Source organism: Balaenoptera borealis (assembly GCF_965194805.1).
Source record: "Balaenoptera borealis genome assembly, chromosome: 20".
NCBI classification, from domain to species: Eukaryota; Metazoa; Chordata; class Mammalia; order Artiodactyla; family Balaenopteridae; genus Balaenoptera; species Balaenoptera borealis.
Genome location: NC_138879.1, coordinates 24,760,207 through 24,895,477, shown reverse-complemented (window position 1 = coordinate 24,895,477; position 135,271 = coordinate 24,760,207). Strand labels below are relative to the sequence as shown.

The 135,271-nt window shown below is 43.8% G+C and overlaps 2 protein-coding genes across 7 annotated transcripts; both read right to left on the bottom strand.

Moving 5' to 3' along the window:
• Positions 1-21,975: 21,975 nt before the first annotated feature.
• ZNF652 (zinc finger protein 652) lies at positions 21,976-91,349 on the bottom strand. Of its 4 annotated transcripts, none has more exons than XM_082373161.1 (7): positions 90,984-91,349; positions 54,825-54,921; positions 43,024-44,182; positions 40,263-40,410; positions 39,787-39,902; positions 39,177-39,321; positions 21,976-31,161 (listed from the first exon to the last, which is right to left on the bottom strand). In XM_082373161.1, the coding sequence occupies exons 3-7, from the start codon at positions 43,924-43,926 to the stop codon at positions 30,650-30,652; spliced, it is 1,824 nt and encodes a 607-aa protein (XP_082229287.1). In that variant the 5' UTR covers positions 43,927-44,182; positions 54,825-54,921; positions 90,984-91,349; the 3' UTR covers positions 21,976-30,649. The 4 variants fall into 4 exon arrangements, with proteins under 4 accessions (XP_082229287.1, XP_082229289.1, XP_082229288.1 ...); XM_082373163.1 differs by lacking the exon at positions 90,984-91,349 and adding an exon at positions 81,948-82,054; XM_082373162.1 differs by lacking the exon at positions 90,984-91,349 and adding an exon at positions 57,318-57,342.
• A 28,685-nt stretch (positions 91,350-120,034) lies between these two features.
• On the bottom strand, positions 120,035-131,548 carry PHB1 (prohibitin 1). 3 transcript variants are annotated; one of them, XM_082373220.1, is made up of 8 exons: positions 131,454-131,471; positions 130,664-130,748; positions 130,126-130,240; positions 128,261-128,422; positions 125,388-125,530; positions 125,129-125,245; positions 122,842-122,937; positions 120,035-121,176 (listed from the first exon to the last, which is right to left on the bottom strand). In XM_082373220.1, exons 3-8 carry the CDS (start codon positions 130,211-130,213, stop codon positions 120,964-120,966), a joined length of 819 nt encoding a protein of 272 aa, XP_082229346.1. In that variant the 5' UTR covers positions 130,214-130,240; positions 130,664-130,748; positions 131,454-131,471; the 3' UTR covers positions 120,035-120,963. The 3 variants fall into 3 exon arrangements, with proteins under 3 accessions (XP_082229346.1, XP_082229345.1, XP_082229347.1); XM_082373219.1 differs by lacking the exon at positions 130,664-130,748 and having other exon boundaries at positions 131,454-131,548; XM_082373221.1 differs by lacking the exon at positions 130,664-130,748 and having other exon boundaries at positions 131,377-131,460.
• Between the last annotated feature and the right edge of the window lie 3,723 nt (positions 131,549-135,271).

Sequence of the window (135,271 nt, the reverse complement as noted above, 5' to 3'; positions counted from 1 at the left end):
CCAGGCCCGTCCGGGCTCCAGGCCCTGCTGCGGGCAGAGGCGGGGTGACCACATGCTGGCAGGGGCTGTGGGGATTGCCCTTCATCCTTGGCCAAGGCAACTGTGAGGTGGGGCCAGGGCCGGTGGCAGGGCAGCTCCTGGGGGTTGGGAGAGAAGCAGCCTGGTGTGACCTTCTGGAAGGGGCGAGAGCAGGAAGGGAGTGAAAGCCTGGGATGAGGGAGGGACTGACATCTTGCTCACCCCTGGAGGAGACTCCATAACATGTCTCTGTGGATATTTCACATAACAAGTGTGAGATACTGTAAAAATAACAAGAATGACAGGCATAAAAATAGCAGCTATGTGTCAGTCACTGCTCTAAGCAATAACATACATCAGTTCACCCTCACAGCTTGTGTGACATGGGTATTATTACCCCCATTTTATAGATGAGGAAACCGAGGCCCATAGAGGTCAAATAAGTGCTAAGTAAAGCTAGTGAGTGGTAAACTTTGTCTGACTCCAAAGTCTGGGCTCAGAGTTGAGAATCTGGTTGGAGCCTTTACCCACTGGGTTTCGGTTTTCTCTTCTGTCACATGGGTCATAGTCTCCTGCTCTGTAGAGATGTTGTAGGAATCACATGGGGACAGCATGCTGGGCTGGGAAGATCTTCAAGTCCAAAAACCTGGCTGAACTGTATGACTTACCCACTCTAGGCCTCTGTTTTCTCATCTGTAAAATGGGGATCTCATAGGACCCTCTGACAATCTGATGAGAATATATATGTGGAAAAGTATTTACATCTTTGAAGGTATTTTATAAATCAGAGAGTGCCACATTCCAAATGATTATTATGTGGAAGCGGAATATTCATAAAGGCAACAATTTCCAGTTCACTAGGGGAGCTCACCCATGCCCACTATCCCCAAAGAGAGTCCTTCTTTAAAATATGGACTTGCTCCTTGGTTTATCCTCAGGAGCTATGCAGTTTTCCTGTAAGTGGTGGCTTAAAGCAAGGCACACTCATATTCACTTTCTGTGAGGATGTGCTGCCTCGAAACTGTATTTCTTCAACTACTTGTACCCCAGGTGCTGATTTTCAGCTGAGGCTGGGAACCCCTCCCCACCCCCAAGGTCCCAGCATCAGCTGTTTTTTGGGCTGGGGTCTCTATACAGAGACACAGCCTTGGCCCTGGATGACCCTTGTCCCCAGGCTGCTGCTGGCTTCCTGAGCCTCCTGCCCGCCCAGGTGTATTACTTAATGTCACGCAAGATCCTCCAGTCCGGCCCGGAGGGAAGTGCGGCAACAAACACCAGAGGCTGGAACTTGCTGATTCATCCGGGGAGCCAAGGTCAGGTTAAGGGCACTGAGTCAGGGGATAGGAGGGGACACCTGGCCACAGCCTCAGCCACTCCCATCACACACGATGGGCTCCTCTCTCTCGTCCCTGGCTCAGGCTCTGTGGTGACTGAGCAGTGCAGGGAACAGGGAACCACGCCTTCCACCTGCTCCTCCCAAGCCCTGTGGTGGTCCTTCCCAAGGCCGGGTCTTCCTCCTCCCCCCAGGATCCTCATCATTCACTGTGAGAAGCTGGTTCAACTTGCACCTGCACCTTCTGGTGAGACTTACGACCTGCTCTTATGACTGCTCGCAGTGAAATTGCCCCAGGACGTAGCTGGCTCCTACCGCTGTCCCCAAATCAGAGCTCCTGCCACCATGAGCAGCCCTCTCCACTCTAGGGAGGATTCTACGGAGAATCCTTAAGGGGAAGTCATTCACGCACTCATTCGTTCAACGAATGCTTATTACATACCTACTATGTGTCTGGTGCTATTCCAGGCACCAGGGGCACAGACGTTTTTGCCCTCATGGAGCTCACATCTAATGGGAGAGGCAACCAATAAGTAAATGTTTAGAATGCCGGACAGCTATATGTGCTATGGAGAACATAAGGCAGGGAAGGGTATTGAGAGTGGGGGGAAGGGTGATATTTATTCAAAGACAGCTGGACGAAGCCCAGCTGATAAGGTGTGGGACGCAGTGAGGGATCCAGCTGTGCAGATGTTTGGGGAAGAGGCTTCCGGCAGAGGGAACAAGCAGCAGGAGGCCAGTGCTTGTGAGAGAGTCGAGTGAGCCAGAAGGGGCCACAGGAAGGATAGAGTTGCTATTTATGGAGAAGCAGGTTTGAAGGATGGACGTTTTGGCTGTGAAGATCTAAACCCAAGTCCCTCAAGCCAGTTAGTTTAATTCAGCTGGGGTTAAGGTTTCAGGTCCCGATTTGCTGCTTCTTCGACTCTGACCGTGTCTGGAAGGACAGTGGCCCAGCTTCCCCCCGCAGGAAGGGTGTCCTGCTGTTCCTCCTGCCTTTCCACCCAAGGCCTTCTCCAGCTCCCCCAAATCCAGAGAGAAGATGACTTACCTGCCTGCTTGCCCGCCTTCACCCCTCACCCAGCACACACCTGCCTAATGTCATCACTTCTATTTATGTCTTCTCTCTCCAGGTACATTGAGGGCAATGGGAGGGCAGGGACTAATTTTAAACTGCTTGGAGTTTATTGCACTGGGCACATCGGAGGTCTCCATAAATGTACTTGAATTGATTGGGATGTAGATGCTCAAAGGAGGCCACCTCTCTTCTTGGGACCGTTGGGCTTCGAGCAGCTTTCTCTGTAAACTGCCTTCATGGGCTTGAGGGATTCAAGGAAGGCTGGTGGAGTTTACCAGGCACCGGGGGTATCTAGGATTCTCCCACCTTGGATTGGACCATCTGAATACAAAGTTCCTGTCACCTCGAGGATGTCAGCTGAGACTGTGGTCTTTCAACCCCTGGATTCCAAGCAGGTGCCACAGGGGCTGCCATAAGGCAGAGGAGGCTTGCTGAGTGCCCCCTACCCTGCCCCAACCCACTTCAACAGGAGGAGGAGCTCTGCTTTTATTTTACATGTGTACAGGTACAATTTCCTTTCGTAAAAAAGATTTGCTACTAATCACACACACACAGAGTCTGTAAGACACTGGGGTAGCTGAAAGTGTTGGAAACTCCGGTTCTAGATCTGGCATGAAGCTGACCAGATGTGGCCACAGTCTCCTCATCTAGAAGTAGGAACATATGGAAATATCTTTCCAACCACAGGATGATAAGCTGTCAAATTCTTCAAATCAAGTGTTCTCCAACTCTAATGACTGCAACTCAGGGAGCAGACACTCTGGTGATTCTGACTCAGGTGGTCTATAGAGCATGTCTTGACAGACATGGCTTTAAAAAAATTGCTAAAAGAGAGGGGAGGGATAAATTAGGAGCTTGGGATTAACATATACACACTACTATATATAAAATTATCTAACCAACAAGTACCTACTGTACAGCACAGGGAACTATACTCAATATTTTGTTATTACCTATAAGGGAAAAGAATCTGAAAAAAAATAGATATATATGTATGTATAACTGAATCACTTTGCTGTACACCTGAAACTAACACAACACTGTAAATCAACTACACTTCAATGAAAATAAATAAATAAGTTTAAAAAAAGATCAAGAAAAAGACAAAAAAGATTAAATTCATTTTTCACTTTAAAGTTCCTTTAAATTTCATTTCAAAGTGAATGTTTTCACTTTAACAATTAAAATCATCTATCTAAAATGTACCATAGGACTTCCCTGGGGTCCAGTTAAGACTCCGTGCTTCCACTGCAGGGGGCATGGGTTCGATCCTTGGTTGGGGAAGAACCCACATGCCGTGAGGTGTGGCCAAAAAAAAAAAAAGTACCATAAAATAAAGCAAACAACAATCCTCCTCCCCCCCCCAAAAATTTCCTAAAAGAGAATACTTGATTTCTGGAAGGACATAAAAGAAATTAATAAGAGTGGTTATCTCTGGGGAGGGGAACTCAAGGCTTGAGGGCAGGGGAGTGAGGAAGACTTACATTTTACTATATTCTCTTTTGTACCTTTTGAATTTTTTACCACATGCATGAGTATTTGAACCATATACATGCATGAGTAAATGTAAATTTATCTGAAAAATAAATGTAAAATATTTAGAGCATTGTTCAGGTACAAGGTAAAAAACCAAACATCCCAAATATGACCACCTGCTGTGTTTCCACTGCAGGTTGAAGCTGAACCACAAGGAAAGCCAGCAAACTTGTTCCTGAGGTTTTTGAGAAAAGGTTTTTGGAGACCTCAAGAAAAGGTGACAGGGGAGTCACCCAACTGACCTCTCCCTTAGGTGTGGCACCCAAGCTGGGTGAAGGGTGGCAGGTCCTGAACTGTGCATATTTCCCTTAAGGGAGCTGCTCATGATGGCAGAGATGGTAAAACAAAACAAACAAACAAAACAGAACAAGCCAATCCAATACACTGGGAGGGGAGGTGTTGCTTACATGCCCCGTGTGTACTTCTTGAAAACCACCTTGAGGTGCTGTGCTCGTACTTGGCTGTCTTCTACCTCCAGCTCTTGTCTTGTTCATCCTCTGAGTCCAGTGCCTATGCCCAGCCCTATTTATGGACCAGATGCAAATGTCTAAGGTAAGAAAGCTTCTCATAGCCCCACGCTAGGCCACAGTGTTACTGCTAACACCGCAGCGTCCAACAACTAGCAGTTTATGGCTTATAGACAGGCTTCCCTTCTAGTCCAGCTGAGCTTCCTTCAATCCTGTAAAACAGGAATCATTATTTTCCTCACTGAACAAATGAGGAAATGATCTTGTATCTGCCATCTTGTATTTTGTGGTATGCTCTTGGCCAAGTCACTTCACTTATTTGGTTTTGTCACCTCTAAAATGGGAGCCGTTGTTTCTGATATACTCACAGGCCAGGGAACACCTAAGACTCCAAGGGTTCAGAAAGGCTATGTGCTAGAGGCAGTAAGGGAGGGGCAGAGATCAAATTCAAACCCAGCTTCTGAACTGAAATATTTCTGCTGCCCCACCAGCCTCAGGAGGTGGCTGTCAGCATCTCATCATGCAAGGTGATGCAGAGATATTTGGAAAGAGTTGATAAACTCACTTATTTTTTTCTTTGGTCATCATTAGGAATTTGTTAGGAGAGAGGGGATGGGCAAAGATATACCTTTATACTTACCTAATAGCCTTTTATTGAGGGCTACTATGTGCACAGGTGCTGGGGAGATAAGTATAATTATGATATGGAGAAAAGGAAGAAAAGTTAACTCCTTACAGCAGGCTATTGCCTGCAGAGAAAGTATCTGAATTAGAATCCTGGAATATTAGTGCTGGAAAATTTCTTAGGGGTTAATAGAGTCCTTATATAGATTGGAAAACTGAGGCCCATAATGGGGAAGGAGCTTGCTCAAGTTCCACAAGTTAGAACACTCAAGTGGTCTTTAATCAGATTTATTAATGAGAAAATAGGAGTGGTCCTTAGCCTCCCACCCTGATGAAGTGAAGCCAGGAAAGGTGGAGACGGGAGGGAGAAAGTGGAGCCATCCAGTAAAAGGAAGCCAGGGAGCCCAAAACAGGGTCCAGGACCTAGGTCCTGCCTCCCTTCTGGCTTACATCCTTGAAGCCTGCCATTCCCTCGCCAGGGGATGCAGGCAGAAAAAGAGGGAGATTGGCCTGTCCAATTCTGAGCCCTGCAACGGAGGGTTTTCCAGAACTTCACTGTGGGCGCTGACAATGGAGGAATAGGAATTCTCTCGTTTCCGTTAGTTGTATCTCGCGATGCGCTTTTGGCTACGTGGCTTCGCCCCTCAGTTTTGCCATCTGTAAAAGGGGGTTACTGTCCCCGCCGAGTCGCAGGCCCAGATGGCATGAGGATCAAAAGAGAGGCGAGCAGAGGCAAGATTATTTGTGCTCGGCTTTTCCCGAAAAAAATTCCGCCCCCCCTCCTCCAGGACCTGTCCCAAAGAGGCGTCTGGAAATTCAACAGAGCCAGCCAGTCTGGGAGTTAAACAATCAGCTGCCGACGAGGGGATCCTCGGAGACAGAACAGCTATTCAGACGGCGGGGGCGGTGAGCGGAGGCCGCGCAGCGACACTTGGAGAGAGCAGCTTTGCACACACGTCCCCTCCCGGCCCCCACCCGTTGCCATGGCCGCCCCCTCCTGCTCCCCGCTCCTCCCCCCACCCCGCCCCGCCCCGCGCCTGCCGGGCGTCCCCTGAGCTTCCTGGTTCGCGGTCGCGGGAGTGCGGAGCGTGTCACGTCCAGGAAGGACGACTTGGCCCGCGGCAGGGCCGGCGGCGGGGCCGGCGTCGGGCTCGGGCGGGCAGCGGCCCCCTGGCCCCCGCCACGCCTCCGTTGGCGCCACGTTCCGGGACGGGTGCGGCCGCCGGGAGCGACGCTTCTCGGGCCGGGGAGCCCACGCCCTTCCCGGCCACACGTGGCGCTCCCGGGGCGCGGGGCGGCAGCTCGCGGTTGCAGGGCGCAGGGCCTCTCGCTGGCCCCCTTGGTCACCTCAGGACACTTGCTCAACTTGAGTTGGCAACTTGGGGGCTCAAACAACTTACGCTGGGCCCCCGCCTCCGATGCCCGGAGTCGAGTCCTAAGAGCGCGAGCCGTTCCTCTGCGCTTGGGTAACGTTACCCCTGCTCGAACGAGCCAATCAATCGTAGAACTAACTGTAGGATGGCATCCCGTGGTGGAGCGGGGTGGAGCGAGCCTAAGGTTAACCCTGTGCGTTTTACTGCTGGGGAAACAGAGTCCCAGAGAAGGGGGTTGATTTGTTCAAGGTCAAGGTCCCAAGGTAAGTTACTGCCCAGCCGGGATGGGGGCCTACGTTTTCGTCGCCCAGCCCAGGGCCCTTTCTCCAACACTCTCCTACCTACATTAAATTAAATCAAACCCACCCTGGGGCTAAGGACAGTCAGACTTTTTGCCAGGAGTGGTTTGGCTAAATTAGTGAAATGCCAGAAAATGGAAGGTTTCTAATAAAAGCCTGCCTCCAGGGGCCCAGAGTGTTATAAGGTCTCACCCACTGGCTCCACAAATCACCTGCACAACCTTGCTGGCCGTTTGCAGCCTGGCAGCAGTGAGCCTTCCAACACCCCCAGGCTGCCTCTCCCCCCAGCACACACACACAATGGCATTTTCTTCTCTGGCACCTGGAAGGGGCGGAGATGCCCAGAGACCTGATTTGACCTCTGACTGCCTGTTTTTTCTCTACCTTTAAAAAATGCCCAGAACTGGGAAAGTGGGGATGGGAGGTGGATTTGATTTTTCTACTATCTTGTACCTCTTGATGGGGTTCTTCCATTCTACCCACAGGCGATTCTCAAACTGTGTCCCAGAGTAATATTTAGACATCCCTTCATTCTCAGTCTTTATGGAGGGCTAATTTAGCCATTATCCAAACATACCATGGCAGTGTTTCAAACCACATCAAGGAGGACCCTCGGCATATAAGTCCCACTTCAAAAGTAGCTCTTCCTAGATCCCTGCCCTGCCCTCAAACAGTTCAGAGAGGAAATGGCCAGCTGTGTCTGCTGCGTTGATTGCAAACCTTAGCCTGGTCAAGACTTTCTTTGGTCAGGAAAACCCAGAGGGGAAACTGAGAATGTCAGCGGAGAATCTGGATCACCCCTCAGCATGTGTGTGGTTCAGCAAATCACTCAACCCCTCTAGATATTTCTCTTTCCATCCCCATTCCCTTGGGGAACCACTCCATTTTCTCACCTATTAGAGAAACACCATGTCGTCTCACACTGTGATGACAGACCTCATGCCCACAGATCACTGATCTATGCCCACAGAAATAAGAGAGGCACGTCTAACCTCCAGATCTTTGTCATGCCTGTGTACATGACGTATCCATGTAACTTCTCAGAGACTGACTAGGTTGGAACACTTGGATCGTGCACACTTGGTCTGAGGGTTTAGGACTCCTAGGTCTTTCACCTCTCTGTGCCTCTCAGGCATTAGGGCCCAATCCTGGAAGTCAGATTGGGGTCATCACAGACTCTTAAGTAAGGAACCCATCTTCAAGACCACCCTCTCATTCTGGAGAAATTCCATAATTACTTGTTTGTATATTGAGTATCTTGAAAGATGAGATGATCAAGACAGTTCTCCTCCCTCAGGAGCTCACAGTAGGACCATACACAGAGGAAGTGGTACTTGAGCTGGGTTTTGAAGGGTGAATGGTTGGCCCAGAAAGGTGGGTTGTGATAGAGGCTGGAGCCTCTATCAGGCTGATAGAGCCTGTTTTCTAGGCTGGTGCTCTTTGCATACATGGTCAGTGTTTCTGTCATCTTGAGATGACTTGCTGGGGAAGCTGGAGACCTGAATTCCCAGCTGCCTGAAATGGGGCACCGATGCAGCAGTCTGGAAAAGGCCACTATTATGTTCCGCCTTGACCCAGCATCCATCAGCAAGACCACAGCTGCCTGGGGCATTGGGCGAGGAAACGAGAGACAGCCTCGCAGACAGACAGACCGAGCTGGCAGCAGCAGTGGGGATTTGAACCCTTTAAAATCTTGGCATCGCCTGGACGGAAACCAGGGTCTAGTGTTCCATTTATCCTAGTCCAGGAGAGGAGAGGTAGTTTCCATTTCTCTCTCCACTCGTAGACACCACAAGGATAGCCTGGTGAATCGGAGCATTTGATTCTTGATTATCTGAGTGTGGCTTATCCACTAGTGAAGAAACTATTTCCCAGACTCCGTGGTCCCTGCTATCTGGCATGGGGTGCTCAGAGGATGCAAATGTCTCAGCACAAGACAAAGCCAACTCAGAATGGCAAAGTGCTGCTTTAAACACGCGATTATAGAATGAATATCCAGTAAAAATGAAGCTGGAACCTCCTGCTGTTTTTTGGATTGATCTCTATATTGCTCCCCCTCCTTTAAAATATGAATGAATTAGAATTTTTATATTATTTTGGAAGACTGAAATAAGAGAAATACCAACATGCAAGTGTAAGGATGAGAAAGGAGTGCTACAAGGAGGTCCTGGGACTGACTTTCCGAAGGATGCAGCCTCAGCTCTGCCATGAGCTTGCAGTGTGGCCTTGATTTGTCACTTCTCTCCAGGAGTCAGTTTCCTCACCTGTAAAATGAAGGCTGAGACTCTAAGCACTGTGAAACATGGAGTTTAGACCTAGGGAACTCAGACTCTTGAAACTGAAGCCCACCTGGCTAACTTTATCCCCTGTCACGTGGAAAACAGTGTCTCCTGGTGACTGTCCTGCCCATCAGTCTAGAACACAGGAGTGAAAGTGGAGGAGAAGAGCCTGCGCCTGGGGCCCAGGCCTGCGTGAGCATGTGGAGGGTGAGATCAGGGCCAGGCAGAGGGGCCGTGTGGCGGTGAGAGGGCTGGTCTGGAGGAAGGTGGAAGCGGCACAGGGGCTATAGACAGTTCTGCCATTTGCTGGTCAGGCGGCCTTGATGGATCCTGCTCTCCTGTCAGGCCCACAAGCTGTGAGTCAACTGATGGGGCCGCTCTCTGGATTCACTAGAATGGGTACCCGAGTACAGTGGAGGTTTCAGATGCTCCACCGTCGGTCTCCGGAGCTGAAGTCCCCAGCTCTCTCTTTGACCCTTCCGTACGGTCTGGTAACTTGGATCACAAAGAGGTGGAAAAAACCAAATCCTTTGAAAAGGACCCTGTTCTTTCACTCTAGACAGTGGGTGTGGGTCTTCATGGACCCAACCCAAACATGTCACATCATCCCCCAGTACATCATTCTATTCATTCTCCTTGTGGTGCCGACCCGGGCAGAAAGATGTGGCTCCCTGAGGGTGAGGAAGGTAAATAAAAGAGTCTTAATTTGGTAACTAGCTAATGTTTGAAGTTCTAATTTTATAGGTTTCCAGGGTGAACACTATTTTGTGGTCTGAGATTGTCTGGGATATTATTTGCTAACCGAAGCCACTGTCATTTACCTCGGCCTGCCTGCATTCCTGTTTTTTAAAAGTTCTGTGGCTCCAGGACCGCGTTGGGCTGGCATTTCCCCAATGAGTTCCCTGATTTTAATCCTCCGCTGGGCTGGCCTACGGAAATGAATGTCCTCTCACCCGGGCCCAGCATGAGACGAAGACAAACCCAGCTGTGAAATCAGTGCATCAGTCAAGGCAGCTCAGTGGCTTCCTAAACTGAGTTTTACAAAGTCACAACCAGAAAGCAAGAAAAGTAATTTCCAAACGCTGAATGCTGACTGTTCTCATTTTTCAGTTCAGTATTCCTGACTCCAGCGGAGCACCTCTCGTTACTCTGACTGGTCAACCTCTCATTCCTCTGCTTCTGACCCCTTTCAGGGCTTGATCCGGTCACTTCACATGTGAGGGACTGCAGGGGGCTGTGCTGCATTCATCCTGCAGAGACCCCTGACTTCACCCCAACATCAGCACCTGCCCATTTCTCAAGGGGGAGACTTTTCGATGAAAGTCTTCTTTGGATGAATCTGTGCCCACCCACTCAGGCTGGCCACACTCCCTGGTTACCATTCCTATCATCCATTGACAACATTACAAAATGTGATTTGCCACCATCTATGATTATTAGCCTGGAGAGTTGTGATCCTGAATAGTTTTCTTCCTCCCTGGTCGTGTATTTAACATCAAGTCCACATTAATGGCTACCACACAACAGGTGCTTGGGACAGGTGAGCTGTGGCCTTAAGTTGGGCTCCCTGGAAACTGGTGATTTGGGAGCCGGAGGCTTTCTGTCCACTCCCATGCTTCTGTTTTTCTTTTTTTTTTTTTTTTAATTAATTATTTATTTATTTATTTATGGCTGTGTTGGGTCTTCGTTTCTGTGCAAGGGCTTTCTCTAGTTGCGGCGAGTGGGGGCCACTCTTCATCGCGGTGCACGGGCCTCTCACTATCGCGGCCTCTCTTGTTGCGGAGCACAGGCTCCAGACGCGCAGGCTCAGTAGTTGTGGCTCACGGGTCTAGTTGCTCCGCAGCATGTGGGATCTTCCCAGACCAGGGCTCGAACCCGTGTCCCCTGCATTGGCAGGCATATTCTCAACCACTGCGCCACCAGGGAAGCCCTGTTTTTCTTAAAAGTAAGCCCTCAGATAGTGATGCTGCAACAGGCCCTATATCAGCCAGGTCTCTATCAGAGAGACAGAACCAGTAGGAGATATATCTGTATCTATCTATAGCTATAGAGACTTATTGCAAGGAACTGGCTTATACAATTGAGGGGGGCAGCTAGACATGTCCAAAACTTATTAGGCAGGCCAGCAGGCTGAAACTCTCAGGCAGGGGCTGATACTGCAGTCCACAGTGGAATTTCTTCCTCCTCAGGGAAATCTCACCGTTGAGTTTAAGGCCTTTCAACTGATTAGATGAGGCCCACCCAACTTATCATGGATAATCTCCTTTACTTAAAGTCGACAGACTGTAGATGTTAACTGCCATCACAGCAAAACCTAGATTGAATTGGTGTTTGATTGAATAAGGGTGTTACAGCCTAGTCAAGTTGACACAGAGAACTAACTATCACCGTCCCTGTGGCAGGAAAGGCAAACCCATACCCAGAGTACGTGTTGATTCCAGTCAAGTCTTGCTTCATCCAGAGTGGAAGGGATCCAATGTGGCCAACTTGTTACCAAGTGGCTAGTTGATTTCTTTGAGGAATGGTGGTGCCATATCAGGGCCATGGCATTGGCCTCTTAGTGGCAGGTTGGTTGGCAGTAGCTAGGTGAATCTTGGTGAGTGGGAGTCCGTGCTGGTTGGACCAGTTATAACTTTCATTCCCTGCTCTCATGGATCTCCATTCATGTACCCATTGAGTGAGCGCTGGGTTGACCAATGACGGAGACTGGCTAATGTCAACTGGCCCAGTCATTTGGTCTATTTGGCATGTGTAGTGTAGACATGGTAGATGTCTCAGATGGCCTTTAACGTGTATTGCGAAAATCTTCACACTTCATGCCCATTCCCATAGGTCATTCTGCATATCTCTTTACCATGCTTCCTTGTCCCTGATCTTCCAAACTTTATTTCTCAAGCCCCTGGACAGCTAGTCAGACCATTTGCCCCTGTGCGTGTTTCTGGTATGCTCTTACCTCAGGCTGCTTCTCTTTCCACATGCAGTGGATGTCTGGGTGCGCCGCCGAAGCTCTGCCCGCGGGAGGATCCTCCCTCACTGCTGTTCCTTGCGACGACCCAGAGAGGGTTACAGTGCAGCACGAGTCTGTTCCCAGCGTGCGTCCAGCAAGCCAACCCATCTGTGAACCAAGCTCTCCTTTTTTTCCCCTCTTCCTTCAGATGATCATAAATTGCCCCCCCCCCCACTCCCACGTATCCACCAAACATGGATAACCAGTGGAGAGGTACCTGTGTGGTGGGAGACATGGGGGTCTGGGCCACGTGCTTGTGTAGCTTACTTGTACGTCCTACTTGTGCCCTCTGTCTTTGCTCAAGTTCAGCTGATGAGTCTGACAGAATCGAGCTCATGATAGGAAGTTCTGGCTGCATGAACACTGATGGCCGTGGTCAGGTGTTCTGTTTAATACCAGGGTTCAGTGGCATTCCAGAAGCTGTTCTGCAAAAAGTTTATAATGATCTTATGCAAATAGAATAGACCTGCTCCAGACCCCATGTGTCTACATAATTCTCCTATTTGGGCTTGCTATAAACTCCACATAATTTCCTCACGGATGCCTCTAATGCCACAGTTGTACGGCCCTTATCTGCGAAGTGGTAGGCCGGCTTGCACCATGGCCTGGACCTGCTGAAGAACTCTTTTCAACTCTGGACCCTGCTCAAAGTTGGCATCCCTTTGTGCCATCATTTACATGAGTTGAAGCAGCATTGCCAAGTATGGAAAGATGTCTCCAGAACCCATAGAGGCCCACAAGGCATTGTACTTTTTTCTTTGAGTTGGGAGGTGCAGGATGAAATCATTTGTCCTTTCTTATGGATGCCCTAGATCACTGGACCCCTAAACCTTTCACTGATGTGGCAGGCCCTAGAATCTTCTTAGGGATTATTTTCTACCCTCTAGAGTAAACATGTCTTAGCAAAGCCTCCAAAATACTTGCCACTTCTTGCCCCTCCAGTCTGATTAATATAATGTCATCAGTGTAGTGTATCAATGTGATGCTATTCAGGATGTCAGACAGTCAGGTCTCTTTGGACTATATTATATCAGAGGGCAGGAGAGAGAACACAGGTGGAGGGTAGCGGGAATAAGGCCATAGTATATACTTTTATCCATCTAAAATGAATGTAAATTTTTTCTGCTTCTCCTTGACAGGGATGGAAAAGAAAGTATTCACTAGATCAATGGCTGTAAAACATGTACCTGAGGCTGGGTTAATTACCTTTAGCAAAGATACTACATCTGGCACAGCAGTTTCAATGGGGCTACCATTTGTTGAGTTTGCAGTGGTCCTTTTTTTTTTTTTTCCTTTTCCACTGTGCCACGCGGCATGTGGGATCTGCCCCGACCAGGGATCGAACCGAGCCCCCTGCACTGGGAGCGTGGAGTCTTAACCACTGGACCTCCAGGGAAGTCCCCAGTGGTCCATTTTAATCCCCTAGGCCCTGTCTGTTTTTTGCAAAGGCCAGACTGGTGAATTTAGCAAGGATATAATGGAGACTGTCATTCCTGCCATGTTCTATTAATCACCTCTGTAGCTCTCTGTAGATCAGCTACACCACGCCCCCAAAATCTGACACAGCCACTCATTATACTTGAGTCCACCTTGCCTCTGCTGTTTAAGTGCTACCATCTGCCTCCATTATGTACGGATGCCACCATCCTTATTGCTATTAGGGAGTCTAGCTCTGTACCATCGGCTGTGGTATGCAGAGGACAGACACATGGAGCTTCTCAGTGGTGATGGTGTCCCTTACCAGAGATTTCTAATCCTTTTGGTAAAAGGGGTGTCCTTCAGGCCCTCCTGTGGAATATAGTCAGCTGTTGAATTTTCTAGCTCTTCATAGTGTATCCACTCCAGCACTCTCACTTCTCTGAGCCTTCCATAGCCATTTTAACTTTTCTACTTCTCTTAGTGTAGGCCATTTTTTTTCTCCCAATTTCCAACAGCCATCTTAGCAGTGTATTAGCACCATCTCCTGGGATCTTTGCTAGGGTCCATTATCAGAATGCTCCCATATCAATAAACTGTCACCTATCCAACCTTATACCACCCTATATCCCTTGATCTAGTCCCATAATACTGTCCTGGCTTCTGTTAGTACATGCTGGCTAGGTCCTGCAACTTCAGAACATGGAGGCTGAATCAGTCAGAGTCCAAGGAGGAGACAGAAACCACACTGTAATTTGGACAGGAAAAGTTCAATATGTAGAATAATGAAGTATAATAGGGAATTGGAGTAATAAAGGATTGGCTAGTAAAAAACAAAGAGAACTCAGAAGAGTATAGGAGTAGCAGATCTAAGGAACAGCCACTACCCCTACCTAATGCTGGGATGGAGCACCCGAGGAAGAGGCCATCCATCCCTGGGCTGAGATCCGGATCTTGCTGAGAGGATATGGTCACGGCTCGAAGGACGGCAGAAAAGTCACTGTGGTGATGAGCAGGTGGACTTGCTGCAAGTTTGCCCTGCAAACTCACCAAAATCTGCCTTCCAGGATGCCTGGGGAAGCCATGCATGGGGAGGTGTGTCACTGGAGACAGTCCACTATGAAACTTACTGAGGGGAGCGCTGGGAAATGCTGCTGGCCGCTAGGTGCTGCTGACTGTCATGCACCAGAACTGGACAGTTGGGAAGCTGCCCACGCTGCAGAAGCCAGGAGCTGGAGAAGCTGCAGGAGCCTGCCAGGAGTGACACACTAGAATTAGGAAGGAAAACCCCTTTCTCCTGCAAAGGTCCTCCATGGCCCTCTAGTGATGAAGCTTAGCATTTTGCCAACTGGCAAAGGAGAAATACTTAAAGGGCTCAGAGCCATTCTTACAGATCAGGCAGTGAAGGGTATATTTGGGGCGAAGAGGCAAAAATTGACAACGGCACAGTCCTTTTCTTCCTTTGGCAAGGCCGGCACTTCCCTGGCTAGGTGAAGTTGTGGCTTGGCCCTAGTTATTGGTTTGGTAGCCAGGAGGAGAGATGGAGTAGCCTCAGCAAGGTGTGCAAGGCAGAGGTCTCTGCATCCTCTTTAAGCAAGAGGGGGATATTAGTCTCTTCCAGGAAGGAGTGAACCACTTCTGCAGTACCAGAGGGTTCAGGGAGACCTGGGACTCCTTGGACTCAGATGTCCCCATTACAGATGTCAGGGTTCCACCCCTTCCCAACCAGACCCCTGAACTTGTCATAGGAGACTTGCAGTGGACGAGAATTCAACTTTATCTGGAGCTGTGCTACGCTTATATTTAAGTCCTGGACCTGATCTTCAGCTTTTCTGCTTTCTGACTGCAGGAGATGAGAGTTTCTCCGTATATGCTGCCAAGACAGTTAGTTTTCTATTGCTGCATAACAGGTGACCACAAACAGCTGTTCTAAACAACATCCACTTCGTATCATGCAATTATGCAGGTTAGGAGTCTGGGCAGGCTGGACTGGTTTCTGCTCAGGGTGTCAGGTCCGCTGTGCCATATCATAACATAATCATAGGAGTAGAGTCCCATCGAATTAACAGGTTCCATGGATTAGGGCATAGAATCTTGGAGGGCCATTTTTAGAATCCTGCCTTCTACAGTCTACCCTGTGGCCCTCAAAGATTCGCATCCATCCTAAACGCAAATTACACTCATCCCCTTCCAATGTTCCCAAGGGCCTCATTCTATTATAGCATCAATTCAAAATCCAAAATCTCATCTAAATATCATCAGCTCAAAAGTATAAAGTTTCATCATGTAAATCAGGTGCAGATGAATCTGCTCAGTATCAGCCACTAAGTACAGCGCCTGGGCACAGTTCCTCTCCATCTAGGGACCTGTGAAACTAAAGAAATAAATTAGGGCTTCCCTGGTGGCGCAGTGGTTAAGAATCCGCCTGCCAATGCAGGGGACATGGGTTCTAGCCCTGGTCCGGGAAGATCCCACATGCCGCGGAGCACTTAAGCCCGTGCGCCACAGCTACTGAGCCTGTGCTCTAGAGCCCGCAAGCCACAACTACTGAAGCTCGCGCGCCCAGAGCCCATGCTCCGCAACAAGAGAAGCCACCACAATGAGAAGCCACCGCAATGAGAAGCCCGCTCACTGCAACGAAGAGTAGCTCCCGCTCGCTGCAACTAGAGAAAGCCCACACGCAGCAATGAAGACCCAACACAGCCAAAAATAATAAATAAAATAAATAAATATATTAAAAAAAAAAAAAAAGAAATAAGTTATATGCTCCCAACACACAGTGGTGGGACAGGCTTAGGACAATGGTTGTAGTCTGGTTCAGAAAGCAGGAAATGTCACCAGTCCAAAGCAGCTGTTAAATCTAGTCAAGCAAACTCTATTAGGTTTCAAGGCCTGGGAACAACTCTTCATGGCTCTTGATTCTGCCCTCTGGGCTCTTGGATCCCCCCTCTTCGTTTTTCATGGACGATAGGACATGTTTGTAGCTAAGACCTTTTTTTTTTTTTTAATAAATTTATTTATTTATTTATTTATTTTTGGCTGTGTTGGGTCTTCGTTTCTGTGCGAGGGCTTTCTCTAGTTGTGGCAAGCGGGGGCTACTCTTCATCGCGGTGCGCGGGCCTTTCACTACCGCGGCCTCTCTTGTTGCGGAGCACAGGCTCCAGACGCGCAGGCTCAGTAGTTGTGGCTCACGGGCCTAGTTGCTCCGCAGCATGTGGGATCTTCCCAGACCAGGGCTCGAATACGTGTCCCCTGCATTGGCAGGCAGATTCTCAACCACTGCGCCACCAGGGAAGCCCGCTGAGAACTTTTTATCAAACTGCTTCCTGCCAGTGAAATTTGGGGGACCCAAAAGCCTTCTTTCATCTTCTACTCTGTGTCTTTCTTTTCCTGTGGGTATAAATTTCTCAAGAACCTTGTGGGCTTTGCATTGATGGCACAGGGAATCACTCCATTAGACAAAAGTCTCTCCCACATGTCTTTCTGAAATAATCCCTCTTCCATATTTGGCTTCTGCTGAGAAGGCTAAGGGGCAATAACCCCTAAGCTTCCTAGAGGACCCCTGGTTTGATTGAGATCTATGTCAAATACCTTGATATAGATTGAATCGTGTCCTCTCAAAATTCATACCTTGAAATCCTAACCCCCAGTACCTCAGAATGTGATCTTATTTGGAAATAGGGTTGTTGCAGAGGCAATTAAGATGAAGTCAACCTGGAATAGGGTGGACCCTTAATCCAGTATGACTGGTGTCCTTATAACAAGGGGAAACACACACAAACACACACACACACACATACACACACACACACACACACACACACACACGGAGATGCCATGAGAAGATGGAGGTAGAGATCAGGGTGATGCTTCTACAAGCCACGGAACTCCAGAGATTGCCAGTAACCCTCCAGAAGCTAAGAGAGAGGCATGGAACAGATGATCAGTCTTCAGATGGAACCAGCCCTGTTGACACCTTGATCTTGGTTTTGTAGCCTCGGGAACTGCGAGACAATACATTTTTGTTGTTTAAGCCACCAAGTTTGTGGTACTTCATTGTGGCAGCCCTAGCAAACTAATCTTGATCTCTTGTGACTGGCTTCTGGATCTTTCTGAAGCCTCGGCAAAAGGTTGTATAGCCACATACCAGGGCTTTTCTCTATGCCAGTTTTTGGCAGCCATTTCTGAATTTTAGTATCCTTTGCAATCTGGATAGGCTGAGAATTTCTCAAATCATCAAGTCCCCGTTCCTTTTAACAGTTCTTCCCTTGATTTATTTCTCTCCTCTTGTATTTTACTATCAGCAGCAAAAAGAAACCAGAAAATATAGAAACCAGAAACCTAGAAAATCTCTGCTAAATATCCACATTCCTTGCTTATAAGTTCTGTTTTCCACATAACTGCTAGATACAATTCTGCTAAGCTTTCTGCCACTATGTAACAAGAGTTACCTTCCCTTCAGTTCCAATAAAATATTCTTCACTTCCATCTGAGCCCTTACTGTCAGTGTCTTAAGTTCATCTTTCTATTAACGATCTGTTCATGGAGATTGAGGCTTTCTCTAAGGCAATTTAGGATCTCTAAATTTTCCTCATGTTCTTTTGACTTGCACTGTCTTTAATGTACATATTTCTACTAAAAGTCAGTTCAAGGCAATCTACCTTTTTAGGTATTTGTTATGACATCCTGCTTCCAGGTACCAACAGTGTTTTAGTTTTCTATTGCTACATAACAAATATCACAAATGAGGGGGACTTTCAACAACACAAGGCCCTCCGGCTTTCACACTTGCCTTCAGTTGGTGGTTAAACACCCTTGGCCATTCATTATCTTTCCCTAATGCGTCAATGGTGCTCACCGACAGCCTTCAGATTCCACTGTCTATAGAATTAGTACCTCCCCCGCCTCTCAAAAGCCTGTGATATCGCCGCCCCCCCCACCCCCTGCCACCCCGGAAGTGCATTCCCTTTTACAGGGTCACCACTGATGACGGTCTGAACAGTTGTCCCACCTATCACTAGTGATGGTGTCTCCATCACCAGCTGCCTACCAAGGGTACAAAATCCCGTTTTTGACTCTGCTTCCCCTAGCCAGTCCTGGTACCAACTGTATTAGGTCAGGCTCCCAAGAATGAAAACTTGGAAAGTCTTCAAAGAAGAAGGATTGGACAGAGGTCAAGTTGGGCAGAGTGGAACTGTGATGAATTCACAATAAAGTCCTCGGCTGATCTCACAGGAGCTCAGGAGAGGGCAGCTCTTCAAAATTTCCCCCCTTGAGGCAACAGGTCCGGGTCATGATACCTCTGTGCCAACTAGTCATTGGATGTGGGCTGCCCCTGGGGAGGGGAGGAGGTGTGACTTTGGGGGAGGTGGCTGTCTTCAGCTGAGAGCAATTCCTGGAGACAGACTCCGCTGAGAGCTGTCAGCACAAACGCTCTGGAGAAGCTGGGAGAATGAGTGCCTCGACCCTGAAGAGGGGAGAATCTGGGAAGCACACCACAGGATCCACTGCAATCATTGTTTTCTCTGTCTGCTAATAGATAACACTTGTACTTCGTATTAATTTTCTATTGCTGCACAAATTACCCCCAAACTTAGTAGCTTAAAACAACAAACACGTATTATTCCATAGTTTGTTGGTCATGAATCTGAGCTCAGCTTACACAGGTGTCTCTGGCTCAGGGTCACCAAGCTACTGGCTTGGGCTAAGTCACTTCTAGACTCTACTGTACTGGAGAGCCCACTTCCAAGCTCACTCATGGGGTTGCTGGCAGGCTTCCGTTCCTGCACAAGTCCTCCATAGGCTGCCTTAAGTATTTTCATGACATGGCAGCTGGTGATTGGAGAGGTAGAGACCACGACCAAGAGTCTTTTTGTAACTAATCTTGGAAGTGACACTGCATCACTTCCGTCATATTTCATTCCTGAGAAGCAAGTTGCAAAACCAGCCCAACTAAAGGCGAGAGGATTGCACAGGGTGTGACTACCAGGAGGTGGGGACCACCCTAGAGCTGCCTGTCACAAATACTACCTGGCAAACACCAAGCTGAGCATTTTACCTGCACGGCTTTATTCAATCCTCACAGTGACCTTAAGGGAGTTGCTATTAATATCCTCCCTTGCAGATGTGGAAACAGGCGCAGAGTGGTTAGATAACTTACTCGCAGCCACAGAAGTGACAGTTAGGGGAGAAAAGATCGAGCCCTAGTTTGTCTGTGAACAAGCCTGTGTGTTTCTAACTCTTATACTGTCTCCCCTGATAACATCTTGGGAAGGTCAATGTCGTTGCAAAGATTGAAGCTGAGTAAGGGGCTACCATGCTTTAGGTGCAGGGACTGGGGGTGAGATGTACCAGTCAGACGGCTCTAAACCCAGGCAGTACCTAACCCAGGAAGTTCAGGAATAAGGTTGGGAACACAGAAGAGCAGGCCAGAAGTCTGGGTGGAGGGGAATTCTGAAATGGTGGTGTTCTTGATGAAATCAGCTGTGGACATGAGGAAACCCTCCTTCCTCTCCAAGTTCACAGCTGCTGAATAGGGATTGGAAATAGAAGTAGCAGGGTTACACATGAGCTAAAACTGTTACTTCGTTATGCCCCCACCCCCAAAGTTCTTGCATAATGGACTGTGCAAAGTTATAAGCTCTTAGTAACTGTTAGACCTAAATCTGAGGGCGTTTCCAAGTTATCTTATTGCTGTGTAACAAACCACCCCAAATCTTAGTGGTTTCTAACAAAAGTAATTTATTTCTGGTGATTCTTTGGGTTGGTTGGGCAGTTATTCTGCTGGTATTACCTGGGCTCTTAAGCATGCATTTAGTTGGAGTGTCAGCTGAACTGAAGGGTCTGCGATGGCCCCAACCACGTGCCTGGAACCTTGACAGGGACAGCTGGGACCTCTCTCTCCACGCAGTTTCTCATCAGTCAGTGGTCTCACCTGAGCTTCCTCAGTCATGTTCCAAGAGAATTAAAGGCAGAAGCTGCACAAGGCTCCAGGACTTGCAACATCATTTCCCCACATTCTATTGGTCAAAGAATTCCTAAGACCGGCCCAGATTCAAGGGAGCTGAGAATGGCCACACTTCTTACTGGGAGTTTAATGGAAGGAGGGGCAAGGACAGACTACAAAAGGGTGTGGACACAAGGAGGCGTGACTCATCGAGGATCATTGTACTGGCAGTGGGTTAGAGGCCCCATGAGATAGGACTGACTGCAGTGTGCCCAAGAGTTGACCTGTCTCCACTGCAGGGCACCGGAATGAGAGATGGCTAATCTGTGCGGGAAGCTTCAGAGTTTGGACCCAGTCAGAAATAGAAACACGTAAGACTTAAAATGTTAGAAGATCCAGTTAAAACAACCCGATTCTGTATGAAATTGAATTCAGGCTGCTGCTGGAATAAAATAATACACATATACACTGCTTTAGAAAAAGATTCTTCAAACTGCAGGTAGGGATTAGTGGGTCTTAAAATTAATTTAGTAGTTCACGATCAGCATTTAAAAAATACAATAGAAAATATCAAAGTGCAGCACAAAGATATTTTTCTTGGATTTTTAATTCACTTGTATAAATAAACTCATAGATATGTATATTGGACAGCCAAGTAATGAGAAAATACATTTCTTACTATGGGTCACAGCCAAAGTTTGAAAGCCACTGATTTAGTATACACTGGGGTAGGGGGAATATCTACTTTATATTCATGAAAGAAGTGTGTTAACAACAGCATCTAGTCAGAGTTACAAGACGATAGAGAATAAGAATGGTAATTCTATGATTTGGGCAGTTTTGTTCCGTTCTAAGAGGTTTTAAACAAAAGGAACCTTGAACAAGATTTCCTTTCTATGTGCTTAACTCCCTCACTGGAATCCTTAGACAGAAAGAAACAGGGTGGATCCTGCGCTTGAAAGGCTCGATAGAAAATAGTTGATCCTCCAGTGGCTACAGTAATAGCTCTGAGGGCAAGCCTCACTGTTGGAGAATTATTTACTTGTTTGTTGTCAGGTTTCCTCCACTGGAACACGGGCTCCATGAGAGCAGGGACTGTGTCTTGTTCACGGCTGAACCCCCAGTGGCCAGGTCAGGGCCCAATACATGTTAGGCACTCCATAAACATTTGTGGAGTAAACAAATGAGTGCACGAATTAATGGGCATAGGGGAAGGAAAAGGAGCCTCATCCAAGTACCACATTTTATAATCATTGCTTTGCACTGAGTGTGCTCTGTAAGCGCTTTCCATCTGTCTTCTTTTTCTTCAAACTGATTCAGAACCCAATTGTGATCCTTTTTTTCAAACACTGTTTTCTAGGATATGTTCAGATTATCATTCAGCTAGACAGAGTAGTGTTACTGAAACCAATCAGCACTGAGCCAGGCAGCAGAGAATAAAAGAGAACTAATCACTCTAACTTTGGCCAGCAGCCTTGAAAACATGTTACCCTTCATAAAGAGGTCAGCAGGATTTGTGGGCTGGGCAGCCTATTATGAGGACTGTCACCTGAGGATAAGGAAGAAATGAAGTGAAGAAATACACACAATGGATATGACTACTTTCTTTTTTTTTTTTTTTACTGTGAACATTAGCATTAAGTTGGTTACCGTACACATCCAAAGGCCCAGCATCTCAGAAATATCATGAAGTGGCACACCTTGTACCAGAGTCTCATAAGAATAAAATAAACAATGCTACATCAAGTGGTTAAAAATACACAAAAAAGTAGTTTTAACAGTCTATAAATTTTTTATACTTAAAATCATGATTGAGTTGAAATTAAAAAGTGCATTTCAATTGCTAAAAAAATAATATTGGTATAGTTAACACAAGGGGGAAAAATCAGTACATTGAGGGATCTGACAGGATGCTGGAATACAGAGGACTTAGGGAAGCTGGGCAAGTTTGGAGACTCAGGAGGGAAGCTTGGTTCCCCCTCACTACGGTTCCCTGGGGCCAAGCAGCTCTCCTCTCCCCAGTATCTTTCCCATCTTACGAGATCCTGTCCTATTACCTGTCACCTCCCCAACTGAAAGACTCCTCTAAACTTCTTTGCAGCACGAGAGGTACCTGTCCTGCATGAGTCCAACTTCACCTTCAATTGTGTCCTCACAGAGGTAGGAGAGGGACACTGCCCTCTTCTGGACTTGACACAAGTACCCCAGCTACATGGCCTTAATCCTTATGACCTAGCAGGCAGAACAGGGACCAAGCAGCTTCTGTTTTGTCAAACTCCTTTGGACAAATGTTCAACATTCAACAACAAGCTTTGTAAACCTAACGCTGAACAGTTCCTGGCAAGCAAACTGGATTTTTTCTTTAAGAAATGAGGAAAAGTGCAAGTGATTTCAGTACTGTTGGGGAAAACAAAAATAAAGATAAACAAGTTACACCTGGCCCCCTGTTACCTAAACCAATCACAGCTTCAGTTTTGTTTTTCGCCGAGTGCTGGGGTTACAAGTGGATGCCTCTATCTGTCTGTATCGCTCAGGGTCAGACTTGGCTGGGGAAAAAGGGCCAAGGAGGTATCTGTTCGCAAGGCCATTCCAGGTGCAAATGCCTCCTGGCTCTACGGGCTAAATAGTTTGGGTCTGGTGTTTCCTCTTAGTTGATTACTGACCTGCTTCTTGTGAGGAAGGTGCTGCTATGAGCACAAACAAAACTTGCGGTCAGAGAGCTGGTGAGGGTCAGGAGCCCTAAGACAAGAAACTGACACAGAGGGAACACAAACTGAATTCTAACCGGGAGGAGTGACTGCTGCAGGGGACTCCCCACGGGTCAGGACACAGGGCTGACCCCGCTGACTTGGTCCCTGCTGTAACAGACATCTGCTTGGAGCAGAGAAGGTAAGAAGCACTTCCTCATTCACACTCCAGAGTTACCCCTGCCGCTCTTGTCCTTCTCAGAGATGTAATGGCCCTGCGCTGGTGGTGGGATTTGGGAGAAAAGAAGTAAGGAGGGTGGCCTTCCTGCTCTGCATTTAGCACACAACGGATCCCCCATGGGAAGGTTCTGGCTTTCAATCTCTGGCACCAATATGTAAAAAGGCTAATTCAGATGCCTGACCCACAAGGACCTCTGACCCACATATCAACCTTTGATTCCATCATGAAGGCTGAGCACTTAGTAATAAGGGAAAATGTCTTAAAAACCAAGATCTATAAATAAATATTGAGCCTAGAGAGAATATTCTGTAAGAGACTTAAAAGCGGGATCTTTCTTTAGAAGGTGAGAATAATGAAGCTAAAGTATTTTGTTGCTCCCTTGTGGACAAAGCCAGTACTGCTGGTGGAGCAGAATCACACTGCCCATGTCAAGAGGAAGATGCATATTCAAACTTATGGAAGATTGAGAAGAATTCACCTGATTTTCAGAGGCTGCATATATATGGTTGGGGATACAACTTCAGCAGTAAACACCAAAACTATGTCACACAGTTTTTCTTTTTTACTTTTGGAACAAGTCTAATGAGTTGAATAATGAAGCATAGAAAAGATATTTCTAGGATAGGCTAGAGATTCTAAAAGAACAAAATATTTCCCACCAACTTTTGAATGCAATTAAACGCAGCCTCAAGACCTATGCAGAATGTGAGTTGGTGTCTCCGGCCTTGTGAGCACACGGTCCCTTTTCACCTGTTAAAGGCAGGTAAGAAGGAAGCCGCGTTTGTTCAGAGGAGCTGGATATTTAGAAACAACTTGATTCTTTGGCACATCCGCTATAGAGACAGGCTCTTTGGTTGATCAAAACCAACAACGCAAGTTCCAGATTTCCTTCCAAAGTTAAGCAAAATTCAGCTCCTACCCCTTCTTGCCCCATCCCCAAAATCATTTTCAAGTAATTTGTAACATCCCTGATCTCACCAGGGAAGCTCAAATAGTGTGAAACTAGAAAGTGGAGGAGACACTTCTTAGGGGCAAAGGCCCTTTGATACTTGTGCCAAACGTCTCCTACATACAAAGACATGAAACAAGCCAACAGTCTGTCTCAGGGATGCGGCTCCTCAGGTGTGAGCACCCCCCCCTCCTCCCCCACTCCCCGCACGGCTCCCACTGCTGTACTGCCTGAGATTCCCAGGAGAAAAGCCACAGATTCAAAGTGGTTACTTTAGGTAGCCAGTTACTATCTAAAAGAGGCAAACTTCTAGGTTTGGGGGCTGTCAAGGCATACTAAAGCAAAAAGATTTCAAACAACAAGAAACTCTTGTTACTTATTTCTGTAGAAATCTACTTTTTGCATTTTGTAAACGAGTATTCCCATTCCAAACAGCCAGTGACATCTTCAAATGTCTTGAATTTATTCATTATCAAACATAAGCATTCTCACAATATTACACTGTCCCACCAATAACATACCGTCGCCAGATAAAAGGAACAAGAATTTATTAACAGCTGCCTTCTTAGACTCCCACTTCATGTGGTTGTTAGTTAGCCTTGAAAACCTGAGTATTAGTATTATTAACTTTAAGGAAAGAGGCATGACGTTTTAAGTCAGAAAGGAAAAATTTCGACTAAGGCCAAAGGGCTCAACGCAATAGCTTTCATTCACTTAAAAAAAAAGCAATCTAATTTCCTCATTTTAATGAGTTCTATTTGTTTTCAGTTTTGGAGGAGAACTGAAAGGGAGCAAGAGACCTGTACACAGCACAAGCTGCAGTTCTGACTCTGAAAGATGAGCCAATTGCTACAATGTTTCATCAATAAGGTGCTCATGTCACATGGAGAACACACTGAAACCTCCTTTTTATTACATCCTTCATATACTACGTATCAACAATATTTTAAAGATTAATTAGATGTGAACAAGTAGAAGAGAAAGTAACTGGAAGTTTTTGAGGGACAGAAGGATGAGAGAGGCAGATCAAACATCAGTAAAGGACTTCTGATAAACCCAGAGAGCAATTTTAAATTAATTTGACTAAAATAACATTATGGGTACAACCTGGCACAATGTTTCTGGAAGAGAGAGAGCATATCAGAATAGGGCATAGCAAGAGCAGCATTCAAGATCCCTTAACCAGAAAGGGGAGGCATTCGGGAAGACTAAGGTGAGAAAAAGATGTGCAAAAGAGATACTCAATGACCTTTAATTTGAAAGAAACATCTACTTTCTGGTGAAAGAAAGGAACATGAGGAGTTCAGATAAGGATAAAACCTTTCATCACTAGAGATGTAATACGTGACGAAATAAGATATAAATAAAAGTTTAAAATGTAATCTAAAGGCGACATGGGGGAACAAAACAGAAATACATAAAAAATTCACATCCAAGGTTTTAGAGCTAGTTTGTAGAGACAAATCAATTGGAATAAGAGTGAGTTCCAATACTCATGGAGGATGAATAATCAGAGGTAGGATTTAGATCAGGAAAAGAATGTTCCATGATGCTGGCTTTTTGAAGGCACTCAAGAACAGAGTGAGAGAGACTGAAGCTGCAGTGAGATAATACAGGATTAGTGAGAGCGGTACGCTCACTAATCTGTCATAAGGAAATAAAAACCACTCCAGGAACATTATGACAATACATATATTATCAAGTTATACACAGAGTCTAACAAGGTAGAAATCCACTTTGTAAGTAGTTTCTTACAACAATATAGCTTCTACTTAGGGAATGAGAAAGAGAAGTTTGTTTTCCCGATATGCAATTCTGCAAAATAGTTTAATGAAAAATTTGATAAGTGGTACATTATCTAGTTCTTTCAACAAATTTACTGAGGCTAAAGCTTCAAAGCTGGGACAACCAAGGAGTTTGATTTTCCTTTGAATCTTGCAAAACCTATCCTCTAAGACAAAAAGATCTGATCACAAAGTCTATAAAAAGTCTAGAGAGTATAAAAGTACAGAACTATGAAAGTAGATATATTGATGGCAACTTTTATGGCTTCCATAGAAAGTGTAGAGAGTATCTCTGGTTTGCTTTATCGAGGTAGTGTCCAGGGTTGGAAGGTCATTGTTATTTGTTATAAACACTACAGATGACAAAAGCAGGTTAGCTAGGGTGTTGCTAGTACATAATAATGCCAGTATCTCTAGTGGCTAATGACCTTTCATTCCTGAAAAAAAATGATCTTTTGGGAAATTTCCTATCTTGGTTTAGGCAAAGGAAAATTAAAACCCAATATTTACGTGCTCAATTTTATAGCCTGAAGAATTCCAAGTGAGTTGATTTTTGTAATGGGAGATAGTTGATAAAATTCTTAAATGTAACTTATCCCTTTTCCATCAAATACTTCCCATACAGTCTGGAACAGCATCGAAATGTTCATCATGTGGATCAGCGATGTGATAAAAGTTGTCTCTTCTATGCAGTAGCTCAAACAGATGGGTTTCTCTAACTTTAGTTTTCTTTTCTCTCTCTCTCTTTTTTTTTTAAACATTAAAACCCCACCTACCATTCTGTGTTTCACTAACGGAAATCTTCAAGATGTGGTAAATATATATACACATCTGCAATGGATTTCTATTTCTGCTTGATTTTCTTAAAATTTAAAACTTCCAGTGAAATAAAAATTAAGCTAAACAAGCATATCCATTCAAAAAAACATAAAGAGTGAAAAAAATTTCAAGAAGTAGAAAATTAAAAGTTTACAAGTATCTCTTCAGAGTATTTTGCCACCAGTTAGTATACAAGGGGCAATCAAATCATAGGGAGGGAGCATTCTAACCACAATGAAAAGGTACTTCCAACCAATGTAGTTTTAAAAAAGATGGTACAACTATGGTAATGTCCATGCTCAGTCATTAATTTAGAACAGTTAATGTAAAAATGGTAGACTGTAAAAGTATACGTAACTGATTTGCAAAGGTTACTTTGAACTACTGTAGTAAAGTTTTATGTGGAGACTTCCCTGCTTGCTAAAAATAAGAATCAAATCACAAATATACATGGAAAGGAAGCCACATGCTTTTAAACTGTTCATCTTAGTTTCTTCACTCAAATGTAAAATCTGACTCAGTATGAGCCTGCCCCACTCAATCTGAGAAAGCAACAAGCAGCCTTTCATTAAGGCTAAGGAAGAGTTTATATTTGAATGATAAATCTATGAGAAAAGAATAAAAAAGTGCAAAAAATATTTAAAAAGCAATAGCAACTCAAGCTGGGAATTTTCAAGTAAGTCTTAACTCTAGCAACGATACAAGCCTTTGAAGACAGTAAAATTAAGTCATGAGAAACAGCCTCAATTTGGTATCTATATAATGCTGAAATGTGGCCTTTGTTGTCTTTAAAATTTAAGTACAGATAAGGGCTGAGAACTCAAACTCCTCCATAGTTCTTTTTTTCATAAACAGATAACAAGTAGGTAATAAGTTTTGAAGAAGTCACAGGGTGCTGTACTATAGGTGGGAGGGAACACACCATACAATGCAACTTTTATTTTAGTAGAGGACCCCAATCAAAATTTTAACCCTGAGTTTGAGTCTTAAGCGTGTTAAACCTGATGCGCACATATGTTTAAGGCTTAATTCTGCAGTTCTTCTATTCAGAAGCATTAATGTTATGAATATTCTTAATGCATTTCATTAGGCATATGTAACATGACACTGATGAGGAGTCATTATATTCCGAGCAGTTTTCCCGAAGACCACAAACCCCAAATCAGGGAAGGTATGCTTATCTAGGGAAAAAAAAATTGGAAGTTTCCAGATTGTTCCACAGTACATTTCACTAAGAACTGTATTGTGTGACAATGCTGATATTTTAAAGAGATAATCCTTTCTTTGCTTCTGTTAAGGGTGGTGGTGATTATTTGCTTAATATTGGTTTTCCTATGTAGATATTGTTTTTTCCTATGTAGATATTTTCTTATGGCTATATTCACTTGAATGAAAAATCAAATATGACTACCTGAATTTTCCAGTGTGTAATTATAGTACACCTCATAAAATGGTGGAGTCAATGGTCTCAAGTCTAGAATTCAGAACTGCTGCCCAATATTGTAAATTTATTTAGAACAAAATAAGGTATAACCAATTAACTAAGCTGTAATTTACATCTTAAACATCATTTTAATATTACAAGCTTGGACATGAAATAATGGTATGTCCACACAAAGGTGTATATCCACAACCTTGTCATGGAATGCCAAGGAGACTGTGTAAATAAGGGGAGGCAGCCACTAAAGATATAACAGTCATAAATAAGGAATTAACTTTTCTTATTGGTTTGGGTACTTGAGTGTTCAAAGAATGTACACAAATATTTAAAACCACATTCCTTAGAAGTTAAAACCAAAAACAGGAAAAGTATGTCTTGAGATACTTTTCCGTCTCATTCCCAAATTTTCCTATGCTCATTATAGAAGACAAAGGCAGTAATCAGAAGGAAAAAATCTGGAAATATTAAACCAAAAAGCTAACAGAGAATGCGATATTTTAAAAATAGGGACTTAACCTCAATGGAAAGAGTTCCAGTTTTCCTACCACGGAGCTAATCAGCCAGAAAAGTGCTGTAAGTCTATCTGCACACTTAATATTAAAAATAAAAAATAAATAAAAGTCAGGGTTCTGATTCAGGCAAAGATTTAAAACCTTGAGGAAAGAAAAATGAAGACATTTGAAGATTAAAAAAATGAGAGAGAGAGAGAGAGAAAGAAAGAAAGTAGACCTTGCTTTGAAACTCAGTTCGCTGAGATGAAAAATTACAAAATTTTTAGCTACACTGAGTCCGGATAAATGTGATCAGTTAAATATAACCAATCTGTTAGCCCTTCTGTTCAGCCTTTCTTATAATGAGCTCCTGATTGACCATGCTCTTTAGAAGTTACCCAAACTCTTTCAAACCTGCCCCATTTGCGGCTCTCCTTATCCAAGAAGGCTGCTATCACATCATCGCTTGCAGAGGACAGGGCAGCAAAACGTCGTTTTCTCTCTCTCACCACAATTTAAACTGTGTTAGAATAGCTCGAAGTTGTGACTACATCCATGGATAGAAGAGACATTTTAAAAGTCATAACCAATTTGTGTTCTTATCCAAATTTCTCAGCCACTATCAGCAACATCATGTTTGTGATTTTAGTGTACTATTTTATCTTTTTGTAACAATTCTAGAAAAATAAAGCAACCTTAAAGTGAGCAATGTATTAGGAAACTTCCATTTGTCGTCCCACAGAGGCTGAACCTGAACACGTTTCTGGGGGAAGCGAGACGTGACTGAGAGGAAACAGCCTCCGTCACCTCCTCCTCTTGACGGTGAACAGCTTTACTCAGATTTTCAAAACAGGCCAGCTTCAGGTGGGTGACCTCCCTGGAAAAGGCTCAACCCTCTGCAAATCATTCCATTCAACGTACTAACTGAACCAAACGAAACATGGAGGACACAGCATGTCCACGAGCCTAACAGGCCCCCGAGTGTTAAGCAGAGATTAAAAAACTACCAAGTACTTATGCCAAATTCCGAAAGTAAAACCTCGTTTTTGCAATAACCTGGTCTGGAGACCCTTTCAGATACATCTAGTCTCTGAAGCACCTTTGAGTTGTACGGATGTAAGAATAACTTTGAGCTATAGAAGTTATATGCATCTTTAAGAATCACATTTTGATGATTATAAAAATTTTTTCTATTTTACAACATAGGTCCAGCTACACTGAAAAAATTACACTGCTTATTGAAATACATTTCATTTTAGAAACAGACTACTAAAGAAGTCTATACAAAAACTCTAAAATAATTTCTGTAGTAAAATAAAGAGTGCATTAGGAGAGCTACACAAAGAAGAAAATTTCCGTCTTTCTCTATAATGCTTGATATACTGTGAAACATGGCTAGCTCAACTCTGAAGCCAGCACCAAAAGCTGAAAAGAATTTGTTACGATACACAGTGATACAATTAATGCTCTGGATTAATGTCACAGCCTTCCCGATTAGTACAAAGGAAACCAGGCCTGTCCCCTCTTTGAGGAGAAGTCCAGGATATAAAAGCAAGCATACCTCATCAGCTGATATGAAATTATAAAATTCCACAAGTCTGAGTATTTGAAATTTATAAAAGTCACCAGAAAATGCAAGCAAATTGGGCTTTAGTTCGGTGGTTCCCTGGTTCGACAGTTCCCTCCGTGAGCTCAAGGTCTTCTTGTCCACTCCCTCGGATGTGCTGATTCACCAAGACCATGACAAAGCTCTTGGTGGAGGCTGAGGAGAGTCTGACAGCTACAGAAATGCTCACCAACCCCCTCTCTGCAAACTCACACCGGGGCACGGAACTCGTGGAGAACACATTTAAGGAGATGGATGTTAGTGATGCTGGGCTGAACTGTTCTTCTCTGCCAGGTGCCGCAGAAAGGTGTCCTCACCCTGGCCCCTGTTATTTAAAGGCTCGCTCTTAAAGAGAGCTGGAGGTGGGGGGAGGTGAGGGACTGGGGGGATAGGAAGGTGGTGCGGGTGGTGAGGGTGCGCGTGGATGTGAAGGTGCGAGAAGGGGTGGGGCATGGGCCGAGGGGTTAGCGTGCTGACGGGGTTCATACTGATGGGAGGGGCGGGGGTCGTGGGGGTGCTCCCCACAGAAGGAATCGGGGTGGCCGGGGAGGTTGTGAGTGGGATCTGGACAGCAGGCGGCACGTTCACGGGGCTGGTCACCCGAAAGCACTTCTCCTTGTGGGCCTTAAGCATGTTGGAGAAGCGGAACCGCTGGCCGCACACATCACACGGATAGGGCTTCTCGCCTGTATGAGTTCTGCGGTGCCTCTTCATGTTGGGGCGGCTGGTGAAGCTTTTGCCACAGATTTCACAGATAAAGGGTTTCTCTCCTGAGACGAACACAGACACAAAAACAGGATTAACACACTAGGCGGCAAGTATGCGCTCCGGCTATTCCTCATATTAAAAAAGGAGGTTACCACTCCTCTCCCTTATGGCATATTATATTCTAATAGTCATAAAAGAGTTCCCCAAAGTTGGGACTTAACAAAAAAAGAGCAGATACAACTAAAACTTACTTACAGCCTACCATCTGGGCTTGGTTAAAAGAAAAAAAAAGGCTTCTACAGTAGTAATCTTCCACATCCTACAGGAAGGAGTGTTCAAACGGCTTTCCTGTGTTCCAGGGAACCAAGCCCACAGATGAATCTCTGCCTCTACGCATAGGCGAGCTGATCTGTGAGCAATTTCTGACATTCCAACCCAGAGTAGGACTTTGCTGAAAATGTCTTGTGGAGTAAATAAGTCTCCGCACGTCTACTGGAACATAATCCTTAGAATGCGGCTTACACTTTTGCTATTTGGGGAAATTCTGGACTGATTCACCCTACCACACAGATTTTGCACCACAGTGTTTCTCTGCAGGCGGTTCTCCATTACGTGGGACTGTCTGCACACCTGAAGAGCGCTCAGTGGTCCTGGCGCCAGACGACTATACGCCCCCAAGAAATTCTGACCATCAAGAATGTCCCCACACCATTTCCAAATGCCCATGGGTGTGGGGAGGGTTGAGCGGCAGGCTACCATTCTTGGTGGAGAACCACTGGGACAATGAGCCGAAAAGGAAACAAAACCCCTTCGTTCTAAGGGCACTTAGGGAGGAAATTAGGTTTGGGTTCTAAGGGCTTAATTTTTAAACTTCCTAACTTTCCTTTGGACTTACTGCTTAGTTCTATGCTATGTCTGCCTGCCTCTCTCCCCAGGCCATAGGGAGAAACAAAATGATGTTTGAACACACATGTCCATGATCACTTCATCCAGAATGCTGTGGCACGGCGTGGAATACCTGTCTACATGCGCTTCAGTGACCATGTGCTTGTATTTATCATTTCCTTCACCAATGCTCAGTGTATGTAGCTTGTATCTCTACCGTAGCTCCTGCTACAAGAGTTTGCTCTCACTTCAATTATTACTCCCTTTGTTTCTAACAGGTGTCCTTATTCTACTCTGTATAAATAAGAGCTATTGTGTATGGAGTCTTACTGTGTGCTTGGCACTGTTCTAATCACTTGACACCTTATTAACCTTTGGTGATCCTCACAGCCTTATGAGGTAGGTACGCTATTACCCCTATTTTACTGATGAGGAAATTAAGAAACTTGCTGGAGGTTCTATAGCCAGTGGAGAGGCAGGATTTAAAACTCTGCAGTCTGGCGCCAGACACGTAAAACAATGGCGCGTTACACCTCAACGTTTTGTGCATTCCTGAACACACAAAGGAATGTTATTTTCTTACTGTTTTCCTCCACTTTGGGACTCCTTCTAACACTACGAGCAAACTCCTCTTTATCCATATTGTAGTCCTTATTTCTTCTCTCTGCCTTTGAAAACTGACATCTCCTGTTGCCTCCTTCCATGGAAGCCAGACTTTTCCTCACTTCCCATGAGAGACTGAATTGAACCGTCAGGAGGGATCAGTTTTCTCCATAGTTACAAGTACTATTTGCTGACTATAATATTTCTTTTATCTTCCTACCTTTCATTATTCAATCACTGCCACTGCTAGGCTCTTCACTGTGATTCATATTCATCTTTCTAGATAAATTCTCTACTGGCTTGTGTTCCTTCTTTTTAATCCATCTCCTCCAATTAAAAACTTCAAATTCGGGCTTCCCTGGTGGCGCAGTGGTTGAGAATCTGCCTGCCAATGCAGGGGACACGGGTTCGAGCCCTGGTCTGGGAAGATCCCATATGCCGCGGAGCAACTAGGCCCCTGAGCCACAATTACTGAGCCTGCGCGTCTGGAGTCTGTGCTCCGCAACAAGAGAGGCCGCGATAATGAGAGGCCCGCGCACCGCGATGAAGAGTGGCCCCCACTTGCCACAACTAGAGAAAGCCCTCGCACAGAAACGAAGACCCAACACAGCCATAAATAATAAATAATAATTAAAAAAAAAAAGGAAAAACAACCTTCAAGTTCTATGTTAAATGGAATTGATTAAATCAGTTGTAGTATACCCATCTAATGGAGAGTGCCATTAAAAACAATATTATAAAAGTATAGAAATGTAGTTATTAACGTGAAAATCTATAATCTATTATCTATAGCCTATTAAGTAAAACAAGCAAGTTATGAACACATATGCATGGTATTATCCATTTTTAATGAAAAATATGTGTAGGAAAATATGATAAGAAATACAACAAATGTTACCAGTGATCATCTCTAGATAATGGGATTATGAGTGACATTTTACTTTATTTTTTATGCTTATATGTACTTCCTATTTTCTAAAATAAACATGATTTACTTGTATAATAAAATGTTTTAAAAGCACACCTGTTTGATAACCTATCAATCCCCTTGACCCCTTCCTCCTTGACTCTCCAGAGTTAACAGTCTTCATTCCTAACAGCCATGCGGAACCAGAGCCAAAGGACCTAGAGCCAAAGGACCTAATTTCAATTATTAGTCTAATACAAGCAAACATTCTCCACTTAATTCACTAATCACTTTTTAGGTTCACTAGGCACTTTATTCATTGACAGTTTACTTAATATATGGACATGTAACTTTCTGTTATGTGCTCAAACCTGGATTCAGTCCTGGATCTCTCTCATCATCTATCTCTCATTTGTAGTCTTCTAGGCTATAATGATTTGCCGCAGAAAGACTAAAAACTATTAGAACTGGCCTACCATAAATCCATGTATTCAAATTTAAATGGGTCCTTTTAACTACTTAATAATCTTTTATCCATTTCTTGATGTCCTACCAAATTTCCCACATTTGTTATTCCAGACATAAACCCACAATCCCACCCAACTCTCTCATTATTCATTAGGCCCCATCTCCTAACTATGCTGATGACTGATGATAAGGTTTCCCTGAAACCTCAAGGTAAGATTACAATGAGGCTGAAACAAGGAAAAATCAAAATGTATCATTTGAAATCAACCATCTGCACGATGTCCCACTTTAAGGAAGTGCTAGTAAATGGGTGGCTGGAGGAGGTACTAACAGCTAAGTCCATCAAGGTAACTAGAAAGCACATATGTCAATACATCTTATGATGTAACCTGATTGTTACATACAGATAAAGCTAACCTAATTATGAGAAACAGTATTGTAATGAGTCTGAAGAATGCACATAATAAATGAAGACAGAATCTGCAGGGAAGATAGAAAGAGCAAGAATTTGGCTAGTTAGCTGTCTTTTGAACTTTCAAAGGAAAAAGTGATCTGGCCAATGAACACAAGCATCCCAATCTGCTTATGAATATCCTTGAGCAGCATCAGAAATCTGTGTATCTATATATCTGGCCTATCATAACATTACAATCGTTCACCTGGATTACTGCAATATCCACCTGACTGGTTTCACCATCTCTATTCTTGCTTCCCACCCTCCAATCCACTCTCCACACTGTAGCCAGAGCGAACTTTCAGATGTGTCACGTTCTGCTTAAAACCACTGAAGAACGTACCACTGTCCTTAGAATAAAGCTCAAACTTTTCTACATGGCTTATTCTGTGATGTGGTACTTGCTTACTGCTCTCCAGTATCATGTCTTATTATACTCCCTGCCTCCCCTCCTCCCCGAATCCATCAAACTCTAACCAACCTCATTTAGTTGTACTTACTGTGCTCTCATCACCAAACCACTGTTATGCCTTGCCTGTCTATCACCCCAAAGTGACTATAAGCTCTGTGAATCTAGGGACTATTTCAGTCTTGTTCGCTACAGTAGCCCCGTTTAGTAGATTCTTAATTAATATTTATAAATAAATATTAGTTAATTCTAAGACATGCATTTCCCCCCAAATATTTACATCTGTGAAACTGACATATACCATAACAATCGGTGATGTGTCATTCTTTAATTTACAGCATTTTCTTAGCGATATATAAATGAGGTTTGTCTTAAAACTGATGGCTCCTTGGATTCCATGAAGGATGGTACTCACAATTAAAATCATTCAATTACCTTCCTTTGCTGTAATTTCCTGTCCCTGATGATCTTGTGATTATAATTTAGCTTCTAATATAAATTTATTTTAGGCAAAGAATATTCAGACCAAAGAACATAAGAGTTCGGAACCACTTGTCACTCAGGCTTTTCACTGTAAATTAGCAACTTTATTTATATATTATTAAGATTATTTAGCACAGATCAATCCCTCTGACCCTCATCTGCTTGGGTACACTGACAAATTCTGGAAGCTGAGAACCAGACTCTGGGATGGTGCTTTTTGCCCTCATGATGTCCTGTGTATCCCGCCCTTTTATTACTTGCTTCATTAAATTTCTATCAGAATAACTAAGTATGTGTTTCTGGAGTCAGACTGCCTTGGACAAGTTCTTTACTCTCTGAGCCTCATCTGAAAAATGAAGGTAATAATAATAGGTTATTGTGATACGTTAGAAATTCGAGGAAAGTGCTTAGAACACTATTTGGTACATGGTAGACGTTCAGTGCATTTTAGTGCTGCTATTATTATCATCGTCATCATCATCATCATCACTATCACTGGACCGTAAGCTCCTTGAGGGCAAAAAACAGGTCTTAATTCATCCTGTATCCCTCAGCACTTAGCACTGTGCCTGGTACAAAGAGAATCAACAATTATTCTATGTTGAACTCACGCCATGTCCACACCATCCCAGGAAACCCTGCCTGAGGGCTGGTCGGCTTCCCTAGATAAGATCTACCTCACTTCTCTTTAACTGCAAAGAAACAGCCCAATCAATGTCAGTTCCTTCAATGGCCTTAACCCCCACCAAAACATACTCTAAATGTGGTTTCATCCAGCCTTAAAAGAGCTATCCCTTTTCTTCTTTAAAAGCTAACCCTTTTTGGATCCTTTCAGGTACTACTGTCATCCTTATTTAGTACCAAGGAACCAGAGGCCTACAGGGGTTGCATAGTTCACTTAAGGTCACACTGCTAGTGAGTGGCAGAGCCAGGTTTGTCCAACTCCACCATCCAGCGCTTTCCCAGTGTGAGCATTACAAACAATACTAAGAGGCAGATGCAAACCAGGGAAAAGAATTTTAATATCGGTGTTAAACAAGGTCCCATATATATAAATATATACAAAGAGCTATTATATAAAGAGCTATCATAAACAATAAGAAAAAGCCAAACACTGCAATGGCAAGATGAATACAGAAAAGGCACAAGCAATTCAGAAAAGAAAATATACCGATACCCAACAAGCATATGAAAAAAAATGCTCAATCTTATTTAGCAATTAAGTGCAAATTAACACAGTAAGAAACCATTTTTCACCTATTAATTCAACATTGATTTTATTTAGCATTGGATAGGGTTGGGAAAATGGGTATTTTCATGCACAGCTGGTAAGAGTATATGTGGATGGCTATTTTGCAATACATATCACCAAGTCTTAAAACTATACACATCCCTTTGCCCTAATAATCCCAGTTCTAGGAATTTATCCTAAGTAAATAATCACGGATGTGTTAGCCACAAAGTTGTTTGTCACAGTATTATTTATAACAGTAGAAAAATTGGAAATAGAAATAATCTAAATGTCCAATAGGGAACTGGCTAAATAAAATGGAGATAACATCCTTAATAGGACCACTGTAAAGGTTATACTGATTAAATGAGATGATGTATGTAAAGTATTTAAGATAGTACTCAGCATATATGTGCATAATAAATGATGGCTATTATTACAGCAAATTTATAAGAAGGACTATTATACAACCATTAAAATGATATTACTGTTAATGACATAATACAGTAAAATAAAAAGCAGGTTATAACAGAGCATAAAGACCCAACTTTTGTTTTATTACTATATACATGAACGTATAAACACTTATGCATAGTATCTATATGTATATTAAGAAACTATAGAATTAAAAAAATATGTGCTAAAATGTTAACAGTAGTCATCTCTCATTGATAAGATTATAGATCATTTCAATTTTCATATTTTCTAATATACTTTAATAAGTATGTACTACTGCTTTTAATGAGAAAAATAAAAACTTAAGTGAATTTAGGTGGCTGTATTCCTTTAGAAGAAACAGGGAACGTTCAGCTTGCCTATTTGGTCAAAGAAGAATACTTAACATAAAGTTTTATTCAACTTATACATTAATCACAAAATGTACACTTCAGTTTCATATTATGGACATTTAAGGGCCTGAAGAAAGAAAAAGGACAAAGGGGAAAGAAGAAAGAGTAAGAAACGCAGAAGGAGAAGGAGAGAGGGAGGACCCGGGAGGAAGAAGCGCAGGAAGACGCGCAGGAAAGAGGAGGTGAGCGCAGAGGCTTAAGTGGTTGGAGGTTCCTTCCAATCTTGCGACAAACATTTACTGGGCATCTACTATGTGCCAAGCACCGTGTGTGAATGTGATACAGCTTCTGCCTTCAAAAAAACTTATTTTCTGTCTAGTTCCATAGTTTCCTGCTGAATTAACAAAAAACTGCACCCTAAAAGCGACTCAGAACTAAGAGCCTGTCCAAGAGCCACCAGATTTTAAGAGGAGAATTTGTTAAAATACTCTGATATATCCTGCTATCCACTTAGGCTTCAAAGTTATCACTACCTTTTGAGATGTAATTTACTAAACTCCTCTCATGGCTCTTCCTCTAGCTTATTCCTTGAAATCAGAGGTGCTGCTCTGAATGGGAAAGAAGCTCACCAGGCAGGTATTTTTCTTTGGACTTAATAGAGATGGGAACTACAGAGGCCCAGCCATGGGCAGAATTTCCTCACCACTAGTTAAGCAGGCTAAGCAAGATAATCTCTTGTGGTTCTTTCTAGCTCTGCTACTCTGTAGACTAATAGAACCTAGAATCCTGTGATTAGATTTTATTTAGAAACTTGAAATATGTTTCACACTGTTAAATTTGTGCAAAGACAGCTAATTCCGGAGTGTCAAGGTGAGACAGACGTACAATGCCCCAGTGTTTACAGGCGGCTATTATTCTAACCAGCTTCCTGGAGGCTGTGTGATCCAATGCTTACAAGACTCAAATCTATGCTATGAAGCATATACCTCTGAAAACACAATGTAGTTAAAATACTACTTAAACTCATTTGATGGATGTGTTCGTGAAAAGTAGTGAATTTTGGTAAATAAAATCCAATCGAACTTTAAGAATATTGAGAGGGTATCCTATTAAAAACAATGTCCTCAGGGACTTCCCTGTTGGCGCAGAGGATAAGAATCCATCTGCCAATGCAGGGAACACAGGTTCGAGCCCTGGTCCAGGAAGATCCCACATGCCACGGGGCAACTCAGCCCGTGCGCCGCAACTACTGAGCCTGCGCTCTAGAGCCCACAAGCCACAACTACTGAGCCCGCGTGCCACACTACTGAAGCCCGTGCGCCTAGAGCCCGTGCTCCGCAACACGAGAAGCCACTGCAATGAGAAGCCCGCACACCGCAAAAGAGTAGCCCCCACTCACGGCAACTAGAGAAAGCCCGCATGCAGCAATGAAGACCTAATGCAGCCCAAAATAAAATAAATAAATAAATAAATAAATTTTAAAAACCAAAAAAACAATGTCCTCCATTTTTTAAAGACCCAGAACCCTCTCCTTAGAAAAATAACATACACACATATGCAAAACAAGTTTCATACAATTTCAGGAGATCCTGTGTCCCAAATAAAGAGTCCGTCATCTTGAAGGAACCCACAGTTAAAAGGCACTAACAATTCTTTTTTAAATAAATAAAATTATGAAAACCTAATTTTTCGGTATTATAAATTTGTATTTTTATATATCAGGTTTATTTAAAGCGGAATTTGCACTTAGAATGCAGACGCGTGGTTTAGAATTTTAAGTAAACAGACTCACAGGTGATCATTAACAAGTGCTTGAGACATATCTGTACCTTTCCCAAGAAATTCTTACCAGTGTGTGTTTTCATGTGTTCGTCGAAGTACTGCTTCATGTTGAAATCCTTGCCACACCACTGGCACATGAACTGTTTGTGCCCAATGTGGATGCTCATGTGGGAGCGTAGCTGGTACTTGTACTGAAACCTTTCGTCACAGTTCTGCATTGGACACAGTGGAGATTTTTGAGTGCCAAGCATAGCAGCTTTACCTGCGCCCACCCTACCTAGCCTGAGATTAGGTATATTTTTCATACTCAAAATAGAACCTGCTTGTGTCAACTGTTTGGCTCTGCTATATTTCTGTAGCTGAGTTATAATAAAAGTGAAAATTTCTCAAATAATTATCAATGAAGTATATCTAACTTCTCTGAATTACTGAGAAAAGTAAAATGACTCGTCACGTGTTACTCCCAAATTTAACCTAATCTAAGAGAGCTAACTCTGTGTTAAAAATGACCGCTCTCTACCCAGCAGTGACATAACACAACGCTCAGAGCACGGGTCTGACGGCTCTGTGGAAACGCAGCCTTGTGCCTTGCACGAGGCACACCTCTCTCCCACTGCTCACCACGTATACATAAGCCAGCCCCCATGCCTGGGCCTGGTGGGCAGCACATGCCTTACCTCGCATCTGAAGGGCTTCTCTCCAGAGTGCTGCAAGGAGTGCACCTTGAGTGACATACTGCGTTTGAATGACTTTCCACAGGTTTCACAGGTAAATGGCATGTCTTTCGTGTGTGCTGCAACACAGAATGCACTTATACTCAAAAACAGTCCACCAAAAGGCTCAAACGGGAAAAGAGATATGTCCTACTGTAAGGTGGTCATGCCATCTTAATTGATTACTCTCTAATCTGTGAGGCTTTAACGGCAAAGTTCTGAAGGAAAAAAATAACAATGTTGAAAAGAAACCTGCGTGTGGAAGACTCTAGCATCCAATTTGGTGATGCTTACTGAAGACACGTTGTATTTAGTTTCAGCAAGTCAAAACTGATTCAAATAAGGCAGTTCCTCATATCCTGCCCAATCCAAAGCATAAAACACACCAAAGAACAAGGGAAAATTATAGGTGTGTGAGAAAAGCAACAGAAAAAACTTACCAACCATGTGTTTCCGTACATGAGCCATGGTATAGAATTTCTTCTCACAAATTTCACAGGAAAATTTCTTTTCTGCATATCCATGGACGATCTTGATATGTTCATGAAGGGACCAGAGTTTCTTGAATGATTTATTACAGGAAACACACTGAGCAGGATAAATAGAAATAATCTTTATTTATAGGAGCTTCCAGAAAGCCACGCCTGCTGACTGGCAGCTGAAATGGGTGTGCTTTATTATTATTATTTTTTGGCCAAGCTGCACAGCTTGCAGGATCTTAGTTCTCCTGACCAGGGATTGGTTGAACCTGGGACACGGCAGTGAAAGTGCTGAGTCCTAACCACTGGACCACCAGGGAAGTCCCATGAAATGGGTGTGCTTTAGATTCGTGGCACAGGCCAGAATCCAAACAAATCCACGGAGTCCAGATTCCAACACCAACATCCTTATGTTCTATTTTCCAAGATGAAGTTTTTTAGAGACACTTTGGGGAGTATGAAGACAATGGCAAAAAGGAAGGCAAAAAGGAAGTTCCACTAATATCAAAGAACTGACTGCTTTTATCGAGTTAGCATTATACCTTTGAAAAGAACCTTCAAGTTTTTGTTTTTTTTGTATATGGATTACCAAGAGCAGCTGTTTCCTACACATGGGTTACTATGCAGTTAATACGTGTTTACCAGAGAATACAAACTAATTTTCAATTAACATAAATAAAAACAAGATAAAGCATACATTAATGGTTCTATATCTGTAGAAGTATAACAATGTTTTTGTAGCTTAGAGAATGCATTTGGAGCCTTCATTGACACAAATTATTGAGATTTTATTATATTTTCCCAAATCTAATTTTCTCTATTAAACATTTCCCCCTGGCAGAATTTAATATGACCCCTCAGCTGATGGTCTCATCCTCCCTTTTCCCGGGGAGCCCCGCTCCAGATCTCTCACACAGGCACCTGCAGGAGACACAGGCGGTCCTGCCTAGTTCCCTGTATTATGGATCATTACTAGTCTAGGCTATCATAACATGTATCAAAATAAAATACTTCTGGTTAAAAACAATATTAGGAAGTTCTAGGTAACCATCAGACTCTGTGATACCGAAGGGAGCAAGTTGTTATTCACTGTAAATAAAGATCTCTGAACACATTATGCCTTCAGGAAACAAGGACTCTGAGAAGAGTCACAAAGATAAGCCTCTGGTTGGATACTGCTCGAGAAAAGGACAGACAACTCCTATAAGCTATTTTGTAGGGCACAGTTTTAATTTTTACTTGTTACCAGGTCATCAGGATTAGATATGCAAAAAGAGTTCCTTTAGCAGAATCCACAAAATCTAAATACAAGTTTAAATGAAATTATGGTGAGGAATAGCGAAGAAAGTCACACAAAAAAAGGATTTATTAAATGTTTTCTGTACTTAATGAAGCAAATTTAAGTAAAAAAAAACCCAACTATGTAAACATCAAGATCAAGATATACCTTTTTCAGCAATGAATCATTACAGAACTAAGTTTGACCCCTAGGGTGCAGCACAGCATTGCACTCCTTTTGGCCTGAACTCTTGCAACCAATTCAGAACCAGGCCCTGGGCACCAGCAGTTATTGGAGGGTAGGCACCATGATTCAGTCTTCTTTTATGTACCAAGCGTGTCAGAGATCAAGTCACAACTGACGAATCAAAAAGCAGTGAATTTTTAGCAGATATAATTTATATTTTAAAAAAATTTTATAATTTTTTAAAATTATAAAAATGTAATTTATATTTTTAAAGTAAAGCAATGATCTTGGTTGTCGATTAAAAGCAAGAAAGAAACATGAAAAATAAGGAGCACTCCAAATCAGGAGTATTCCAAGAAACACACTGAAACAAAACAATTTCATCTTCTAAAAGAAGGTTAGCTTAAATATGGTATAAGAAATTTCTATTTTACATATCTTTTGGAGACACCAATAGACTTACCTTTTATGAATATTCATTAATAGGCATTCACATGTGCAAACCAACACAGCTCAACAAAATATAATTCACTCAACATGATATAATTAGCACACCTCTTAACCTATCACAATATAGTCCATTCAAGGACTAGCCTCGTTTGAATACCATGTTTTGTTACCTTAACAATACTGCACCGTAGCATTATATAACCCTACTGCCACGTGGGCAACATTTTCAACCAGCTCAGCCTCGTTTAAAGTCTGCATATTCCCATGGGCTCAGCCTCTTGACAAATTTAGTCTTGTCATCTCTCCACTGGTAAAAGTAAACTCACTCCTGGAGATCTTCCATTTCCACCAGTCTGAGTCATTATGCTTTTTGTCCCCATCAGCTGCACTAGCATCTGGCACCCTTTCAAACCTTAGAAAAGGACCTCTCTCTACTCCTGACCTTTACTTGGTATCTCCCACCTTGACAGAGAAGATGCCAGAATGAATTATATTACATGTCTTACAAGAGTAAATCTCCGTGCAAAGTCGGTGTTGACTTTACCTCCTTGCCAATCACCTGTAACAGATCCCCCCTTCCAATGTACCTGGGTTCCCACTAGTCCAGCGTCAGTTAAATTTAATGCTTTTGAAAGAAAATGTTAAGCCTGGTTTTGAAAAGACCAAAGCAGGGGCTTTTGAAAAGATAAATTGGTGAAAACTGTCCCTTCAGCCTCTATTGTATTTATTCTCTTGGGCAGATACCAGGTGAGTGTGAACAGCCAGGTTCTATCCTGGAAAGTTTGCCCTCTTGGTGATGAAACCTACCTGAATATTTTTTTCACAGTCTGTTTGCTGGTGAAGGGACAGCTCACTTTCCAGGACAAACTTCTTGCCACACTTATCACAAATCTGCATGCGCCTATGAGTAACGTTCATGTGCTTCTCCAGGTACCAGCGAGTATTAAACACCCTGGGGCACTTCTCACAGGTCAGAGTCTCTTTCTCTTCACACTTAGCTTTCTGGACTGGCGCTTTGGGCTCCTTTGCGGCCCGCTTCTTACGCTTAGGTGGCTCTACACTCTTCCTACGACCTCTTGTAGCTCTGGGAGTAGGGGAGGCGGCAGCTGCGGCAACAGAGGCAGCTCTCCTCGTTCTCCTTTGTGTAACGCTGACTTTCTCCACTATCTTCTCCTTTTTCTTCTGCCTTTCGTTTTCTCCATAGTCATTACTGTCATCCGTGGCCTCTTCCTCACTCTCTTCCTCTTCCTCCTCACTGCTTGTCTTAAGAACAGGAGTCTCTTTGGACTGAGAAGAGACACCCTTTTCCCCTTTAGATACATTTAATGTTTGATTATTAAGGTTTACCTCCACTATGATCTGCTCCCTTTTGTAGGAGACTTCCTCCTCCTCCTCCTCTTCTGTGTCATCAGAATTCTCCCGGTCTTCTTTAACAGCATGCACATCAGACACTGCTCTTGTCTCCCTGAAATATGGCTGCTCTTCTGTTTCATGGAGATGTGGTTTGCTCATCTTGGTGTCCACTAACACAGAATAAGGACTTCCTGATTCCCTTTTGTACACTTTGGTGGACAGGTCAAGTTCCTGGTTGGCACCATGATAAAAGGTAGATGGCACTTGACCACGACGGCTATCTTCTTGTGCCATTCCTGTTACATGCACAGCACAGTTTTCAACCAGCTCCTGACAAGAACTGACTGTGTGGCTCATTGGTAAGTGGCCTAATTTATTAAGCAGTTCAGACTATAGGGAAATAGCTTTAAAACAGGGTAATTATTAAGACTCAAATCTTTTTCCATCCACAAAGAATCACTCAAATGACAAAAAGGTATTCCTGGAACCTGTGTGCAATTCTTCCAGTGTTGCAGCACCAAAGCGTAAGTCAAAAGGTTTGGTATTATGGCAAGAGCAGAGCACTAGTGATTTTTCTTTTGAAGAAAGCTGCAAATGACTTGGAGCATCTTATCTGCAAAGAAAAGCAAAGAGAAAAAAGATCAGATATCTCTTATTTCCTTCTTATAGCATGCACTGACATCATACAACAAACATATCTTAAAATGATTAAACTCTTTATATATGCAATTCTTTATCCTGTTTAAATGGTTCAGTGTGGGCCATCATTTTACTGGGTTACATGAATTCAATAAACATTCTGTTAGAATGTAAATTCTAAGACAGCAGGAGTCATTACCTGTCCAGTTCACTGAGGTATTCTTAGAGCTTAGCACAGTGACTACCAGCACTTAGTAGGTGTTCAGTGTATATTTGATGACTAAGTGAATATCTGTTTTTGCATAGCATTCATTATCCTGGATGTACTGACATGGCAGAATATATGGTCTGTGTCCCCAAGGAGTTTACAGTCTAGTTACACAATATGTGTTGTCCATGAAACACGCAAGGACCTTATGCTGGCTGGTTTTCTTTTCAATATCAGTCACCACCATCCACCACAGTGAGAGCTCATGGAACAAAGGGAGTAGTGGGCTAGGTACTGTGGACCAGGAAAATAAAGCAGCTAACTGACAACTACAGAAGAGAGAGAAATGTCACTGGCCTTAAATAATTTATAATCTAGGTATAGATATTATTGTTTTCAGGTTTCTTAGAGTAATTTCAAAGTTGCTAAGTATTTTTAAATTTGTTCTATGCATAGCTCTCTAGATCCACTCAATAACCAGGTGATTTTTCATGTGTCAGTTGCACAGAAGTCTAAATTCTAAGAAACAGTAACCATAAGGTTGATATGGTTCCAAGAAAAATAAAACCATCCATTAAAAAAAAAAGATGAGAAAGGCACATAATTTGCTTTGTGACATACCTCACATTGCTGCTTAGCCAACCACCTAACCTCTGAGTCATATGAATATTACTGCAAGCACATACCCTATCTAATTGACAAAAGGAAGGAAACTAGTATTTAATGAATACCTGCTATGTGCACAGAATTGTAAAGGTGCTCATTATTTATTATTTTTAGTTAATATTCACTACAAAACTTTGGGGTTGATTTTTAAACTTATTTAAAATTTTTTATCAAAGTAATCACTCAGAAAAATCATACACAGTTTTACAAGTCAAATATACTGCAAGGTTTATAACAAAAGCAGCCATCCTCTGCGTGCTCCATCCCATCTGAGTCCCATACCTGAGACAAAAGTGTTCCTTTTAGCTGTTCCTCTTCCCCTTCCCCTTGTATTCTTCTTCTTCTTTTTTTAAAATTTATTTATTTTTTTAATTCTTGAATTTTATTTATTTTTTTATACAGCAGGTCCTTCTTAGTCATCAATTTTATACACATCAGTGTATACATGTCAATCCCAATTGCCCAATTCATCACCCCACCCCCCCCGCCGCTTTCCCCACTTGGTGTCCATACATTTGTTCTCTACATCTGTGTCTCTATTTCTGCCCTGCAAACCGGTTCATCTGTACCATTTTTCTAGGTTCCACATATATGCATTAATATACGATATTTGTTTTTCTCTTTCTGACTTACTTCACTCTGTATGACAGTCTCTAGATCCATCCACGTCTCTACAAATGACCTAATTTCGTTCCTTTTTATGGTTGAGTAATACTCCACTGTATATATGTACCACATCTTCTTTATCCATTTGTCTCTCGATGGGCATTTAGGTTGCTTCCATGACCTGGCTATTGTAAATAATGCTGCAATGAACATTGGGGTGCATGTGTCTTTTTGAATCATGGTTTTCTCTGGGTATATGCCCAGTAGTGGGATTGCTGGGTCATATGGTAATTCTATTTTTAGTTCTTTAAGGAACCTCCATACTGTTCTCCATAGTGGCTGTATCAATTTACATTCCCACCAACAGTGCAAGAGGGTTCCCTTTTCTCCACACCCTCTCCAGCATTTGTTGTTTGTAGATTTTCTGATGATGCCCATTCTAACTGGTGTGAGGTGATACCTCACTGTAGTTTTGATTTGCATTTCTCTAATAATTAGTGATGTTGAGCAGCTTTTCATGTGCTTCTTGGCCACCTGTATGTCTTCTTTGGAGAAATGTCTATTTAGGTCTTCTGCCCATTTTTGGATTGGGGTGTTTTTTTTTTTAATATTGAGCTGCATGAGCTGCTTATATATTTTGGAGATTAATCCTTTGTCCGTTGATTCGTTTGCAAACATTTTCTCCCATTCTGAGGGTTGTCTTTTCGTCTTGTTTATGGTTTCCTTTGCTGTGCAAAAGCTTTGAAGTTTCATTAGGTCTCATTTGTTTATTTTTGTTTTTATTTCCATTACTCCAGGAGGTGAGTCAAAAAAGATCTTGCTGTGATTTATGTCAAACAGTGTTCTTCCTATGTTTTCCTCTAAGAGTTTTATAGTGTCCAGTCTTACATTTAGGTCTCTAATCCATTTTGAGTTTATTTTTGTGTATGGTGTTAGGGAGTGTTCTAATTTCATTCTTTTACATGCAGCTGTCCAGTTTTCCCAGCACCACTTATTGAAGAGACTGTCTTTTCTCCACTGTATATCCTTGCCTCCTTTGTCATAGATTAGTTGACCATAGGTGCATGGGTTTATCTCTGGGCTTTCTATCCTGTTCCATTGATCTATGTTTCTGTTTTTGTGCCAGTGCCATATTGTCTTGATTACTGTAGCTTTGTAGTATAGTCTGAAGTCAGGGAGTCTGATTCCTCCAGCTCTGTCTTTTTCCCTCAAGACTGCTTTGGCTATTCGGGGTCTTTTGTGTCTCCATACAAATTTTAAGATTTTTTGTTCTAGTTCTGTAAAAACTGCCATTGGTAATTTGATAGGGATTGCATTGAATCTGCAGATTGCTTTGGGTAGTATAGTCATTTTCACAATATTGATTCTTCCAATCCAAGAACATGGTATATCTCTCCACCTGTTGGTATCATCTTTTTTTTTAATTTTATTTATTTATTAATGGCTGCGTTGGGTCTTCGTTGCTGCGCACAGGCTTTCTCTAGTTGCGGCAAGCGGGGGCTACTCTTCGTTGTGGTGCACCAGCTTCTCATTGCGGTGGCTTCTCTTGTTGCAGAGCACGGGATCTAGGCAGGCAGGTTCAGTAGTTGTGGCACGTGGGCTCAGTAGTTGTGGCTCATGGGCTCTAGAGCGCAGGCTCAGTAGTTGTGGCGCACGGGCTTAGTTGCTCTGCAGCATGTGGGATTTTCCCAGACCAGGGCTCGAACCCGTGTCCCCTGCACTGGCAGGCAGGTTCTTAACCACTGCGCCACCAGGGAAGTCCGGTATCATCTTTAATTTCTTTCATCAGTGTCTTATAGTTTTCTGCATACAGGTCTTTTGTCTCCCTAGGTAGGTTTATTCTTAGGTATTTTATTCTTTTTGTTGCAGTGGTAAATGGGAGTGTTTCCTTAATTTCTCTTTCAGATTTTTCATCATTAGTGTATAGGAATGCAAGAGATTTCTGTGCATTAATTTTGTATCCTGCAACTTTACCAAATTCACTGATTAGCTCTAGTAGTTTTCTGGTGGCATCTTTAGGATTCTCTATGTATAGTATCATGTCATCTGCAAACAGTGACAGTTTTATTTCTTCTTTTCCAATTTGGATTCCTTTTATTTCTTTTTCTTCTCTGATTGTCATGGCTAGGACTTCCAAAACTATGTTTTGTTTTGTTTTGTTTTTTTTAAATTTATTTATTTTTGGCTACATTGGGTCTTCGTTACTGCGCTCGGGCTTTCTCTAGTTGCGGCAAGCGGGGGCTACTCTTCATGGCAGTGTGCGGGTTTCTCATTGAGGTGGCTTCTCTTGTTTCGGAGCACGGGCTCTAGGCACGCGGGCTTCAGTAGTTGCAGCGTGTGGGCTCAGTAGTTGTGGCTCGCAGGCTCTAGAGTGTAGGCTCAGTAGTTGTGGCGCACGGGCTTAGCTGCTCTGCAGCATGTGGGATCTTCCCGGACCAGGGCTTGAACCTGTGTCCCCTGCATTGGCAGGCGGACTCTTAACCACTGCACCACCAGGGAAGCCCCAAAACTATGTTGAATAATAGTGGTGAGAGTAGACATCCTTGTCTTGTTCCTGATCTTAGAGGAAATGCTTTCAGTTTTTCACCATTGAGAATGATGCTTGCTGTGGGTTTGTCATATACGGCCTTTATTATGTTGAGGTAGGTTCCCTCTATGCCCACTTCCTGGAGAGTTTTTATCATAAATCGGTGTTGAATTTTGTCAAAAGCTTTTTCTGCATCTATTGAGATGATTATACGGTCTTTATTCTTCAATTTGTTAATATGGTTTATCAGATTGATTTGCGTATATTGAAGAATCCTTGCATCCCTGGGATAAATCCCACTTGATCATGGTGTATGATCCTTTTAATGTGTTGCTGGATTCTGTTTGCTAGTATTTTGTTGAGGATTTCTGCATCTATATTCATCAGTGATATTGGTCTGTAATTTTTTTTTTTGTAGTATCTTTGTCTGGTTTTGGTATCAGGGTGATGGTGGCCTCATAGAATGAGTTTGGGAGTGTCCCTTCCTCTGCAATTTTTTGGAAGAGTTTGAGAAGGATGGGTGTTAGCTCTTCTCTAAATGTTTCATAGAATTCACCTGTGAAGCCATCTGGTCCTGGACTGTTGTTTGTTGGAAGATTTTTAATCACAGTTTCAATTTCATTACTTGTGATTGGTCTGTTCATATTTTGTATTTCTTCCTGGTTCAGTCTTGGAAGGTTATACCTTTCTAAGAATTTGTCTACTTCTTCCAGGTTGTCCATTTTATTGGCATAGAGTTGCTTGTAGTAGTCTCTTAGGATGCTTTGTATTTCTGTGGTGTCTGTTGTAACTTCTCCTTTTTCATTTCTAATTTTATTGATTTGAGTCCTCTCCCTCTTTTTCTTGATGAGTCTGGCTAATGGTTTATCAATTTTGTTTATCTTCTCAAAGAACCAGATTTTAGTTTTATTGATCTTTGCTATTGTTTTCTTTGTTTCTATTTCATTTATTTCTGCTCTGATCTTTATGATTTCTTTCCTTCTGCTAACTTTGGGTTTTGTTTGTTCTTCTTTCTCTAGTTCCTTTAGGTGTAAGGTTAGATTGTTTATTTGAGATTTTTCTTGTTTCTTGAGGTAGGCTTGTATAGCTATAACCTTCCCTCTTAGAACTGCTTTTGCTGCATCCCATAGGTTTTGGATCGTCGTGTTTTCATTGTCATTTGTCTCTAGGTATTTTCTGATTTCCTCTTTGATTTCTTCAGTGATCTCTTGATTATTTAGTAACATATTGTTTAGCCTCCATGTGTTTGTGTTTTTTACGTTTTTTTCCCCCTGTAATTCATTTCTAATCTCATAGCGTTGTGGTCAGAAAAGATGCTTGATATGATTTCAATTTTCTTAAATTTACTGTGGCTTGATTTGTGACCCCAGATGTGATCTATCCTGGAGAATGTTCCATGCGCACTTGAGAAGAACGTGTAATCTGCTGTTTTGGGATGGAATGTCCTACAAATATCAATTAAATCTATCTAGTCTATTGTGTCATTTAAAGCTTCTGTTTCCTTATTTATTTTCATTTTGGATGATCTGTCCATTGATGTAAGTGAGGTGTTAATGTCCCCCACTATTACTGTGTTACTGTCGATTTCCTCTTTTATAGCTGTTAGCAGTTGCCTTATGTATTGAGGTGCTCCTATGTTGGGTGCATATATAATTGATACATCTTCTTCTTGGATTGATCCCTTGATCATTATGTAGTGTCCTTCCTTGTCTCTTGTAACATTCTTTATTTTAAAGTCTATTTTATCTGATATGAGTATTGCTACTCCAGCTTTGATTTCCATTGGCATGGAATATCTTTTTTCATCCCCTCACTTTCAGTCTGTATGTGTCCCTAGGTCTGAAATGGGTCTCCTGTAGACAGCATATAGATGGGTCTTGTTTTTGTATCCATTCAGCAAGCCTGTGTCTTTTGGTTGGAACATTTAATTCATTCACGTTTAAGGTAATTATCAATATGTATGTTCCTATGACCATTTTCTTAATTGCTTCGCGTTTGTTTTTGTAGGTCCTTTTCTTCTCTTGTGTTTCCCACTTAGAGAAGTTCCCTTAGCATTTGTTGTACAGCTGGTTTGGTGGTGCTGAATTCTCTTAGCTTTTGCGTGTCTGTAAAGCTTTTGATTTCTCCATTGAATCTGAATGAGATCCTTGCCAGGTAGAGTAATCTTGGTTGTAGGTTCTTCCCTTTCATCACTTTAAGTATATCATGTCACTCCCTTCTGGCTTGTAGAGTTTCTGCTGAGAAATCAGCTGCTAACATTATGGGAGTTCCCTTGTATGTTATTTGTCATTTTTCCCTTGCTGCTTTCAAGAATTTTTCTTTGTCTTCAATATTTGTCAATTTGATTACTATGTGTCTCAGCATGTTTCTCCTTGGGTTTATCCTGCCTAGGACTCTCTGCACTTCCTGGACTTGGGTGGCTATTTCCTTTCCCATGTTAGGGAAGTTTTCGACTATAATCTCTTCAAATATTTTCTCGGGTCCTTTCTCTCTCTCTTCTCCTTCTGGGACCCCTATAATGCGAATGTTGTTGCGTTTAATGTTGTCCCAGAGGTCTCTTAGGCTGTCTTCATTTCTTTTCATTCTTTTTTCTTTATTCTGTTCCGCAGCAGTGAATTCCACCATTCTGTCTTCCAGGTCACTTATCCGTTCTTCTGCCTCAGTTACTCCGTTATTGATTCCTTCTAGCGTATTTTTCATTTCAGTTATTGTATTGTTCATCTCTGTTTGTTTGTTCTTTAATTCTTCTAGGTCTTTGTTAAACATTTCTTGCATCTTCTCGATCTTTGCCTCCATTCTTTTTCCGAGGTCCTGGATCATCTTCACTATCATTATTCTGAATTCTTTTTCTGGAAGGTTGCCTATCTCCATTTAGTTGTTTTTCTGGGGTTTTATCTTGTTCCTTCATCTGGTACATAGCCCTTTGCCTTTTCATCTTGTCTATCTTTCTGTGAATGTGGTTTTTGTTCCACAGGCTGCAGGATTGTAGTTCTTCTTGCCTCTGCTGTCTGCCCTCTGGTGGATGAGGCTATCTAAGAGGCTTGTGCAAGTTTCCTGATGGGAGGGACTGGTGGTGGGTAGAGCTGACTCTTGCTCTGGTGGGCAGAGCTCAGTAAAACTTTAATCCGCTTGACTGCTGATGGGTGGGGCTGGGTTCCCTCCCTGTTGGTTGTTTGGCCTGAGGCAACCCAACACTGGAGCCTACCTGGGCTCTTTGGTGGGGCTACTGGCGGACTCTGGGAGGGCTCACGCCAAGGAGTACTTCCCAGAACTTCTGCTGCCAGTGTCCTTGTCCCCACGGTGAGCCACAGCCACCCCCTCCACCACCTCTGCAGGAGACCCTCCAACACTAGCAGGTAGGTCTGGTTCAGTCCCCCCTGGGGTCACTGCTCCTTCCCCTGGGTCCCGATGCACACACTATTTTGTGTGTGCCCTCCAAGAGTAGAGTCTCTGTTTCCCCCAGTCCTGTCGAAGTCCTGCAATCAAATCCCACTAGCCTTCAAAGTCTGATTCTCTAGGAATTCCTTCTCCCGTTGCCGGACCCCCAGGTTGGGAACTCTGACGTGGGGCTCAGAACCTTCACTCCAGTGGGTGGACTTCTGTGGTATAAGTGTTCTCCAGTCTGTGAGTCACCCACCCAGCAGTTATGGGATTTGATTTAACTGTGATTGCGCCCCTCCTACCATCTCATTGTGGCTTCTCCTTTGTCTTTGGATGTGGGGTATCTTTTTTGGTGAGTTCCAGTGTCTTCCTGTCAATGACTGTCCAGCAGCTAGTTGTGATTCTGGTGTTCTCGCAAGAGGGAGTGAGAGCACATCCTTCTACTCCGCCATCTTGGTTCCTAATCCCCTTCCCCTTGTATTTACTTTCATATTTCTAAACAATTTGATTATATTTCCTTTTTTTTTCTGGCCATGCTGCATGGCACGTGGGATCTTAGTTCCCTGACCAGGGACTGAACCTGGGCCCTCAGCAGTGAAAATGCCGAGTCTTACCCACTGGACCACCATGGAAGTCCCTGTGATTATATTTCTATTTCTTGACTTTTTTTATTTTTTCAGTTTTAGATAGTACCACTTGTCTCCCACTATAGTTTTCTTACCTTATTGCTCCCAACTCTCCCTTCATCCTCCCCATATAGTTGTATCACTTTTTTGTTAAGTCAGTATTGCTTACACTATTATTGCTTTTATTATTATTAATAAATAATATTATTATAATAATATTATTAATAAGTTATAAATATAAATAAAATATATTAAAATATAATATATAAAATATAAATATATAATACAATATAAAATATATTAAAATATAAATAAAATATAAATATTATTATTATTAAAATGAATAATATTATCTTATTATTAAAATAATAATTTTAATAATAAAATTATTATAATAAATTATTATTTAACATTATTGCTTACAGTATTATTGCTTACACTATTATGATTATAATACATAATTCACAACGATTTCTATCATTCCTCCGCTATTGTCTCTCTTCCATTTTCTCTCCTTATGGATTTATTCTTTTAAAAAAATTATTTAGGGAATTCCTTGGCAGTCCGATGGTTAGGACTCTGTGCTTTCACTGCTGAGGGCCTAGCTTCAATCTCTGGTTGGGGAACTAAGATCACACAAGCCGCACGGTGTGGCCAAATCAATCAATTAATTAATTATAAAAAATTATTTTACTTTCATTTTAGTCGAATTTCAGGAAGAAATGGTGATAAATGCCACCATGTTTTACTTGACATCTGAATAGATATATTTATACTTTTTTGTATTTATAAAAGAGGAAATTATGCCTCTGAGAGGTCAAATTATTTGTCTAAGATCACCTATCTATTAAATGACAGAAGCAGTGTTTGACTCTAGGCCTGCCTGACTCCAAAGCTCATGGTCTATTTCTACTATGACAAATGACATTCCAAAATAATTAAAACTCAGTTATTCCTGTAACCACGTACCTTTTTGCATCAGTTTTGTACCTTGCATTTTAAGTAGGAAAATCATAGTAGCTTTATTTTGTATTGCCCAAACTTCTGACCCGTGGAAATAATGTAAACTACTATAAGTACCAGTAAATAAATTTACCCACATTAATTATCTCAAATTAAGCAAGGGAGGAGAGACAGTAAAATTCAATTAACCAGAAAAAGATAGGAATAAAAGAAAATCATGAAGACAAAGAAAAATAAATGAAAGGATATCCTCTGTGGTAGTGGTCAATTTGTTCTTCCGAAATACCCCTGACCCTCGGCCTTCTGGGCACATGACAGACCTGCACTTTCTGACCCTGCCCCCTCCCCTGTAGTTGGGTGGGGCTGTGTGACTATTTCCAGCCAGTACAGCTGAGTAGAAGTGATACATGGAAGAGCAATATGAGACCCTCCAGACCTCTCTGCCCTCTGAGACAGGGACCAGCAATCCTTAAGGTGATGACTGCTATGACTGCTATCAACCTGGGACACTAAGTAACAAAATGACCCACAGGATATGCATAATGCTGTGGATCTTTACAATTTTTTGTTTTTTATTTAATTTGAAGGAGAGCATGTTTTCAAAGCCACTGAGATCTTTTTTTCTTTTTTAAATACATCTTTACTGGAGTATAATTGCTTCACAATGCTGTGTTAGGTGTTAGTTTCTGTGGTACAACAAAGTGAATCAGCCATATGCATACATATATCCCCGTATCTCCTCCCTCTTGAGCCTCCCTCTCACCCTCCCTACCCCACCCCTCTAGGTGGTCGAAAAGCACTGAGCTGATCTCCCTGTGCTATGCAGCTGCTTCCCACTACAAAGCCACTGAGATCTTGTGTTGTTTACTACTGCAGCATAACCTGGCCTCTCCTAGCTGATACAGGGGGAATCCAGAAGTGTGGTGCTGCCTCACCAAAAAACCTAAAGTATATGGTGAAGGCTTAGGAGCTGGGTAGAAGGAGGCAAGGAAAAAGTTATCAGAGGCTAAAAGGAGAGCAGCTCATATTGCACAGTGGTGAAGAGAGTTCATATGCCATAAAAACTTATAGCTCTAGTGGGAAAATGGACTATTAAGAGAGTGTGTTGGTTACTCTTGGCTGTATTTGACACATTATTATTTGAAAAGGATGAATTCAGAAAAGAATCAGTCAGTTTCCAATCATGAAAAAAGGAGTCCAGAAGGTCAGTGATTTGTAGGGTTAGAAGAAGCAAGTGCTTAACACACAACTGAGAAGGTCTCTGAGCTACAAATGCTGATCAGAATTCAGTCTTGAGGCAAGGATCAAGTGAAAGTTTTGGCCTTCACAACCACTGATAAAACCTCCCAACTGATTAAGGTAGTGCTGAATAAAATAGCTTTTCTAAAAAGAGACTAAAGAGAGGTTCTCTCACCAAAGCAGTCTCTTAGTCTGTTTTGCTACAAAGCACGTTTCTTTGATGTAAATTAGTTCAAATGCTATTAGTAAATAGGGAAATGATGTCAATATAACACAGAAGTCGTGTTGGTTTATACGAAATTTTCCTGTTTGATCAGGAAAAAGCTTTCCCAAATCAAAAAGAAAGCTTTAGCAATATATGAAAACACTAAGAAAAAAGCTAAACATCCCACTTCTGTACCTTCCTTTAATGCAAGTTGTGGCTGGTTCAGCTGCTTCATGAACCACTGCACTTTCCACTTTATATCTGATGAAGTTGAGGGTATATGTTTTTCCTCCTGTGTTTAAAAAAGAAAGAAAGTTTTTGATTGCTGAAGCATACACCATACCATAGATCAAATTTTTACTGTAATGAAATTAGTCTCTATTATACGTAAATGTCTTCAAGACCCCAAAATCTCAGAGGAGGAAACAAGCACCCAGGGGATTTAGTCTGTAAAGCTCCAACCGACTGATGCTGAGTGCATATGCCACTGGAGATTTAATATGCTACTGTTTTTATTTTAATTAATTTTGCTTTTATTAGTGCACTGGTTACAGTGTTCCACAGCTTTTGAGTGGTCTGCCCAATCCTGTTTTTCCCATAAGCCCTGTTTATTTTAGTGTGCAATTCTGCAGAATTCAGGAAAGCATATACGGCATTATGGCAGAAATACCTGTATTCAAAATTAAGTCAAGGAAGAAGTATGAGACCAATAAGGCAGAGTTATGTAGCAAATCTATGAAGTATGGTTAGAAAAGAATTGTGGACGTGGCTAGGGCACATGGAGCTGACTGGAAACAAATAAGTAAAAATCCAACTAAGTTTTTGAGAGTTATACTGCCAAAACGACCACCAGCCTGGGCTTGAGAGCCTATGACTGACTATTCAAGCCTTCTTAAAATGATCTTTGGGTTCCCAAGCATCTATGGCAGGAAGTGGACTAAGAAAGCTGTTCATCCCCTTAAAGGGGTATATTCCTCATTGTCCGTTTGGGATACAGCCAAGGAACATAAGAGGAAAAAAAGGAGGAGGAGGAGGTCCAATAAGCTGGAGCTAGGGGAGCAAAGAAAGAACAGACAAGTGAGCTAAGGAGCCAAGTCAGGGTCTCTTCAAGAACATTCCCCATCCCTGGAGGGGTCCTCTCAATGACTGCTCAGAGGAACTGCAGAATTTGCTGCAGTCCACTGACTGCTATATGTCTCCTGTTCTTCCCCCTTTCAAATGGGAGTGTTTATTTTTATCATCCTGCCGCTGGTCACCACTGTATATTGTATGTGAGGGCAGCCAATCATTTGTCAACTTCTTTCATAAGTCTATGGATCAAAAAGAGCAACATCTGGGCCTGATGTAGAGGCTACTATGTGCACCATCTCCTCACGAATAGACCACCAGTCATCACATCCTTGCATCACTCAGAGATCCTGGACTTCAAGCCTGATGCCATGATTTGATAGGACCTTGGGGTTCCCTACTTGGGGAGGAAGTGAGTGTATTTTGCCTGTGAGAGAGAGTAGATCGACTATCTGGTGACCAAAAGAATAGTGCTGTTTATCATATATTTTCAGCTGTCTCCCTGGCACAGGCAGTGTTGTGCTTCCTGGCCCTGCCTAGTTACATGGGACTACATGACTAGATCTGGCCATCATGTTGTGAAATAAGCAATGTGAGTCACTTCTGAGCTAGTGAGAGACCCTTCAGACTTCATTTCCCTCTTAGCATGGTGACCAATAGTGTACAAGAAGGTGGTTGTTCCATCAGCCTGGATCACTGAGTGACACGAGCAGAGCTCCCCTGCTGATCTATCATGGCCATGCAGTGAGAAACAAATCCTTCATTGTTTAAGCCACCTAGATTGGGAGGTGGTTTGTGGCTGCAGCATAATCTAGCTAATGCAGTTCTTTATGAATATGTATATGTATTACATATATCAATGGTCTCAGTCTTAAGCTAGACAGCAGAGACAGAATTGCTAGGTGAAAAGTTTAAAAATCAGACAGACGAAGGGATCAATTCACATGGGAATTCTCTACTTAATAAGTTAGAAAATAAGACTTTTCCTTCTTTAAAAAATTAGAATTAAAGTGCTTTATTCTATTTTTTTTTTTTTGCGGGGGGGAGGGGCACCACGCTGCGTGGCTTGTGGGATCTTAGTTCCCCGACCAGGGACTGAACCCGGGCCCCGGCAGTGAGAGCACTGAGTCCTACCTAACCACTGGACCACCTGGAAATCCGCCCTTTTTTGCTTTATATGATTTTAAATGATGTACACATATATAGGATTATCATATGAACATGCAGTGGAAGAGCAGAGTCTTAAGCTGGACTCTGGACCGCCAGGGAAGTCCCCCCATATGAACCTGAAAGTGACATCTCACCACTATTAAAATCAGGAAGGCTCATAGAAACGCCAATAAATCACACTGTCACAACAGAAGACACAGTCTAATTGTTCACTTTGAGACACATATGGGCATTCTGCCCACATTTTACTTTCTTCATTTGGTTTTGGCACCTTTTCCCTTGTCTGAGTTTTGGGTGATAATCTTTCTTTATTCTCTTTCCAGAAAACTTAAAATATCTCCTAAGGGCACAATAGAGTAACCTTTACAATACCAAAACCACATTAGGGAAATCAGAACCTTCCATGTTCCATTATCCAACTCTTCATGCGTATCCTCAGTTCTAACTTACTTATTACAAATCATCTTAGTTTTTTAGAAGACTCTCTAAGTGAATATATTGAGCTCTGAGAACCTGAAAGTAGACAGAAGAGGCAAATAAGAAATAACCCTCAATGATATTTAAAGCTGCTTAAATTCATCTCTCTATGGTATTAAAACAACACAAGTTCATCTGTTCTTAAAGATAATTGTCTGAAGTGGCATACAATAAATTCCAAAATGAAGTGGGTCATTCCTTAGTGTCTTGCTATAATTAGTGTACACAACTTGAGGGAAAACGTGGTGTGTATGTCAGGGGTTCACCATCTGAGAAGCAGTCAGTCCTAGTACTGTAAAAGCTGGACCAGCTACTGGGAAGAAAATACAGTTTTTTAAAAGAAGTTAGAAAATATGACAGCATATATACAGATAGTAAAGTACAGCTTTCAGAATGTGCTTTTTTTCAATGCCATTTTTTCCCCAAGTGGACTACAAAATAAGTTTATGCAGTCTTCAAGAGTGTTTATTAGTTTTAAAAGGAAAACAATTTTGTTCCCTGAGAAGTTTTAATAGTTAATTTCCACAAATTTAATTTTTTTTCTATTAAAATATGTACCTATGCATCCTCCTTGTATGTTAAAAAGACCCTATTTTGGACGAGTCTTTGCAAGTTGAAAAGGCAACCTGGTAAGGTGTATCAGTCTGGTACCTCTGCTTATTCCACTCCTTCAGAGCCATGGCCCCTGACCTGTTTCCAAAGCTCAAACCACCCATGTACTGCCAGACCCTGGTCCTGCTGAATGGAGAGGTTTCTAAAGCATACAACTACCTATGACGATCAGGCCAAAACTAAAACCACCAAGAAATGGAAAGGATCAAGGAGGGAAAGATAAATGCCTATCAGCAAAGTTCTTTCAAAAAAAAAAAAGACAAAAAGATCCACTAGGAAGCATGGACAGGATGACATTTGGGTCTGTGACAGCAATGCAATGGTCTGACACTTTAGTCAAAGCTTTCCTGCTTTTGCCGAACGCTACTCATTTTTTTCTCATTAGGAAACTATGTCAGTGATACATTTGTCAAATAACAACTAATCTCAAAGTCTTTGGATGGTTAGGTAATTATTTAACAACTACTAACTATGTGCTTACTATGAGTAAAAAAAAAAAAAAAACAAAACTAGAAATCTGAAAGTTTGGAAGAGACACTGCATGCAGGTGGGAAAATCAGTAAAAGTTTTGTGAAGGACAGTACATTTCAGGAAAACTTGAAGGGCAGGCAGGTTTTAGACTGGCAGAAATGAAGGCAGAAAAAGTCATTTCTAGTAAAGTGAAATTAGAATGGGGTAATAGTGAGGTATATTCTTAAATTAATATTAAGAATATTAAGAATTCTTAATATTAAGAATATTCTTAAACAAGAGACCGTGTAAGCTGTTTAGTTTTGCTAGAATATAGGGCTTGAGGAAGGGAGAGGTGGCAAGATAGGTGAGTTATTATGATTTTTTAAAAATAAATTTATTTATTTATTTATTTTTGGCTGTGTTGGGATCTTCGTTGCTGCGTGCGGGCTTTCTCTAGTTGCGGCGAGCGGGGGCTACTCTTTGTTGTGGTGCGCGGGCTTCTCATTGCCGTGGCCTCTCCTATTGCGGAGCATAGGCTCTAGGCGCATGGGCTTCAGTAGATGCAGCACGCGAGCTCAATAGCTGTGGCTCATGGGCTCTAGAGCGCAGGCTCAGCAGTTGTGGCGCACGGGCTTAGTTGCTACGTGGCATGTGGGATCTTCCCAGACCAGGGCTCGAACCTGTGTCCCCTGCATTGGCAGGCGGACTCCCAACCACTGAGCCACCAGGGAAGTCCCAATAGGTGAGTTATTGCCATATTGTGGCCAACCTTGAAGGCTGGACTGAAGAGTTTGTAGTTAATATGGATGACAAGATAGAGCATCAAAGGTTTTTAAGGAAGGAACTAATATAATTAGAGTTGTGTTTTAGGGGTCAAATTACATGACAGCAAACAACTGTAGACCTACATTTAAGTATATCTTTGAGACATATATATGATAAAACAGATATACAATTAAGCAAAATAGAATAAACTTAAAATAAGTAAAGAAATTGAAATAGAAAAAAACAGGAGTAGGAAAATAATACCAGGAATTAGGATAAAAACAAAATAAAAGCACAAACGATTTTACACTAAATCCTATATTAGTACTGACTAAAATAAAATTTAAAATATCCAAACTGTAATTCTAAAAAGTTCTCTACAAGAATGCATTCCTTATGAAATAATTAATTTCCCTACCTAGTAATTAAACTGAGTGTAAGACTCATGTCCACACTAAAACCTTAATTTTTTTTTTTTGATAATACAGTAGGTTCTACTTTCAGTAGGCCTAATATAATGAAATCTCACCATGTCCTGTCTTTTCCTTAAAAACAATCTGTAAGAGCAGCCACTATGGAAAACAGTATGGAGATTCCTCAAATAATTAAAAATAGAACTACCATTCGATCCAGCAATTCCACTCCTGGGTATATATCCAAAGAAAACTCCTATGTTCAATGTAGCATTATTTACAATAGCCAAGAAATGTAAGCAACCTAAGTGCCCATCAACAGATGAATGGAGGAACTTTCCTGGCGGTCCAGTGGTTAAGACTCTGCGCTTCCATGGCAGGGGGCACAGGTCCAATCCCTTCTCGGGGAACTAAGATCCCGCATGCCATGCGGTGTGGCCAAAAAAAAAAGATGAATAGATAAAGAAGATACGGTGTGTATGCATACGTATATATTTACACACACACACACACACACACACAGTATTACTCAGCCATGAAAAAGAATGAGATCTTGCCATTTGTGACAATATGGAGGGATCTAGAGGGTATTATGCTAAGTAAAATAAGTCAGATACTGTATGATTTCACTTATATGTGGAATCTAAAAAACAAAACAAGTAAGCAAACGACAAACCAGAAACAGAGTCACAGATACAGAGAAGAAACAGGTGGTTGCCAGAGGGGTGGGGAGCCCGGGGGGAGGGGGAGGGGAGAAACAGGTGAGGGAGATTAAGATCTTGTTCTTTTATATAAAACAAGCCATATTATCATGGTAAAGAATGTGTGACCATACGGGCTTCATGATGGGATCGATAATTAGGGTTCATTTTTTTTGGCTGCGTTGGGTCTTTGCTGTTGCTCGCGGGCTTTTTCTAGTTGCGGGGAGTGGGAACTACTCTTCTTTGCGGTGTGCGGGCTTCTCATTGTGGTGGCTTCTCTTGTTGCGGAGCACGGGCTCTAGGCGCGCCAGCTTCAGTAGGTGCAGCATGCGGGCTCAGTAGTTGCAGCATGCAGGCCCTAAAGTGCACGGGCTTAGCAGCTCTGAGGCATGTGGGGTCTTCCCAGACCAGGGATCGAACCCGTGTCCCCTGCATTGGTAGGCGGATCCTTAACCACTGCACCAACAGGGAAGTCCCGGGGTTCATTTTTAACCTAAATTTTGGTACTGTCAACCCTTAAATTTTACCAACCTATGCCTCAGTCTGCCAATCTGAAAAGCGGGAGCCAAGAAAACAAACTGCAAAACTGAAAAACTTGGTAAATACTACCCTCTGATCTACGAAACACATATGGTAGTGGTGACAGTTATATGCATTTATATGATACTTTAGATTACATAAAGCACATTTATCATACATTTGTTAAACATTTATTAAATGCTTACTTTCTAAAGGTGCTCACAGAATCGACCTGGGATGCACTAGAAAAGCTACCAACACCAACATGTAAAAGTCAACTTTACAATAAACAAAACCTCAAATGACATATATCATTGGACCATATTTTAGATAAACATCATAAAGTGTTCTCAGATGCCTATATTTTATATAGTTGAAAAATATAACTAGTTTTAGTGCAGTCTCATCTACCAAAATTTTATGTCAAATAATTATTTTTAAGCAGTCCATTTAATCCGTTATCTGTAAGAAATGAAATTGAGAAATGCCTGTCACGTCCAACTTTAGACAAACCTTTTATAAAAATAAAATTTCACTGCAATTTTTCACATATGCATTTTTTTATTTATTATAAATTTATTTATTTATTTTTGGCTGCGTTGGGTCTTCGTTGCTGTGCGCGGGCTCTCTCTAGTTGCGGAGAGCGTGAGCTACTCTTCTTTGCGGTGCGCGGGCTTCTCATTGCGGTGGCTTCTCTTGTTGCAGAGCACGGGCTCTAGGCGTGTGGGCTTCAGTAGTTGTGGCACACGGGCTTAGTTGCTCTGCGGCATGTGGGATCTTCCCAGACCAGGGATCAAACCCGTGTCCCCTGCATTGGGCGGGGGTGGGGGGGTGGGGGGGGGATTCTTAACCACTGCGCCCTCAGGGAAGCCCCACATATGCATTTAAATGAGACTGTCATTGTGTTTCCTCAGTAATATGCAAGTGAAGCTAGTAGGAGAGGACAAAGGAGAGGTACTTCTCCTAGGTACTACCTAATTACCTTCAAGCATCAACAGTCTCCACATTTCCATATAAGACAATAAAAACTAATGTGCATTACTCATCACACAGTGGCTTAAGCAACCTTAACTTTCAACAATAACCCCCTAGGGCCAAAGAAGAAATCAAATACTAAGTAGGTTACACTGCAGGACCTGGATGATTACAGCATATTTTTACAACATTTTTCCATTATTCAATTCAATTCACAAAAGTCATCTACAGACAGGAGGATGTAATTTAAACAAAGGAGTTATTTTTAAAAGAAGAGTAAGAGTTTTGTATTATTGTTATCTTTCCCATTAAAATCTGACAAAGTCCTGGATACATGAACACTTTCAGCACCCTTAAAAACAATCAGAAGAACATATCGACAAGATACATAACCTTAGAAAGTCTCAGTCTAGCTTTGACCAAAGGTTGTTTTATGGAACGCAATTATCACATTTAATGCACTAGTCCATTTTCAAAATGGCTATCAATGTGAGTACCTTGATCATTAGTAGTTGATATCCTGCCTATTAGCTTTATTAAGAAAAATCAGAGACTTAAAAGGCCTTGTGAATCTTACTTTTCTTAAACTCCTTAAAAGTAACACTTTAAGTTAGAACTGAGACCTATTTAGCAGGTTCAGATGTTCGCATCGTGGTTACCTATAATGTAAACCATTGTGAGACGCCTATGTATACATCAAGTTGACTAGATCATTGTGAACTTGAATTAAAAACTCATTTAGAAAATGAAAATAACTGAGAAATGCCCTCATTACATTCATACGTTATATTTTACAATGTGTGAACACCACCAGGAAATGTTGGAATTTAATTTATATATTTATATATTGTTACCGTTTTCTCATTAACAAAAAATTTTTGACACTTCAAAAATTAACATTTGGAAGAAAGTTTAACTGAACTAGTCTTAAACCAGGTATAAACAACTAATCTAAAACAAATTATTTGAAACCCTATGGGAAGGTTTAACCCAAACCATGACATACCCAAAACATGTCCAATGGAAAAAGACGAATCGCTAACATACAACTTGCCTTTTCCTTCCTAAGTCTGTATTTTCTTCTCCTTGGCTGTAATTCTTAAACTTTTAAGAATCTTTGGAAAACTACAAATCTTCTCTCCCCACAAAAATGAACACATAAACATTTACATGCAATTTCAAGGAGTCTGCCCATTTCGAGAAATCCATCCATGGATCCCCCTAAGTATCCCCAAACCCCAGTCTATATTTGTAATATACATTTAGATTAAGTTGGTAAGTTAAAATTTCCTCTACCTCCTTTGCTCTTCTTTCCTACATCTTTTTCTCTGAATCTCTCCAGCATATCTATGGTCATAAAAGAATTAACAGTTGAATGAAAGAACTGTGTTGAGTAACATCATTAAATGTAGAATAAAAGATCTTAGTATAAACCCCAATATGCTAATTAACCAGATGTATAACCTCAGACAAGCCAATTAATCTCACTTGATCTCAGTGTGTTCCCGCGTAAAAGAAGAATAATAGTACCCACACCTATTTAATCTGATAACACAGGCAAAGTTCCCAGTACAAAGGGGGCTTTCAGTGTTGGCTCCTTTCTCCTTCCTACTTGAGAGGATCATTCCTAAAGAAGTTATAGATTATGGATAGCAGAGCAGAGATTTATGTCATTTTAGAGTTTGTTGCATGCATTTTTCCACAGTGAACATGATGCAGTGGAGATGAAAGAAAAGAAAAGATGGGGAAGGGAAAGTTTAAAAACTGAAGTAGGCCATAAGCAACCAAAGGAAGAATATAAACCGAACTTTACCAAAATAGAAACCTTTGGGGTGTCAAAGGTCACTATCAGAAAAGTAAAGAGATAACCCAGAGAATGGGAAAAATATTTGCAAATCATAGGTCTGATAAGGGTCTAGTATCCAGGATATATAAAGAACTCTTACAACTCAACAATAAAAAGATAACCCAATTTTTAAATGGGCAAAACACTTGAATAGACATTTCTCCAAATAAGATATACAAATGGTCAATTTGTACAGGGAAAGATGCTCAATATCTTTAGTCATTAAAAAAATGCAAATCAAAATCACAATAAGATACCACTTCATACCTCCTACGGTGGCTATAATAAAAAACTGGAAAGAAGCAAGTGTTGGCTAGGATGTGGAGAAACTGGAAGCTTCATACATTACTGATGGGAATATAAACTGGTACAGTCACTCTTGAAAACAGTTTGACAGTTCCTCAAAATGTCAAACATAGAGTTACCACATGACCCGTCATCCCACTCCTACGTATGTACTCAAGAGAACTGAAAATATATGTTCATACAAAAACTTGTATGTAAATGTTCATAGCAGCATTGTTCATAATAGCCCAAAAGTGGAAACAATCCAATTATACACCAACTGATGATGAATGCGTGCATAAAACCTATATCCACACAATGGAATACTATCAGTCATAAAAAGGAATGAAGTACTGAGACGTTGTACAGCATGGATGAATCCTGAAAACATTATGCTAAGCAAAGAAGCCAGACACAAAAGACAACACATTGTATGATTGCATTTACACGAAATGGTCAGAATAAGCAAATACATGAAGACAGAAAGTAAATTAGCGATTGAGAGGAGCTGGGGTTAGGGAGGAGCAGGGAGTGACTGCTAACGGATTCCAGGTTTCCTTTTGGGGTGCTGAAAATATTTTGGAAATAGATATTGGTGATGGTTGCACAGCTTTCTGACTACACTCAAAAACACTGACTTGTACACTTTAAAATGGTGAATTATATGGTATATAAATTATATCTCAATATAAATAAACAAATGAAATGAGATGAAATAGGCTATCTGGACACTAGTAGTCCAAAGATGGTCTGAAATAAAAGATTATCTGAAAATTAGGTATTTTATATAAAAATGACATTATTGACTTACTGGATAGGTCATAAGTGATGAATTGGGCTCTAACAGCAGGGATGCAATGAGACTGAGTGGAAAATTCAAAACCACCCACAGTGCTGAGCGTCAGAGAATTTGGACTGGCTCTATTCGGGGCTCTTCCATACTGCTGGGCAGGTTACCCTACCTTTCCGAACCCTCAGTTTTCTCAGCTACACACTTAAAGGATTCCCTCCCACCAGTGACACTTACTGTTTCTGCTGACTGTTTCTTTCCATTCTCTTGCCTAGCTCATCTGGTCACCTACTGCCACACAATATTCCCAACCTTTTCAACATTAAGGGCTATCATATACTCCCCTCACCACTCTTCCTATGCCCCTCCCATGTTCCCATGGAGCACTGTTTTTAAAAGTTGTGTCTAAGAGGGACTTCCCTGGTGGTCCAGTGGTTAACACTCCACACTTACAATGCAGTGGGTGCGGGTTTGATCCCTGGTCCGGGAACTAGGATCCCACATGCTGCGTGGCACAGCCACAAAAAAAAAAAAGTTGCGTCTAAGAAATTGCATTTAGGTCATACTTTTTTATTTTTTGCTAACCAAATATAAAAAAGTAGCCTATCATAACTTCTTGGTTAGACTCTCCAGCTTTTACCATAATTTCCATTTGACTTTCTGAACACTAAAATTAGTTTATTAATCTCAGGATGGGGATGCTTGAGTTAAGGGAATATGCTATCTACAATCTTGAAATAAGCATGACACCAAATGGGACTGGCCCATAGCCTTAACCATGGTATAGGTAACTTTTTCCAAAAACAACACTAGGTCTACCACACTTTCTCAGAGTAGAGAGAGATATGACCACGTATAACACCATTCCTTGGATGATTCTATTCAATCCTCTGCCTTGATCAGAAGGCGTTTAAGGCAACATGCCAAATGGGATGTAGAAGCAACCTATGAAGCCTCAGATAACCTGCCATACCCATTGCTACCTTACTGTTAATAGTCCTTTTTTTTTTCAAAACATAAGCTGTAGGCTGAGTAAAACAAAGCCAGGTAGCAATGCCACAACTGTGTCAAAATTAAAGGCAAAAGTGCCCAATCACTCTGTAGGTGGTGTAGAGCACAACTCTACCCAACAGAGGTGTTCTGTGCTGGATGGTGGCAAACTGAGCCAATGGATCCTCCATCCCTTTCGGGAAGTACAGCTGAACATAGAGAAGAGGTTGATACTGGGGTCTGGGCTGTAACCCTAACCACACTGAGTTATGGTTAATGAATCCTCACGAGATATCCAGTGTGTCACAGTCTTGGAAGTGATGGGACTCTTTACTAAAATTGCTGCTTCTCAAACATAGGGTCTATTTGTGAATGCCCAGATCTCCTTTTTTACTCTAAAGAGAGATATAGCTTTTAACTTTTTTTTTCTGATTATAAAGGCAAAGTTTACAGGTCAAATGGGTTTATGCACTGTGTTTTCTGTCCAATTACCGCACTCTACTCTTCATTCACAAGCTTTAACTATCATCTATACGCAAAGTACCAAGAGTCTAATATAAGAAGATATTTATTTATTTATTCCTTCAAATAATTATTGTATTGACCCCAACCTTCACAAGCTTAAATTTGTTTCGGGAGCAAGAACTATATACAAAAAATAAGTTACAATTGGGTCTTCCCTGGTGGCGCAGTGGTTAAGAATCCACCTGCCAATGCAGGGGACACGGGTTCGAACCCTGGTCTGGGGAGATCCCACATGCCACGGAGCAACTAAGCCTGTGTGCCACAACTACTGAGCCTGTGCCCTAGAGCCCACGCGCCACAACTACCATAGCCCGTGCGCCTACAGCCTGTGCTCCGCAACTAGAGAAGCCACCGCAATGAGAAGCATGCGCACCGCAACGAAGAGTAGGCCCCGCTCGCTGCGACTAGAGAAAGCCTGCGCGCAGCAACGAAGACCCAATGCAGCCAAAAATAAATAAAATATAAATAAATTTATAAAAAAAAGTCACAACTGCCAAATAAAACAAATGGTATTTTTTAAAAAGGTGCCATATAACTATTTAAAAGGGCAAGAAAGATGTAGAATGGACAGGCTATGGAAAGCCTTGTGAAGAGTATGAGATCTGAGCTAGGTCCTGAATGAAGGAGGGATCTGAAGAAGCAGAGAGGAAATGAGAAGACAGGATGAGGAGAGTAAGGCTGTTATCGTGAAGAAGCACAGTATACTTAGGCCCAGTCAAAGGGACTTTACCAGGGGTTAGCTGGTGATAAGGTTATAAACGCAGTCAGTGTAGGGACAGAAAATGGAAGGGTTTGACTGTAGAGCTGAGAGATGTGGGCATCACTAACAGTGGCAGAGAGAGTCAAAAAAAAAAAAAGGGAAAATCAACAGAGTTTTCTCATTAGATGTGAAGGATAAAGAAAAATATCAAAGATGATTTAGACAATTTGAATTTCCATACCCATATCTAACAGGAAAATACAGGTGGGAGAGCACATCTTTTTTATTACTGTTAAGACAATCAGCCTCAATTCAGAGATCTAGTTCTATCTTTTGCAGAGTGACTAGATAAGTTTTTTGCTAAATATTCCTAACATTCCTTTACAATGACAACCACTACCAAAAAATTAAGTCCAAACCTCCTTCAAGATTAGACCCCACGCACCACAACTACTGAAGCCTGCGTGCCCTAGAGCTCGTGCCCCACAAGAAGAGAAGCCACCACAATGAGAGGCCCGTGCACCGCAACGAAGAGTAGCCCCCGCTTGCCGCAACTAGAGAAAGCCCGTGTGCAGCAACGAAGACCCAACACAGCCAAAAAAAAAAAAAAAAAAAAGATTAGACCCCTCACTTTACCTTTCTAACATCATTTCCCTCCACATCCCTCCACAAACTCTATTAAGGTCTGTCTACTCAATGTTCCCTGAGCATGCCATATAACTTCTCATGCCAGTCATTTGTTAATCCTGCCCCGTCAGCCGAGAATGCCCTTATTTCTCTCCCTATCAACTGAATCTCACTAATCTCTCAATATTCAGTTCAAACACCACTAACTCTTTCTAAAAATCCCCAGCTCCTATCACTTTCCTGTGTGTATTTCCACTCTACTACTCCTGGCTTTATTACACTTATTTCATCCTGTATTGTATAAAATTTGTTTATATGACCACATTCCCATTGCCAGTGATTGATTTAGAGGTGGGTCCATTATTAAGTTTTGGACAGAGAGATTTAAGTGAAATCAGCTGGAAGGCTTCTGAGAAAGATTTCCAAACTCTTAAAAGAGCATAAGAAAGCACTAACCACCACCCTCTGCTGGATGTCATCTTGTCTGGATATGATGCCTGGAACTGTGGTACCCATCTCGCATCCATGATGAGAACTGGCTAAAGGACAAAGCAGACAAGTCCAAGATGGCAGAGCAGAAGGTGGAAAGAATGTGGGTCCTTGATGATGTCACTAAACCACAGATTTAAGCCAATCCTAGACTGAGGCATCTTGTTACTTGTTATGATAAATTTTCCTTATTTTCAAATTATTTTGAATTGGATTTTCTATCATTTGAAGCCCAAAGCATCTTAATTTATACAGTCATGTTTGAGATGCAAATTAGACGTCTATGCAGAGACATCAAGTAGTCAGTTGGATAGAAGATCAGGGGAGAAGTCAAGACTGGACCCGTACATTTGGGAGACAGCAGCATACAGAAAGAATTTACATTTGAGGGCTGGGAAGACCGGATAGAGAGAGAAAAGAAAGCTTTAGGGCACCCTATGGGCAGAGGAGAAAAAGCCAACAAGGAAGAAAGAAGAAATTAACACTGAGGGAAAATGAAAACACTAAACTGCAAGGCGCAGAAGCCAAGAGATTAAGCTTCAAGAAAGAAGAGCTGTTCAGCTGCATCAAATGCTGCTAAAACATTGAGTAAGATAGAGAAAAATGACCACTGAATTTAGTGGCTGAATAATTCCTTAACATAAAGGCCACCTTGTCCTTCCACAGCCTCCTTCTCCCTGGAAAAACAGCCGTCTTGAGTTAATTAGTATAATGGTTAAGGGCTCAGACTTGGGCTGAGTTCTGGAGCTACCACTCCTAGCTGTGGGGCCTGCTCAATCAACCAGCCTACCCTGTGAGAAGGAGGGAATGGCAGCTGAGGAATGGCAGCTGGAACTGGACTCCAAATAGACAAAAGGTTTGCATTCGGTTTTTAAAGATGGGAGAGACTTGAGCGTGTTTACATGTTGATGGGAAGGAACACCTTTTACCACAAGGAACCCATTACAAGAAAACATTTTGGAATTTATTAGAGTAGGTTAGTTTATTAAGCTTTAAAAAATTATATACAGATTAAAAAGTATGATAAAGCCACAAGCTTAATCTCTACCTCATTTCAGAACATATCAACGAAAAGAAAAACGATACACATTATACGATATAACGATACACGATACTTATTTATCACAATAAGTAGTAGTAGTAAATAGTTAATAAAAAGTACCTAATCTTCTCTTGGTTTTACTAAAAAGATGATTCCAATATTAAAACACAAAGTACTAAATCATAAAAGCTCAGATATTTTAAAAGCTAAGGAAATCTATAACATAGCTACCTAAAACTGTTTGGAATACCCTCCTAAAACACTTTGTCTTTTATATATATATATATATTTTTTATACAGCAGGTTCTTATTAGTCATCAATTTTATACACATCAGTGTATACATGTCAATCCCAGTCTCCCAATTCATCACATCACCCTCCCCACCACCACTTTCCCCCCTTGGTGTCCATACGTTTGTTCTCTACATCTGTGTCTCAATTTCTGCCCTGCAAACCAGTTCACCTGTACCATTTTTCTAGGTTCCACATATATGCGTTAATATATGATATTTGTTTTTCTCTTACTTCACTCTGTATGAGTCTCTAGATCCATCCACATCTCTACAAATGACCCAATTTCGTTCCTTTTTATGGCTGAGTAATATCCCATTATATATATGTACCACATCTTCTTTATCCATTTGTCTGTCGATGGGCATTTAGGTTGCTTCCATGACCTGGCTATTGTAAATAGAGCTGCAATGAACACTGGGGTGCATGTGTCTTTTTGAATTATGGTTTTCTCTGGGTATATGCCCAGTAGTGGGATTGCTGGGTCATATGGTAATTCTATTTTTAATTCTTTAAGGAACCTCCATACTGTTCTCCATAGTGGCTGTATCAATTTACATTCCCACCAACAGTGCAAGAGGGTTCCCTTTTCTCCACACCCTCTCCAGCATTTGTTGTTTGTAGATTTTCTGATGTTGCCCATTCTAACTGGTGTGAGGTGATACCTCATTGTATCAGTCTTTAATACATTCTCAAATCTGAAGTATTTTTTCCCTTTGGTCTTATTGAAGAAATATGCTGTCAGGAGATAAGCCTTCTATAAGCTTGTGTACACAACCACGTAAGAAAATATTAAAACATTTTAATGTTCACTTCAGGAAATTCTAAAATTTAAAACCACTCCAAATTAAAATATGACCACTTCAAAGAAAAGGGGATAATTTCAAAGTTAAGACCAAAACAGCTTTTGATACAAACCACTGCATGTTGCAGAAGCAGTAACCTAGTTTCACTTTGAGTGTAGTGTTTGTTGCCCTCAAGGGATCTGCAACTTTCGAGCAAGATTTTTTCATTAAATGCCATATAACAGGTAAAGCAGAGGAGGAAAAAAAGTCAATACATCTTCATGCTACAACACATCTCAACTGTTCAGTTTAAGGGAAGAAAAGCACAGTACTTACGAACACATACATATACAAACACGCACACATATACATGTATCACATTGATAAGCGGCTGTTAGTTATTGGTGAGATAACACTAAAATGTTAACTCAAGGCTAACCTATAGAACATGTGGCAATTTAACAATCTGCTTGTGAGGCGCAAAAATCCCCAGCATCACACAAAATTACTCTTGACTATTTGCTCCCTGGTTCAGTAATTGGTCGGTAATAACCTGAGCAGAGAAAGCTGGTGGAAGACGTTCAAATATACAAAGGTTTTTCCACATAGAATTCTTAATTACTTTTTCCCAAAACATGGTTCTCCATATTGAGCGGTGAATACTATGCATATTTCAGAAAGACAGAAATCCCAAACATCCACATTTCTGAGTGAACAACCTGTTCCAAGACACTATCTCCCTATAAGCCCCAGAGAAGTTACTTTGAGGGTATAAAATAAATTAGTTAGTAACAATACACACTTTAGAATTTATATTTTAACTGCACTGGAATGTCTAAAAAATGAGCCTACGAACAGCAAAGGCACTGAGCCCAAGAGGAAGTGAACAGACTCCTGGCTTGCAGACAAATGAGTGGGTGGAGGAAACATTTATGTGGGGAGGATGATTTTTACACGATGCTTTTCTTAATCTAAAGAAAACCACAGCTCTTAGCAATATATGTGCTATAAATAGATGTAATCAGTTAAAAACCTGAATACTTGTTTGCCTACTTGTTTTGTTTTTAAATAACTTTTGTCATAACCCAAATCCAATGAGTGATCAAGATAATCAAGCCAACGTGACCAAGCAGGTTGCCCAGTTAAAGGCCTGGGGACATATGACCAAGACTAATTCCCCTTCACCTGTTTATGCTGAGGAAAATATTTTAATTAGTAATGTGGGTTTTTCTTGTAACATCTTTAAATATACTTCCCTCACCAAAATCAAAGAGTTTTCACACTGGTTCACATCAATGTAAAATTTCTACCAACTACTTTTGGCAACATCTTTAAGAAATGTGGCTAGAGCAATCAGAGTTTTGATCACAGAACCATTGTTCTAGCAACTGCTCCCTCCTTCCCCAGCTCCTCCCCGCCAAAACCCCACATCTATCGAAGATCACAAAGTTCCTGTCAAGTAAGTATTAGTCTCTTTCATAAATAGAGGAAATTAAGGCCTGCTGACTAAAAGGTGACAGGGGCTCTGAGAGAGTACGAACTAGTTGAGTGTATAACTGCTATGCTCTTTTCTCCCTTAAAATAAAACCCGATCAGAGGACAGATGACTTTTTTTGGAAGTGGAGGTGAGAGTTGCTGGTAAAGAGGTAATGTAACCTAGGTTTTCTAATATTTTTACAATGGACATGTATTCTTTTTTTTTTTTTTAATAAATTTACTTATTTATTTATTTTTGGCTGTGTTGGGTCTTTGTTGCTGCACGCAGCCTTTCTCTAGTTGTGGAGAGCGGGGGCTACTCTTTGTTGCGGTGCGCGGGCTTCTCATTGCGGTGGCTTCTCTTGCTGCAGAGCATGGGCTCTAGGCGTGCGAGCGAGCTTCAGTAGTTGCAGCATGCGGGCTCAGTAGCTGTGGCTCACGGGCTGTAGATCACAGGCTCAGTAGTTGTGGCGCACGGGCTTAGTTGCTCCACAGCATGTGGGATCTTCCAGACCAGGGCTCGAACCCGTGTCCCCTGCACTGGCAGGCGGATTCTCAACCACTGCTCCACCAGGGAAGCCCAGATTAATTGTTAATAATGCCCCTCTCACACATCTCTCCCAGTCTGGATAATAAATTATATGGTTACCCATTTATGCAAAAAACAAATATACTACTGTTCCTATATGGCAATAGGTTTGTAAAATGTGTATCATTTCCAGATTTTATCTTTTTTAATTCATTTTATTCATTTTTATTACACATTAGATTTTCTTAAATTATAAAAAGTAACTTATTTTAGACCTTCATCTCATTCTGATATACACCTGTCATACAATAAAATCAAAGATTTGCTTTAATCAAATACGAGAAAATCAAAATCTGATTTTACCACATCAAAATGTATACAGAGGGACTTCCCTGGTGGCGCAGTGGTTAAGAATCTGCCTGCCAATGCAGGGGACACAGGTTCGAGCCCTGGTCCGGGAAGATCCCACATGCCGTGGAGCAGCTAAGCCCGTGAACCACAACTACTGAGCCTGTGCTCTACAGCCCACAACTACTGAAGCCTGTGCGCCTAGAGCCCATGCTCTGCGACAAGAGGAGCCAACGCAATGAGAAGGCCGTGCACAGCAACAAAGACCCAGCACAGCCAAAAATAATAAATAAATAAATAAATTTATTAAAAAAAATGTATACAGAGTAAATAAATCAAATGAATAAAAAAGTAGAAACTTTAAAGACTATAAGCCCCTTGAGGAGAGATTGTTCTTTTTAAAATACTACTTCAACATTCTAGCCTGTGTCTAGCTCAGTACTGAGAACATAATGAGGTCCAGATTGAGGCCTGTGCTCTAGAGCCCATGAGCCACAACTACTGAGCCCACGTGCCACAACTACTGAAGCCTGTGCGCCTAGAGCCCGTGCTCCACAACAAGAGAAACCACTGCAATGAGAAGCCCACGCACTGCAACGAAGAGTAGCCCTCACTCACCGCAACTAGGGAAAGCCTGCATGCAGCAACGAAGACCCAACTCAGGCAAAAATAAATAAATAAAAATAAATCAATCTATAAAAAAATTATTTAAAAAAAAAGACTCAGGAGGGACTTCTCTGTGGCGCAGTGGTTAAGAATCCGCCTGCCCATGCAGGGGACACGGGATCGAGCCCTGGTCCGGGAAGATCCCACATGTCCCGGAGCAACTAAGCCCGTGCGCCACAACTACTGAGCCTGTGCTCTAGAGCCTGCGAGCCACAACTACTGAGCCCACGTGCCACAACTACTGAAGCCCACATGCCCAGAGCCTATGATCTGCAACAAGAGAAGCCACCACAATAAGAAGCCCGCGCACCGCAATGAAGGGTAGTCCCCGCTCGCCGCAACTAGAGAAAGCCTGCACACAGCAACGAAGACCCAACGTGGCCAAAAATAATAAATAAATAAATAAATAAATAAATTTATATATTAAAAAAAGACTCAGGAGCCAGCCTGATAAGCTCCTAATGGACAAAAACAGGACAACTGAGTATCAACAAGGATGAATAACAGTAATGCACTGAAACATTTCAAATATGCTTAAATCCATTGGTCACCTTTAGAGGATGCTGAGAGAACCAACTCATTCTTCTGAAAACTGGTAAGTGAAGGGCAAGAATCAAGCATTTAGTCTCCATTCCTATCAGATCTGTACCTCAAGGAAACTAAATATTTGTTGAGGAGAAATTTCTTTTTATAGAAGTATTCCAGCTAATAATTGAAGAAGAAGTTATAGTGTTTGGTATTATTTTGCAACCCATAATGAATTAATAGATATAGGCAAAGATCATCAGTGGCTGGTAACAGTACCAAAGAAGAAACAACCAGCACTGTACGTCTCCTGGTAGAATTATACATCACCAGCTATTAGTCTTGTCCTGCACCCACAAGAAAAACTGAACCTTAATCTGATCAAGCCTGTAGATCTAAAAGCCAATTTACAGGAAGTAAAAGGCACCGAGGAACATGTTAAACGATATCACATGGATATAATCAGCACAATCCAGACTATGGGAGACTATACAACAAATGATAGGGATTCTTCAACAAAAATTCCAAGGAAAAAGAAAGAAAGAGAAAAATAGGAAGGAGAACTTATAAAGAGACTTAACAGACATATTAACCAATCACTCTTCTTTACACCTTAATTCAACATTCTAGCCTGTGTCTAAATGTTGAAAACACTAACTGAAAAAACAATTACGAGTCAATTGGGAAGTACAGACACTGACTGAACACTTAATGATGGTCAGGAAGTCTTTTACTATAATCATGGTATTAAGTTGTCTTTTTTTTTTTCCACACACACACACTGTATTTTATTTTTACAACAGATAAATAAACTGACACCAAGCATTGTAAATGGATGACCACAACAAAAGCAACAATGATTGCAATTACCAAACAGAAACACACTCATACTATGTCATAATATTGACATTCAGTCCAGTAATCCTCCACTGTAACAGCTCCTTCACTTTGCAGTGAAAATTGATTTGTATATTTTTTGCCTCTGAGTCCCTGTGGGATTTTTTTTTTTTTAATTCGAACAGAAAGTCACAAAAATTATAATCATCCTCATCAGTTCACTCAGTCCCATGTAATTAATTTTTTTTTCATCTTGATCTTTTGTTAGCACTTTTATGAATTCATCAGTTTTCCATTTGAGTTCTGAACATGCTTATTCATTCAGTTCAGCAGTATAGTCAGTTACCAGAAACCTGTACTTGTCACAGTCTTTTCCATGAATTCCTTGAAGATGAAACCCTTTTATAGGAACATTTTTGCAAAAGCATCAGAGTACACCCAGAACTGTCTGTAAATGACAAAAGACTTAAAAAACCACTGACCGAACACTTAATGATGGTCAGAAAGTCTTTTAGTATAATCATGGTATTAAGTTGTCTTTTTTTAAAAAAAGAATTTTTGTATATAAAAATAATATGATATGACATTTAGAATTTCTCCAAAGTCATTGGAGGGACGGAATTATAGTGGGGGTGGATATATATGAAACAAGATTAGCCATGTACTAATAATTGTTGAAGCTGGGATATGGGTATATTTTGGTTCATTATATTTTCCCGTTTATATATTTGAGAATTTCTATAATATAAAAAGGGTTTTGAAAGACCAAAAATATCATAATTTAGAAACATACAGGACACTATAACCTGACAACAATGGAGAAAAAATATTTTGTGACAACTACAATTAACTCTAAATTAACCTTTTGACATAACTAAGGAATTACAGAAGTAAAATATAGTTTGAAAATCCCTCTGTATTATGACTACATTTAATTTTCTTTTATACAACTTAAATTTTATATCTCTAAAAACTATAATGTAAGCAATATGGTATATTTCCTTTTTTTTGTGGGAGAAAAATATTTATTATTAAATAGAAATAAACCCAGCTATACATTATGGTTAAGTGTAGAGTACTTTGTGTGTACTTTTTTTTTTAATTTAATTTTATTTATTTTTTTAAACAGCAGGTTCTTATTAGTTATCCATTTTATACACATCAGTGTATACATGTCAATTTCAATCTCCCAATTCATCACACCACCACCCTCACCCCACACCACTTTCCCCCCTTGGTGTCCATACATTTGTTCTCTACATCTGTGTCTCTATTTCTGCCCTGCAAACCTGTTCATCTGTACCATTTTTCCAAGTTCCACATATATGCGTTAATATACGATATTTGTTTTTCTCTTTCTGACTTACTTCACTCTGTATGACAGTCCCTAGATCCACCCACGTCTCTACAAATGACTCAGTTTTGTTCCTTTTTATGGCTGAGTAATATTGCATTGTATATATGTACCACATCTTCTTTATCTATTCGTCTGTCAATGGGCATTTAGGTTGCTTCCATGTCCTGGCTATTGTAAATAGTGCTGCAATGAACATTGGGATGCATGTGTCTTTCTGAATTATGGTTTTCTCTGGGTATATGCCCAGTAGTGGGATTGCTGGGTCATATGGTAATTCTATTTTTAGTTCTTTAAGGAACCTCCATACTGTTCTCCATAGTGGCTGTATCAATTTACATTCCCACCAACAGTGCAAGAGGATTCCCTTTTCTCCACACCCTCTCCAGCATTTATTGTTTGTAGATTTTCTGATGATGTCCATTCTAACTGGTGTGAGGTGATACCTCATTGTAGTTTTGATTTGCATTTCTCTAATAATTAGTGATGTTGAGCAGCTTTTCATGTGGTTCTTGGCCATCTGTATGTCTTCTTTGGAGAAATGTCTATTTAGGTCTTCTGCCCATTTTTGGACTGGGTTGTTTGTTCTTTTAATATTGAGCTGAATGAGCTGTTTATATATTTTGGAGATTAATCCTTTGTCCATTGACTCGTTTGCAAATATTTTCTCCCATTCTGAGGGTTGTCTTTTCGTCTTGTTTGTAGTCTCCTTTGCTTTGCAAAAGCTTTGAAGTTTCATTAGGTCCCATTTGTTTATTTTTGTTTTTATTTCCATTACTCTAGGAGGTGAGTCAAAGTGATTTATGTCAAAGAGTGTTCTTCCTATGTTTTCCTCTAAGAGTTTTATAGTGTCCAGTCTTACATTTAGGTCTCTAATCCATTTTGAGTTTATTTTTGTGTATGGTGTTAGGGAGTATTCTAATTTCATTCTTTTACATGTAGCTGTCCAGTTTTCCCAGCACCACTTATTGAAGAGACTGTCTTTTCTCCACTGTATATCCTTGCCTCCTTTGTCAAAGATTAGTTGACCATAGGTGCGTGGGTTTATCTCTGGGCTTTCTATCCTGTTCCATTGATCTATATTTCTGTTCTTGTGCCAGTACCATATTGTCTTGATTACTGGAGCTTTGTAGTATAGTCTGAAGTCAGGGAGTCTGATTCTTCCAGCTCTGTTTTTCCCCCTCAAGACCACTTTGGCTATTCAGGGTCTTTTGTGTCTCCATACAAATTTTAAGATTTTTTGTTCTAGTTCTGTAAAAAATGCCATTGGTAATTTGATAGGAATTGCATTGAATCTGCAGATTGCTTTGGGTAGTACAGTCATTTTCACAATATTGATTCTTCCAATCCAAGAACATGGTGTACCTCTCCATCTGTTTGTACCATCTTTAATTTCTTTCATTAGTGTCTTACAGTTTTCTGCATACAGGTCTTATGGTATATTTCTGATTTAATAAAACTTTAATCCCAAATATGCTAACACAGAATGATCAAAAGTATAAAAGAAAAATTAAACATGTTAGAAGTAAAACAATTTGCCTAATAAGGTCATCACTCCGTCAAGATCAGAATCCAGCCTTTAGAGAGTAGACATTACTGTATTCCAGATACTAAGTTAGCTTTTAATGTTTCAGTGACAGGACAATAAAACTGAACCACAAACTTCTGTCTTCATGTGGAACTTACTATGTAGATCTGGCTACAGGTAAGGTTTTAGATCTATATTGCTTAAGTACATAGCCAATATTTTAGTAAGAACTGGCATTAAAGCTACTTTATATGTGTTCTCCAACTGATATACTACACAGTACATTCTGCCACCTTCATATTTACAGGTCCAACTAGGAAACCATTATCCAAAGTACATGTATGTTTATAGAGAGAGACTTGTGGGTGTGCAGAAGACCATTTTAGATGATTTTCTAAATCTGCTGTACTATGAGGTGACCAGGATTCTCCTCTTATTCAGTCAGTGTTGTGGTGTTGCTATCACCGTAAGTACAATGGCCGTAAGCATTTCACTGTATAAAAGTCATATGTAAGCACAGGCCATAGCCACGGTTCTCACCATTAAATGAAAAACTACCTTCTTCCTTCCCTGGTTTTCTCCCTCCATCATGAGTCAGCAAATATCATGTATTCTCAGTTCTAAGCTCCATTTTACTGTTTCTAAAACAAGGATGCTACATACTTTTCCTCAGTTCTAGGATGTTATTGATTTTAAGTTCTTATTTTATGGTCAAGTTTGTGGAAGATCCAAATGAAGCAGCTATAGTCTCTGAGGATCCAAACCTCATCTTCATTTTGGGCTTGTTCCTTCTACCTTACCCCAATATCTAATGAACCAACAAGTCCTGTTTTTAAAAACTGCCTTGTCCTCCCTGTTCCAATTGCTAACGTAACCTCTGAGTTCAGGCCCTCATCATCTCATACACAGATTACAACAGTCTTTCTGCCTCCCTCTTTCAAACCACCTTACACAGAGATTCTTTAAGCTATATTTTCCTAAAGAATTTGGATCGTGTCACTCCCTAGCTACAAACCTTTACTGGTTTCTAGAGCCTTGGAATAAAGTTCAGTTCCTTAGCAAAGCATTCAAAAGCCCTCCACCATCTGCGCCCAACTGACTTTTTCAGTCTTGGCTCCCAAAGTCCTCCCCCCCACGTAACATCCTCATGCTATTTTTCAAATGCACCTTGACTTTTTCCACTTCTAAGCCTTTGACTATGTCATTCTTTCCTTCTACCTAGAACATCATTCCCCCTGCCATCCATATGACCATAACATCCTAACCACCTTTTAAGACCTAGCTCAAAAGTACCTTCCTCATGAAACTTTTCTTGACCACCATTTTTGTTTCGTAGAATGCTTAGGAGGATTTTTATTTTCTTTTAAAAGGACGTGTAAGCTAATGGAAAGAATACTCAACAGTTCTGTTTAAGCTGGGAGGAAAGTGATTTTAAAAAATCCATATCCATGTGATGTTGTCCATTTCTTCCTCCTCTTCCATAAACTAAACTGTTTCAGGGAATGATTTAAATTAATATAGAGTTTGGATGCCATGGTGTGCCTCAGGAGGGATTTTCTGCATTAGCAAGTGCAGAGTGAAAGATACTCAAGTAGTACCCCATCTGTAATGGTACTCTGCCTCAAGACCAGCACTTTTTTCTCCTTCAAGAACTGCTTAATACTTATATTCTCTCAGAGACAGACACTGCAGACAGTGTAACCATCTGGCACAAGTTAATTTTCTAGTAAACAAAAGGTGGCTATTTTCCATGTGCTCCTGGAGACAGGGACCTGTAACTGGACTGAAAAGGGTTATCACTGTGCAAGAGCTACACTCATCCATGTTATAAACCATTTTTCTGCATGGACACAAGAAGGGTGGGGAAAAAGACCTTCAAACCTACCCTAAAATAGCCTTGGAGAGAATGACTGTGAACATCAAAAGATAACTTTCAAAGATAATAATGTCAACGAAAACTTAAATTTGTCTAAACAAACATAGACATCCAGATACATTATATATGGTATATACATAGGTACACTGTATGACTAAAATTAATCTATGAACAGATATTCAAGCTTATTCAAGTATAGAGTTTAAAAGCTTGATTTAGGATGTTTCCAAATAGAAAAATGATGTTAGTTGAAAAACTAGTGATATCTGAATTAAGTTTGGAGTTAAGTTGATAGTAATGTACCAGTGTTGGTTTCTTAGTGTATGTAAGACTTTAAACAATAACAGAACTAGATGAGGGGAACTACACTCAATATGTTGCAATAACCTATAAGGGAAAGAATCTGAAAAAGAAAAAAATATATATATATATCTGAATCACTTTGCTGTACACCTGAAACTAAGATGACATTGTAAATCAACTATACTTCAATAAAAAATTAAATTAAATTTTAAAAATTTTAAGAAGAGTAATATATGTGAAAAAATCTCAAAATCCTATACAAATGTTATACTTATTATTATGCTTTGTGTTTATGTGGTTTTCTACTTTGTTCATAAGATATAACCATCTGCAATATTTTCATATTTCTACCTTTATTATAACTAAACAAAATGTCAACACAGTGAAGTAATTTTCAAATGTTAATTTTCATAGTTTGCCAAACATACAATAAACATGTTCCAACTTTAATGTTCCTACCATTTTATTTTACCTGTTCTAACAATTATAAGAGAACAATGAATTTGGCTAAGAATGATTTCAGATTAACTTCTCTAATATAGAGCACTCAACTTTTATAATATATGTGGAGCAAGTAATAAGCACGGAAATATGTAATTGCTTTTAAAGAAATATTTGTTTTCAATTTAGGTTTCAGAGTAATGTGGAAGACTAAATTATTTTATCTTAAATGGCTGTTAGGTAAAACTCTATGTATCAGTAATAGGTTAGGAAATGGAAGCATAGTTATAGAAAGAAGGAAAATAAACTTTTAAGAGCATTGGACCTTAAACTCTACTATTATTCCATAAACCACAAAAAGACCAAACAGTTATTAAAGATTATCAATCACAATTTATAATATTTCTATATACAGTTAGTTGTACTCTGTTATTATAATATTTTTAAGTGTAGATTTTAATCCAAGGTTTTCTTTTTATAACCAAGAAATAAATGCATATGTGTTCATTTTGAGGAAGAAAAAAGAAGAGAACTGGATGAGGTGGTATATAGGTACTCTCTCTGTAACTTTTCTGTAAATCTAAAATTATTCCAAAATTTTAAATTTTTTATTTTAAAAAGGAGAACTTACTGGGATAACACAAATTGACATAATCACATTAATTAAAAGATTTTCTTTGAATTAAAAAAACAAGTTGGTTTATTAGTTTTTCTCAAAAGTGAGTTTTTTTTAAACTTTTTTTTGCGGTGCGGGGTGGGGGGGGGCGGGCCGTGCCGCTAGGCTTGCAGGATTTCAGTTCCCCCACCAAGGACTGAACTGGGGCCTTCAGAGTCTTAACCACTGGACAACCAGGGAATTCCCTAAAAACTGTTTTTTTAACTTTGATGTTTTTAAACTTTTTCAGGTTTACTTGGTAAAGACTATCAGTTATGAAACGGGCTGGGTTTTTTCAGCAGGATCCACCTACAAACACGTATAGGTATGTTTTATGGCTTAAATCCCAAACTGGCTAATGCCAAGATACCTGACTGACTTCTGACATCAGCTGCTATGGCCGACTATAGCTCAGAATGCTATGTGAATATGGAATAACTTTCCTTAGAACAGCTTAGCACTATTTTCCTAAGTGTGAAGTGTGCATATTTTTGGACCCAGCCATCGAGAATTCCTCATTAGTAGATAATACCACAGGTATACAAAGATGTGTACACAAGGGCATTCATTATAGCACTATTTAATATAACAAAAATTTGAAACATAAATAATGATATACACAGACACTGGCATACTACATAACCGAATTATGACATAGGTTTATATTAACAGACACAGAAATATGTCCACATGAAAAAAAAAGACTAAAGAACATGTGGGAATGGAATCACACAATCTCACTATGTAAAACTACGCATATACAACTATGCGTATATATGCTCATATTGAGAGATATCTCAGGACAGGGGTAAAGATGGGGAAGGAGATATTTTATTTTTTTCTTTATATTTTCTGTAATCCTTAAATAATTTTGGATAAGCCTGTATAATTTTTTTGAAAAATAATAAAGCTATTCTTCATAATGCTATAGAAGCAATTTGTTTCACACTCAAATAAGACATTAAGTACCCAAATATGTAATTTTTAAAAAGTGATCCCCTGTTCATGACTGAAAATGGCAAAATATGTTATTAAACTTACTGTAAACTATAACCCTAGAAAGCTGAGAAACAGTTCTACTATAAAAACATCAGACATTAGCCAAAGACTCTAGGTTGTCAATTTAACTGCAACATTAGCTATATAATTTTAGCTTATAGACAAGACACGTCACAGTATTATTATGCTTAGCTAGAGCTAAACTATAGTTATAAATATCAAGTTATTTCACAAAGATTCTATTTATAAATATGTACCTTAGCTGAGATCAGTCAATAGATTTTTTTTGCACAAGCAACAGAAATCTGTCCTCTTGCCAAGGATTTATCTTTCCATACCAATGAACTGGGGAGCTGCAAGAGAACTTATAACACATTCAATATTCTCCATTATATGAGAGATGAGGAAAGATGAAGCTTTAAAATGTTAAATGGTTCCTGTAAGGTCAACAGCTAGTTGATGGCAGAGCTGGGCCTATCACCCAGATGCTGGTCATAAGGCTCAAAATGAATTATTCCTACATACCCATTAGGATGGCTAAAATTAAAAATACTGACAATTTCAAGTGTCGCAAAGATGCAGAACAAATGGGACTTTCATATGTTACTGGTGGAGATGCAAAAGGGGACACTCTCTGGAAAACAGTTTGGCAGTTTCTTATAAAGTGAAACATACACACACCATATCAATCATCAAGCAGTCCCATTCCTAGGTATTTACTCTAGAGAAATGAGAACTTACATTCACCCAAAACTGGAAACGATCCAAATGTCCTTCAACTGGTGAATGAATAAACAACCTGTGGTACATCCACACAGTGGAATACTACTTGGCGATAAAACGGAACAAACTGTTGATCCACACAAAAACTTCGATGAATCTCATAGGCATTATGCTGAGTGAAAGAAGCCAGTCTCAAAGGGTTACATACGGAATGATCCCACTTACACAGCATTCTCCAAAAGACAAGACTATAGAGATGGACAACAGATCAATGATTGTCAGAGTGGAGGGTAGGGGAGAGTATGAATGAAAAGGGATTACAGAAGGAGTCTTTGGGTGATGGACTTGTTCTGTATCCTGATTGTGGTGGTGGTTACACGAATATATACAGGTATTGATACTTAAAGAACTGTACACATGCCAAAATGTCTATTTTACTGTACATTAATTTAAAAATTAAAATAGGGACTTCCTTCAACGCACTGCAACTACTGAAGCCCGTGCACTCTAGGGGTCTGTGTGCTGCAACTACTGAGCCCACGTGCTGCAACTACTGAAGTCTGCACGCCTAGAGCCTGTGCTCCGCAACAAGAGAAGCCACTGCAATGAGAAGCCCGTGCACCACAACGAAGAGTAGCCCCCACTCGCTGCAACTAGAGAAATCCCGCGCGCAGCAACGAAGACCCAATGCAGCCAAAAATAAAACCCAAAACAACAAAAACCCCAGGGACTTCCCTGGTGGTCGAGTGGTTAGGACTCTGTGCTTCCAGTGCAGGAGGCATAGGTTCGATCCCTGGTCGGGGAACTAGGATTCCGTATGCTGCACGGTGTGGCCAAAAAAAAATACATAAAATAAAAAATAAAAAAAACTAAAACAGGGCTTCCCTGGTGGCGCAGTGGTTGAGAATCCGCCTGCCAATGCGGGGGAAACGGGTTCGAGCCCTGGTCCGGGAAGATCCCACATGCCGCGGAGCAACTGGGCCCGTGAGCCACAGCTACTGAGCCTGCGTGTCTGGAGCCTGTGCTCCGCAACAAGAGAGGCCACGATAGTGAGAGGCCCGCGCACCGCGATGAAGAGTGGCCCCCGCTTGCCACAACTAGAGAAAGCCCTCGCACAGAAACCCAACTCGCACAGAAGACCCAACACAGCCAAAAATAAAATAAATAAATAAATATTAAAAAAAAAAAAAAAAACTAAAACAAATTACTTACTCAGTCTCTGGCTTCTAAAAGCCAGAAATATTTATGGATTTTTAAATTCAATTTTAAAATTAATTTTTCAATTACCAAAATAAAATGATTTGATGGGTCTTTTCCTACAAAATCTCAATGCCAAGAAAAGAATACATTCAACTTGGCAAGTTACATAGCCTCATTTTGTCTTAATTTCCCTGTTGGCAAAATGGGGATAATAATACCTACCTCAAAGGGTTATATGAGAATTAAATGGTAGATAATAAATAAATAAAAATATAGACATATTCACAGTATACATAACTTTGGGTATGGAAATGGAAGACAACTCCAACCAAGTAACTTTTAAGTTTTGTCCTTCCAGAGAACCAGGTTCTGATGATCGCTTTTCTGATAGAGCTGTCTCTGAAATATAGTCCAAGCCCAGAGTCTGATTTTCACACAGAAGTAAAAATTCACTACTGAGTCCTTGATGTATTTTTATTCTGTAACGACTGTACACAAATAAATTGTTGTTTAAACCAGATTCTGTGTTAAAGAAGATTACACTGTATATATTTGTATATATTTGTTTGTACATATTTCTTAGTCCTCTCAATTCTACCTAACTTAATGAATAAACAGGTAGCCTGTGCTCGTCTGTGTGTGTGTGTGTGTGTGTGTGTGCGTGTGTGTATGTGTGTGTATTAAGTAATAGCAGGTGTCCTACCTCTCAGAAGAACACAGTTTAAATGCTAGGCAAAATGAGAATCTAACCTTAACCTTTCCAGAGTTTCAGGTCTTTAAGAATTACCCCTCTATATGGAGTAAGGTCATAAATATGATGATTTTCTTCATGCCACATTTCTTAGCTTTCTACTTTCAAACTCATACCTTTAAGCCCAGCTTTTCATTTTATCACTCCCCACCCCCATTTAATCCAGTAAGCATTTGCTTAGCATCTACTTCAAGAAAATACTTTTTGTTAAGCTCTATTTAGGGCAGTGATTTTCAAACTGTCTGTCCCAACCCAATTTTTACAAATGAAATAGAGTAAAATAACAGACTGCCTCACAGATGGTAAGGGTAAATACTGTTTCATGAAGCTTTTGTTTCAGTTGTGGGTGGGGACATGTATGTGAGTGAATAATGTAGGCATGCATATACTGCTTCTTACTGTGGATCATGGTCCAAAAGTTCGAGGAACAGTGTTACAGGGATTAAATAAACATCAGCTCTAGATTTAGCACAGTACAACCCTGCAACAGTTGGCTTCTCCAGACATGTTTTTTGGTACTCACTGTACCACCTGAGCTTAGAGACACAAGTCATCTTTAAAGAAAGAAAATCTAACTTTCCGTTTGAGGTGATGAAAAGGTTGAGGAGATACTGAAAGGCAGAACAAACTGTCCTTTGGTTATTGTTACAATCCCCGACAAGTTGGAATGGATGCAGAAGTGTATACTTTCTTTATCACAACCTGACAGGAGGAAACTAGCCATTTGAAATGAGATAATTTTTAAATTAAAAAAAATTATGTAGTATACACTTGCATGGATCAAAAATTTTAAATACAGAAGAGAATATAGTGAATAGAGCAGCATTACTCATGACAGCTGTACCAGAAACAATCCAAATGTCCATTAATGGTAGAATGGAGAAATAAATTATAATATATGCATACAACGGAATATTATATGAGAATAAACTAATTATTGTTACATATAATGATATGGGTGCATCTTATAAGCCATACTCAAATGAGTACATACCGTATTACACTTACATATGGCTTAGAGATTTTCCATAGTAATACACAGTTTTTTCATTCATTTTTGTAGCCATATAAAATTTATTCAGTTGCATGAATATATGTTACTTTATTTATCCAATTCTTACTGATGGGCATTTAGGTTTTTTCCAAACTTTTGATGAGTTAATTTAAATGACTTTGTATGCTTGGTATGCTAAAAAGAAAACTGAAGGGCTCAGGATCTTTCAGGCAAGGTAACTTCAAACTCTAGCTCCTAGTATATTAATACAGGAAAAGTCCCTGGGCATCTGGGTCACAGTTTTAAGAGGAACTGGGAAAAAATACATATTTATGCACAAAATTGCAATCATAAACACTCTCCTTGCCACCCCCTCAAAAAATGAAACACTTCCCATGTATTTCAATGTTTCTAGGCCACTGATACTATTCTAGATCTATTAAAATGATACATTCAGAAAGGTGAAAACAATTCATAAGAACCTAGTTACAAAACTCATTTTATAGCTCACACAGTGTAATTAAGAAGTTATATTCCATTGAATCCCCCAAACTGAATCAAAATTCCAAAGCTGAAAAGTATAAATGTGTAAAAGACTATATTCTACACTAGCATTAAAGACAAAAGGAATCACCCATCACTGCATATCTTGGTGAAATCCAGGTAGAGTCACAACCCTCTGATGCCACATGCATAGTAAAGACCAAACAATCAGGCTAAGGAGCCATTCTTTGCATCATTTCCATTCTTATTCTCTTCCAACAAACACTTCTCACCACACACTGATTGGTCTATCAAGAAACTGACAAAAGCAACTAGCTATCTGCTAAGCCATTTGACTCTAGTAAACTAGAAAAAATAATAATTAAAAAAATAGCACCCCTTTCCAAGAAAAATTTTACTTAGCAAATGTATTATATTTGAGAAAAAAATATATAACTCAATCATCTAAATTTTATTTGTTTAGTCAGTCTGGGCTCACACAGCATTAATGATGGTGTTATTAATATTATACATTCTGGCCGAGGTTAAGTTTTTTCAAGTGTTCTGCAAAGTCTAAGGAAAGTCTAAGACCATTATTTGCCAATCCCTCTTTATCAGCAACCCAATACTAGTGACTGATTCCACTGATGGGCAAGCCCCTAGGTGGCTCAATAATAAAAGAAAATAAGGCTTAGCAGATTTCCTTGAGGTAAATCCTAATGCATTACTGATGTGTCTACCTTATCTGAAAAGTCTCTAGCTAACTTTGGTGGGTTCATAGACTTATCACAGTGATACTCTGCAAAAATGACAGAATAATTTAATTCTATAGAACCCAAGAAATCCTATTTTAAAAGCTCTATGCACTGAACAAAACTGTATACATGCTCTTGAATCTACTTTTCAAGGTAACCAGTCTCTTAAACTATATTTAAAAAAGGAAAAAGATAATGTCATATTTTACCATAAAACTGCCTTTTTGACTAAAAACCTCAGAAGAGCAATAGGAATTCTTTAAGAAAAAATGTTCATAAGTGTTTTCAAAAATCAAAGGTAACTGCTATATAAACAAACAGATTAACTAAAATAAGCATCTGATGTCTTCACTGATTCTACCAAGCACTTTATGGCTTGCATTAACCATGAAAATTTACACAAGGCTTTGCACGTGATTCAACTCTGGACACAGAACTTACTGAGCTACGTTAATGTCCTAAAACACCCCTTTCACCGCATAAGCTCTGTAAAGGCTTAAAACAAGCACAGCCTGTGGGTAACACTGTACAATTCGGAGCCAAGTTTTATTGTCTCCACCAAGTTCAGCCAGCCATAGAGCAACAAATCAAAGTTCCAATAAGCACAGTGCACCTGCAAGACTTAGGTATGCTCCAAGTCAAATATTTGCAATTTTTTCATCCCAAATCAGCACAGATGAAAGTATGCAGATCGCAGAACCAGCCCTCTAAATCCTGTAAGCCAAAATGATCTGTAGTTTCACTCCCACATCACTTGTGTCCTACCATTTATTGAGTCCTTAATGCGCATATGTGCCAGGAACTGTTCTAGAAGTTTGCATATATTATCTCTAATAGCTACAACAAATCCTGTTCTGCTGATGAGGAAACTGAGGCTAGAGAGGTCAAAGTGACTTGTCCAATGCCATAAAGCCAGTGGCGCTTTATTCAAACTTCGTTCTGCCTGGGTCCAAAGAGCCATCTCCCTGATCATTCCTCAGCTAAAGTCACTAACTCCAACAGCAGTTCTCCTTTATCAAAGTAAATTCAAGTGCTAACTGTCTGAAATGATGACAGTAGATGAGAAAAATATCATACCTAAAACCACGCCACAAGACCCAGGATTTCCCAGCGAGAAAACTCAGTCACCTCCTTTAGAATAACTAGTTCCAAAGGCTATGATTCAAAATCAACTGACTTTTTAGAACAAGGGAAATGAAACTCAAGAGTGTATTCACATTTTTGGTGAAATTTTCTAAAACTCTTGAGAAAAAGGTGATTTTTTTAAGCAATTCACTTTTACAGTTTACTTCTTTGATAGGCTTCAGACATTCAAAAACAAAATCACATCAGCAGCATTACTAATCAACTTTTGTCTACAGACTTGAAAAGTATCTTCTTACCACACTACAAGATTACTTCTCATACTTAGAGCAGAAATGGAAACAGCTCTGGGTGTCACGAATCAGATCTTGAGGCCACAGTTGCAGAAAGTAGGTGCTGTTTCCCTTGAGTACAAGCTGCTGATCTGAAACCTCCCAAGGGAAGGGTGTCTGAAGAAGGGTGTCTGACAAAGAGCATTGAAAAAACTAAAGCAAGCTGTTTGTATTAATGAGAGTGAGCTGCTGGCACCACTACTCCGTAAGTGTTTCACTGCTATGCAATTGTTTTCCAGCTTCCAAGCTCTGAATCTGGCAGAGAGAATGCTGTTCTCACAGCCATATGAGTTACATGATCAGCTGCTTTGTGGTGTGTGGGTGTTTAACTAGGTAAATGACTGGTTAGAAGAGGTTCTGCAATATTAAATCAAGGAAGCACACTGTCCCCTGAGATTTTAATGATTTGTCACTATACTACACTGACAAAGAAAAGCAACATATTTGCAACTTTGAAATACTTTGAGTTTAGGATAGGCAAATAATTTCTGACAGTAAAACTTAAGGCATGACATGAAAAAAATACATAACCTGTAATATAAGCCACTTCAATCACGTTTATTGAAAATCCTTCCATTAAAACATTTAAAAATGGATGATTCTGATGGCAACATCACCCTGAAAAAAGACATGAAATCATATCTAATAAAGTTGAAAAATCTTCACAGAGCAGGTGCTCTATTACGGGAATAATAAGGCCTTCTTTTTGTTTTTTAATTTATTTATTATTTATTTTGGGCTGCATTGGGTCTTCATTGCTGCACGCGGCTTTCTCTATTTGCGTCAAGCGGGGGCTACTCTTCGTTGTGCAGCTCGGGCTCTAGCTGCATGGGCTTCAGTACTTGTGGCTCGCGGGCTCTAGAGTGCAGGCTCAGTAGCTGTGGCACACGGGCTTAGTTGCTCCGTGGCATGTGGGATCTTCCCAGACCAGGGCTCGAACCCGTGTTCCCTGCATTGGCAGGCGGGTTCTTAACCATTGCGCCACCAGGGAAGCCCAAGGCCTTCTTTTAAGAGATGGGATCAACCTCAAAGAACACAAAACAATTCCAGATAGGCATCAGAAAACAGACCACTGACTGTTGTTGAAATATATTACATTTAGAAGATAGTGCAAGGAATATACGTTATCAACTGGTCAAATTTAGGCAAGTTACTTTGAGTTCAGTTTTAACTGTTTCTGAAACTCTCACATACATCTCTTTACAGGAAGACAGGGAAATGATACCTTACAAATACCTAACTCACTGTGATCAAAGAACAGAACACAAGGATACATATTTAATCTATTTTGTTGCTTATTGCTCAGGACCAAAGTAATGCCAATCCTCGAGAGAAACAAAACAAAGCAAAACACAAAACTCAAATTCCTTTCACTTTTGCATAATACAGATCTTAACCTGAGGTCCCAGGACCAGGCTCAAGATGACTGTAATTGCATACAAAAGTATGTGTGTCTATTTCACCGAGAAGAGGGTCCTAAAGGCTTCCATGACTCCAAAGAAAGGTTAAGAACCACTGAAGTAGACTTTTCCAGAATCCCTAAAACTCAGCAGTGAACATTTTAAACAAAATTATACTAAAGGTAGTATCTATCTGCATACATGTGCACCGTCCTGATACAAACATCCAAGATGCCTGCCAGCCCTATCACAGTACAGCTCGCCACTCTCAAATCAGCCCTACATGGGAACATCACATGCACACACTCTCACATGCCAGCCACAGCAGCTCTTCATTCCCTAAGCATACACATGTGTCAACAAAGCATGTGCTAGTTGCCATTCCCAGAACAATACGGACCTGGCCATCTCTGGGAAAAAATACACGTTCTTCCCAAAATATTACTCTATATATTTACTATGCCTTGACCAAAGACGTTAAAAATTACAACAAAAATAAATGAAATTTAAAATAAAATGAAATTCCCACACACCATATGTATGTAATTAACTGGGAAAAAAGCATCACTCAGGTATTACTGAGGGTCCATGGGAGATGCATATAGGGGAAACACTGTAATAATGATGCTTGAACACGGGACAATCAAAGACAGACTCACGCAGCACCATCCTGAGAACATGGTTGTAGAAGGCACCCTTCTCCAAAGGCAAAAGCACATTCCTTTGATTGGCACAAGCCATTCCTGACAATGGATCCGCGATGACAGGGACTGTTCCGCAATCAGGAAGTGTGTGTGTGTGTTTTGTGGGGGAGGGATATGCTAGATGTGATCAAAGACTGGCTCTCTTCAAGAAGAGCATATGGGATCTTAAATCGTGAAGACAGTCTTCGAGGGTGAGGCAGGGGCATTTATCATTTCTACAGGAGACATTCCTCGACAATGAACATGTTCTGTGCAGATGTAACGCGGGTGTCACTACCTTTAGTGGCTCCCATCTAAGAATCTCAAGCAGAGCCTGATTGGAGGGGAGGAGGTGGTGGGGGTGGAGAAAGGTCTGCATTACCCTCCGGGTGAGTGTGGGGCGGGTGTACACTAGATACATTTTATCTCAGGCGGCACAATACTCCCGGGGGTTGGGGGTTTGGGCGCAGCCGCAGGGCAGGGGAGGCAGGGGGTGCAAGCCACCAGCTTCAGGGCAGGCGAATGCTCGGAGGAGGACCGGTGCAAACCTCCCCCTCGGCCCGCTAACCCGTGCAACACCAGCCTCCCCGCGGGCCGCGGGGCGAGCGGACTCTGCAAAACTGGAGTCCAGCCCGGGTCCGGGAAGGAGGGGGCGAAGGTGCAGAAGCGGGCGCCCCCGGCCCAGGCTCGGGGCCAGAAGAGCGCAGCGCCCCGGGCCTCCCCGCCGGATGGGGGCTGCTCCGGCCTACTGGACGCAGCTGCCTTGGCGAAGGGCTAACCCGGCGCCCAGAGCCCCAGTCGGCTCAGCGGGCGGCGGAGAGGAAGGACTGCTGCCAGGGGCGCAGCCGCGACTGTGGCGTGTGCGTTGGGGGCAGGGGCCCCTACTCACCCGGGCCGGCCGCCTCCGCCTCCGCCGCCCCGACCGCCGCCTCGGCGGTCCATCCCTGCGGCGGGGGGCCTGTAGCCGCGGCGCTCGAGTAACAACCACCGGCCGGGCCGGCCCCTCCCCCCTGCCCAACGTCTGTCCTCAGGGCCGCTCCGCAGTCCCGGCCTCGGCCGCCGCCGCCGCCGCCGCCGCCGCCGCCGCCGCAGCGCTACGTGGCCGCCGCTCCGACGTCTCGCGACTCCCTTCCGAGCGCGCGAGGGCGAGCGGGGCCGGCGGGGCGGGCGGCGCGCGGGGAGGGAGGCAGGGGAGGGGGTGTGCGTGTGTGCTTGTGTGTGCGGAGAGGACGGCAGAGAGGGAGGGAGGGAGGGCGAGCGGCGGCGAGAGCGCGCGCGCGCCCGCGGCCCCTTCCCTCTCCGGCCCCCCCCCGCCCAACGGGGAGCCCGACACCTCCCTCCGCCCGCCCCCCTGGCATCCCGGCGCTGGGCGCGGCGGCGCGCATGCGCAGCCCTCGGGGCCGGCCCCGGCGCACCTTTTCTCCCTCCTGCCACATTGTGAGCGCTCCACCGCCCACAGAACTGCCGATTCCCGCTCCACCCCCGCCTCCCCCACTCCGCCCACTCCCGGGCACCCAGGTAAAGGCGTGGAGTGCGCGTGCGCACCGCTCTCCTTGGGTCTGGGGGCGTGGCTGCTGAAAGGAAGCCAAAACGTAGAGTGGGAGGGAGCTTTGGGTTCTGGGGGGTGGGATTCCACGAAGTAGGGGGCGGGTTAAGATTAGGGAAATGTGAAGTGAAGAAAAGTAGGCCCGAGTGAGATTTAGAAGTAAAAGAGCTTTTTTGGTTTATGAAGTAAGGTAAGAAAACAAACAGCTTGACTCTGGCCTCCTTGTTACCGAAGAGCAGTATGAGTGACAGAAGACAGAAATAAAAGAGGCAAAATATAAGCAGTAGTGGTCATTCGCTAGAGTAATGGGACAGCTAATAAAAACGAGAAATTTAGAGATCACCCAGAGTGGTCAGAAGAACAAATTTAGAGCCGTGCTTGTTCTGTGGCCAGAAATAGGGAAGGGGATATGTGTGTGTGCGTGTGTGCGCACACGCGCGTGTGCTTGAGAAGGGAGCTGCCAAAAGAAAGGAAGCGTCCATTTAAGTATTATAGCATTATGACTAATTAGCTATTAATCATTAATATAATTAAGGGTACTATTAGCTAACAAGGTAGCATTTATCCAAGTTCATAGCCAAGAGAAGTAGTCCATAATTGAAAGTGTTTGGAGTACAGAGAGGGGAAATGAACCCAGCAAGGTAAAGGCCTTCTTAGATGGAGTAGAACCAAGGCATGACCTTTCCCACCATAAACCAAACTTCCTTGATGTTTTCCAAAGTTTATCTTTTTTTAAAAATAAATTTATTTTTTCATTTTTGTCTGTGTTGGGTCTTCGTTGCTGCGCACGGGCTTTTCTCTAGTTGCGGCGAGCAGGGGCTACTCTGTTACGGTGCATGGGCTTCTCATTGCGGTGGCTTCTCTTGCTGCGGAACTCGGGCTCTAGGCGCGCGGGCTCAGTAGTTGTGGCTTGCGGGCTCTAGAGCGTAGGCTCAGTAGTTGTGGCGCATGGGCTTAGTTGCTCTGCGGCATGTGGGATCTTCGCGGACCAGGTATCGAACCCGTGTCCCCTGCATTGGCAGGCGCATTCTTAATTACTGCGCTACCAGGGAAGTCCCTCCAAATTTTATCTTAATTGGAATTCCTTATTATCCTTCCATTATTAAAAGCACACTTAACAAATGTTCTTGCACTAAGGCTGAGCTCTCAACATTTTGAAGACAGATGCAGGTATTTCTCCCTAAAATAGCAGCCCCCCAAAAATTCCTGTGGGGAGTAAAATGACCTGAGTCTGGGAAAAGGTTAGGGAAGAGATTGAAACTTTATAAAGGGGTTTGAGGGTTAACTCTGTCCTTAGCTACTTCCAAAAACATATGCTTGGTTTTTATTACACTTGGACTCCATACTCTAGGGATTGCAATTTAGCAACTTTGGGTCATGTTCTTCAATAGTGAGTGTCTTCAGTGGGTAAACACTAAAAATGATATCATATTTCAGCAAGTAGAGAAAATCTTCAGGCAGAACAGGAGGAAGCAAGCATAAGTAGTAAAAGAAAAGACTTAGATTCAGTGTGAGAAATAACTTGGCATCCGTGGAGGCTGGTGAGCCTAGAATATCTGACTGAGGTGTCCAGCTTTGCCTTCTTGGACATTTGATCCATCCCCCACCCTCTGCCTGTCAGGGCTATCCTGCTTGGAAGAGGGGTATGCAGAGTGACAGCTAAAGAACCAAGTCTAGGAGTTTCTACCCACAGGCCAAACCTCTGAAGGGCTCCTAGTCATTGGAATAGTAATATGGTCACCTTCCATTTGAAGCATGCTTTATGGTTTTTGCAGAAAGTTTATGTCCATTATCAGATTTTGCAACAACCCCATGAAGCAGGCAGAACAGGTATTATTCCCAGTGAACGAAATCCAGGCTAAGGTATGTTTACTGGCTCAGCCCAAGTCACCCAGCCCAGTCAACAATGGAGGCAAAGCAGGACTCCCAATGTGCTGTCCTCTTAAAGGGTTTAACAGGCCTTCTCGGAAAAACAGCTACATATTCCTCTGGATTGAAAACAGGTAGCCTGGCCATGTGAGGGATAATAATTCTAATATTCAGTTCTACATCTGCATCTCCTTTATTTCTTGTTTTTTTTCGTCCTTGCTCTCTCCAGGCCCCTGGCACTTGCCCTGTGTATCTGAAGCCTTGGCAACTGGTACTTTGGGAGGCCGTGGGCCTGGCAAGGCGATCGCATTTCCTCTGCTCCCCCTTAACTCTTCCCCCTTGAGAACCTGCAGGAAGAAGGGCTGTCATCACTTTGCTAGTCCCAGTGCCTCCCTTCTTCGTCCTGGCAGTCATTATAGGCAACATTTAGCACCCACATCTGGCCTTATTGGAAGACGAGGCTTCTGTCATCCTGGTTTCCTGGCCCTGGATAGTTCTTCACTAACTTTCTCATTAAGGCCGTGGGCAGAAACCAACAGAACCCCCCGCCCCCCCTTTTTCTTTTGGCCACGCCACGTGGCTTGTGGGATCTCAGTTCCCTGACCAGGGAATGAACCTGGGCCATGGCAGTGAAAGCCTGGAATCCTAACCACTAGGCCCACCATTTTTTTTTTTTTTTTTTTGATTTAAAAATTTTAGTGAAAATTCTTTATATTTTGACAGCTCTGGAAACCTTCACAAATTTAATTTAAACAGCAGCAGAGTTATCTTGTTCCTGTAAGGTGAGCTGGACAGCCTGGTACAAGCTCCCTATTCACTGCATTTCTTTGCTCCCCAAGTTTCCAGGGGTGTACCCCCAGTCAATAATAGTTCTTTCCACCTGTACTTATAGAGGGGCAGTGGCTGTGGCTCCCTGCCCACCCATTAACTAATGTAACCCCGTCCTACTGCACCGGACTTGGGGCCAGAGCCCTGGTCGTGGTCTCCTAGGCCCTAATACTTGTAGTGCTGTGACCTTTGTTCAATCACTCCACCTTTGAGGCTTTGTAAAAAGAGGGGATTATATGGCTCTTAGTGCCTTCCAGATCTGATACCTAGGATTCTACTTTAGAAAGTTGACTGTGTTCGTTAATACCTTGTAATTCCATTCCTTTCCTAAGAGTCACTATCCAATTCTCATCTTTAAGCCCTTCCTATAGGAAACTGCCCCTTTTACAGAATGGATAAAGATGTCCTGGACTCCCCTTTTGTATTCACTTTTTTTTTTCCTCAGATCTCTAAGCGATAATGTTTAAAGACAGCTCAGAAAGCTGGACTTCTGGCTTGTCTGCCATGGGACTTGTACGCGTGCGTGCACTTGTGGACATGTGTATATGTGGTCCATGGGCACTTTCATTCTGTGCCCCCTCAGCTCCCACCACCCCCACTAAAATTCCAGAGAAAAGTTAAAACAAATGCCAGAATGCACCAAAAGGCCAGGTGTGTGAGTGGAGCTGTTCTGCTTTGGGGATGGAGGTGAGGGAGGCTATTGAGATAGCCACTGTCACTTCAGTCTCAGCTGGTTTTAGCTGTAGCATGGCCTGGGACCATCAGTTGGTTCATAGCTCCCTGCAGCTGTGGTCTCTATACATCAGCTTCTCCATTTGAAACATCTCAGAGTTTGGATCACGATTACTCTGGTGTCCTTATCATCAAATTGCATTTTATAATTTTTTAAAAAACACACGTATGGGGACTTTCCTGTTGGCGCAGTGATTAAGAATCCGCCTGCCAATGCGGGGGACACAAGTTCAATCCCTAGTCTGGAAAGATCCCACATGCTGCGGAGCAACTAAGCCCGTGCACCACAACTACTGAGCCTGTGCTCTAGAGCCCACGAGCCACAACTACTGAGCCTCTGTGCCACAACTATGGAAGCCTGTGTGCCTAGAGCCCGTGCTCCACAGCAAAGACCAGCCACCGCAATGAGAAGCCCGCGCACCGCAACCAAGAGTAGCCCCCGCTCACTGCAACTAGAGAAAGCCCGTGCGCAGCAACAAAGACCCAATGCAGCCCAAAAAACCCAAAGCCAAAACCAAACAAAAAAACCAAAAAACAAACAAAAAAGATGTATGTGACAATTTCTACAAATCTTTCTTTTACAGTATTTCACTTAATCCTTCCCTCAACCCTGGGAGGTAGGAAGGGCAGAAAACATTTCCGCTATTTTTTTTTAACATCAAATTAAAAACAAGGTCCGGATTTTAAGGGTAACGTGGCCAGAATGAAATCCTGGGTCTCCAGGGTCCAAGTCCAGGACTTGTCTGTGACACGGTACTGCAGCCCTTTGCTGGACACCATACAAAGCACATGGAACAGATGTGGTCTCTGCTGTCTGGAAGTTTGGACTCAAATGGCCAGCCACGATTCTGGTCAACATAAAAGGACAAAGTGATTCACGGTCGACTCACATACGCCAATAAAGAAATGAGTTAAATAGATAAGGAAAGCCATGTTTACCTGGCCTATTAATGATTTTTTAAATTCCAGTTGGGTAGAAAGGACAATGTTAATGAGGCTAAGGTTTTAGGCCAGTCCCATCTGCCTACTCGCATGGCACACGGAAAAACTATTTGTAGCTGCACTGCATGCTCTTTCCCCTTCTTGTCGTCAACATTCTATCAGCCTTCCTGAAATAACTACTAAGTGTCTGTCATGCAAGGTGGGAATCAAGGACCATGAAGAAATCATCTCTACCCTCAAGCAGCCTCTCTAACCATTTTCCTGATTCAAACCACTTGTGAAAGCATTAGTTAACCCTGCGTCTACCATCTCTACGGATGGAAGGACAGATTAACTTAGTCTCTGTCTGTCCTGTTGTGTGAGGGCCTGAGATTCATCTTTATCCATGCAAGATGGCCAGTTAGGACAGTAGAGAGGTGGGCTTTGGGATCTGAGGGACGTTGGTACTCCCCCAAAGAAGCTAGGCTACCACACTACCTGCAATAGCTTAGCTTCCTGGATATCTAAGCAAAGGCCAAGAGGAATCCTGGGGTTAGGGAGTGTGGGCAGCCCAGGGCAGGGACCCACAACAGGAGAACATCTCCCATCTCTAAATGGACTGTTGCAGCCCAATTCCTCCCCTGGGGGGTTCTGCCTCAAGGTCCATCTACAGGGGAGTGATCTAAGGCAGTTAGGCCCGAATTGTGTTTGAGTCTTTAAAGAGGCTCGCAGATTCTTTTAGGCAGCATGCTTAATTGTTGTCTGTAATTGATGTGACATATGCCCCAGAGGCATGCACTGAGGTCCAACTGAAGACGTGGTTTTTAAAAATTGGAATTAATTAATTAAAGAAGGTGGCTGCATGGGGCTGTGCGTTAGTGCCAAACTCCGTAACCGTAAACCTGGCAATCCACCCAACCGGCCTCGCTACCTGAGGAACAATCCCGAAATTCTCACAGAGGTGGGATGGGAGACCTGGGATGCAGTGCAGGATGGCGGCTGCAAGGGGGAAGGACAGGGCTCGGGGTACCCCCTCTTAGCTTTAGTGACCCTCAAAAGGCTCGTCTCAGGAGAGCAGTTTGGGAGCCCCAAGAAACGTGTTGGGGGGGCCAGAAAACTGCAGAAAAGGGAAGGCATGGCCAAAGGAGGTGTGTGAGGTTACGGGGGAGGGGTGGCAAAGGGGATGAGGGTGTCTGAAACTGGGGGCTGCAGAGGGAGCTGGAGTTGTTAGCAGGACTGAAGAATGATGGAGGCCCTCAGGTAGCGCCTGGGAAGATCTGTGGGTGGAGAGGACCCTGAGGGCGGAGCTCAGGGGAGGTGGAGCCTGGATGTGGGGGGCAGGAACACAGTGCCTGGGGCCTCTGGCATTCAGAGGTATTCATTAAACCCCTGACCTGAGATCGTTAACAAAGCTGTGGCAGCTTTTCACAGGAGTTGGGTTAAGAACAACAATAACAACGATAATAAAAACAATTAATGATAATGAGACCTTACCTGCAGCAAGTTGTTCCTAGAGCTTTGTAGGCATTAAGTCATTAATTCCCCTGGCCCCTCAGGGCCACCTTTTTCTAGAAGTGATGGAGGTGCTAGAGGACACAGTTAATCCTGTGGGGCTCAGCCTCCTGCCATTGGCTGGGTGGGTTCGTTCACATCCAGAGGGGTAAAATCCAGGGTTCACTTCCCATTTCATAAACTGTTATAATCTTTTGCATTTACTGAAATGATACTTAAATGGGGTGAATATAGAAATGTAGAAATCAGCCATCACAACATGTCTAAACAACTTTGATGTGAAAACTCAAGTCCCACCTGACAGCACCAGGCTGGACAATATGCTGCAGTGGAGAGTGACCTGTAGATGACCAGGGAGGGACCAGGAAGTGACCATCTGCTTGAAGCCCTAACTGGTGGCAAGGCTGAGCCTTGGCCTGCAAACAAGGTAAATTGGAGGATTTCAGGTGTTTAACCCCCACAGACCAAGGACGGAAGTTTAGAGTGAGGGCTAGAGGTGAGTAAAAAGAGGAGGATCATTCTAGATTGCGGAGTCATACGGGATGGAGCCTGGGAGCCAAACCTTGAGCAAACCTACTGCCAATAGTGACTACCCTTGCAGATTTCAACCGTTCTTTTATTTATGTGTTTCACGTAACAGTGACTACAAATTACACACACTCAATCCAAAGACAGACTTTCACTTACATGCCATAGATGGTGAGAGTCATCATCGTTACCCTAGTCAACATCAAAGACAGCAATATAGACAAAAAATCTCAGTATACCTAAACAGAATGGGTATCCTGGTCATCCTTAGGTCATGGAGCAGCGGGGATGATGCGCCCCATTAATGAAGAGGGCAGGTGAGATACAGAGCAGGATCTGAGCTTCTCTGAATCTCAGAGTTGGGCAGAAGAAGAAACTGTGTCACAGCTGAAGCGCCATCACCATTCATATCAGGGAAATAAGAGGGACCAGTCCTTACTCTTCTGACCCTTGCCATCCCTCTAGAAACACAGCTTTCCCTCCCTTCCCTGTATTAGCACAGAGAAAGTCATCTTCTAGAAGGTACTAGAACTTTCAGGGCTTGAATACCAATCTCCCTTGCAGATTACATCAAAGAACATAGAGTAAAGTGTTATATGGTGGACTTAGGGAACGGAGTATTCTGGTTAATCAAATAATCTGGTTTTAAAGTAGTACTAAACACATAGTAACATTTGGGACCTACTAAAATTATTCATTGTTTATCCAAAAATTCAGATTTAACTGGGTGTCCTGTGTTTTATCCACTTACAGGTAAACTTCTAGGAGATCCATAGCCACTCCTTTGCAGTTCCTTAGAGAAAAAAGCAACAGGAAAGAGATATTCTTTTATAGCTTCAGGTTCATTGGTGACAGAAAAATGGGGACAGAGAAGATAGGGACGCAAGAGGCCCTAAACCAGATGCCCATCAACTCAGAAGCACACTTACTATCACACTGGGTGCATGGGTAAGATGTCACCAGGTCTTTAACTGGCCCTGTGTCAAACCAAACAGTTGTTTCAGAGATCTCAGGGAAGAGCTTAAGACAAAACATCACCTACTCTCTAATATTATCCAACACAGACGGAACCTCACCTAAGAATGGGAACAGACAGGGGCAACTTACATCCCTCATTTCATTTTGCTAACAGAGACGAAGAAGGTGAGTGCTCCACTGAGCAATGTGGTGCCATTCAGAGGAGCTGCATATTTCCTCTGTGCCAAAGAATCCCCTGGTGCTTGGAGACCTCCTTCCTATCGTGTTGATGGTCCTGTGGAAATGGGCCCCATAGGAAGCTTGGTTCTGCTCTGCGTGGCATTGACCGTGCATGTCTTTTTCCTGACCAGGTTGCTGTTCTTAGCACCTACTAAGCACCTAGATATCCCCAACTTACTGAGTGCTTTCCACTGTCCTAAATGTTGCACCTCTGTTATCCCATAGAATCCTTCCAACTCCCTTTTGAGGTAGGTATCCGTATTTCACAGATGAGGAAAGCAAGGCAGAGAGAAATGAAGTAGGAAATGACTTAAGGTCACATAAGCCTTACGTGAGAGACTCAGGATTGAACCCAGGTAGTCAGACTCCTAAACCTGCTCTTTGAACCACAACGCTGTACTTGTCCAACACCCCAATTCAGTCACACCACTCTCCTGCTCAGAATTCTTGAATGGCTCCTGCGATAAGCAGAATAATGGCTCCCTGAACCTGGAACCTGTTAATATGTTACCTTACACTGGTGAAAGGGACTTTGCAGATGGGATTAAGTTAAGGATCTTGAAATGCAGACCTTAGCCTGGATTATCCAGTGGGTCCAATCTAATCACAAAGGTCCTTAGAAGAGAGAGGCAAGAACATCAGAGTCAGAGAAGGAGATGTGACCAGGAAGCAGTGGTCAGAATGGTGTGATTGCTGGCTTTAAGATGGGAGAGGGACAAGCACCAAGGAATGTGGGCAGCTTCTAGAAATAGGGATAGGCAAAGGGCTGACTCTTCCCTAAAGCCTCCAGAAGGAACACAGCCCGCTGCCACCTTGATTTTGGCCAAGTGAAGCTTCTGACCTCCAGAACTGTCAGATAATAAATCTGTGTTGGGCTTCCCTGGTGGTGCAGTGGTTAAGAATCTGCCTGCCAAAGCAGGGGAAACAGGTTCGAGCCCTGGTCCGGGAAGATCCCACATGCCGCAGGGCAGCTAAGCCCGTGCGCCACAACTGCCGAGCCTGCGCTCTAGAGCCCGTGAGCCACAACTACTGAGCCCACGTGCTACAACTACTGAAGCCCGCGCGCCTAGAGCCCGTGCTCCGCAACAAGAGAAGCCACTGCAGTGAGAAGCCCGCGCACTGCAAGGAAGAGTAGCCCCCGCTCGCCACAACTAGAGAAAGCCCACGCGCAGCAACGAAGATCCAATGCAGCCAAACATAAATAAATAAAATAAATTTATAAAAATAAATAAATAAATCTGTGTTGTTTTATGCCACTCAGTTTGTGGTGATTTGTTACAGCAGCAGTAGGAAACTAATACAGCTTCCATTGCTTAAAGGAAAATCTGAACTGCTTTGCAAGGCGTTCAAGGGCTTCATGCTATCTTCCCCCTGTCTAACTGCCTGGCTAGCTTATGCCCCGCCCCCCAACATGCTTTACATATTGAACTTCTTCAAGATCCTCAACAGCCATGCCCTTTCTTACGTCAATGCCTTTGCCTGGAACACCCTATCCTCACTTGTTTGTCTGGCAAACTTCTCATCCTTTATGTCTCAGCTAAAACAATACCTCCTCTGTGAGGCTTTTCCTACTTCCCCCAAAGGAACGTAGGGCTCCTTTCCTGCATTTCATGCCTCTGCTGCAATTCATATGCACTTCTGTTAAAGCAGATATTAAGGACCGGTCACTTCCCTCCCTGGGTTAAAAGCTATTTGAGGGCACAGGACCTCTCTTCTCACCTTTGGTCTCCCTTAGTACCTAGCATGGTTCCCAGCACATCAAATAAAGGTCCCCAGAGAATAGAGCTCTTATCCTGACCTATGTACTGGACCAATGATGCAGCCCCTCCGGCCCCGTTTCTCCGTTGATAACAAGCGTTAGGGGGAAATCGTCCCTTCCCTTCCCTAGTGAGAGAGAATGACAAAGAAAGTGAGACACGGGAGTGTTTCAAGTTAAAAAAGAAAAAGTGCTAATCAAAGTTTTGTAATATTCCAGCTGTACCCACGGTAGACAATGCTTCCTCTCCAAGTCTCAGTTTTTTTAGCTGGGAAATGGGTCTAGAGATGAGCTGCACAGAGACAGGAGCTGTGGCCGCGTCGCAGCCTATTGTATCCCCTGCATCTACACTGCTCTTGATTTTCAGGTGAATCCTCTGATGCTGGTTGGTGAAGATCTTGAGGGAGGTTTTTCCACATTCTTCGGATTCATGGTTTCTCTCTAATGTGCACGCCAATGTTGGGTCTCATCTTGAGCGAAAGTTTCCGCACATCACGTTCTATGTAATTAAGTTCCTGGACACTGAGTCAGATGTGCCTTCCAAGCCTCCAGACTCACCCGAGGGCTCTCGCACGGACACATCAGATACAGGTTTCTTTCCAGTAAGAATTCTCTGGTGTTGTATAAGACGGTTAGTGACTCTACTCAAATGAAGGCTTATTCACATTTATTACACTTCTGAATTTTTTTTCCTGTATGAATTACCTGATGTTTAATGAGAAGTAAAAGGCAAATGAAGGTCTCAATAAAGGCCTATTACATACCCAGCCCTGTGCTGAGGGACTCCAAAATGTAAGGAATGGCCTCTGCCCTCTAGACATCTACAGCCTGGTTGGGGAGACAAGACTCATGTACATAAAACAGCTGGGGAACACGAGACACTGCGTAGTCATACCAAACCCCAAGGTTTAATAGAATTCAATGGGAATTCAGAGAAAGGAGCGGACAACCAGAGATTGACTAGATGGGAAAGTTGTATGAAAGAGGTTGGCCGTTAACTTGACCTGAAAGGATGGTAGAATTGAGGCTGGAAGAGAGGAGAAACGTGTTTCCATTGAAAAAGAGAAGAGAAAGGAAGGAAGAAAAGAAGGGAGGGAGGGAGGAAGGAGAGAAAGAAACTCTTTCTAATGTAAGGATTTGCCCGTTGATTTAGGAAACTCCCACAAACTTAGGGCAGCAGCCTTTGAAAATTTTATTTCTCTGACGCTTTTCTTGTTTTAGAGCTCAAGCCCCTTTCACTTCTACCAGGCACACCTCAGAAGGAATGCTCTACTGCCGCATTGCACATGCCTGCCGCGCCCCACCTGCCACCTCCACAGCATTCTTGGGGCCCATTCCAGTTTCACAACCAGGTGACAGAGGCACCAAACAGGGAGAGACCCCCACCAGGAGAGGGGCCCAGGATAGCACCCAGGAGGCTTGTATTCAAGAATGTGGGAGCTCTCTGTCCCCCCCACCTGCCCCCACCATCACTACCTCTAAAAAAATTTCCGTATGGGATGCTGACACTTAGAGAGAATGAGGGTCATCAGATCTGAAGCCCTTTTACGTATGTCAGGTTTACAGAAGTTTTCTGGGAACATTAGGAGTAGGGAATGCTTTGTAACTTTTCCTTATTTTCTGCATTCCACAGAGAGCAGCAGATGAGCAAGAGGGAGGAATTTGCAGTGTCTCATCTTGGTTAGATAGTTGGAGGACTTTTTCTGCCAATTACAGTGGTTAAACACTGACTCAACATCCAACATCTGCATGAGAGGTTAGAGCCTTCATTCATGGACAAGTTTCAAAATGAAACACAGGGGTACTACCTCTCATGGGCGATGTAGTCAGAGAACAGAGAAGAGTGGATTTCACCCTCAACAAGGTGGCTGCTTTCTGGAGAAGTGGCAGGACCTGGTATTTCCCAGCATGGTGAAATCGGGAAGTGCCTTTTGCAGCCCTTCTCAGTTTCATGGCCCAGATGGTTTGTTTGGACGTGGAATTCTTTTTTTTTTTTTTTTAACATCTTTATTGGAGTATAATTGCTTTCCAATGGTGTGTTAGTTTCTGCTTTATAACAAAGTGAATCAGCTATACATATACATATATGGACGTGGAATTCTTAAGCCCTTAATTCTGTCCCTGCTTCCTGTGCCACTTCCCTAGGAGACTGAATTCATGAAGGGCGGGGCCTAGGCGCCCCCGCCCCCATGGGGAGAACAGAATGGGGGCTGATGCCCTTGGGGTCTTACCATGTGGACATCCTGTTGGAACATTCTTCACTCCTCCCCAGCAAGGCACACTCTGCTCTGTGAAGAATCCAGGCAGGAAGTAAAAGAGATCTCTGCGGCCACAGTGGAAATGCCCAGACTCTCAGGAACCCCGGATGGTCATCCAGTCTGACCACACATCCCATTCTGTTTTCATTATTAGTGTCTGTCCTGACTGCTAGTTCATGGGCTCCCCCAGGACCGGAGGCATGTGTGCCCTAGACACCATTAGAGCCATTTCAGTATGTATCACAGTGCCTGGCACAGAGCGGCTGTTATTAAATATTTGTTGAATAAATCAACTATAAATGTGGAAGTGATTCCCTTAAAGAGCTCTTTGCTCTTGCTCAGATGTTGAGTTACATTACAAGATGGGTGTGCTGGGGGTGCATAGGGACACCACTGGGTAATAATAAAAAGGGCTAAAAAAAAAAAAAAAAAAAAAAAAAAAAAGGGCTAGAAATGCATGGGAGGGCTCTGGAAAATAGTCCCAAAGTTCCATTTGTATCTGCTGAGTAACAGGGAACCCCTGCAGGTTCTTCAGGTCACCGACAGGGGAGGGCAAGCAGGCGGGGTTTTACAGGCTGTACTTGATCTGGAAGAGAGTAGGGTTACCCGAAGAACAGTGCGTCTCCTTGGAGCCACCTAATCACTGTGGCAAGCTCCAGAGACGACTTTTGTGGCTGAAGGGTGAATGTTTCAGCCGGGTGAGTGTCAAGAATGCGGTAAGAACTCTAGTGAGCCTTGCTGCTGTGTGAACTCAGAGCTGACGGTGGGAACAGAAGCAAGGGCCAGTGCAGTAATAGCCAAAAATGGCCAAAGAGGAAGACGCCTTGGGACCCAGCCCGGGATCCTGGCGTTGCACCGTGTGGAGTGGGGGTGAAACCAAATAGGAAGATTCTTCTTTCTCCTGAGGGTGGAGGCCATGTCTTAAACATCTACACCCACAGCCCCAAGCAGAGTGAGTGCCTTGCACACAGTAGCTGCTTAATAAATGCTAGATAAATGAATGCTGGTGGGCTGGCTCTGGGAGACACTGAGGATGTGAGAGCTTGTGGAGGCCCCTAAAGCCCTGTTTACTGTCTTCTCTCCTCCAACCTCCTCGGCCTACTCTTCTGTGTTGTCCTCCCTCTGCTTTAAGCCAGAAGATGTTCCCAAAGACTGCGGCTCTCTAGGTGAACAGCAAAGAGTAGGGAAGGTGACTCTAGCACCTGCCAACTGGGTCTCAGCCTCAGCTGGTCAGGTCACTCCCTCCCTGCTCCTTGGGGTTCCCACTGCCGATAGGATACCACTCAGCCCCCAACCCAGTCATCAGGTGCTGTTCACATTTCCTCCTAGTCTTTCTCTCTTTGATCTCATCTGGGCAGGCAGGGACATGTCACTGCTGGAAGCCTGGCATAAGCAAATGTGCGCGTGCATGCACACACGCCCCTTTCCCTGTCTCGGAGCCATCGTCTGGCCCTCTGCCCCTGGCCTGACCCATCTTTATGAGACGGGGGCTCTTCCTCTCCAGGTGCTGAATGTAACGTCTGATGCGAGAGAACCAGGCATTTTGCACATCCGCGTCTGCGGCGTTGGCCTCCCTCAGGGGCTTGGGGAAGATCCACCCATAAGGAAGGACCTTCCAGAGAGACGAGAAACCAGGAGCCTGACCTCATGATGCCCACATCGTCTGGCAAGGAAGGTTTCAGTTCTGCTGTCCTGGTCCACACCCAATTATCTCTTCTAGCATCCACGCCTTCCCTGGCTCCCCTCCAGGCCGACAAGATCTGCTCCAGTTGGGGAAAGATAAGTATGGTCTAGTGAGTAGCGGCAGGAGAGGGAAGCCCCCAGGATCTCGGTCACATCATACCCTGGCTCTGTGCCTCAGTTTCCCCCTTGAGAAAGTCTGCCCCTGCTTCCAGGGTTAGGAAGTTCCCTGGTCTCACTGGGGAAGAAACCCACAATGGTGTTGTGTTCCCTTGCAGCCAGGAGCCGCCCGCCCTGCCCTGCCCCACCCCAGGAGGACTTGTTAGTTGGTGAAGCACAGCCAGCAAGGCAGGGTCCTGCAGCATGAAAGCTCGGAGAAGCCAGAGCAGGAATAATAATGATAATCATCAGCTGTGGCGTCTCAACCATCCAGGAATGCGAGGCCCACGCCCTGCGCTCCCCACACCCCAAGACACTCCGAGGGCTCCTTTCCCTTCATTTTATTGCAGTGATCCCACACTTAGCCATTCCCAGCCCAATCCATTTGTGTTCCCAAGGACTGCAGTCCAGCTACCGGCTCATCCAGCCCCCAGGTTCCATGGGAAGAGTGAGCTCGACTACAGGGTCGAGGGTAGGACGCCAGGCTCCTTGGAGCCTCGGGCTCCTGGGTTTCCCAGAGGAGCACTCTGGCCATCCCTGGCCTGGAGCACTTTCCCACAGACCCATTTTTGTCTGGTCAGCTTGAGGTCCAGGAGCTTTGCCTGTGTCAATACAAATCAGAATTCAAGTCCTGGCTGGGCCACAAATTAACTCACGGTAGGACCCTGGGCAAGTTTCATTTTGTTTTTAACTTCTTTGGATTCACTGTCTCACCTGCCCAAAAACTTCCAAGGTTTCCCCTTGTTCACTGAAGATAAACTCTGAATCTCGTAGTCCAGCATATGGCTGTTGAAGATCTGGTTCTTTTTTTTTTTGGCCATGCCATGCAGCATGCAGGATCTTAGTTCCCTGACCAGGGATCGAACCAGGGCCCCCTCCAATGGAAGGGTGGAGTCTTAACCACTGGACCACCAGGGAAGTCCCAAAGATCTGGTTCTAATTCACCTTTCCAACCCCACTCTTCTTCACCCTCCAGATGCCAGCCAAAAGTGACTCCTTGCTGTTGGTCATGCATATCCCATGCTTTCCCATTCTGGGGTTGCCATCCTTCTTTGGGAATGTCATTTTCTTCATTTCTACCTGGCCAGACCTTCTTAGCCTTTGAGGTCCAGGCCAGAGATCATTGCTTTCATGACTGCCTGACTCTCTTCCCACTTTGGAATGCTGGTTCTTCTTTGTCTGAACCTCAAGCCCCTGGGTCCACCCTCTGCCCTGGTTATGTGAATATCTCAACTTGCCCACTGGGGTCATCAGTGTGCTGAGGTCTCCATCTCTGTGTCCTCATAGCGCCTAGTACAGCATCCTGCATACACGACACATGCTCAATAAATAAGTGTTGGGCATAAATTGTGGCAAATAATCATCCCCACCCTATTAACTTCCCCACACAAATGTGCTTTGAAAAAGTAAAAGTAATTATTTTAATATAAAATTGTATGCATGTGTGTTCTCCCCAGTTTCCTTGGGGTAGTGGAATGCAGGTACCCAAGTATCCGGTGAAGGTATTAGCTCCCTGGCGTTTGGCCGACATGCGGAAGGCTTTTCTCAACCAGTCGCTGGTCCAGTCTGAACTTGGGCTCTGCCTAGCAGGAGGCGAGCTCTTTCCTTCCTCAGAGAATGGCAATCCCATCCCTTGGGGGCTTCCGTTTTTCTAAGCCCCATCAGCCTCCATGCGCCATGGGACTCATATGCCAGCAGGACCCCTGGATTCAAGTGTTGTTAAGAGATGAGAGGTTGGATGTGTTTAGAAACCTCTCACCTGGATCCTTATGAGAACACCTTGGAGCAGTGTTCCCTGCTGCTGCCTGTTAGTGTTGTTAATAACAGTAACAATTACTTCGGCAATGCTTTGTATTTACTTAATGCTTTTCTCCAGGGAGCTCAACTAATCTTTCCCTCATCCCCAGAAAGAAGAGAAGGACCGTGGCAATGAAAGAGAAGTGAGCCATTGCGGCCACACTTTGAGTACAGGCATCCTTTGTTCTAAGAGGTAAATACAATACATAGCACTTCAGATGTGTGGACCTGATAAAGTAGGAAAGCAGTTCATGCCCTGGGACCCGAAACCTATGACTTAAGAATTTTCCCCCAAATCAGATCCTGAGTGAGATGACAACTCTCATACTGAGAAGTTATATCTCACCGATTATAAAATCTGAGCATGCGCCCTTCATATAGGTTCAATTACTTACGAATTGTACACACAGCCTACTATCATTATATCTCAGGGCACAATATATACTTGGGTGAGGTTTGTTTTTAACAATGGTGGAAAGTGTAATTCACATATCAAATAGTGACCTTGATAATTACAAATTACAAAAAAGTTTTGTGGCCGTCATCGTGTTAGACCTGATCAGATTGTCCCTGTGTTAACCTCCTGTTGGGGCTGACAAAGAGCTCACGTGAGAAGTGCCAGTGGTGCCACTTTCTCGTGTGCTAGTGCTTGCTGAGTTAGGATGATCTTTAACCGGCAGTTCCTTTGCAGGAATCTTTTTAAACCCCGTGTCCATTTCGTGAAGGTTAATTTAGTTCAATTTAGGTAATATAATCCGTAATGTCATTTAACTAGGCAATGGAAACTGTGATACTTTGCAGGTTTCTAGCCATGAGCTAGGGAGTGGGGGAGCCCTGTCAGCCCCTCTGGTACCCTTGCTTCTGTGTTTCCCCCTGCAGACCCCACGTGTCATACATCGCCCACGGCTCCGTGTCCAAGGTTCCTTGATTCACTCTGAAGGGAGTCTTCTGCAACCCCACCTAATTTCCATCACTGCACTACCACTTCCTCTTTCTCCAAGCCCCTCCTGGCTATCTCAGCCACCTCAAGCTCAAGCTTGCTTTCTTTCTTTCCTTTTCTTTTTCTTTTTTGGCCACGCTGCATGGCTTGCGGGGATCTTGGTTCCCTGACCAGGCCCTTAGCAGTGAAAGCGCAGAGTCCTAACCACTGGACCACCGGGGAATTCCCGCAAGCTCACCCTTTCTAAACCTTCTTTGTCAAGCCCACTTTGCTCCCTTTCTTCCCCATCTCCAATAAGGACACCACTAAACACTCAGTTGCCCAGACCAGAAACCACAGGGTCAGTTTCCCCTCCTTTCTGCTTGCCATCCTTCCAAATTAGTCTACTTTCTTTCTTTTTTTTTTTTTTTCTTGAGCAGTATTTTTATTTTATTTTATTTTATTTTTTAATTGAAGTATAGTTACTGTACAATATCATATGTTATAGGTGTACAATATAGCGATTCACAAATTTTAAAGGTTATACTCCATTTATAGTTATTATAAAATATTGGCTGTATTCCCCCTGTTGTACTATATATGCTTGTAGCTTATTTTTTTAATTTAATTTTTATTTTATATTGGAGTATAGTTGATTTACAATGTTGTGTTAGTTTCAGGTGTACAGCAAAGTGATTCAGTTATACATATACATATGTCCATTCTTTTTCAGATTCTTTTCCCATATACGTTATTACAGAATATTGAGTGCTATACAGTAGGTCCTTGTTGATCATCTGTTTTGGATATAGTAGTGTGTATATGTTGATCCCAAGCTCCTAATTTATCCCTACCCCCCATTAGTCCACTTTCTAAGGGCCCTCCTTTTGGTGTCTCTGGCCCTGACCATTGCTGGGTTGCTTAACCAATTGGTCTCCCTGCCACTGTTCTCGTCCCCTCTCATTTCCCCTCCACATTTCTGCCAGAGAATTCTTTCAAATACAAGAGTCTGATTTGGGTCCCCCCTTCCTAGCCTCTCCACTTGCCTCATGCCTAGAGGCTAAAATTTGAACTCTTGGCAGAGAATTGCCAGCCCAGGCCCTGCTGACCCTTCCAAACTGCTCAATCCCAGCCACGCTCCCTGCTCTCGACCCCCGGGCAATCGCCCAGGAGCCCCACCTTGAATACCATGTTCCCTTCTCGGCCTGATGACTTATGTTACTAAACCTCTAAGACTAGCATGCCCCACGCCTCCCAAACACTGAAGGCAGGGAAAGTTACTCCATCATCCAAGCGCTCCAGCACTTGGTATGAAACGCTCTTGTATTATGCTGAAATGTGATTGGTTAACTGTCTGTGTCCTCCATAAGCCACTGGTTCCTGAGAGCTTAGACCACATCTATCTTATTTCTATCCCCTCCTTCCCAGCGTGGTGCGGTGCAGGCTCTCTGTGAAGCGCTGTCCCATGGACATGAGGTGTTGGGAACTTCTTCCCACCCATCACCTGCACTGCCCCCTACTCCACCCCCCAAAGGCTAACGCTTAAAAAACAATACTAGGTACCAGATACTGTTCTAGAAGGCTTGGGCATATTTGCTCACTTAATCCTTACCACAACACCACGACGTTGCCACTCCTGGCATCTCCATTTTACAGATGAGGAAACTGAAGCACAGAGAAGTTATGCATCAGTTCCAGGTCATGCAGCTAGTAAGTGGCTGAGTCAGGAGTGAAACTCAGCATCCTGGATCCAGAACCCTGATTGTAACCTCGGTGGCGTGGAGTCGGCGCCATGCCACTTCACTCAGCCCTCTCCCTGTTCTCCCTTCCCTCCTCAAGAGTGGCTGCTGTTCCAAGGCCAGCTGAACACCCTTCCACCCTGCCCAGGCATGAGCTGAGGGTCCGGTGGCTCAGGTGGCTCTCTCCCCCGAGAGGGAAGGACAGACATGACAGTCTCCCTCTGGTCACCCCTGCCCCACTCTCCTCTGGGGTGGCCTCGTGCCCAGCCACTCCATTCCTGGGCCAAGGGCTCTTTGGGGGAGATCTGAATCCTGGTCTCAGTAGGTCCAAATCATTTCTCTGGGAGGGTGTGCCTGCACCGCGCACATGATCCCCTCCCCTGCCCACCAGCCCCTCGGGCACCTGGAGGCCTTTCCCCACCTGTTCTACCTGATCAGCTTCTGGCCATTAATAACATCTCATTCTTCTCTGGGGCTTTTTGTCTATTCTGCCTTGCCTGCCCACACTTCCTTCCTGTTCTTCTTTCTCTTTACAACAAGATTGGGTATTTTTAAGCTGAGGTTTCCACTCATCTCTTACTGTCCGGTGGTTTGCCAGCCTTGGAGGCTACAGTCTGTGGCCTCATGCTGCGCCCAGCCTTGGCCCTCACCCTTAGCCCTCACCCTTAGCCGTGTCTATAAAGCTCTCCCTTCTCTGCTTATGGAGGAAACACCCTAAACTGGCTGTTGGTCAAAGCTTTGGAAACTGTGCAGGACACGCAGGGAGCTGACCCCCCTCCCGCGATGCTATGAGATTGTATATGGAGGCAGGTGAGGATCACGAGTGCTGGAACCTCACCAGGCCTCCAGGGTCACCTCTCTGTCCACCTGTGTGACCCACATTAGGTGGCGTCAGGGGGGCTGCTGGTCCGTGGTCTGCACCATCTTTGCAGCTTTGGAGATGCAGCTCAGGGAGCTCCGACTCCCTCTCTGCCCTCCTGTAATGTCCAAGGTCTCCACCTCCAGGCAGCCCTTCCTGCTTCGCCTTCCGCTTCAGCCCCAGCCTGGCCCCCCATTGCTCAGTCCTCACGGATGGCCACCAACCTCCACAGGCTTCTCTGCCCCGCCGGTGCTTAACAGAGAAACTTTTGTTTGAAGCCCAAACAACTGCAAAGGGAAGATAACTGAGCTTTTAGGGTTTCCTAGTTATTGTTTCTTTTTAAGTTTGGTTTCTGTCCTCGGCTTTCTTAAAAAAAAAGAGAACTGTGGCAACTAAACGAGTTGATAGCCGAGATTTTTGTTTTTAAGCAACTGATAGTGACTCACTGCAGGCTGCTGGGCCCACGGCTAATGTTCTCTAAAGTAACTGATAGACGTAAGGACCTCTAAAGTAATTGATAGGCGTAAGGACAGCCCCAAGCACCGAGGTGTCCTACTGCGCCCTCTGAGTCACCATGAAGGATTAAAAGTATATTCAGCATTGTTTTTATATTGACTGTGCTTTATAAATTTGAATTTGTTAAAAAAGGGCACCCTCTCCCCCACCCCGCCCCCCGGTGTAACATACATAGCAACTAACTGATTATTGATTGGAAACCAGGGAACTGATGTTCCGGGCAGTCTAGTGGGCCTTCGGGACCTGTGGACTATAGTATCTGCAGCCCTCATCCCCGGCCTCAGCCCCAGCCACACCTGTGCTTCACACTCTCTTGACAGTCCCCACCGCTCCCGCCGGTCAGACGCCCCATGGTCCGGTCCTGAACAGCGATGCCTTCTGACCCCACCATGAGCCGGGACTACAGTCCTGTTCCGTCTCGCTTGTTCCCTGGCACCCCTTTTGGAGTTGGTCAGTCATTCAGTCTACCAACATTCATTGGGCATCCCGCGTGAGCAGAGCGCCGTGCTGCGTGGGTACTGGGAAAAGTCAAGAAAATGTTGGTGCTGCCTTCGGGAGAAAACACTCTCCCACCACAAACACCCAGAGAGCTGCTTACTACAAGTTCGAAAGAGCTCCATCTCAGAACCAAAGGGGTAAGGGGGAGCCAAACAGGGTGGGCTTTATCAGAAAAGTCTTCTTGAAAGGGGGAGATTGGAGCCTAACTCTGATTCTCAGTAGGGCTGTCCCAGCTGAACAAATAGGTGCACAGGGCTGGGAAGCTCATCCTGGCAGTGGGACCCAGAATTCCCCCGCCACCTCTGCCAGGAAGCTGCCTTGTGAATCCTGGGCTGCCCCTTCCCCTCTGGGCCAACTGGGCGATAAGGACGGGGGACCAGCCACAGCAAGGAGGAAGTGGCCTGGCTTCCTGTTTGTTTGTGAATCTCAGAGCAGCACCGTGCAGCCATGAACCCCAGCTAAGCAGAACAACCCCAGCCTGAGCCAAGAGTTGCAGGGAGCCCACCAACCAACCCAGCAAGCCCTCAACCATCTGGGACTGCAGAGCAGAGACCCATCCCGGGGCAGCCACGCTTGGATGGCTAGCCTGGTAGCAGCCATGCCAGGTCGGCAGGGTAAAGAGGTGGAGTAATGACTTCCCCAGAGAAGTCAGAGTCACACATTCATAATATGAAGCCTCTGGGCAGCTCCAGGGGCTCAAACAATGCCAACTCCCCACCCCAAAGATTATTTCCTAGGACCCTGGACACAACCCTTTTGCCTTGTAAGAAAACCTTGTGCAGAGATTGGACCCTTTGAAAAATGGGGCTGCACGCATTGTGGTTTTGTTTGCAACAGCAAAACACACGAAAAACCACCAGCAAGTCATCCAAAAGCCGATTCGTGACAACAAAACATGATAGATCCACACCGGGGGAAACGCTGTAGCCATTAAAAACAATGGGGTGGATTTGTTTGTGCTACTGTGGTGAGATGTCCAAGATATTTCAGTAAATGAAAGCAGCAAGATACAGAACAGCGTGATCCCTTTTCTGCAAATAATCAGAACAGCAGAGGACATGTTCATATAGGTTTAGAGATGTATGTGCTCCAGAATGCATGACTTTTTTTTTTTTTACTGAAAGGAAATTTAAGTAACCTAACAGCGGTTATTTTGGGGAGAGGAACTGTGGAAGAAAAGTGGTGGGAAGGCATTCGGTGTTCATTATGTATCTTCCTGTACCATTTGCATTTTAAAGTGATGTATATATGATATTGAGATAGATATACATATTTTAAAAATATTACCTGTGGGCAATGGGATTATGGTCCATTCTGTTTAATTCTTTGTACTTCTCTGTATCATTTAAAATAAAAAATATCAAAGCAATAAGTATTATTTTTAAGCCAATTTAAAGAATCGGGCAGTGTGCATTTGCAAGATGAAACAGGGTAGAGCTAGGATCATACATTCTCCAGGACAACTGATGGGAGGAGATGGGGAAAGTGCTTTGCTTTAAGATCTGTACACATCAGTAACAGCAGAGCCATTCGACATTCCACTTTGTGGATTCCTTGTGGTAAATGTTTGAGCTGTCTCTGGTTTCCTTTTAACCACTCCCTTTCCCTGTGTCTTCCTCCATTTCATGGCCTCATCATTTAACTTTTGACCTGAACCAAACAATAGGGAACAGAAATCTGAAGGGAGAAGAAGATATACAATATGACTTCAATACACACGACCTGATCACCTGTCATTTGGACTAACTTGTGTTCGCTTCTTTATAAAGGACCCGTATCTGATTCATCTTCTAATCCCCCGAAGCATCTAGCCCAGGACTGCACACAGTAGGTGCTCAATAGTTGTTGGATGAATAAATGGACCAACTTGTGTACGTGACACTTGTCCTTTTCAGGTCTGTTCATTCATAGAGCATCCACAAGGTGGAAGGTCAAACCACCCCTAAGCCTATCAGATTTGATTTTGCTCTTCCTCACGAGTGTTTGGGGAAGCTGGAAGGAAACCCTTGGGGCCTCCGAAGGAGAATGTGATGTCCCTTCTGTGTCTCACTAATTCATTAACAACTGTTGAGCTCCCCAAACTGACCTCAGGCTGCCAAAGCCTCACTATCCAGCACACTTGGAGCCTCCCTGGTTTTAGAAAGAGTTAAGCTGAGCTGGTGGCGATCTCCCACCTGGCAAAGAGAGGGGTAGCACCAGTTTGGCTGGTGGTTGGGGCAGGACACTTGGTATGTTTACAGCCACAGACGCCCAGGGGGTTTTGTATCAGGAAGTCATCTGCAGACGGTCACCTTGATCTATTTACTTACCCTCAGAGCTGGTGCTAATGTCCTCCTGGTCCCTTCCCTAGGATATTTTTCTGAACATCTTGTGCTTGTCAACACAGCCTGGCACCTGCAGCAGCAGGCAGGTTGCTGCCATCTGGTGGAGAAGAGAGGCCACAGCTTTGCCGGGCTGGGCCTGAAACAGACTTGAGAGATGGAAGGAACCTTTGAGAACAGCTTCCATGACAGTGGATTTGAAACTTTTGTAGCTGTGGAGCCCTTCCTTTAAATGACAGCAGTGACTAAGGCCTTCCTGTAAGACTGCTAAACTCAACGCTGCTCTGGCTGTAGCAGGGGAAAGACTGGACCCGTTCCACACTCCCCCAAGCTCAGTTGGCAAACAACTGATAGGGTGTTTACCCCTTCATTGTAAGGATGGGGAAACGGAGACCTGGAGATATAAAGGGACTTGCGGAAATTCTTTGTACAAGGCACACTTCGGAATCTGTGCAGCCAACCTGAACCCTCAACCTCAAATAAGGAAGGCCTGAACACAGCTTCCTAAGTGCTAGATCAAGCCACTTACCCCAAGACATCCGGGCTCCTGGGAGGAGAAGCCTGGAACTCAACTTCTACATCTTCTTGTTTGAATCAAACCAGGGTTAGACCCATGATGGTCCCTATGCCCCCTTCTCAATAGCTATAGGCATGGAATCAGGGGCACGTAGATGTCTATTGCTACCTCAGAATTCCAAAGGAGTTTCCTGATCTCTGACATTAGGGAGAGGCAGGCAGCCCCTTAGAACACAAATAGGGACAGGAACGAGAATATTTCGAGCATCTCCTGTGGGCTGATCCCTGTGCTGAGCATTTTCACATCTGTCAACTCATTTATTCCTCAGCAACACTGCAATGTGGATATTTGTATCTTTAGTTTTGATAAGAAAAAAAAGGATGATTGAAGTAGCTAAGTAATTTACCCAAGGTCTCCCAAGCTAGTAATTGGCAGAGTCAGAATCCAAACACAAAGCTTTCTAATTCTAGAACCCAAGTTCTTTCTACAAACTTAGTTGCCTTCTGGGGTGATAAATCTGGGATGTCCAGGCCAGCTCGGAGTTTCACAGTGTCAGCAAGGATGGCTGCAGTGCCCTGGAGGGAAGGGCCTTACGAAGGAGAAGGTGTTGTCTCTGCCTGCTGTGGTCTAGCTGGGTGTGGAAGTGTGCCTACGAAGAGAAAGAAGACCCCTCATGCACAAGCCCACCTGTGAGTGCAAAGGATTTACAGGACAAGGGGCCCCGGATATAGAATCCTGGAAGCTGGGTGTGGAAGTGTGCCTACGAAGAGAAAGAAGACCCCTCATGCACAAGCCCACCTGTGAGTGCAAAGGATTTACAGGACAAGGGGCCCCGGATATAGAATCCTGGAAGCTGGGAGATGGGATGGAAACAGTACTAGACAGAGTGTGGACACCTGGATTCCACCCTTGGCCTTGCAACCCGCATCCTATGGGACGTTGGGCAAGTGTCCTCCCCCTCCTCTCCCAAATGAAGGGGTTGTTCCTGAGGATCTGAAAGCCTGCTACTCAGTTCTGTGCTGTTGTGACTCCAGTGGGGGTGGAGTTAGATAGGAAAGGATCCCCAAAGGAAGTGAGTGAGACGGGAGGGTTATGGACGCGGATGAGGGAAATAGCATTTCACCTTGGGAGGGTAGTGAAGGCAAGCAAGGAAAAGAAGTCGTTGCTAGCCAGAGATGTCAAGCTCCTCTGTTCTTGAATGCTCGGTGGAGATTAGGGTTGGCACAATCTACAATGAGGAGCATCTGTGGGTTCTTTTGGGGTCTCTGACTGTTCAGGATAGACACGGCATTAACCAAGAGGCTCCTCCACCCAGAGGCTAAAGGTCCCAGAGTCCCCATCTCTGGGAGTCATTGCTGCACTGGGCTCCCTTCCTTGGCTGTGGCCTCCCTTCCTTGGCTGTGGCTTGGGAAGGACAATCCAGCAGCAAATCCTACCTGGAGAGCAGAGGAGTGGAAAAGAAGTGGTTTTACCCCAGGCCTAGGGATCCTCAGACCTCTGGGGGACCATTGGGTTCTTCCTTCCTAATATCCATCTGTTTGCTGCTCCCATTCCCACCCTCTGCCTAGTTCAGAACCATCTGCAGCCATGGAGACAGACGGTGTCATAAGCCTGTGTGCCAGGGCCTCAATGTGACTTTGCTTCCCAGTTTACTGTAGCCTCGGACACAGCCAAGGACTTCAGCGACAACTACACTGTATCTGACTTAAAGCCCTCAGCCCCTCCTTGGTGCCTGAGACTTCCATATTCCAGGGTTCATCCCTTCTCCAAGGCTATCTAATGCCCTTAAGTCAGAGGTCAGCAAACGTTTCCTATAAAGGGACAGATAGTAAATACTTTAGGCTTTGCAGGCCATATAATCTCCGTTGCAAGTATTCAAATCTGCTGCTGTAGTGCAAACGTGCATAGACGTGTTCCAACAAAACTCTATTTATGAACACTGAAGGTTGAATTTCATATCATTTTCATGTCACAAAATAGTATTCTTTTGATTGTTTTCCAACCATTTAAAAGTGTGAAAACCACTGTTAGCTCATGAGCTATACAAAAACAAGCAGTGGGCTGCACGTGGCCTGCATGCCACAGTTTGCCAGCCTCTGACCTGAGTGTTTGCAGCTCGTTCAGCCAAATTTAGATGGTCCAAGCCTGTCATTGATGAAAGGCTTTTCTGGCTAATCCTGATGGTTTGTCCTATCTTCCCTGGATGACAGCAGCTTTAAGTTCCTTCAAAGTAACCTTGTTCTTTCAGCTTTACTCTCTCTTCCAAAGTAGCTTGATTGGAGGGAGCTGGAAATACATCCTCCTCCCTCTCCACCCAGCGTCCTGAGCAAAGTCATTTTCTTTCAACTATAAACTGGTTTCCCCAGGCCAGTACATTTCCATTCCCTCTTCCAGCCATGTGCGTCTGGGCCTTGTCAAACATCCCAGCCTCTACTGGCTGGGACAGGCCTCTTCACTCCTTTCTTTGTTCAATTCTCAACCCCAGTGCTGCCAGAGTTCCAGAGCTAATGTCTTTAGAAAAAAGGGAGGCCTTAAATGTAAGGAAAGGTGGGAAGAGGTCAGCCACAGGCAAATTCCTGGAGAAGAAGGATTTTGAGTTGGGCTTGAGACAGAGAGGGACCGGGATTGAAAGAGGGAGGCGAGAGAGGAGAGGTGTTCCAGGCAGAAGCAGGAGAGGGGGAGCTGTGGGCAGGGGACAGCAAGAGGAGAGCCCGCATGTGGAGGCCACAGGAAGCGAGAGGGTGGCGAGGCTGGGAAATCGATCTGGGTGGGACCTTTGTGGATGGGTCCGTCTGCTAGACCCTGAGCACCCTGCTTCGGAGCAGCTTGAGGCTACTTAACATAATGGCAGGGGAGGAGAATCAGGGGCCTCGACCCCCAGCACTCACCTCACTTCTAACTTCAGTCCTGTATGTCTATTCCTTCATCTCTTCATCTGACAAACATTCAGTAACTCCCACCAAAAGCCAGGCATGTTTGACTTGGGGGAAAAGATCAGGGTGGGTGGTTGGGGGGAAGAAGAGGAAGAGGAAACGTTTAATCAAATAAGGGTCCTGCCCTCCATAAATGTAGGGCTGGAGGGAGAACACATGTACACACACACACACACACACACACACACACACACACACACACATACACACCTGCAACCCAAATGAGTACTAAATGCCTCATGGGACCCTGGCTTAGCGGAAGTTTTGTGTTAAAGAAAGAATTGGAGCTAGCACTCAAAGGATGGGGGGCCTCTGGACCTGTGAAATGTGGGGGAAGGGCTGTCTGGGATGAAGTGACCGTGTGAGCAGAGGGGATGCAGTGAAAGTGGGGCTGGGGGATATGCAGACAAGAGCAAGGAACTCAGTTCGGTGCGTGTTTTCAATGAGGAGTGTTATTGGCATTACGTTTGGGACAATTTTTTGTTGCATGAGTCTGTCCCACACAAAGCAGGTCTCATAACATGCCTGCCACCTCTGCTTCCCATCACCTAATGCCAGTAGCCGCTGCCCCTTTCCACCTGCATTTTTAGACAACGCTCCCCATCCCATGGGAGCCACCAGGTAGGTATGTGAAGGCAAGCAGTAAAGTATAAAGTTGAACTAGAAAGGTAGCGAGCAGAGGGCCTCGAATGCCAGGACAAGGCATTTGCACTTTATTAACCAAGGGAGGAGTGGCTGCTGAAGATTTTTCAGGAGGAAGGGGATGAGATCTGCTTTAGAAAAATTAAGTTTGGAGCAGTGTGCAGGATGGACAGGAGGCCTAGGAAAGGTGGGGACATCGATTACAGTCTCCTGCGACCGTCTCGCCCAGGTTATTTTCAGTCAAGGTGGGCTACTTTGTCCACAGTATTGGCAGACGGCAAAGGTTGAGGGGAGGGCCTAACTGCTCTTCCCCTGCTGATTGCTGGACCACCAGGTGATTAGAATAGCATCTGCTACACGTCAGACTTTGACAATATTCCATTGTCTCTCCCTGTCTTTCAAATCGACCCACCTGGGGATGACACAGCTCCTCCCCCTTCAGTCCACACCGGCAGAACTTGTGTAAAATGCAACAGTAAGGAAACATGGCAAGCCTTCGAGGGTCCCACCCCGCCCCTGCCCTCCATCCAGGGCCCATTGCCTTCCTAGTCAGCGACCCTCGGAGCCTGAACAAGGGAACTATTCAGCCTGACCAAAGGAGGGACACTCCCTGCTTGGCCCCCTCCCTGGCCAGGACAGGACACGGCTTTTGATCCAGGGCCCAGAGAATCCCGAGCTGATAAAAGCCCATTGTGGCAGTTTCTGGAGAAACCCAGAGGCCATCGGGGAACTCTGGGGCTAAGCAGCCAGTTAACAGCCCTTGAACATTTGTGAAAAGAATTACTTGGCGGAAGTCAAGGCAGAATGAGGCCCCTGGTCTGCCACTGGCACTGTCTGTGGCAGGGAGGCTACAGGCAAAACCAGCAGGAACTGGCCGGCCTGACGCTGGGGGGCTGACCTGGAGGCAGAAGGAACCCAGAAGCTGGGGACGGCTCCCCTCACACACCTGGGTGGGAAACCCAATCTCCTGCCATATGCAAGAAACAAACTGCTCTTTTAAAAAGGGCCTAGGGAAGAGAGGAGCCTCCTGCCCCGCCCCCCAAGGGTGTCCCGAGCAATAAACAGCAGGAAGTGAGGAAGGCCGCTGAGTGGAAGCCGGTCTGGAACCTATTTAGCAGTCATGTTCTTCCTGCTCCAGTCTTTCATGCGTTTTGAGTCCAGGCACCTCACCGCTCGCAGGTCTCACTACTCTTACAGCACAAAACACAAGTGGGAAGAGCTAACCTGGGATAACTGATGCCAGGGAGGTGGTGAGGAGGTGGGCTAGATGAGGCTCGCCCAGCATCAAACAGAATGAAGCTTTGGTGGGAGGTTCAGCCGAGGGTCAGGAGCCCGTCGCACACCTCTCTGTGTGCTCACAGGGGTGGGTAAGGACGAGATCCCTGGGGAGAGGGCCTGGGAGGGGAGCACGGTGCGGCGCTGGGAGAACTCAGTCCCCAGCCCACTCTAAATCTGTGCATCCGTCCCGTTTCCCAGCTGACAGCCGGCCCTATCACTCTGGGAGAGGAAATGCAGAATCCAGGTCAGAGACCAGCCTGCAGAGTCCTCTTAAGAGACCACTCTCCTTGGCCAGGTGGTGAGCTGGGGATTAAACTGAGAGCAGAGGTTAAAGCAGTCAGTGTGAGTGCTCACTGCACGTTATTTCCATTTTATTACTAAAAGGATTGAGATGGGTGACTGGCACGGCCCATTTCTCAATTGTAGGTCCGCTTTCCTTCCCCACCATTCAAAGTGCATAAACCTGCCCCCCCCCCTTCAAAGGCCAAGGCCTTTCTTCATCGAAGCAAAGCAGAATAAGCAATACAAGCCCACAACAGGCAGGGCACCCGAAGCCATCTCATGTACGTAGAAGTCTAACCAGAGTGCACCAAGGGCTTGGCACACGTGTATTTTGTCAACCCCTCATTTAGGGGGTGGGCCTACAACTTTCCAGTTGGCCCCAAAAGCCATGGGGGAAGTTAACGAACCTCCACCACCCCTCACTTCCTAAGAACGCACGTAACAACAAACCTCACTTGACACCACTGATTCATTTCAGGCTGGGATGGATCTGGAACACGGCACAAAGTGTTTTCTGAAACCAAAGCACTTTCTGCCCTGCTGGAGATTCTGTCCTAGCTGGTGATACAAACGTGCACACAAAAACTGCTAGAATGCTCTGTTCTGATCCCACGGTTCCCACACACACACACAAAAACCCCGTCAGACTGAGCTGGAAGGTCTGGGTGTCATTTATTGATAGCAGTTTACACACATTTGTTTTCTTCCCGTGGTTGTTTCCTTCAAGGCACAGGCACAGAGCCCTCTAGAAAGGGCAGTCTCCGAACAAGGGAAGCCAGGAACGCAGGATGCACACGTCTTTGGCAGGCCCATGTAGCCTCGGCCGGATGCAATCCTTCAAGCTGGAAATCCGCCGGGTATTTGAGACACCAAGGTGGGAGGTGGAGAGGAAGGCCAGAGGACTCACATCTTGGTCCAGGCCTGCTCTCTCATTACCCAAGTCCATTCCAGTTTTAGGACCCTGGGGTGGGGGTAGGGCAGCAAATCAGCCCACCCACCTTCACAGGGGCAGATTCTTCAATCCGTGCTTCCGCTGGCCCCGCAGTTAAAGAGAACTGGCCTATGGTAAGAGACAGATCGCTTCCTCTCTGACCCTCCCCAGCACCTCTCTTCGGCTGGATAGGTGAAGGAAGCACTGGAAAAAACCGAGGCCTGTGTCGTTGTTGTTCAGCTGCGCACGCCGCCTTCCTCAGATCATGAATAAAAGATAGGTTGGAGGCTACCAGTTTACTCAGGCCGCCCACTGACTCCGAGCTCATCACACACATGGCCCTGCCTGTCTTCTGCCAACTGCCAGTGCCTAGGCTGGAGTGCCAGCAGGCCCCAAAGACGGGAGCCAAGCTGGTCTGTGTAGGCACTTGGCAACTCTGGGTAGGGAGGTGGATAAAAAAAGGGGATGGAAATGAGAAGAGTGAAAGAGCTTCACCTGATCGAGTAATTAGAGATCTGAAGTGATTTTACTTTTATTTCCTTCACTTTAAGCCAATCATGAAGTTTCACAGTGATTTCTGGGGCGGGAGAAGGAAGGTGGTGGTGAGCATCATGGGGGCTGTGGTCCAGATGGCCCCAGGAGGTGCGGGTCTCACTGGGGCAGCTGGAGGAGCACCGACTGCCCAGTGGGCAGGTAGGTGATGTTCCGGGAGCGCGACAGCTGGTACGCGATGTCCTCCGCTGCCTCCAGCTTGCGCAGCTCTATCAGGCCGTCGCCTGCAGTGGCGAGCGAGTTGGCGATCAGCTCCGCTGCCTTGGAGTCGCCCTCCGCAGAGATGATGGCTGCCTTCTTCTGCTGCTCAGCCTACGGGGGTGGAAGCAGAGAGACCAAGAGCACACCTTGGGGTGCTGCATGACGGCTACAGCCTCAAAAGGACCACGTTAGGCACCCTCACCGGGTCCCGAAGGAACTCTGGGACTTTACCTCCCCCTCCAGCCAGGGCCAACAAGCACTGTCCACCCAATCCTCCTCTCTCCCGTCATGCCACTGTAGGGACACATTTCTGCTGGCTATATAAACAGCTGTCTTATTTAAAAGTCCTCAATAATATTAATAGCAACCCAGTCCAGCCACATACTCCGAGGCAGGAGGACCCCAGGCCAAGGAAAGCAGGAGAGAAAGAAAGATGGAATTAATCCTCATCTTTCCCTCCAGCCCCAAGTCAAAGTGACTTTCATCAAAACCAGTGCAGTGGGCTTCCCTGATGGCACAGTGGTTGAGAGTCTGCCTGCCAATGCAGGGGACACAGGTTCGAGCCCTGGTCTGGGAAGATCCCACATGCCGTGGAGCAACTGGGCCCGTGAGCCACAACTACTGAGCCTGCGCGTCTGGAGCCTGTGCTCCGCAACAGGAGAGGCCGCGATAGTGAGAGGCCCGCGCACCGCGATGAAGAGTGGCCCCCACTCGCCGCAACTAGAGAAAGCCCTCGCGCAGAAACGAAGACCCAACACAGACATAAATTAATTAATTAATTAATTAAATTAAAAAAAAAAAAAACAAGCCAGTGCAGCTAGGTAGGAGCCGCAGGCACGGGACGCTCTCTGAAGTTGCTCTTGGGCTAAACTGGTTCCCGACCAGGAACTGAGGCACCCAGAACGAGACCTCCTGGCTTTCCCTACCCTCATCAAAAAGATGACGTCTATCTGCAATGCGTGACCCTCAGAAGTACGGGAGGAGAACGCAGTGCGGAGCCTCTCTGAGATTAACACACAGCTGTTCAACCGAGGTTCTGGGACTGTCCACTCAAGGAATGTTTTATTGGTACCTAGTATCTATCCCAGGCATGGTTTTGGACATGTTCTAGGTGCTGGAGAGAGGCAGAAAAAAGTGGAAAAACAAAAATAAGTCTCCATCCACATGGAGTTTATATTCTCTAAAGTGAAATGTCTACCCATATACCTCTCTTTTGCCTGATTCTAAGGACTAAGGTGTCTTGGATTAGGAATAAAAATCCAAGAGAATTAGTGGTGGGGAGAAGGGAATACATGAAATAAATACACCTTTGCAAAGACCCAAAGACCAGGCCCTATGCAACTATACTGCGTCCCAGCACACTCTGACACATCTGGATGGATTTAGTGCTTGAAAAAAATCCAGTGATGATAGTGCACCTGGTGCCACGTTTGATCCCTTTTGCTGTCAGCCTTCACTGTGTAACCACGGTTAAAAATGACTTCTCAGTGAAGCTGAAAATATTCCAGAAGAAACTTTTATTTGTGGGAGATTGTTTATGATCTTAGGGACGTGGGAAAAAAATTACCCTTCAGTGATTTAAGAACATAACTTCACATATCCCTAACTAGACCCTGAAGACTCTGGAACCAATTGCAGGAGTACAGTCCCTTCAATCCCCTTCCGATGATCCCGGAAGAGATGACAGATGATGAATTTCCAGGCCACCCGGCAAACAGGGAGGCTGAGCACAGGGGAAAGGGGAGAGAGGCTCCTGCCATCTGGTTGAGTGCTCACCTTTTCCACCACAAATCTGGCCCTCTCTGCTTCCTGCTGAGCCACCTGTTTGGCTTCCACCGCTTCTGTGAACTCCTTCCCGAAGGTCAGATGCGTCTAAGGGGAGAGAGTGAGCACGAGATGAGGCAGAGTAATGGCTTAGACAGCGCTGCTGCAGGGCCCCCACGGCCACTGGAGGAAGAGGCCACGAATGGCTCTAGCAGCTGGAGACAATGTGAGGCCAGAACGCCCTTCCACCTCCACATCCGTGCCCAAACTGAGTTCACACCCCAGAATCCTCGGCTGCCCAAAGTGCTCCTGTACCTCATTCTGGCACCCTCAGGTAGAAAACCGCCCATGGGCACCAGAAGGTATCTACTCGATTGACCACCTCCCTAGGGGAGGAGACCTGTGGGTTCCAGGACCCCCACCACTGACTAGTGCTCTTCCAAGGTCCTTTGATGGCCTGCTTGAAGCCCCCAGAGAAGCCAGATGGAAAACTGAGCCCCTGAGAGTGAGGGATGCAGCTGGTTCTCAGGGATTCAAGAGTGTGATGCTCTCTGCTTATGACTTAACCAGTCCACTGCTTTCTCACAGCATCTCCACCACAAAACAGGAAGAGGACGAGAGAGACGATTTCCAAATCATGATCTTGCAAATCATGGTTTTCCCTATGTGAGTGCTTCTGATAAAGGGTTTAAAAGAAAGAGAAGGCAGGTAAAGATATTGTTTCGGGTGAAGATTTAAAATTCTGATTATGCATAGGTCTTCCCTGACAACATGAGTGACCGAGACTTCACTGAAGTGACTATCCGTAATGACAGTGCAAACAATGGGAACAGATCTCAGCACTACTAATGCCTAGTCTAGTTTATTTATCTATCTATACTTTTTATTAAAAGGGAAGAATAAAGGGGATAATAGCATTGGTTTTGCTATCAAATTCTACTTGTTTCATTTCCTCCACTACCCTCCCAACCTCTGCTTTAAAAAAAGAAAATAAGCAGCTCAAAACTTCTCCTGAAGAGTAAATCCCAGTCCAATGTCTTCCAGAATTTTTAACACTCCTAACTCTTAAACTGCAGCTGTTCTACCTCGCCTGCTCCATTTCTGGACTCTTGTTCAAAGTTTGGGAAAGAAAATACAATCCTGAGCAATGAAAATGAAATGCGTAATTAAGGAATAAAATTTCTTTCTAAAAGGGGCAGCTGAGGGCAGCAAATTCCCCTGAAACCTAATTTTCTTCTCACACCTCTTAGATATGGTTTCTTGTGGTCAACCTGCATTTCCCCAGAATGGAGTATGTGGTTAAAGTCTAGCAAAATGCCAAGCTTCTCCTTAGGTTTTTACTTAGTGTGTTCTCACGGCCACAGTATTTAGTTTAACACTAAGTGGGAGAGCCTGAGGAACCACTCTGGTCCAAGGAGCCAAATGGCTGCAGCCTGGCATCTTGCCAGTAGAGGGAGCCCACGAGCCCTTCCACGGCTGGAAGGCAGTTGCTGCAAGTGGAGCAGTGCCCTGGGGTGAGCGCAGGGTATGTAGAGTGTTACTGTTTAAGCAGCTGCACAGATGCTGAGGGGGAAGCTGTGCCTTTCCCCAGCGACGCACAGGAGAACGGAACGGGAAACACTCTACCTCACTACCCGAACAAATCACTCCAAATGACTTTTCCCAGAGAATCAGAAACACGACCCCTTCCCCTCACCCTCCTCGATCTGAAATGCTATCCTGCCTGTATTGCTTTCTGTCTGCATTGCGGCATTCAGTATCATATAAATACACAGACCACACAGTCTCAAGTGGATAGCTTATGCCTCAGAGATGCCCCCTGCCTCCCATACCAGGCTTTGGGAAACAGAACCATTCACTGACACTCTATCACCTTTCATGGGGAGGCCCCAGAGCTCACTTCACTGCGCTTTAGACCCTAGGTGTTAGGAAATTCCCCGGGGTCAGGCTGGGAGGTCTGTGCTAGGGAGAAAGACTATCCAAGCTGTTCTCTAGTCTCTACTGGGCAATTTCTGCCTGTGTCAAACAGGGTTAACACGACATCACTTCCTGGGGAGCTCGGGGGAACATTCAGTTTGGGGAAGGTAAAAAATCTAGTGGTTAGGGCCAAAAATTAAAAGAAGAATGTCTGTGGCACAGGGGAGGTAAAAGAACCTTCTTCTGAAAACAAACCCAAGGAGACTGCCACATGCCACCAAGAAGGTTCCATGTTTTCAAGCCTTCACTGAGGAAAGTGGAAGGTAGGACCTCACAGTGTCTACCCAGATACCCTCCCCTGCAGGCACCCCAAGGCCCTTACCAAGGATACGTCGTCCAGGATGAGCCCAAAGGTTGCTGCTCGCTCCGTGAGGTCATCGCTCACCTGTCTGGAGACCAGCTCTCTCTGGGTGATCAGTTCTCCAGCATCAAAGCGAGCCTGGTTCCAAGGGAGGGCAGAGGAGCCGGTCAGGATAATGAGGAAGCAGAGTCCCAACCAGTCACCGCCAAGCTCTTCCTGCCACCTAGCGACCCCTCGGGGGCTGGGCTCGAGGCTCGAGGCTGAGGCCCTGTTCACTCACCACCACGGACTTGAGGATCTCTGTGGTGATGGACGGCAGCACGCGCTCGTCGTAGTCCTCTCCGATGCTGGTGAAGATGCGGGGAAGCTGGCTAGCAACCGGCCGGAAGAGGATGCGCAAGGTGATGTTGACATTCTGTAAATCTTAGGGTAGGGGAGAAGTGCTGGAGTTAAAAATGAAAACCAAGGTGGCCTTCTATGACCTCTCCTACCCCAAATCTGCTAAAATTTATAAGTAAAGTTGCTGCTTATCAGATCCCAGAGGGTGAGGAGCACCTGTGCGTGGTCTCCTTGGTACAGAACCCAGCACAGCATCAGCGTTAAAAACTTCTCAAAGGATTCTGGGGATGACAGCTTTTCAGTGTGTCCTGAATGCCCTCTGATATAAGCAAATTCAGATTGTATGTCTAATAGATGCCATGGAAATGCCTGGAACACTGAATATTTTAAGAAAACAGATAGGCCAATGCCAAGAATTCTAGCGCAAGGCCTCTGCAAGGCCCAGTGAATGTGGCCCAAGGTAGGAGAGTGCCTCAGAGAGGTGACCGTGGGTCCAGCAGACTAGCAGTCTAAGTCCTGGCTGCAGCCTCAACTCTGCTGTTTACTAATTACGCGGGCTCACTAAGCCTTAGCCTATCTCAGCTTATTTCCTCACATATAAGAATAGGGATGGGGACTCCCCTGGTGGCACAGTGGTTGGGGGTCCACCTGCCAGTGCAGGGGGCATGGGTTCCGTCCCTGGTCCGGGAGGATCCCACATGCCGTGGAGCGGCTGGGCCCATGTGCCACGGCTGCTGGGCCTGTGCTCTGGAGCTCACGGGCCACAGCTGCTGGGCCTGCGTGCCACGACTGCTGAAGCCCGTGCGCCTACCCCGTGCTCCGCGACGGGAGGGGCCGCCGCGGGGAGGGGCCCGTGTGCCGCGATGGGGGGTGGTCCCTGCTCGCCGCAGCTGGAGAGAGCCCGCACACAGCGGCGGGGACCCAACACAGCCAAAAGTAAATAAAAAATAAATTTATTAAAAAAAAAAAGAACGGGGATGATTTCATCTGCCTCCCAGGCATGTTGGGAGAAACCGAAGGAGGAAACAGATATAAAAGCACTCTGTCAAATGCGCAACAGATGTAAGGGGTTATCAGACTCATCTAGAGGCCGCTTCTCATTACTTGGCCGTCAAAGGACCCAGGGAGGGAAGTACAACTTCCCCTGACAATGCAGTCCTGCTTGGAGCTAAGGCACTGTCACAGCCTGCGTGCAGTCATCAACAATATGGACCAAACGCCCATGAGATGAGTTCTGAACCAGGCACCAGAGTGGGAAATGGTTATACGTCCGTCCCTGATCTCTGCACGTTCCTATCAAGTTTTGAAGATAGGTGTATAATGTATCCTTAGAACAACTGCAAAACAGTAGAGAAAGAAATCCCAAAAAGGTGGAAAGTTCAGAACTAGGCTTTTAAGTTAAAATATGATGTTTCTTGATTAACGCCACCCCACCGCTGATTTCCTCTGATGTAGTAGGCAGGCCAGACCCTTTACAGGAGGCTCCTCCTCTCCCTCGCCAGGAGCGACAGGACAGATTAGTCAACACCAATGTACCCTTTCCCCTCCTCTGCCCGACGCACTTCTCATTCTAAAGTGCCAGTGCAGACGCACATCCCTCACAGGAGCTCTCTTCTCTGCTTCCCCTCCACGCTGTAGTCACCACGCCCCACTCTAATGTCTGTCCACATGGCTATCTCCTTAGCTAGATCGAGCTCCTAAAGGCTCCCGCTTTAGTCAGCTTTGAGCTACCCCACCCTCTGACCCAGCACAAAGCCTGGCACTATCACAGAAAGCAAACATCTGCTGGGACAGCAACATCCACCAACCCGCTCCTCCTGCTGCACAGAAACGTCACGGCCAAGGCAGCCTCTGCCACTCCATTTACTGCCTGTGCACCTCTATGTGTACGGTGAGGGGAGAACCATGAGAGCAATTCATTTTAGGATCCAACTGGGAAGCCAGTGGCGTGTCAGACCAGATTGCTCTCAGGGATGTGGGCCTTGGCCTGTGAGATAACAATGTGAGGGCCGCACTGCTGGAAACAGAGGCCTTGGAAAGCAAGGCAAAGGGTAAGTCAGCTGTGAAGGCAAACAGAACGGCTGGAGATCGGTTTACAGTCACCCTGGGGAACAAGAACTGATGGGAAGGGTCAACCGAGGGAGCAAAGGCACATTTAGATTTCTTTAAAATTGGATTGTTATGTAACTCTTGAAATATATCTTTGTTCATTTCTCTAAATTTGTACAACCGTGTGTGTATTTTAAGTATATAGGCATACCTCATTTTCCTGAGCTTCACAGACACTGCATTTTTTACAAATTGAAGGTTTGGGGCAACCCTGTGTCAAACAAGTCTATCGGCACCGTTTTTCTAACAGCACCTGCTCACTTCATGTCTCTGTCACATTTTGGTAATTCTTGCAATATTTCAAACTTTCCCAATATTATTATGTTTGTTATGGTGATCTGATGATGGCTAGCATTTTTTAGCCATAAAGTATTTTTTAATTAAGGTATTGTATATATATTGTTTCTTTAGAGATAAAGCTATTGCACCCATAACGGGCTACAGTATGGGGTAAACTTCTATATGCACTGGGAAACCAAAATATTCGTGTGACTCGCTTTATCACAATATGTGCTTTGTTGTGGTGGTCTGGAACTGGACTCACAACATCTCTGAGGTATGCCTGTATATTTCTTTCTCTGTAGCCACATAAAACTCTTCACGGAAAATATCCCAGGAATTCGTATTACGAGAAGTTCAACCCGTTCGGGATCCCACAGCAGCCCTTCCACTCTCTACTTTACCTGACCCACAGACAAGACTCACCTTTGCTACCAGTGATTACTGGCACGTTACGCGGTCGAGAGCGGCAGTCAAAGATAATTGGTTTCTGTACCCAAGGGATGAGGAAGTGAGTCCCTTCCCCTACGACAATGTCCTGCACTCCACGGAACCGGTCAAAGATGACAGCTCTGTGCCCAGCATCCACTAGGAATGAAGGATAATGATGGGTCAGAAAAATCCCCTCACCCTTTAACCAAAAGGATCATGGTTTTGAAAGATCCCTGGTGTTTTCCATTCATTTATTAAGTCTCCCCTCTCCTGCTCTTTCTTCCTACACTTCTGGTCTCTAGAGGCCTCTAAACAGCTACAAAACTAAGCAGTCATTTCCCATCCCACATGTCCTCCCAAGGACTTCGGTAATAGGCTCTATTCCTCAGCAGCCTTTCTCCTTGAAACAACTGGCTGCTGATTTTCTGATTAACCACCTCCCAAAACTTCTAAAACTCACCAAGGTCTTCACTATTAGCACAGTCCATCCTGGTTCCAATTTAACCCAGTGTTTCCGGAAGCAGCATCCTCCCTATGGCAATCCTAAAATTTGGAAGGCCCCACTTTTTCTTTCCGATAGCTTGGTTTCTCTAAGGTTTGAAGGGGTTATAGAGCTGTCTTGCTGATTCAGAAAGAAATTAGTAATGGTGACTACTGTTTAGCTATGCAGGGGTGGCCAAAAAGATCAGCGTATAAAGCTGTGCCATAGAAGGAGAGCAGGCTTTTCTTTCTTTCTTTTTTAAATAAATTTATTTATTTTACTTTTATTCATTTTATTTTTGGTTGCGTTGTGTCTTCACTGTGTGCGGGCTTTCTCTAGTTGCGGTGAGCGGGGGCTACTCTTCGTTGTGGTGCATGGGCTTCTCACTGCAGTGGCTTCTCGTGGAGCACAGGCTCTAGGCGCGTGGGCTTCAGTAGTTGTGGCACATGGGCTCAGTAATTGTGGCTCACGGGCTCTAGAGCGCAGGCTCAGTAGTTGTGGCACATGGGCTTAGTTGCTCCGCGGCATGTGGGATCTTCCTGGGCCAGGGATCGAACCCGTGTCTCCTGCATTGGCAGGCGGATTCTTAACCACTGTGCCACCAGGGAAGCCCAAGAGCAGGCTTTTCTGACCAGCCGCTTTCTGTCTCTGCTTTTTTGGACATTACAGTCGGCCCAAACACCTTCACTCTGAAAGTAATCCTCCTCTTGTCAGGGTCACACATGAGGTGGGTCAATCTACTGCTACTTTCCAACAGTGAAAGTTGGAGAATATCAGAGGTGGAGAGGGTCTCAGATATAAACCACCTCAGTCCTGTGGCTTGACCAATGAGAAAGCTGAGGCCTGGGGAGGGGAAAGTGACTTGCCTAAGGTCACACAGAAAAGTGGAAAAGCCAGCTTAAACACCCAGCACACTGTTAAAAGCTGGGCAGTGCATCTCAAAGATATTTTCTCTGGAAAGACTCAACCACAGCAGAGCAAAAGCTCCTGCTCAGGACAAGGTCACCAAAGGGCTTAAGCCCTTGCTGAGTTATTCCACACACAGGCAGAAGAGAACAAACGAGCTCTCCATTTCAGCTGGCCAGCGAAATCCTGGCACTCTGCTGCAGCATCACTTTAAATTCACAAGAGCAGGTGGAAACGTCCAACTGGGCTGGGAGGCTCTTGGTGAATAAAGGCTCTGAGAGAACCTACGGCTACAAGGACAGAGGCCCTGAGAACAATGAAACCATATGGTGCAGGATGGCAGCAGGTGAGCCCTCTTGGTCACAAACACATTCACGGACAGCGGCTGCCAACAGGAGTGTCACACAGGCTATGAAGACCAATAGACATCCTCTGGCAAAGGGCAGTGACCCACCACCCCTCAGTGCCTCACCATTATACAAGGCAGAGTTCACCACGCCTCCTGCAACAGCTAAGGCCAGGCCAAACTTGCCAATGGACTCAAACACTTTGGCAGCCATGTCTCCTTCTGCTGGGCCTGCTCACACCTAAGGGGGTAAAAACAAAACAAACAAAACAATTCAATCCCCAAATCCTCAGAGTAAAGCCCTCTCTGAGGCATCACATGTACCTGTCAAGTTGGCTATTTCTTTCCCCACTCTTGAGAGCTCTAAATTATCGACTGAAGGACATTTCATAAATAACACTCTGCAGCTTGTGTAAGCGTGTACTCAATTCCTCTGCGCTTCTTTCTTCTTTCTCTACTACTTAAGAAAAGGGGTCTGGGGTACTTGGTTCAAAATGGGAAGGAGGCATGGGCTTGATACCCACAGAGAACTTAGCACCACACCAAACACCCTCCCATTTCCTGGACAGTCAGGCCCCAGGAGAGAGGCTGCGTGGCTGGTTCTGTGCAATTCTGGTTCAGAAAAGAATGTGATTCCAACAACAAAATAACAATAATAGCTGACCTTTATACTAGGCAGTCTCCTAAGCCATTTCCATATTTAATCCTCACACCAACCCGTATGAAGTAGATAACTACAGATGAGGAAACTGAGGCACACAGAGGGGTTAAGTTACACCAGGAGCCTAAGATCACGCAGCTATGAGGGGGGCAACCAGGATTAGAACCTAGAGGTCTAATTCTAGAAGGCTCATCTTAACTCCTCACCACGCGGCTTCTCAACATCAGGTATTAAGAATGACCTGTTATTATAGAAGCAGGTGCTACACGACGTTCTGGGGCCAACATATCACGAGAACCAATCGGGCCAGAAAGGCCCTAAACAGCTGCACCCCGAGGGAGAGCCCTGGAACGGGTTGGGGTAGGGGGGCTGAGGCGGGGTGGGCGGGAGCACGGCTGACCTCACTAGAATCTACTCCAGCACTTAACTTTGTCTTGCTCCGCCCCATCGCCGTCGTCCACTTCAGCCTCCCTCCCTCCTCCCCAGACCTCAACGTCTCTACCTTCATCTCTCCCCGTGCACTTAAATCTTTCCTGAGACCAGGATGCCCAGTCCCGACCCCTCAGCTTTCCCATTCCTAAGAGCTTCTAGATTATTCCTCACTTTGCCCCCATACACACCTACCTCACTCTACGCAACCCCTGGCTCCTCCCGTGCTCACCCCCTTTCCCCTCCGACACGAGGCGGACCCACGCATGGACCCCGCCCGCCCAAACCTGGGGCTAATGGGAGTGCAGAGGGGAACTGCGGAGACGCCCGGACGCAGGCCGCACCCGATCCTCTCCATTCTCACCTGCTCCCACTCTGACCTCCACATGAATTCCCCAGACAAACATACTGCGCGTGCGCCGGGCAGCTCCTCCTCTTCCCCGCCTTCCTTCCAAGATCCGTGCCTTCGATTGGTGGGGATGAGCGCTATGCATTCTGGGAAGGGTGGCTCGCAGCCTTACCCTACTTCCCGGGCTCTTCGCAGATGAACTACAATTTCCAAAAAGCCATGCAGCGGCTGGCCCGCGCTGAAAAACCTTTCTCTTTGGTGGTACTAAAGGCCCAGAGGTTGCCGCAAAGCCTTTTGGGTGCTGTAGTTTCTTGAGGGATAAATGCACGTGCCTGTCCTGAACAGATCTGGACCCTGCCAGAAGGTGGGCGCTAAGGCCCTCGGAAAGAGAGACTGGGCTTGCTGGCTGGTGGCAGAGAAGGGCAAGGGCAAGTTTAGAGCTGATGAAAGAGGGCGGGTGAGCATGCTGCAGAAAGTCGTGGTGAAGTAACTGGTGGGCTGAGAGATTGAAGGGCTGGCTTCTTTCCAAAGACCTATCTAGAAGCGACCTGAGTTGTGGGACATTGACTGCCAGACCAGAGAGAACCTTAGAGACCACCTGGACTAGAAAATGAGACCCAGAGAGAGGAAGGGAGTCATTCAGGGTCATGCACCAATTAAAAAAGGGGTTGGGCTGAGTCTGGGTCCTGTGGACCCTTTTGTTTTGTTTTGTTTTGTTTTTTGGTCTAAAAATGGTGGTTAATTTTCTATTGAATTTTATTCATTTATTTTTTTATTTTTTATTTTTTTTGAAATTGAATGCAAACTAAGACCACTTGACTGTTACTGAAATGAATAGCCCAGTTTGCTTTTTTTTTTTTTTTTAACGGAATTCACGTTCTTTTATTTATTTATTTATGACTGTGTCGAGTCTTCGTCTCTGTGTGAGGGCTTTCTCTAGCTGCGGCAAGTGGGGACCACTCCTCATCGCGGTGCGCGGGCCTCTCACCATCGCGGCCTCTCTTGTTGCGGAGCACAGGCTCCAGACGCGCAGGCTCAGTAATTGTGGCTCACGGGCCCAGGTGCTCCGTGGCATGTGGGATCTTCCCAGACCAGGGCTCGAACCCGTGTCCCCTGCATTGGCAGGCAGATTCTCAACCACTGCGCCACCAGGGAAGCCCTATTCATTTATTTTTAATTAATTTTTATTGGAGTATGGTTGCTTTACAATGGTGTGTTAGCTTCCACTGCACAACAAAATGAATCAGCCATACACATACAGATATCCCCTCCCTTCTGGACTTCCTTCCCATTTAGGTTACCACAGCGCATTAGGTAGAGTTCACTGTGCTATACAGTATGTTCCCATCAGTTGTCTATTTTATACATAGTATCAATAATGTATATGTGTCAATCCCAGTCACCGGATTCCTCCCACCCCACCCCTTTCCCCCTTGGTATCCATACATTTGTTATCTACTCTGTGTCTCTGCTTTGCAAATAAGATCATCTCTACCGTTTTTCTAGATTCCACATATACGCATTGTTATACGATATTTGCTTTTCTCTTTCTGACTTCACTCTGTATGGCACTCTCTAGGTCCATCCACGTCTCTACAATTTCATTCCTTTTTATGGCTGAGTAATATCCCATTGTATATATGTACCACATCTTCTTTATCCATTCCTCTGTTGATGGACATTTAGGTTGCTTCCATGTCCTGGCTATTGTAAATAGTGCTGCTATGAACATTGGGGTGCATGTGTTTTTTTGAATTATGGTTTTCTCTGGGTATATGCCCAGTAGTGGGATTGTTGGGTCATATGGTAGTTCTATTTTTAGTTTTTTAAGGAACCTCCATACTGTTTTTCATAGTGGCTGAATCAATTTACAGTCCCACCAACAGTGTATGAGGGTTCCCTTTTCTCCACACCCTCTCCAGCATTTATTGTTTGTAGATTTTTTGATGATGGTCATTCTGACTGGTGCAAGGTGACATTTCCTTTTTTTTTTTTTTTTTTTAAGTCTTATTTGGAGAAGTTGCAAGGATAGTACAGGGAACACATGTTTACTCAAATTCATCTATTGCTAACAATTTGCTCCATTTGGTTTTTTGATCTAAAACAATAAAACAGCAGGTTATTTTATCAGCAAATTGGGTTTATTTGGGATCAGCAAAGAATTGCAATTCTGGACATGTAATCTATGGCAACCCACAGGCAAGTCTGCAGAACAAAGGAGAGGACCTTTCTTTTATAGTGGAGAAGGGGGAGTTGGGAGGGGCTGTCATAAACAAAGAGTCGGAGGAAACTGGGAATTTGAAAATGTAGTGGCTTTTCATTGGCTGAGTTGTGACAGTCTCTTATTGGCCGGGCTGTTGCTGGGCAAGGAGAAATTCAGGCAAAGAGAAAATTTTCCTTCTTCCTGCTGGATAGTAAAGTAGTAACCTTCTTCCTGTTGGAGATGCAAAGCTATATCTTCCTGTTGGGTTTCTACCTGTTGGTAGGGTGTGAGAGTTCTCCCTTCTGGCCTCCTGACTCAATTTAAAATGAGGTTTCTGTTTATTCCTTTTCACATCTTACCATTTGTTCCTTTCTTCTCTCCCTCCTCCCTTCTTCTCTCTCTTTGTATGTTCTAAGAATAAGCATATCCTTTTATATAACTTGAAAAAGTTTCATCTACCCTCTGCATTCCATTTTTTTCTGTTGACCTAATAATGAACTTTATAGCAGTCTTCTCACCCCCTCCCACCACCCAATACGGGAAGCAGTCTAAGATTAGGTACTATATTTATTTTTCATGTCTCTTTAGTCTCTTTTATTTATTTATTTTTTTATTAATTAATTTATTTATTTTTGGCCGTGTTGGGTCTTCGTTTCTGTGCGAGGGCTTTCTCCAGTTGCGGCAAGCGGGGGCCACTCTTCATCACGGTGCGCGGGCCTCTCACTATCGTGGCCTCTCTTGTTGCGGAGCACAGGCTCCAGACGCGCAGGCTCAGTAGTTGTGGTGCACAGGCTTAGTTGCTCTGCGACATGTGGGATCTTCCCGGACCCGGGATCAAACCGGTGTCCCCTGCATTGGCAGGTGGATTCCTAACCACTGCACCACCAGGGAAGTCCTAAGCCCTATATTGTTTCCACTTCCCCACATTGTGTCCTGGGAAGCAAAGGCAACAGGAAAGCTCACGTGACATGAGGGCATCGTGTGGACCTGGGCTAGTTGTAGGTGGAGAGATGGGGAGGATGAAGTATAAGGATAATGAGGAGGATATCTGGGAAGAATTTAATTGTGCTGAGGCAAAAATTAGGGACAGAGCAGCACTGGTGCACCAGCTTTAGGAGTGGATCCAATTTGTTGCTACACAGAGCATTTTCCCCTTCAGCTCTTCTTCCCAGACTGGTGTACAGGCTGAAGATAAGAGCAAATACATCTTGAACACCGCCTGTGGACCAATTGCTTCATAAAGACATAATCTTATTTAAACCTATTTTCACATTACCGTTTTGGAAATGAAGAAATGGAGATTCAGAGACGTCAAGTAACTTGCTTACAGTCACACAGCTGGGAAATGGCAGATATGTATGATATCATAGCCAGTGCTTTTCCAAGCTGTGGGAATGTGTGATCTGTAAGTAATATGTAAACAAAGGTTGATTCTACTTCCAGGCTCAGTGCTAACATGGGAAGGGTGGTAATTAAAGCAAATAATTATAGAAGAGCATCTTTTTCTTCATTTAACACATATTTTGGAGGCCTCTTGTGTCATGCTAGACACTGGGGATAAGTGATGAAGAAGATGGAGAGGGCCCCTGTCCTCATGGAGTTTACATTCTGGGTTAAGGGGAGGCTGGTG

Coding starts and splice junctions, on each gene's coding strand:
- ZNF652 (XM_082373161.1), bottom strand. CDS start 43,926: ATGAGCCACACAGTCAGTTCTTGTCAGGAGCTGGTTGAAAACTGTGCT. Junction 40,411..43,023: donor ACTGTGAAAAAAATATTCAG/GTAGGTTTCATC, acceptor TATCCTGCTCAG/TGTGTTTCCTGTAATAAATC. Junction 39,903..40,262: donor TGTACGGAAACACATGGTTG/GTAAGTTTTTTC, acceptor TCTGTGTTGCAG/CACACACGAAAGACATGCCA.
- PHB1 (XM_082373219.1), bottom strand. CDS start 130,213: ATGGCTGCCAAAGTGTTTGAGTCCATTGGCAAGTTTGGCCTGGCCTTA. Junction 125,531..128,260: donor AGTAATCACTGGTAGCAAAG/GTGAGTCTTGTC, acceptor CCCTACCCTAAG/ATTTACAGAATGTCAACATC. Junction 125,246..125,387: donor AGATCCTCAAGTCCGTGGTG/GTGAGTGAACAG, acceptor CCTTGGAACCAG/GCTCGCTTTGATGCTGGAGA.